Source organism: Crinia signifera, chromosome 8 (assembly GCF_055691185.1).
Source record: "Crinia signifera chromosome 8, ASM5569118v1, whole genome shotgun sequence".
Taxonomy (NCBI): domain Eukaryota; kingdom Metazoa; phylum Chordata; class Amphibia; order Anura; family Myobatrachidae; genus Crinia; species Crinia signifera.
Genome location: NC_139224.1, coordinates 122,872,219 through 123,016,114, shown reverse-complemented (window position 1 = coordinate 123,016,114; position 143,896 = coordinate 122,872,219). Strand labels below are relative to the sequence as shown.

The following is a 143,896-nucleotide window of genomic DNA, read 5'->3' as shown; positions in this document are numbered from 1 at the left end:
TTGATAGTACGGGTGACGTGGGGGTGCTTTTAACATTGTAAGCACCTGTTGCGGTGCTTATACAATTATTTATCTTATAAAGGGCACATTTAACATTGAAAACACCCATTAGGGTGCTTATACAATTTAAAATTGTATACCATTGTATATGCCATACAATGGCATACAATTTGATGGTATACAATTTAAAATTGTATAACATCGGCTAACATCGCATTGCATCGCATAGCATACCATCGTATGCCTTATGGTATGCGATGGGCGCCGTGCTAGGAAACAAGTACCGATCTCTTATTATTACGAGATCTCAAGCCCGGCCCGGATTCAGCAACAGGGCTAGCGTTGTCCCTGCAGTGGATATGGTACAATAGTACAACGCTAGTCCTGGGCTGGCGAAGTGGCTGGGGCGGTTTAACACCTAGGTTGCTCTTAATACATCACCCTGGCTGCTTATTGCTGGGGGGGGATTGAAGGGAACAGCTGCGCTGAGCGTTACTCAGCGGGCTGTCCCTAGTGCACGTTATACATTAGGGCTTGCTCAATACATTTTAAAAAAAGGTAATACCCCCGTTTAACTAGCATTAAGTGCAGGGCCGGTGCTAGGGTGTCCGGTGCCCTCCTGCAAACCATAAATTTTGCACCCTTTCACATTGCCATTGCAACAAGCTGCAGCCCGATTGTGGGAGCGTATGCAACATGCAATCCTATGGAGGATCTCGGGTGCATGTACATGTATGCATACACCATCTCAGTGCTGTGTCTGCAAAATGTTGCAGGCACTAAAGGTGCCCATACACGCTGCGAGAATCGCATACGTTATGGGCTAAATCGCATCGCACGGCATGCAATGTGTGTGCGATGCAATCTGAAAGCAGTAAAAAAAGTATGAGCAGCACATACTTTTTGTACTGTGCGATGCCCACAGGAGCGCACATTGCACCGCACGCTGCTATTGCAGCATGTATGGCCACCTTTAGGCACATGGGGCCTTATTCTAGTTCACTCTTTCTGACAAAATCCTTCTTAGATGGACAAAACCATGTGCACTGCAGGTGGGGCAGATGTAACTTGTGCAGAGAGAATTAGATTTGGGTGGGGTTTTACTTCAAAGTGAGATCTATATTGCAGTGTAAAAATAAAGCAGCCAGTATTTACCCTGCACAGAAAAAAAATAACTCACCCAAATCTAATTCTCTCTGCACATGTTACATCTGCCCCCCTGCAGTGCACATGGTTTTGTCCATCTAAGAAGGATTTTGTCAGAAAGAGTGAACTAGAATAAGGCCCATAACCCAGCCCATTATTTATAAAGTGTCTAAATTAATATAAAAAAATCTACAATTATTAAACAATTTGTTATAAACATGTATAATAAAAGACTCACTGTTATTTTGCTGTTTAACTCTTGTGCAGTCCCTCCTCTTCTATCTGCGTAGGCTGTATGCTGAGGACCCCATTACAGCCCTCTCATGACTGAGGGGGAAATGAGGGGAGAGCAGGAGATGGGAGATAGAGGGGGTGGAGTGTTGAGGACTGGCAGTGGCACTGGCACTGGCACAGCACACTGAGAAGAGGGAAGGAAGGGCGGCGCTGCTGCCTGTTCTTCATTTGATTGACAGCTGACAGGCACAGGGAGCAATGGGTAGGGGGCGGATCCGGACAGGACATGTCACCCAGGCATTCAGACAGCACTACATGCCTCAGCGCAAGTGTCCGTGAGGAAGAGGGGGCAGGTCACAGGAGGAGGACAGTGTGTGCGCAGTGCAGGGAGCTGCTCAGCCTCTCCATACTGTGGGCCGCTGTCAGACAGGCACTGCGGGTGGTGTGCACTCGCGGTGCAGGGAGCAGCTCTTTTTACTGCCGCCCACCCGCTGTCAGACAGGCGCTGAGGGCGGCGTGCAGGAGGCAGTGACAGTGAGAGCTGAGGCAGCTTTAGCAGAGCAGGGAGGGAGACAGCGCCTTTTCAGCATGGCGCCTCCCTGCTTTGCAGGAGCTGCTGAGTGGGTAGCGCCGGCCCTGATTAAGTGCCACTAATGTATTTAGTATTTTGTTTTAGTCATCATCTCATTGCAACCTATATTTTAATATTGGCCAAATTCATAAGACAAAGGCCCATACCCACTATTGTAGATCTGCCTACCTGAAACATAATTTAGGAAGTACCAGATTTCCGTTCTGTTCTGTACTTCAACTGAATGAGCCACAAATTATCTTTGAAAAACAAGTGTCTGATGCGAGTTATTCCTGGAAACAAGATATAGAGATAACCTGCTAAATAACCTTGTACAGAGAAATCCAGTCTAAAAACACGCAACCTAACTCTACATCCGTTGTAGTAAAAGTGGGATCTGCTGCATGTATTCACTTTGTTGCCATAGGAGCCAACAACTGGTATTAACCTTTCAAGGGTATTTTGACAATGGAAATTCACTGGGCATAATCTCATTATAACGTGACAAAAAAACAGCTGTTCCCATATTAGTTGACAGAACAATTTTGACCACCAAAGAGGATGTACTGCAGCATGAAATGTCAATTAATGAGCAAACGTTTTGGTTAGGTTACATAAAATTCAGTATTGGCAACAAAATGTATTGGCAACAAATTGACTATCAATGCCTGAATGCACGAAAATCAAATGTCTCTCAGGATTCTGAGAATCATAATAAATACTATATTAATATAGGAAGTAAAGAGTAATCACTGTAAACTCTTGCATACACTGTTCCACTGGACCACCAACAAGGAGAACGTATCCCAGGATGTGTTATTTGTGCGAGGCACGGTATTCAGCAAATGTCCTTGGAATGGAACTTATATGGAAATTTACTAAGATCGAATGGGCACAAATGTCCCATTCTCGGTCAGGAATTGCACATTGGAAATTTACTAAACAGAATTTATTTATTTATTTTTATTAAACAGCTGATTTTGCGCAATTACCAATGAAAATCACGGTAGAAAACAGAAGTACATAGCAAATTTCAATCGGCCAAACTCGGCAGGACATTTCATAGGCAGCGGAGATTTTATCGGCCGTTAATTCAGCTTAAAATACGAAAGGATAATAGACCACCTTTTCCCACTCGAGTTTGCAGAAGTATGCACGGATCAGTCAGATCTGTGCATGCTTCTGTATATAAAAGTAAAAGAAAGAGTTAAAAAAGTAAGTAAGAAAAGGAGAGGTCCCCCATCCTTAAAATAACCAGCCCCTAGCTTTTTGATCCAATGGTGGTTCCCCGTATTTTAAGAACCAGCACCGGGCTCTTGGATCGGTCCTGGTTCCATACTATTGGGAACAAAAGAAGCTTCAGTAGTCAGATAATGCCACAGTAAGGGGACATTTTTAAATAGGTCCCTGCAGCCCTGAATGGGGTGCCTGGGGGAGTGGAGCACCCCCCCCCCACCCCAATTAAGGGGCCCCCCTCCAAAGCACCCAAAAGCCAGGGCTGAAACCCGGGGCTACCCCTAGCACCTCTAGGTGGTGGGTGCCGGGTTAATAGCAATTGTGTCAAAAGTACATAAGTTCCAGAAAGCCAGTCTTGAATGCTGGTACTTGGGAGAACCACAAGTAACAGTCCTCCTGGCACTTGTAGTTCTACAGCCAAACAAATGTAAAAAAAAAAAAAAAAAAATCAATCTATCCATCCATCCTTGGTCTCAAGGATCCCCACCCTCCCTGCTGGCCGAGCTGCATTATTACACATGAAGAGAGGGATCGATCTAATTATCTACAGACAGAGCGCCTCTCAAGCAGCTCCAGGGCTCGCCAGAATGCCCCCGCTGGCGAGCGCTGGCAGAGAGGCGCTCCATCTGACTGGGACGTGCGAGCGTCACACACACCCGTCCCAGTCACTCGCTGGCAGGGTGCAGAAACCCTGCCCGTCTCCACTTCAGGGAGACGGGCAGGGTTAGGGGGGGTGCAGGAAGGTGGCAGGGACCAACGGAATATGCTGCGCTATATAAGAAACTGTAAATAAATGTAAAAGACTATCTACAAGGATTGCACTGACTAATAATATGGGTTACGAGGCGCTGTAGACCAAATGATCCCAACCCTTAGGAGGATCCCTTCCTCCTTCCCTCCATTTCTGCCAAGCTACTCCAGCAGACAGTGAAGTGGAGGGATCAATCTATTTATATTTCTATCTCTCTCTATTTTACTGTATGTATTTAACTGTACACTAACAAATCACATTGTACAATAAATAGAAGATTCCCTAGCAAAAATAAATATTTGTGAAAAGCAAATGTACGTCCCAAAAATATTAATAGTAAAACATTTTCATTTGATAGGATGATTCTGCAGTCCAGGTCACTCGCAGTAACTGTCTGTTATGACCTCACCATCTGTTTTATGGAGAATACTTTCCTAAAATAAGGAAAGAGGCGTGATAATATGTCAGAATACCTTGACAGGTAAGCCACGTACATAGGGGGTTATTCTAGTTGAAAGAAGAGATTAGTGATAGCGCTGACTCAGATTTTGCAAATATATCAAAATTTATTTAAAAATAATTTATATCATTTGAAATATAACAGGTAATCACCGGCCGGTGGTGTACAATGTACAATTTAAAAAACAACAATTACTAAAAAGAAATTAGAAAATAATTTCTTTATGGGTGCTAAAAAATTTTTTTTTGATTAGCCCAACTTGTAAAGATGCTGGCAGTTTTGATGTTAGCTTGTAAATGGCAAAAATAGTCCAATTTATACAATAGGTGACTCTCTCACAGCTCCCATTTGTTTAAGGGATAGTTTGCATGCAGTAACCAGTTTAGTAAGGTTAGTAGGTAAAGTGTTAGCATATATTTTTGCCAATTAGTCCAATTCACACTGGGTGGCTCTCTCACAGCTCCTGTGGGTGAATGGATGTTTGCATATATTAGCCAGTTAGTAATATTAATAAGCTTAGTAACTTGCCAGGTTCCGGGTTCTTTTCAGCTGCAGATTCCCTGCAAGTGCAGTGCAGCCAGGCGGACACGTCCACACTCCCGGGATTTTTTAAGGCAGTCACTCAGAAGGCTTTGGTTGTAGCAGTAGAGGGTACCGGTACCGGTGAAAAAGCTCCTTAACGCGTTTCCCCGCCTCTGGTCTCAGCGGCTTCCTCAGAAGGACATATACTCACTATGTTCAGTGTTCCGTTTAAATAGACCTCATAATTAGGTCTGCATCTGCGCCCTGCGTGTGCTGTCCAGGCCTCGTTTTCGCCTGTAGCGCACGTCACGTTATTGTCATGGATAAACTGACCACGCCTCGCTCTCATTCAGTCAGCGTGTCATGTATCCCGCTTGCGTTTCATGCCTCGTTGTCGCCATGGGTGGGCTGACCACGCCTCGCTTTCATTCAGCCTGCGTGTCATGTATCTCGCTTGCGTCTCAGGCCTCGTTATCGCCATTAGACGTATATCACATCTCCGTAGTAGATATACTGATTATACCTCACTCATATTTTGCGTGCATATCATGTATGTCGCTTTCATTTCTAGCCTCAATTCAGGCATATTTCTAGGAGTTAATATGCAGTCCATTGCTCCCTTTGGATTTGGAGCGTACGTTGTATATTCTTTTACCCTTTGGAATGTATGTGATTACTTGTTGGCATGGTTACTGTTTTGTTTGATGTGCATCTGATTGGATGTTATTTGGACACATATTATCTATTCTTTCATGTGTCGAATTCTACCGGCATTTATATCCCTAAATATGGAAACACTGGGCATTTTACAAAGAAAAAAAGAAAAAAGAAAAATATATATACCAAAAATATATATAATATAATAATCTGGCAATATTTATAAAAGAACATAAGAGTATAATTATATCCATAGATGTCGCCATTATGGAAATTATTTAATGAGACTCCAATGTGGTAGAGAGTCCCATAATTTTAAAACGTATATTAAACCATTTTTAAGGCATTATTTAATGTATATACATTCTATAGATAATTTCTAGCAGAGTATTTTTTAGCTGTACAGCTTTCAATCTTCCTATGGTTCCACAACATAGTGGATGAAATCTAGGGGACATATGCAAAAATAAAAAAATTTACATATAATAAGAAAAATAATATAAATAAAAATAGATAGAAAAAAATGAATAAATAAAAAGTATATATATATATATATAATTTTAAACATAGTCATTAATAAACAGGGACAGTAGGTAAATATTATGCATAATTAGTGTTCATTTTAATATAAATAAATAAGTAGATAAGCATATATATACACAAATTATCTTGGAGAATAGTAATATTTTAAATAATGATATTTATAGTTTTTAGGATAAGATTTATCCTTTTGGCTAATAGAGAGGGAAATGTACATGAAGGAAAATGAATGTCCTAGTTGGATATAGATAAGGGGGTAATCTAGTGGGCACAAAGAAAGGTTGGATTTTGGTCCATGATCTAGCAGAATATTTTTTATATATATATGTATGTCGTGAGTTGCGAAGTCAATGGACTTTTTTGGTTAGTTCATCATATGTTATTCAATTCTACACAATCATTTAGGCCTTTGGGTGTTAGTGTGGATAGCCTAAAAATCCAGTAGGCTTCTCTGCGACACAAATTACCAAACCTGTCTCCACCTCTTATTGTTTGTTTGATCTGTTCTATTGCTTTTACAGTAACCTCACTTATATTATTGTTCTGGCAAGATGAGATATGTTTAGACAGTGGGTGTGTTCGTATACCACCTAGGATATTTCGTCGATGTTCTAAGAATCTGACGTGGAGACTTCTGGTGGTCCGGCCCACATATTGCATTCCACAGCCGCATTCTATTATATATATCACGAATGTAGATTTACAATTTAAATGACCTTTTATTTCAAATTTTTCTTTTGTTTCATAAGAATTAAATTCAGCTATTTTTTTTCTTTTTTGTATTTTGACATGTGAGGCATTTATAGTTGCCACATTTATGGTAACCTTCTGGGAGCGGTGGTAACCAATTCTTCGTATTTTGTTTGTTTGGAATTTTTTCTGGGATTTTATCCTCTAGAGAGAAATGGCTTGATACTAATCTAGCTTTTAAGTTTTCTGCTTTGCGGAATATTACTCTTCCATTTGTTTCGATTGTATCTTTTAATAAGTCATCCTGTAGTAGCATTTTATTGTTCTTATTAATGATTTTCCTTATTTCATGCGCATAGCTATTGTACTGTGTTACAAATGCTACGCTATTTTTGTCATATTTAGTTCTTTTATTTTCCGTTTGTTTATTGTTTATATCTTTCTTTTCCCGTAGGAGGTCTTCTCTATTTATTTTTTGGACCTCACTGTAGGCTTCAGCCAACAGTTCATTTGGATATCCCTGATTGTCAAATGAATTCATGAGGCCTTCAATCTGTTCGTGGAATGTTTGGTCAGTTGAACAATTTCTCCTGACTCGGATCATTTGGCTTTTGGGAATATTTGTCTTCCATTTGGTAGCATGTGAGCTGGCAAAGTCTAGGTATCGACTCTGATCTACTGGTTTTATATATGTTGCCGTTTGTAGTTGATTTTGTTCAGCCGAGAGCGCTATGTCCAAGAAGTTAATGTGAGAGGAGTGGTGATTATGAGTAAATTTTAAACCATAATTATTGTGATTAAGACTATCAGTGAATGTGTTAAGTGATTCTAAGTCCCCATCCCAAATTATAAACAAATCATCAATAAATCGTGCGTAGAGGACCAGGTTCGCACCGAACCGCTCGCACCACACATGTTCCGCTTCATAAGCGCCCATGTATAGGTTAGCGAAGCTCGGCGCGAACCTAGTCCCCATTGCCGTCCCCCGTGTCTGTAAATAATACCGTGAATTAAATAAAAAATAATTGTGTTTGAGAATGAAGTGAATGGAGTTGATAATTAGTTCACGTAGAGAGTCAGAGATGTCATTATCTTTTTCCAAAACCTTTTTTATGACTTCTGTTCCCAATTCATGGGGAATATTTGAATATAGTGCCTCTACATCACAGGTCACTAATGTGTAGGTGTTTTTCCACTCTACTGTGTTTATCAAATTTAGGAATTGTTTGGTGTCTCTTATGTAAGATCTGAGACTCTCTACGTGTTTCTGTAAATAATAATCAACAAAGGCCGATAGGTTATTTGTGAGTGACCCAACACCAGAAATTATAGGTCTACCCGGTGGTTTGTTTAAAGTCTTATGAATTTTCGGTAAAAAATAAAAAGTGGGTGTAACGGGGTGTAAATTATAAAGAAAGTGAAAAGTCTCCTTGGAGATAGCGCCCTCCGCTGTGGCTTTATCCAGTAGGTTGTGCAGGGCTTTCTGATATTGGGCGGTGGGGTTGCCACTCAGAGGGCTATAGAACTCACTGTTCGTAAGCTGTCTATAGGACTCCTCTAAGTAATCGGTGGTATCTAGTATTACAACCCCACCGCCCTTATCAGCTTGTTTGATGGTTATGCTTTTGTCGGCATATAAGCATTTTAGAGCTCTGCGTTCTCCTGGTTTCAGATTATCTTTAATGTTGCTTTTTTCAGCTTTTTCACATAATGTTTTAAATTGTTCTAAAGTTGTTCTATAAAAGCATTCCACGTATGGTCCTTTGTGCTGTAGAGGATAGAATTCTGATTTGCACTTAAAGTTTGGTTTTCTTTTTATATCATAAATTTTTATAGTTTCATTTGTTTCTAAAATGTTATTTTGTTCTCCTTCAAGGGATTCCAACATTTCTACGGCTAATTGATCATCCTGATCTAATATGACTGGGGTGCCTTCTATTTTTTCATTTGCCATTAGTTTTGTTGCAAAAAAGCGTTTTCTACTCAGTGAGCGTGTATACCTATTTAAATCTACGAAGAGTTTAAACAGGTTTGGTTTTGAGGAGGGTGCAAAGTTTAGTCCGCGTTCTAACAGGTTTATTTCATCTGTGGTTAATTTTTTTGATGAAAGGTTAAAAATACCTTTCATCTTTGGGCTTACCGTATGCACTGGCTTTTTGTGGACCTGTTTTCCTCCCCTGGTGCCTCTTCGTCTCTTGTTCTTAGTCTTTTTAGTGGGCCTATTTGGTGTGCCCCTAAAAAATCCTGATTAGGTGAGGCGGTCCAGTCATCCTCTGTGTCTGTGGGGGCGCTATCGAGTCTCTTGTTTCTATTTATATAGCGATTGTATGGAGACTGTGCATCCCTCAAGGGTTCAAACCTATTTTTATTCACAAAATTCGGTGTTTTATTAAATCTATTTTGTTGTTCTCTCTTTTGGTATTTTGCTCTATATCTATTAGGCATATAATTAGATTTATTGGAGTTGTCTCTCCATCTTTCTCTTCCCTCATTTTCAAATTTGTTTTTTCTATTTCTTGTTGTTGCTGTTTCTCTATAGTCCTTCCTATACGTATTTTGATCTCCCATTTGTTTTGTATTTTTTCTATTGTAGTTATGTATTTCTCCTCTTTCGTAGTCTTGTACATCTCTATTTAATTTATTTTCCTTTCTAAAAATTAGTTCATGTTCAAAATCCTTTATATTTTGGTTGACCTTTATATCCCTTTCTTTATATTCTTGTGTTTTTTCAAAGGCTTTTAATAGCCCGTATATTTTTTCTATTTCACCTTGTAGCTCATTTACTTTTTGTTCCCTGTACTTTATTAAAAGTTTCATGAGTCCCTTAGAACAATTGTCTAGGATTGAGTTCCATTCGCCCGTAAATTGGGCGTCATCATTGAAAGTAGAGGATTTTAAAATCCTCCCCTTCCTGACAGAGCCTGTTTTTGCCTTCCTGACAGAGCCCTTTTTTTCAATTCTGACATGTCTCACTTAAGTGGGGATAACTTTTTTTTGCTTTTACTTATCCCAGTGATTTTGAGATTGTTTTTTCGTGACACATTGTACTTCAAGTTAGTGGTAAATTTTCGTCGATACAGTCTGTGTTTTTTTGTGAAAAATACCAAAATATCGTGAAAAAATGGAAAATTTAGCAATTTGCAAAATGTTAAATTTTCTGCTTGTGAGACAAATAATCTTACCACTCAAAATAGTGAATAACTAACATAGACCATATGTCTACTTTATGTTGACATCATTATTTCAACTTCCTTTTAATTTTTTGGGACACTAGGAGGCTTACAATATGAATAGCAAATTCTCAAATTTTCAAGAAAATTTCAAACACTGATTTTTTTAGGGACCAGTTCAGTTCTGATGTGACTTTGAGGGACTTGTATGTGAGACACCCCCATAAATGATGCCATTTCAAAAACTGCACCCCTCACAGTATTCAAAACAGCATTTTGGAAGTTTGTTAACCCTTTAGGTGTTTCACAGGAATTAAAACAAAGTGTAGGTGAAATTTCAAAATTTCTTTTTTTTTGCAGATTTGCAATTTTAATACATTTTTCTAAGGAACACAGTACATTTTACTAGAGAAATGTGACTAAAAATTGATTCCCCCAATTCTTTTGTTTTCATAAATATCCTATATGTGGCCCTAGTGTGCACGGTGACCAAACCACAGGCTTCATAATAGAAGGAGCACCTACTTGATTTTGGAGCCTCCTTTTTATGAGATTATTTTTTAGGCACCATGTAGGTTTCTAGGCACCATAACATGCTAAAAGTTAGGAACCCCCCCACAAGTGACCCCATTTTGCAAACTACACCCCTCAGGGAATTCAGCTAGGGGTATAGTGTACATTTCAAACCCGCAGGGGTTTCACCAATTGTGGTACAACTGGGCAGTGAAAATGAAAAATTATTTTTTTTACACAAAAATGCAATTCTGGCTCCAAATTTGTCATTTTCAGAAGGTATGAAGGAGAAAAAGCACCCCAAAATCTGTGCCCCAATTTCTCCCGAGTACAGCAATGCCTCACATGTGACCAAAAAATACCAGTTGGGTGCATGGCAGGACTCAAAAGGGAAGGAGTGATTTTTGGATTTTGCAGCTCAGATTCTGGTGGAATTTTGGTGGGTGCTATGTCGCATTAGCAAGACCCCCCAAGCACCAATACAGTGGAACCCCCCCACAAGTCACCCCATTTTGCAAACTACACCCCTCAGGGAATTCATCTAGGGGTATAGTGTACATTTCAAACCCCCAGGGGTTTCACCAATTTTGATACAAGTGGGCAGTGAAAATGAAAAATTACATTTTTTTACACAAAAATGCAGTTCTGGCTCAAAATTTTTCATTTTCAGAAGGTATGAAGGAGAAAAAGCACCCCAAAATCTGTGCCCCAATTTCTCCCGAGTACGGCAATGCCTCACATGTGACCAAAAAATACCAGTTGGGTGCATGGCAGGACTCAGAAGGGAAGGAGTGATTTTTGGATTTTGCAGCTCAGATTCTGGTGGAATGAATGGTGGGTGCTATGTTGCACCAATACAGTGGAACCCCCCCACAAGTCACCCCATTTTGCAAAGTACACCCCTCAGGGAATTCATCTAGGGGTATAGTGTACATTTCAAACCCCCAGGGGTTTCACCAATTTTGATACAAGTGGGCAGTGAAAATGAAAAATTACATTTTTTTACACAAAAATGCAGTTCTGGCTCACAATTTTTCATTTTCAGAAGGTATGAAGGAGAAAAAGCACCCCAAAATATGTGCCCCAATTTCTTCCGAGTACGGCAATGCCTCACATGTGACCAAAAAATACCAGTTGGGTGCATGGCAGGACTCAGAACGGAAGGAGTGATTTTTGGATTTTGCGGCTCAGATTCTGGTGGAATTTTGGTGGGTGCTATGTCGCATTAGCAAGACCCCCCAAGCACCAATACAGTGGAACCCCCCCACAAGTCACCCCATTTTGAAAACTACACCCCTCAGGGAATTCATCTAGGGGTATAGTGTACATTTAAAACCCCCAGGGGTTTCACCAATTTTGATACAAGTGGGCAGTGAAAAAGAAAAATTACATTTTTTACACAAAAATGCAGTTCTGGCTCAAAATTTTTCATTTTCAGAAGGTATGAAGGAGAAAAAGCACCCCAAAATCTGTGCCCCAATTTCTCCCGAGTACGGCAATGCCTCACATGTGACCAAAAAATACCAGTTGGGTGCATGGCAGGACTCAGAAGGGAAGGAGTGATTTTTGGATTTTGCAGCTCAGATTCTGGTGGAATTTTGGTGGGTGCTATGTCGCATTAGCAAGACCCCCCAAGCACCAATACAGTGGAACCCCCCCACAAGTCACCCCATTTTGAAAACTACACCCCTCAGGGAATTCATCTAGGGGTATAGTGTACATTTCAAACCCCCAGGGGTTTCACCAATTTTGATACAAGTGGGCAGTGAAAATGAAAAATTACATTTTTTTACACAAAAATGCAGTTCTGGCTCAAAATTTTTCATTTTCAGAAGGTATGAAGGAGAAAAAGCACCCCAAAATCTGTGCCCCAATATCTCCCGAGTACGGCAATGCCTCACATGTGACCAAAAAATACCAGTTGGGTGCATGGCAGGACTCAGAACGGAAGGAGTGATTTTTGGATTTTGCAGCACACATTCTGGTGGAATGAATGGTGGGTGCTATGTTGCACCAATACAGTGGAACCCCCCCACAAGTCACCCCATTTTGCAAAGTACACCCCTCAGGGAATTCATCTAGGGGTATAGTGTACATTTCAAACCCCCAGGGGTTTCACCAATTTTGATACAAGTGGGCAGTGAAAATGAAAAATTACATTTTTTTACACAAAAATGCAGTTCTGGCTCACAATTTTTCATTTTCAGAAGGTATGAAGGAGAAAAAGCACCCCAAAATATGTGCCCCAATTTCTTCCGAGTACGGCAATGCCTCACATGTGACCAAAAAATACCAGTTGGGTGCATGGCAGGACTCAGAACGGAAGGAGTGATTTTTGGATTTTGTGGCTCAGATTCTGGTGGAATTTTGGTGGGTGCTATGTCGCATTAGCAAGACCCCCCAAGCACCAATACAGTGGAACCCCCCCACAAGTCACCCCATTTTGCAAACTACACCCCTCAGGGAATTCATCTAGGGGTATAGTGTACATTTCAAACCCCCAGGGGTTTCACCAATTTTGATACAAGTGGGCAGTGAACATGAAAAATTACATTTTTTACACAAAAATGCAGTTCTGGCTCAAAATTTTTCATTTTCAGAAGATATGAAGGAGAAAAAGCACCCCAAAATCTGTGCCCCAATTTCTCCCGAGTACGGCAATGCCTCACATGTGACCAAAAAATACCAGTTGGGTGCATGGCAGGACTCAAAAGGGAAGGAGTGATTTTTGGATTTTGCAGCTCAGATTCTGGTGGAATTTTGGTGGGTGCTATGTCGCATTAGCAAGACCCCCCAAGCACCAATACAGTGGAACCCCCCCACAAGTCACCCCATTTTGAAAACTACACCCCTCAGGGAATTCATCTAGGGGTATAGTGTACATTTAAAACCCCCAGGGGTTTCACCAATTTTGATACAAGTGGGCAGTGAAAAAGAAAAATTACATTTTTTACACAAAAATGCAGTTCTGGCTCAAAATTTTTCATTTTCAGAAGGTATGAAGGAGAAAAAGCACCCCAAAATCTGTGCCCCAATTTCTCCCGAGTACGGCAATGCCTCACATGTGACCAAAAAATACCAGTTGGGTGCATGGCAGGACTCAGAAGGGAAGGAGTGATTTTTGGATTTTGCAGCTCAGATTCTGGTGGAATTTTGGTGGGTGCTATGTCGCATTAGCAAGACCCCCCAAGCACCAATACAGTGGAACCCCCCCACAAGTCACCCCATTTTGAAAACTACACCCCTCAGGGAATTCATCTAGGGGTATAGTGTACATTTCAAACCCCCAGGGGTTTCACCAATTTTGATACAAGTGGGCAGTGAAAATGAAAAATTACATTTTTTTACACAAAAATGCAGTTCTGGCTCAAAATTTTTCATTTTCAGAAGGTATGAAGGAGAAAAAGCACCCCAAAATCTGTGCCCCAATATCTCCCGAGTACGGCAATGCCTCACATGTGACCAAAAAATACCAGTTGGGTGCATGGCAGGACTCAGAACGGAAGGAGTGATTTTTGGATTTTGCAGCACACATTCTGGTGGAATGAATGGTGGGTGCTATGTTGCACCAATACAGTGGAACCCCCCCACAAGTCACCCCATTTTGCAAAGTACACCCCTCAGGGAATTCATCTAGGGGTATAGTGTACATTTCAAACCCCCAGGGGTTTCACCAATTTTGATACAAGTGGGCAGTGAAAATGAAAAATTACATTTTTTTACACAAAAATGCAGTTCTGGCTCACAATTTTTCATTTTCAGAAGGTATGAAGGAGAAAAAGCACCCCAAAATATGTGCCCCAATTTCTTCCGAGTACGGCAATGCCTCACATGTGACCAAAAAATACCAGTTGGGTGCATGGCAGGACTCAGAACGGAAGGAGTGATTTTTGGATTTTGTGGCTCAGATTCTGGTGGAATTTTGGTGGGTGCTATGTCGCATTAGCAAGACCCCCCAAGCACCAATACAGTGGAACCCCCCCACAAGTCACCCCATTTTGCAAACTACACCCCTCAGGGAATTCATCTAGGGGTATAGTGTACATTTCAAACCCCCAGGGGTTTCACCAATTTTGATACAAGTGGGCAGTGAACATGAAAAATTACATTTTTTACACAAAAATGCAGTTCTGGCTCAAAATTTTTCATTTTCAGAAGATATGAAGGAGAAAAAGCACCCCAAAATCTGTGCCCCAATTTCTCCCGAGTACGGCAATGCCTCACATGTGACCAAAAAATACCAGTTGGGTGCATGGCAGGACTCAAAAGGGAAGGAGTGATTTTTGGATTTTGCAGCTCAGATTCTGGTGGAATTTTGGTGGGTGCTATGTCGCATTAGCAAGACCCCCCAAGCACCAATACAGTAGAACCCCCCCACAAGTGACCCCATTTTGCAAACTACACCCCTCAGGGAATTCATCTAGGGGTATAGTGTACATTTAAAACCCCCAGGGGTTTCACCAATTTTGATACAAGTGGGCAGTGAAAAAGAAAAATTACATTTTTTACACAAAAATGCAGTTCTGGCTCAAAATTTTTCATTTTCAGAAGGTATGAAGGAGAAAAAGCACCCCAAAATCTGTGCCCCAATTTCTCCCGAGTACGGCAATGCCTCACATGTGACCAAAAAATACCAGTTGGGTGCATGGCAGGACTCAGAAGGGAAGGAGTGATTTTTGGATTTTGCAGCACAGATTCTGGTGGAATGAATGGTGGGTGCTATGTTGCACCAATACAGTGGAACCCCCCCACAAGTCACCCCATTTTGCAAACTACACCCCTCAGGGAATTCATCTAGGGGTATAGTGTACATTTCAAACCCCCAGGGGTTTCACCAATTTTGATACAAGTGGGCAGTGAAAATGAAAAATTACATTTTTTTACACAAAAATGCAGTTCTGGCTCAAAATATTTCATTTTCACAAGGAATGAAGGAGACAAAGCACCCCAAAATCTGTGCCCCAATTTCTCCCGAGTACGGCAATGCCTCATGTGTGACCAAAAAGTGGCAGGACTCAGAAGGGAAGGAGTGATATTTGGAGTTTGCAGCACAAATTCTGGTGGAATTTTGGTGGGTGCTATGTCGCATTAGCAAGACCCCCCAAGCACCAATACAGTGGAACCCCCCCACAAGTCACCCCATTTTGAAAACTACACCCCTCAGGGAATTCATCTAGGGGTATAGTGTACATTTAAAACCCCCAGGGGTTTCACCAATTTTGATACAAGTGGGCAGTGAAAAAGAAAAATTACATTTTTTACACAAAAATGCAGTTCTGGCTCAAAATTTTTCATTTTCAGAAGGTATGAAGGAGAAAAAGCACCCCAAAATCTGTGCCCCAATATCTCCCGAGTACGGCAATGCCTCACATGTGACCAAAAAATACCAGTTGGGTGCATGGCAGGACTCAGAAGGGAAGGAGTGATTTTTGGATTTTGCGGCTCAGATTCTGGTGGAATGAATGGTGGGTGCTATGTGGCATTAGCAAGACCCCCGAAGCACGGTGAAATTATGAACCTAATATTCCATAGATGTGTGGTATAATTTAAAACACTCCTTTATACATAGGCCGGGTTTGTCGGGGCAAGTGTCACACTGGAAAATAGTTTGCTTTCTTATTCCCTTTTTATAGCAAACTTTGCACCTTTTTTGTGTCCTGCCCTTTTTTCCAGTGGAGGGGATTTCATCAGGAAAATGCTGCCCTGGTACAATACGGGGGCCAGTACTAGAAGTACTGGGGCCCTCTGCCTGCTGGTTCCCAAATATTAGGCCCTTTATGACTTCCTCTTGAAAGTGCATAAATGTCCCCCTCTGGCCGGTAGAACGGAATAGCACGTAAGCGTTATACAGTGCCATCTGGATGATATACACGGCCACCTTCTTGTACCAGATTTTTGTTTTCCGCAGGGCACTGTACGGCTTCAGTACCTGATCTGAAAGATCCACTCCGCCCATGTACCTATTGTAATCCAGGATACAATTAGGTTTTGAGGTGTGGGTACTGGTACCTCGTACAGGGACGGAGGTGGTACTGTCTCCGTGAATTGTTGTCAGTATAAGGACATCCCTCTTGTCCTTATATTTGACCAACAACATATTTTCGGTGCATATTCCCCTGCTTTCACCCCTTCTCATTACTTGGGCAATGTGCGTTTTTGGGAGGCCTCTTTGGTTCTTGCGCACAGTACCGCAAGCTGCTGTACCTCTTGAACCAAGGGCCTTAAACAGGGGGATGCTAGTGTAAAAGTTATCCACATAGAGGTGATAACCTTTATCCAGGAAGGGGTGCACTAAATCCCAGACAATTTTCCCACTAACACCTACGAGGGAGGGGGGGCATTCTGGCGGTTGAATTCTTGAATCCTTCCCTTCATAAACCCTAAACCTGTGGGTGTACCCTGAGGTGCTTTCACACAGCTTATACATTTTTATGCCATACCTTGCCCTCTTACTGGGAAGGTACTGGCGGAATTTAACCCTTCCTTTAAAATGTATAAGGGACTCGTCGATACAAATAAATTTTTCAGGGATGTACACCTCTTCAAATTTGGCACTGAAATGATCAATGACCGGCCTGACTTTGAATAGCCGGTCAAAGGTGGGATCATCTCTGGGTGGGCACTGTGCATTATCGGTGTAATGTATGAATTTAAGAATTGTCTCAAATCGAGTCCGGGGCATGGCCATACGGTAAAATGGAGTACTGTACAGAACATCTGTACTCCAATATTGCCTAATTTCTGGCTTTTTTACTATGCCCATATGAAACACCAGACCCCAAAACGTCATCATCTCTACTGCATCTACAGGGGTCCACCTAGCAAATGATGACGTGGGGTTTTGAGCAATAAACTGCTGGGCATATAAATTAGTTTGGTCCACCATTAAATTTATAAAATCATCAGAGAAAAATAATTTGAAAAAGTCAATTTCTCTGAGACCTGTGGAATCAAATTGGATTCCTGGCATGCCCAAAAACTCAGGAACCTGGGGCTCAAAATTGTCTGGTGGTGGGGTCCATACTAGATCAATTATTGGGGGGGGAATCTCAGCTGATCTACGGGGGCGTCTTTGAGGGGGTCCCTCATCAGCAGAGGAGGAAGAGGAGCTTAAGGCAAATCCTTCAAATTCCCCGCTTGCATCACTGCCTGTGTCAGAGTCAGAAGCAAGCATGGCATATGCCTCCTCCACTGAATACATTCTCCTGGATGATTGGGAGGACATTTGGGAGGACATTTGGGAGGACATTTGGGATGCCATTTTTATTTTTGTGTTACCGGTAGTGAAATGTTTCAACACGTGTATAGTGTAGGGGGGGGCACAAACTTTATTTCAATCCGGGGGGTATGTAGTGTGTAGTGTGTATGTGGTGCAGAAAAAAAAAAAAATGCTTTATACCAATAAAAAAAAAAAAAATGAAGGGGTTAAAAAAAAAAAAAAATGAAGGGGTTAAAAAAAAAAAAAGGAAGGGGTTAAAAAAAAAAAAGGTCCTGCGCCAAAAATTGAGCACAGATGTTGGTCAGTAACGTCTGTCACTGAACAGCGCTCAAAGGCAACAGGAATTTGATCAAAAAAAAAAAAAAAATAGATCAACCCTGTGCCGAAAGAGATGATCAGTGATGTACGTCACTGATCAGCGCACAGCGGCCACAGGACACCCACAAAATCACAGTGTGTGTAAAAAAAAAAATTAAAAAAATACCCCACAGCACACACACAAAAAAAAAAGGTGATCAGTGATGCGACACTGATTACCAGTGAGGTGCAGCAGGTGCACAACCTTTGGTGCAACTGACAGGTATATATAAAAAAAAAAACCTCTGTACCCCCAAAAAAGTTGCTGATCACCTCAGATATAGTGATCAGCACAAAAGGCGGGGACAGCAGACACAAAATTTAGCACTCTCTATCACTATCTCTCTCTATCTCTCTATCTCTCACTATCTAACACTATCTAACACTCTATGACACTGCAGCAGCAGCACTCACAGGTATATCTATATATAAAAAAAAACCTGCGCCCCCAAAAAGTTACTGATCAGTTAATTTATACTGATCAGCACAAAAGGAGGGGGCAGCAGTCAGTTATATAAAAAATAGTAGCACAATCTGTCACTATCTCTCTCTATCTCTCTCTCTCTATCTCTCTCTATCTCTCTATAACTATCACACTGCAGCAGCACAAAATATAGCACTCTGTCAGTAGGCCTCTCTCTCTATCTCTCTCTCTATCTCTCTCTCTCTATCTATAACTATATCACACTGCAGCAGCACAAAATATAGCACTCTCTGACACTATCTCTCTCTCTATCTCTCTCTATCTCTCTCTATCTCTCTCTATCTCTCTCTCTCTATCTCTCTCTATCTCTCTCTATCTATCTCTATCTATCTCTCTCTATCTATCTCTATCTATCTCTCTATCTATCTAGCTAATACTAATACAGTGCAGCAGCACAATATCACAGTATGGCACAATTATTGCACAGGATCCAGGAAGCAATCAGCAGCGATCAGGTAAGTATTGCAGCAAGTATTTCTGGTCAGTATGGCGGCAGGGGGGTACGGTGACCGCACTGCACGCTTTCCAGACCGGAATGGCGTCTGCAGTGCAGTCACCGTTAGTTTAAATCTCCCTCCTTGGCTGTGATTGGTCCGTCGGTCCGACGGACCAATCACGGCCTTTGGGGGCGGGCGGGGTGAGGTGGGGTGACACCAGTGTCACCCTTACACCCCGCGGTGATTGGTGCTGTACTTTACAGCACCAATCACCTCTGATCCCGTGTCACCGGCGAACGTTATTCGCCGGTGACACAGGAAAACGCTGTGAATGGCTGTTCACACTGAACAGCCAATCACAGCGATCGCCGACGGGGGGGCGGCATCGCAGCCCCCCCGGGGCATGCACGGACATGTCTGCTGTCAGGGACAGCAGACATGTTGAAACTGTCACCGCGTCTATAGACGCGGTGACAGTTTAAATCCATGACGTACATTTACGCCATGTGTCGGGAAGTGCTTCCCGACCATGACGTAAATGTACGTCAAATGTCGGGAAGGGGTTAAAATCCTAAGGCCGCGTGGTATCAGATCTCCGTCCAAATATTTTTGTAGGGTTATCTGGTCCCACCAATGCCTTGTCTCTGCAATGCACAAATTTTCTAATTTATTAAATAGTCTATGCATATCTGTGCTGTCATTATCTTTAGAAATTAAATTGTGTGTTACATTTCCTTTTAAGTAGGAATTTCTCCTTTCCATACGCTCGGACATGCATAGTAGTGGCGACATCTTATGGATAGGTATATGTATTAACAGTTATGCTGCTCTGGCTGGAGTATTTATATAGAACACTAGAAAACAAGACAGTTTGTCAGAGCGCAAATCCGCAATACATATACTATAGTAAATTTGAGTCTGCTGCTGTCACTATCAAGGGAATACTCCTCCCCTTGTAGAAAGGACAAAATGAAAGAAGAGATTAGTGATAGCGCTGACTCAGATTTTGCAAATATATCAAAATTTATTTAAAAATAATTTATATCATTTGAAATATAACAGGTAATCACCGGCCGGTGGTGTACAATGTACAATTTAAAAAACAACAATTACTAAAAAGAAATTAGAAAATAATTTCTTTATGGGTGCTAAAAAAATTTTTTTGATTAGCCCAACTTGTAAAGATGCTGGCAGTTTTGATGTTAGCTTGTAAATGGCAAAAATAGTCCAATTTATACAATAGGTGACTCTCTCACAGCTCCCATTTGTTTAAGGGATAGTTTGCATGCAGTAACCAGTTTAGTAAGGTTAGTAGGTAAAGTGTTAGCATATATTTTTGCCAATTAGTCCAATTCACACTGGGTGGCTCTCTCACAGCTCCTGTGGGTGAATGGATGTTTGCATATATTAGCCAGTTAGTAATATTAATAAGCTTAGTAACTTGCCAGGTTCCGGGTTCTTTTCAGCTGCAGATTCCCTGCAAGTGCAGTGCAGCCAGGCGGACACGTCCACACTCCCGGGATTTTTTAAGGCAGTCACTCAGAAGGCTTTGGTTGTAGCAGTAGAGGGTACCGGTACCGGTGAAAAAGCTCCTTAACGCGTTTCCCCGCCTCTGGTCTCAGCGGCTTCCTCAGAAGGACATATACTCACTATGTTCAGTGTTCCGTTTAAATAGACCTCATAATTAGGTCTGCGTCTGCACCCTGCGTGTGCTGTCCAGGCCTCGTTTTCGCCTGTAGCGCACGTCACGTTATTGTCATGGATAAACTGACCACGCCTCGCTCTCATTCAGTCAGCGTGTCATGTATCCCGCTTGCGTTTCATGCCTCGTTGTCGCCATGGGTGGGCTGACCACGCCTCGCTTTCATTCAGCCTGCGTGTCATGTATCTCGCTTGCGTCTCAGGCCTCGTTATCGCCATTAGACGTATATCACATCTCCGTAGTAGATATACTGATTATACCTCACTCATATTTTGCGTGCATATCATGTATGTCGCTTTCGTTTCTAGCCTCAATTCAGGCATATTTCTAGGAGTTAATATGCAGTCCATTGCTCCCTTTGGATTTGGAGCGTACGTTGTATATTCTTTTACCCTTTGGAATGTATGTGATTACTCGTTGGCATGGTTACTGTTTTGTTTGATGTGCATCTGATTGGATGTTATTTGGACACATATTATCTATTTTTACAAGTTGGGCTAATCAAAAAAATTTTTTTAGCACCCATAAAGAAATTATTTTCTAATTTCTTTTTAGTAATTGTTGTTTTTTAAATTGTACATTGTACACCACCGGCCGGTGATTACCTGTTATATTTCAAATGATATAAATTATTTTTAAATAAATTTTGATATATTTGCAAAATCTGAGTCAGCGCTATCACTAATCTCTTCTTTCATTTTGTCCTTTCTACAAGGGGAGGAGTATTCCCTTGATAGTGACAGCAGCAGACTCAAATTTACTATAGTATATGTATTGCGGATTTGCGCTCTGACAAACTGTCTTGGTTATTCTAGTTCACTTGCAAAGGCACAAACACTGTCTAATGGACAAAACCATATGAACTGCAGGTGGGGCTGATGTAACATGTGAAAAGAGAGTTCGATTTGGGTGGGGTTTGTACCTCAAACTGATATCCATATTGCAGTGTAAAACAAAGGAGCCAGTAGTTGTGCCTTTGCGCTAGAATAACCCCCATAATGTGAGACTAGGGGCACCGCTGAGATAGTTAACTATATTGGAGGTTCCACTAGTCAACATAGATAGTGCATACACACAGGATTATATCGGATATGTGGCGGGCAGGGTGGCACGTGAGATTAAAACTGGTAATCGGGGGGGGGGGGACATGAAAGAAAAACTTGAGGGCAGGGGTGGCAAGTGAGAGAAAATCTGGAGAGCATAGGAGCATGTGAGGAGAAGCTGGTGGGCAGTTGGCTAGAGGGACCTGTAAAATAAAAGCATGTTGGCAGGGGGACATTTCTGAAAAACAATGGTGGGAAGTGGGGAGAGAAGAGCTGGTGAGCAGAGGTTTGATTTGAGGAAATAGCTGGATGGAATATTGTAGATACTTGTAAGAGAAAAGTTGATTGGTTGTTGCATAAGGGAACAGCTGGTGGGCAGTAGGGGACATGTGAGAGAAAAGCAGGAAGGCAGCAGGGTCCAAGTAACTGAAACGCTTGGGAACATAGTTAATTGTGCTGAAAAGTGGTTTGGCATGGAATACAGATGCAAGAACGGGGTAAGAAGACTGACAGCAGCATCCCGATGATCAGAATCCCAGCAGGCATTCCGGCACCTGCATCTCCAGTGAGGTTGTGAATCTGGAGCTGCGGTTGTGGCCACTAGTTTGTATTATGGCACCAGTATATCAACCACTGGCATGCACCCTGTTGGCATGTGAGGAAAACAATTCTCCCTTCAAAAGCTGTACTGCAGAGCATCTATGGAAACTATACAACTTTTATAATAGTCTGTTTTATATCAATAAAATTGGGGGCAACTGATACCTGATCGCACAGCCACCAATGTGCAGCAGCCAGTGATCAAAGAGACTCCACTCCACTAGAGTGAAATCCCACCTAGCAAATGAATGTGCCCGCTGTGCGAATGGATGTGCCCGCTGTGCGAATGAATGTGCCCGCTGTGCAAATGGATGTGCCTGTTGTGCAAAGACTTCGCAGCCGTGTGAGTATGTTCAAAACACTTTGTTACATGCTGATCATTGTATGATTTTTCCACTGGGCACCACTCGTTGCAGGCTCAGAGTAGTCGGAGACTTACACGGCGGCTGCAATGAAAACAGGCATATCCGGCCTGTGCTGACATCACACACCCTCCCCCAAACACACGCCTGCATTTTTCCGGAAACTCCCAGCGGTTTTACCGGCACATCTAGTGTTTATCTTGGCACTGCCATGGAATAGTCAGTTACAATCCATAGATGTTTACTACCTGCCAATCACCTTGTGAATGGATTGCGGATAGAAAAAATAGGTTTTCTTCACAGGACGGTCTTACGCATGTGTACAACGAGCCATAGGCATTCACAGTCTATAGATAATCGGCCGCCGTGCAAATTTGCGCCCCTGCAAACAGGTCTGAATTGGCCCCCATAAGGAACATTTGATTTGCATTATTTTATCACATTTGCACGTGGAATGCTCATGTTTTTCACTCTGATTTCTGGATTATTTTCTTCTGACAGCTCACAATACAGACAATAATACAGGTGATAGTGACCACTGAACACACAATCGCTGTCACCTCTGTTATGTTCAGTCGCTGGATTTGTAGAAGGAAGAACGAGAGCTGCCTGATACAATTATGAAGGATTCACTGGATCCATCTGGTAGTGGCGAGAGCCTGAAGACATCTACTACAGTTGACCATTAAAGTAGTGGGTTGGGATCGTTGGGTCGACCACAACCAGGTCGACAAGCATTGGGTCGACATGCAGCAAGGTCGACATGGGTCAAGGTCGACATGACATTGGGACGATAAAAGCATTAGGTCGACATGGGCTAGGTCGACAGTCAAAAGGTCGACATGGGGTTTTCCATTGTTTTTTGACCCGAATGTCATCATCTAAAACATTCCCAGAGGAGCATTGTGTGACTACCGCATGATGCCATGACATCACATGGACCTGATCACATTCTGAAAGTCAGGATCAAAAATGTTTACACACACAAAATGGTTTCATCCACTGTATGTGGGCAGTCAGATTACTTTAAATGTGACACAGGTATTAAGCCTACTTCCAAAAGATCCAGAGCCTGACTGCTAATGTTTACGCAGCTGAGCATTTATCGGTAGACTGCGCACGCGCCAGGTTCTCTATGATGCCGCCTGCAACTAGCAGCAAAAATATAGTGCTATGGATTGTTGTAGGGCCCCAAACCGATATCTTGTCGGGGGCCCATTAATCTGCAACTACAGCAACCTCCCTTACACAGAATACCCCAGTTTACGAAAGGGTAGGCAATTATGGGTTTAGTACATTTCTCCCTGTGGTGATGGAGATGGTATGCAGTCCACTAGGTAAAACTGCTAAGTTCTTTCACCAGCAATGTTTACCTTAAACATCAGGTTAAACTAGTGGATTGTAATTCCAGTTGGGGGCTATTGTCATTGCACAAGCAGTTATGGCTGACACATTTTAACATGCTATGGCTCCTTACCAATAGTTATAAAACACCTTTCTTGGTAGCGTTCTCCATTTTGTAAATGTATTGTATAACAAAAAAAGTTAATCAATTTCACAGATGTTTAGATATTTTTCTGCTGGTAAAGAAAGTGACTGAACATTTGCAATTTGCATCCCTAGGAAAAAAGAAAATCTGCCAAAGTTCTATTAACTTTCAACCTGAGTAGCTGAAAGTGAATACACTCCAAGTTAAATTCCCTCTATTATGGAAACAAGCCATTTACACAGCTGCAAATGCTTTACCTTATCTACAGGAGGGTCTGCAAAATGACTCTGTCCTGCAAACTTACATTGTAAAAGATAACAATACATTTGAAGTTTAGTGTAAACTCTATTGGGAGAGAGGAGAAAACCTGATGTAATATTCTTAATTGTACATAATAATGATACATTGTTGAGATAGTGTTGTATAATTTAGCCCTAAAAGGGGCATAAACACTGGGCAATATACTGTATCAAACATTCAATTGAACAGCAGATATCTCCGTGCACCATCGACCAGTCAGTACCATCGATATATCTGCAACAGTGCTGATGTGTACGGGTGATCCAACAGCCGATGTAGGAGCCACCAGTGATTGACAGCTCACAGGGCGGGCAGATTTCCATGTGATGTCAGTCCCGATGGATTGTGTAGCGTATATAGAGAACACACTGCCTGAACTGCATATCAATTGATCTACAGATATATCTACTAGGTTTAGGGGAATGAGAATGTCCATCTCATCTTTTAGAGAGTATACTTTTAGCCAAGTCCATTTTTGTCACGATATATAGGGCCTTATTCTGGTTCACTCTTAAAGGCAAATTCCTTCTCAAATGGACAAAACCATGTGTACTGCAGGTGGGGCAGATGTAACTTGTGCAGAGAGAACTAGATTTGGGTGGGGTTTTTCTTCAAAGTGAGATCTATATTGCAGTGTAGAAATAAAGCAGCCAGTATTTACCCTGCACAGAAACAAAATAACTCATCCAAATCTAATTCTCTCTGCACATTACATCTGCCCCACCTGCAGTACACATGGTTTTGTCCATTTGAGAAGGAATTTGCCTCTAAGAGTGAACCAGAATAAGGCCCATAGAGTGTAAGCTTGCAAGCAGGGCCCTCCTACCTCTGTCGTTTTGTTACTACCCAGTTTGTTTTTATCACTGTTTCCTATTGTAAAGCGCCATGGAGTATGCTGCGTAATATAAGAAACTGTACATAACTAAATATATATTAAAGGTCATTATTGGGCAAACCAATTATAGCCCATTTTTTTGCGAGAAAAGTGGCCCCTTTTTGGGCAAGATCACTTATATCGTATATTTACCAAAGGTCATTTTTTACTAATTTTGTGTATTTCCACTGATTTCTAGTCAGTTTTGCAAATGACTAAAGTGTGTGTGTGTGGTGGGGGACCACAATCCACTACTGATCATCGGGAAAAGTTGTACTTTCTCATCGAACTCATTGCAGATTGGAGATCCACTAACAGTCAGTTCGTAAAATCAAACGAAAACTGAATACAAACCCTACCAAACAACAGACTAATAGCAGATAGGTGTTTTTAACTTCTGAAACACATTCTTTTGCCTAATCCATCATTATGATGCCTATAAAAGTGAGATGATGGACGCTATGTCAATATTTTTGCAATGAAGTGATTGTTGTTAAAATTCTGCATGCACATGCTTTGCACTCCTCATGCGTCAAAGTCTAATAGCAATGCCACTCATATTACTTAACTTTCTGGGAACTGACGGGGAAGTAATGGCAAAAAGCATGCACATTGGGGCTGTAACATGCGGCCATGTTTGGAGCACTGGCTACACCTGTGAATCCATACTAAGTGTGCATTCGGCACCTCTGTTCAGGGTGCCATGCTGTGTGGTCAATGATTTACTGAAACTAGATCTGCGTGTTCACTGGGAATGTATATGCAGTTGCTGTGCCTATACAAAGGCATATATTCAATGCCGTGGGCGAGCGGTGACTGCGAGCAGGACTTTTTGCTCGCAGTCACCGCTCACCCTGTCAGTATTCAACTGACCCCCCTCATTCCCAAATTCCCCCTCGCTCCGTTTTTTGAGCGAGGGGGAATTTGCGAATGTGCCTCCAAAAACTGCGAGAATCGAGGCTAATTACAGCGAGTTTGCTCTCGCAGTTTAGGGGAATCCTCGCCGTTCTGTGACTGCGAGGATTCCCCACTGGTTTTCTGTGATCCTCGCAGTTTAACCCCCTCGCCGGCCGATCGCACCGGCATTGAATACTTGCCAATGACACCAGTGGGCATCTGTACTTTTCAGGACTGCTGTTTTTTTTTTTTTTCTTCTTTGCATAATTTCCCACAACCGCCATTGCGGCAAGGTGTCCAACAATGAATCAGGCCAGACAGAACACACGGAACGATTAAAAGGACAATGTGGGCGTTCCCAATCGATGGGAATGACCAATCGTTCAAATTGTTCTGTGCATAGTTAACAATGCGTGTCCTGCCAATCATTAACAATGGTCTATGATCTTTCCTGCATGCAGGAAGATCATAGACCAATCTTTTGTGTATCAAAGCGGTCTGTGTGTACGTACAATGAACGATTTGATACACACGTGAACAATGCCGGAACGCTTCTGGCATCGTTCAATGTGTATGCACCTTACCAGTTTCAAACAACGTGGTTCAAATTGTTTCTAAATATGATCAAAGAAATCAAAAACACTTGAGAATCTGTTGACATTACTAATAAAAAAAGGGACCCAGCCACATGGCTGTAGGGATTATGGGCAGTGAGCGTATGCACAGAACAAACTTTAACTAGATAGTTAAAATTCGCACACCTCCCCGTGGGTGTGCCACCGATGGTCATCCATTTTATTTGACTGAATGGCCCATGGGCCAATCAGAACTTGGGGGCCCGTACTTTCAGGTGTCAAAGGGCGGAGCTATGCTCCATGTTCCAGCACCATAAAAAAGAAAAGGAAACATCGGTTCTCCTTTGCCATCGATGTAGGGAAACCATCTGGTTCTCCCACATCCATGGCAAAAGTATTCTGGCCAATTCGGCATCTGCCATAAACCATCAATGACTTCAAATGATAGATGGCCATCCCTACACAGTGTATTCCCGTTGGAGAACATTTTGTATACTGTAAGCATGGGCGGGGTATACTGTATACTGCACACCATGATCCGACCAGCCCTACGGATGTCAGAGAAACTAGAAGCAAGCACGCAATCAATCAGCGTCTGCTCTACTATAAAATGGCCACATGAGGGCTACTGCGCATGCATAGCGAACGCCAGTAACACAGGATTAGCTATGTAGGCTATAGTGGCAGACTCAGGGACCATGGCATGGAGGCACTGGCGGCCGCACTGCGAAGCAGGTTGCTTGCCGGCATACGTGTTGGTGATGTGTGCTGTCGTGCGCGCAGTCAGACGCAGTGTGGCGACAATCTCACCCAGCCCACCACCAGCGGCGCGCTGCGGCGTCACGGCATCGCGCGCTGACGCAGGGGACGCACTGATCACGCCCATAGAGCGTTTGGGCAACTGACGTCTATAAAGTGGGCGGAAGTGCGGTCGGTGCGGAGCTGCTGCGCTCGGTAGAGTGAGTTATGAGGACACCAGCTGTGACCGCCAGGTAAACTGCTTGTGTGGCATTGGCTGGCTGGGTTGTTCATGCTGCGGCCTCCAGCAGTGTGGGTAGATGAGCAATACATAACTTCATGTGTAATAGACGTTACCGTGTCCAAATGCTCACATCCATGTCCCGTGCTTCACTTACTGCCCTCATCCGTTCAGCCATGTACACCTGCTTGATCAACTAATACGCCCTGTACCCTTAATGGCCAAATGTCCCATGCCCTGCCTAACCAACTGCTCTAACGTCTACATACCTCCCAACATGACCCTCTCCAGGAGGGACAGAATGCTCTATTCCTGGACTTCTGTCTTAATTTAGGAGTGTAAGCACCTTTTTTATCAGTTAACCTGTTCAAAGCAGGTGATCCATCACAAATTAAGGGGAAGTACAGAAACAGAGCATTGTGTCCCTCCTGGAGAGAGTCATGTTGGGAGGTATCTGTCTATGTGCAGTTGGTTGACCAACAGCCTCATTCATGTACACGTATGCCATATCTAATGGCTTCAGCCTGTATACCCCTGTGCCCTGCCTGACCAATTGCCCCAATATGTACCTCTCCTCTCCCTTATCATCTGACACAATTTATGTACCCCTGTGCCCTGCCTGACCGGCTGCTCCCACCTGTGCACCTCTGTGCCCTGCCTGACCGGCTGCTCCCACCTGAGCACCTCTGTGCCCTGCCTGACCGACTGCCCCCACCTGTCCCCTACCTGATCGACTGCCCCCACCTGTCCCCTGCCTGACTGCCCCCACCTGTCCCCTGCCTGACTGCCCCCACCTGTCCCCTGCCTGACCGACTGCCCCCACTTGTGCCCCCATGCATAGCTGTACTCTTCCTGACCTAAAAAGAGCTGTATTGCATACCTGTATTACTGTGTGTAGATGTGGAAGTGTTTGTACAGTATATAGTAATAGACAAATGTAGCCCAAGTAACCTCTGTGATAATATAATATATAACAAGTTGTCTCGTATCTGCTGATCCCTCCTCATTTGAGTCTGCCAAAGCCTACACACCTACTCCTTAGATAAATTAAGTAGAATGGGTGCAAGGCATAGCACAGCAGTCAGCTCTCTCCTAATAATTACTATGGTGTTTGGCCAGCATGCAGTCAGTGGATAGACAAAGTCTAGGTTGGCAGCGACTAGGTCGACACCTATAAAGGTGTGACCCTGCCAAAAGGTCGACACAAGCTTATGATTGACATAGGAAAAGTTGACAAAGGGTTGACGTAAGTTTTTCATGTGTTTTCTTTCTTAAAGGTGGTTTTTCATAGTTTACTATTCAAGTAGGTATAGAGTGGGAATATAATAGTACCCTAAGCATGGTGAGCGGAGTATCTACAGGCACATTGATACAATGTTTGTTTTCTATTTTTAAAAATATGGGATCCAAAGATATTGAGGGAGAGCTCAGTGCTGCCAGAATGATCAGACACAGTGGCCAGTAGCATTGCTCCCTATAGAGGTGTGCAGATATGTGAATTATATATATACGCATCTGATTCTCAGATTGTGCAGAGATCTTTTGATACCCCCTAGTCCGTGCATGGACATATACAGTATGTAAGCAGTACCTTTCTTTAATTTCAGACAATATATGGCAATTCCTGAATTGTGGTAATTTTTTTATTTGGTAGATGGAGTGAGAGTTGTATTTTCATACATGATCTCACCATTGTCAGGAACTGACATTATAGCAAAGTATTCAGTTATAAAGTTAATTGGCCCCAAACTCAATGCAGCTGGATACCAATTTTCCTGGTGAGCAATGTTGGTCTATTTTGCTGCACGTTCTGCCTGCTGAGGCAAATGTCTAGCTTATTCGATTAGGAAAACATGTGTTTATAATCTGTTTTTTTCTGTTTTGGAAGACTAGATTGATACCAGTCCTGTAACCACAGTACCACCATCCTTCCATGAGCCACTGTCTGAGATGATTGCATGAATTCTCCAGAAGGCAAAATGAATGTAGGAATATGCAGTCTGCTTTTGTTTGTTTTTTGTTCTTCAACTCAAATGTAAACTAAAGCTAGTATGGTCAAATGGACAAAACCATGTGCACTGCAGGGGGGCAGATGTAACATGTGCAGAGAGAAATTTAGAGGCGTTATTTTGTTTCTGTGCAGGGAAAATACGGTCTGCTTAATGCTGTGTACACACGGGGGCGATAGGGGCTATAATCGCTGGGAAGAGAGAATTGCCAGTGATGGCAACCATATTGCCAGTGATGGAAGTGTGCCCCGGCGATAAATCGCCGGGTGCGCGCTCCCGTTTTCTGCCCCATTGTAATCGCTGGTCCTATATATATGCTAGCAATATATCTCCCCCGTGTGTACGCACCTTTATTTTTACACTGCAGTATTAATCTCACTTTGAAGTAAGACCCCACCCAAATCTAATTCTCTCTGCACAAGTTACATCTGCCCCACCTGCAGTGCACATGGTTTTGTCCATTTGAGAAGGAATTTGCCTTTGCCAGTGAACCAGAATAATGGCCATGGCGAGATGTGTCCTTGATGCGTTTTGTACTAGATTGCATCGCATTTGGTTCAAATCTAGCAGGAAAAGTACTGCATGCACATATCTATTTGACACGCCAGAAGAAACGCTGTACAATGTAAACTGTATGCAATGAGGTCATGCGGCTATCGCACAGTGTGTTGGCACCGTTACAGGTAATCAGATTACCTTGGCGTTAACCACAATGTAGTGGTGCTGTAATGATGCTGATATATTTCAGGTGTTCTCAGGACTTTGCTCTACAGCAGTGGTAGTCAGCATGCATCCTTCTAGCTCAGGCCTGGCCAACCCAGTATGGGTCATAGGGTCGACCACTGAAGGTCGACAGGGCTTAGGTAGGCACATGGGTACTTGTGGAGTATCACGGCTCCCATCGTATGGCATCGTATGCCATATGTAGTGGCATACGATGGCATGTGATGCGATGTTTTACCGATTTTTGAGCATTTTTGCTCAAAAATCGTATGCCATCGCATGGCATTGTATGCCATATGTAGTGGCATACGATGTCATACGATGCGATACGATGTTTTACCGATTTTTGAGCAAAAATTGTCAAAAATCGGTAAAACATCGCATAACATCGTATGCCATATGTAGTGTCATACGATGCGATACGATGTTTTACCGATTTTTGATCAAAAATGGTGAACAATCGGTAAAACATCGCATGGCATCGTATGCCATCGATGCGATACGATGTTTTACCGATTTTTGAGCATTTTAGCTCAAAAATAGTATGCGATCGCATCGGATGCCATACGATGGCACCCGATTTTGCACTGAAATGCATCAGAATGCATTGAAATGTGTATTAAAGTAGTGAAATGCCCCCAAATGCCATTTTTCATAGTGCACCACCCCCACTATCAACGTCAACCCGAAGCGTGGCGAGCGCAGCGGTACGCGTCCTACGACCTTTTCATACCCCCACTATCCATGTCGGCGTGGAGTTGAGAATAGAATAGTGTGGCGAGCGGACGCGGATACCTGTGAAGCCCGCGAGGAGACGCTTATAGCTGTGAAGGTATCCGCGTGCCCTCGCTGCGCTCGCCACGCTTCGGGCTCGGTGGCTCGCTGCGCTCGCCACACTATTCTATTCTCAACTCCACGCCGACGTGGATAGTGGGGGTATGAAAAGGTCGTAGGACGCGTACCGCCGCCCCTCGCGGGCTCGCTGCGCTCGCCACGCTTCGGGTTGACGTTGATAGTGGGGGTGGTGCACTATGAAAAATGGCATTTGGGGCATTTCACTACTTTAATACACATTTCAATGCATTCTGATGCATTTCAGTCCAAAATCGGGTGCCATCGCATCGCATGCCATCGTATGGCATCCGATGCGATCGCATACGATTTTTGAGCTAAAATGCTCAAAAATCGGTAAAACATCGTATCGCATCGTATGACATCTACACATGGCATACGATGCCATTCGATGTTTTACCGATTTTTGACCATTTTTGCTCAAAAATCGGTATGACATCGTATGCCACTACATATGGCATACGATGTTATGCGATGGCATACGATTTTTGAGCAAAAATAGTCAAAAATCGGTAAAACATCGCATCGCATCGTATGCCATCGTATGCCACATGCGATGCGATTTTTAGCATACGATCTGCATACGATGCAGGTCGTGGGAGCCGTGATACTCCACAAGTACCGGCACATGAAATAGTTTGACATGGCTTAGGTCGACGTGGTATGAAGGTCTACACAAGCATTAGGTCAACAATGGGGTTGACATGAGTTTCACATTTTTTACAGTTTTTAGTAAACAATGTATTTAGATTATCTGAATTAAAACAGTGGGCTAGGTTTCATGTGTGCGCCCTGTAATGCTAGTTTAGATCAATATAAAAGCGAACTATTTCCTTCTTTATTATTTATGAACTGGGTTTTTTTTAAAGCTGCAATCCTATGTGAAAATGGATTCAGTACTGAATCCCGGCATTCAGAATCCCGACAGCCAAAATCCCGACAAGGGGGGGACGTGGATCGCCCCCCCTTGAGGGCTCGCTGCGCTCGCCACGCAGCGGGCCCGGTGCCTCACTACGCTCACTACGCTCGGCACACTAATTTATTCTCCCTCCAGGGGTGCCGTGGACACCCCAGGAGGGAGAATGTGTCAGGATTTCGGCGGTCGGGATTCCGGCGTCGGGATTCTGAACGCCGGGATCCCGACCGCCGGGATTTTAACTGCATCCCGTGAAAATGTATTTAAAAAAGATAAAAATAAAAAACAGAAGGCCTGCATTGAATGTATCGTATGCTATTCTAGCCACCAGACGTCTCAGCTTAGTGTATGGCAGGGGTTCCCAAACTTTTTTGAATCACGGCGCCCTAGAGCATCAAAATATTTTCAAGGCACCTATAGGCCAAATGCTTCTTATCGAGAAATTCAGTGCATTGTGTGTATATGTCACAGTTATCTGGTGAGGGACAGGATTTGCTTCTGTTTGTCCACATATATTATTATTGGCAGCCGCCAGCACTAGTTTTGGTCCACCAACCCGAGGGTGCCGAGGCGCACAGTTTGGGAACCACTGGTGTATGGGTTTGTTTTTTCACTGTAGGGAGCTGTAGTACTGTAGCCCTAGGTAAATTCCACCACTGTTAAGCACATCTCAATCTCACTATTGCGGTACAGTGGGACCAAAGATATCACTGACTATGCAGCTATAATTAGGGCATGACCTAACTCCCAACTGTCTATTTAGAAAAGGGTTATGGTAGAAATCATCTACAGTGTCTAGGTCTTCAATCATATGGTCGACCACTAATGGTCGACAGGGTCACAAGGTCGACATCCAAAAGGTAGACATGGATAAAAGGTGGACATGGTTTTTTTATGTTTTTAGGGTGTCTGTCGACATAGGTCGACATGGACACTAAGTGTACCGCTCACCATGCTTCGGGCTTAAATGGGTACTTGTGTAGTTTCACAGCAACAGCCTAAGCTACGTTGTCAGCGTAGCCCAACGGCTGCCTAGTATAGTGTCTCCGCGGCAGCCCTGTGTAGTTAGCGTAGTCACCGTACTGTCACCGGGTGCTGCAGCTCTGTCCCCGGTGTCCCTGGCAAGCCTAATGAGTGCCTCACACAGCGCCGGCGCCCGCATGATCCCCTCTCCACTGGTGGATGCCGGTGGATAGGGGATCATCCGGGCGCTGGCGGAGAGGTGCTCCATCTGTTTTAGACGCAGGAGCGTTTCAGAAAGTATTGCGGCAGGGTACGGCAACCCTGCCGACATGGTTAGGGGTTCGGTAGCGCGTGCGTCTTCTTCACAAAGGGGGGGTGCGGCTGCAAGTGCGTCTCATGCACAATAAAGGAGGCATTTGCCAGTGCTCCATGTTACTACTACTACATGATACTGGCAAATGCCTCCATTTGAAACCCCCACTATCCACGCCAGCTCGAAGCGTGGCGAGCGGACACGTTGCATGTCCTCCCGACTTGTTTATACCCCCACTATCCACGACGTGGAGTTGATTTTATAAAGCGTGGCGAGCCACCGAGCCCGAAGCGTGGCGAGCGCATGCGGATTACTTTACATGTATTCCACTATCCTGACTTTACCACAGGTGGACTCCAATGAAGTTGTAGGAACAGCTCAAGGATGATCAGTGGCAGATATTGTAATTAATGACCGATGGTTCTTTACTGCAGTATCCAATTAGCGGCCACTTTTTTCAGCCAAAAATTGATCTGGGATCAGGGATAAGTCCTGATTAACACGTTTTTACCGTCTGACCGCTACTTATCGGTTATCGTGCATTAAACCTGATTAACAGTGGGTATCCGCTAAGGAATGCGAACGCTGCTGCTAAAAGGATAGCGCCCAATCTAGTGTCTAACAAAGCACTACATAGGAAATGTATCGCTATGTGTTAATGACTCAAGTTGGCAATATGTTGGGCTACTTGCATGATATGGCAGTTTGTGTTAACCCATGTTAACATGATCTGCGAGTGCAGTCTTCAAACTGCGCGAACAGTGATGTCCGAGATCTGGCTGATTGGAATGGCGAGATCTCCAATTTTTCACATTCATTTCTGGTAGATGTTCGATTGCATTCAGTCATGTCTATAGAATTGGTTGTGTGTGCATGCGGGGTTATGTCCTCTGCCATCTTATCGCGCCCCCTTTCCTAACCACTACAATCAAACTTGAGAAATAGCTACTGTCGAAATAGTGTTGTCACACTTTGCAAAGCTGTTACCCTTAGTAGGAAACTTTTTTTTCCTTTAAATCCTCTCACTACAGCAGCTTTATTTCATGTGGTATTATACATTTCTACCAGAAGTAAAACTGAAATATTTTGATCATTTTCAACATTTACAGTTAATTAAATACAAATCTTTTTGATTTCATATATGTGTTATATAGCTGAACTGCAACGGAGTGTTTATTGCCCTATTTTCTGTGCGCTTTCCTATGGGGTTGGCTGTTATTTGTCTCTTCACTGATTCCTCTAACATTTCCATTTGCAGGGGAAGGAAGACTAGCGATTTACACTGGATTGATGCATCATGTCAAGCAGGCAGCTGCAAGTATCTATTTTGAATCCACCTCCACCAGAATACATTAATCGCAAGAAGACCGGACGCCTGACTAACCAGTTACAGTATCTGGAGAAGGTCGTGTTAAAGGCGTTATGGAGACACAACTTTTCCTGGCCATTCCAGCAGCCTGTGGATGCTGCAAAGCTGAACCTTCCAGTAAGACAATGATCTATGAACCTGTAACCTTTTGTAGCTGTTGCATAGTGGTGGTAGACATTTTGAGGGCTGGACCAGTCCTGGCCAATCCACTCACTATGAACATGTAACATCAGAGGCATGAGGAACTAGTTATACCAAAATAACAAATGGCATGTTATCACAGTGTGCACTTTATGCTGGAAGCTCTTAAGGTGCCTATACGCTAGTATGATATGGCCCTTTTTCACACCATTTCGACCCATCAGGCCAATAGAGTATGATGTGTCATGAGTCCCTTCCATTGGATTGGATTTGGAGATCTCATGGCTGCCACAAGGATTTGACGTATCCCGGGGCAGTGAATTGCGACACATCGTATTTGAAAGTACAGCATAGGCTGTATCACGTGCAATTCTAGCCCCAGGGAATATGGCGTCTCGGCTTAGTGTTTGTGGTCTTTTTTTACTGGTGTGGCTGCAGTACTGTAGCACCTACGTAAATTCCACCACTGCTAAGCACCTATCAATCTCGCCATTGAGGCACCGTGGGACCAAAGAGATCACTGACTATGCAGCTATAATTAGGGTATGACCTAACTACCAACTGTCTATTTAGAAAAGACTATGCCCATTTTCTGCTGGAAAAGTTTGGTGGTCTAGCAGAGCAGCGGTGATAAGGTGTTGCATGGCAATTAATGGGAGTTGCAAAGGTAGGGGACTTGGCCATGCCTACATCATGAGATGACCATGATCCCACCATGACATGGCTGCACACACTATTCCAGTAATAGTACAGACATATTGGTGGTAAATTCCTTGTCAATTTTGCAATAAATAACCTGAAATGGTACAATGGTAAGCAGTAACTTAATAAGGGCTTACAAAAAAACAAATGTAGAATGGCAAATACTGGAAACACTTATATACCTGAGCCTTTCTCAGGGAACATGTAATGGGCTAAAACCATCCAACCTTCCAACTGGTCTGCAGCAGTGAAAGAGGCTGGGCATGCGGCACCACCAGTGGCCTAGCGAAGACTGAAGCTATCATGGATTAAGGCTGCGTCTACACATAGCGGTGCAACGGGTCCGGTTCAGCAGGACCCGCTGTGCTGCAAGGAGCCTGCAAACAGGCTCCTATGTGGCAGTCTACACATATACTACGATAGTCGGGTTTCCGGCATTGGTATTTTGACTGCCTACATCCCAACAGCCAGGATGCCAAGTGCATCCCTGTACAACTTTTGACCATTAGCGTACATTACATTTGATCGGGTTAATCAATGTGGGAACAGAATATTTATTAAAAGCTTCAAAATTGCATGTCCTCTTAAGAATTGAGTTCCATGGTGTTAAATTAAATTGTTCCCTGTATCCAATGCTTTTTTATTTTTAATCTAATGTGGGAAGAAATCTACTTTGTCTAAGAACTTGGTGACCTTTAGAAGACCAGAGGGAGAGCGATGTCCGGCACAGGCATGGCGTTATTTATATTTCTGTCCTAGTATGTGGGTTGGAGTTGTAGCCATGATGTTGGTACTGGTACAGTAGTTCTCCTGGCTGCTGCATAGATAAACCCAGATAACAGACTGCAGGAGCTTCAGGTTCGGTAACGGCACACTAAAACAATATTGTGCAAACCTATTGAACAGTATTGTTAACCATATCCTTCATTGAAGTCACAGTGACCCCGCTGAACATGCGGGTTGTTAGCTGTATAGCCAAAATCGTCCTACAGTGCATCCGGAAAGTGCTCACAGCGCTTCACCATTTTCCACATTTTATGTTACAGCATTATTTAAAAATGGAATAAATTCATTTTTTCCCCCCTCAAATTTCCACACACTGTGGGGCAGATGCATGTATTAAGCCTGGTGAAGAGATAAAGTGGAAGGTGATAACTCACCAGCTATGTTTGAAAAAATTACAGTTAAGGCACATACACACTACAAGATTATCTTTCCAATCTGGCTGGTTGGAATGAAATGGCAAACACTGATCTACAATATGTAGGTGTTGTATGTATTGATCACGCAGGTCTGATGTCACTGATCTTATAAAGATGTTTTAGAATTTCCTATACAGTGTGTATGTGTATATATATATATATATATATATATATATATATATATATATATATATATATATATATATATATATATATATATATATATATATTTTATTATTATTATTTTTTTCAATAGGTTGTAGGGGGGGTTGTGTTTGTGAAAAAATTACCTGTGATCTCGAGCAATTCCCAGTTTCCACCACCAGATGGTGGGCCTGATTCAGACCTGATCGCTTATCTACTAATTTGCAGACGACTGAGTAGCCTCTGCCCAGACAGAAAACCTGCCCTGTTGAAATCTGCAAATGAGCTTTCCAGTCTGTGTGCAAATGTGAGCAAGTCTGACCATACCGGTCATCTGCGACAGGCTGATCGAGGCCAGTGCTGACGCCGCAGACCCTCTCTGGAAATGCCTGCTTTTCTGGACACTCTTGGTAAACTTCTGGTTTCCACCCCAAACACAATCTTCCTGTCGGTCACATTACATGGGGTGAGCGATGACTATCCATAAGCTATTTCTGTTGCTGTTTGGCCTTATTCATATGCGCTGTGATCTGTACGCATGCACTGTCATTTGATTGCTTGATCTGCAAATTTTGCACATCAGCAATCAACTTTGAATCAGGCCCAGTGTACGCAGTAAGGAGAGGTAACGCAAGAGTGCTAAATCGTAACAATTTGGTTACTAGAGTGGCAGTAGCACCTGTCCAGAACGTTCAACATACACTTCCTCATTCCTGCTCTGCCACTTACAATATTGTATTTCTACATCGTATGACTCTTCTCTCATTTGCAAGCTGGGGGCTAGGGGTGCTTGTGATCATTACTGTGATGATATGCTGTGGGTGTAGATCAGTGGAAAATACTTTAGAATCAAATGAGCTCTTGTGAACTCTGAACGCTCTTAAGATTTTTTGACCTATCATTTCGGGCCACTGTTTCTGACATGCAGACTGCCACAGTAATGACTTTGATGCTGTAAAATTATCCAGATAATGCCAGATTATATCTGCTTCATGTTTACTGTACCCTTTGTACCGCATATACAGGTCACCAATTTTTTCAACTTTTAATCGCTGTTAAGATTATGGGTTTTACTTTAATTCATGTCACTTTTTAGCTGTAGGAGTATTGTAGCAACTAGACCTACCAAACTCGGACTTGGAAACAAGTGTATATGTGTAAAAGGTCTGCTTCAAAATAATTCCATTTTTTTCTTGCATACTGCAGGTCATGGAATATTGGATTTGTCTCTCTTAATGGCATACTAAATCTGGATCTTCTGTCTGTAAGGTTAAGCAATGCACATTAATTGTCTGCTTCCTGACAGCCCGTCCCAGCTAGTCTGTCTTTCTCAAATTTTAGGGAGAATTGACACTGCGGGTAAAGATGGAAAGGTTACCATATCAGTGCTGCAACAGCTGAAATATTTCATCACATTCTAGATTATTCCATTAAAAATAGCATTGACTTGAATATTTTGAATTGCTGTTTAGAAGGCAAAGGTGGTTTTTTTTATTTTTTTTTATTTTTTTTTTTTTAAGTTTTTTGCTTTTTTATATAAACCACTTACAGTATTTCTATTCATTTTACTTTGCGCGTACGAGGTGTGGCCATTAAATAGCAAGACTGTAAAAAATTAACCGTACTGTATGAGATACGTGTGGTGAACATTGACTGTAGATTATTCCAAAAAATGTTTGCAAAGGATCACCCCTCTTGCACACATAGTTTGTTGTCAAACGTTGTTTGAAGTTTTTGTTTTCTTTTCTGTCCATCATAAAATATTTAGTTGAATAGTAGTGCATTGTGTTTAATTAAAATTTTTAGTTATATTGAACAAAACTCCCTATTCTAATCGAGGCTTAAGCCCTGTACGCACAGGGCGACTTACCCTGCTGAGCGATCTAGTTAGCACAGCTCACTCAGCACACATCCCTGGCTAGATTGCGCAGCACACACAGCGAGTTATATTTGCTAACTTCAGTTTCTTGATACACATGCAGTGCAATCTTGTGTGCTTGTGTAGTTTCACGGCGGCAGCTTACGCTACATTTGAAACTAAGTTATTAGCGTAGCCCAACGTAGTTTGTGTAGTTTCACGGCGGCAGCCTAAGCTAAGTTATCAGTGTAGCTTAGGCTGCCGCCATGAAACTGCACAAGTAACTACCGTACTGTTGCCAGGAACTGCAGGCGTCCCTGGCAAGCCTAATGAGCGCCTCACACAGCTCTGGCGCCCGCATGGGGAGGCGCTCCATCTGTCTGAGACGCTCATGCGTCTGAGTAACTATTGCGGCAGGGTACAACAACCCTGCCGACAGGGTTAGGGGTTCGGTAGCGCGTGCGTCTCCTGCACAAAGAGGGGTGCGGACGCAAGTGCATCTTATGCACAATAAAGGAGGCATTTGCCAGTGCTTCGTGGAACATACTTGCAAATACCTCCATTTGATACACCCACTATCCACATCAGCCCGAAGCGTGGCGAGCGCATGCGTTACGCGTCCTCCCGACCTTTTCATACCCCCACTATCCATGTCGACGTGGTGTTGAGTTTATAAAATGTGGCGAGCGGATGCGGAATACATGTAACGTAATCAACGCGTGATCGCCGCACTTCGGGCTCGCTGCGCTCGCCACACTTTTTAAAATCAACTCCACGCCAACGTGGATAGTGGGGGTATGAAAAGGTCTGGAGGACGCGTCCTCTCGCGGGGCTCGCCACGCTTCGGGCTGGCGTGGATAGTGGGGGTGTTTCAGGAACACATTCACACCTGCCATATCATACATCTGAGACCATAATGACGGCATGTATTAACTGGTAACTGGTTTTTAGTTCATAAGAAGAATGCAACTTAACAAAGTAGTATAATATTGAAATTACTTAATTTGTCGGCAGCCATATCTGACACAATTTATACTGCTGACTGACTACACACAATGTACTGCGTACTGCTGACTGGCTACGATGGCTGCGGTTGCAGTACGCTACGCTGTTTCTGACAGGGACGCTGGCTACGTTAAGCGGCCGCGGGTACACTACACTACGCTGATTCTGACAGGGAAGCTTGTGGAAACACTACGCTACTTTTAACTACGCTGGCCGCGGGAACACTACGCTCATTCTGACAGGGACGCTACGCTGTCTACGTAGCTGCCACCATGAAAGTACACAAGTACCAAATCTAACTAGATCTTGACTACATGTGCTCAAGATCTGAGCAGGTGATGGCGACACGTGGCACCGCGCATTGCCATCGCTTGGGGGCATACACACAGTGATCCATACTTCTAAACAATCATTTGGGAGATTTTATCAAATGTGACCATTTTTTTTCTCTTTGAAAGAAGGGTCAGAGTATTGATTAGGGTAGCACTGAGCAGTTAAACTTTTTTTTATTAATTTTCAATAGAGAGGAGGTTCATCCCTTTGTCTAGGCTGTTTGGTATAGAGGCTTCCACTGGTTTGAATGACTTGTTGCTGGTAGGGCTATGACTCTGGCTTTATGGGGCCTGGTTCAGACCTGATAGCACAGCTGCGAATTCGCACAGCGGCTGATTATCGATATACTGCGTACGGGCCGCAATGCTCAAAGCCCGACTGATATAGTCAAATTTTTTTGTTCGCTGGCCAAACGCATGGTGATGTATTGGGCATGGAGGTGGGAACTGCCCGGATGTCTAACATCTCGGATGTGCCTGTATTCATTGCAGCCACCAAGAAAGTCCTGGGCTACACAGCCGCTGCGATATTGGCCTGGTGTGCATTGTAAAAATCATTCGCTGGCGAGCAGCTTCCGACGGGATTTGGACATATTCGCTCGGGCGCAAATGGATGTGCAGCCTTACACATCCACTTGTACAGTGAGCACATCTAATTTGCAAGCCGGGATTTACCTAAAGCAAAGCATAGGCTAAACTGATCGCTGGCCGTGCAAGTTTGCCGCCATGTGGTCAATTCTGAATCAGGCCCCTACTTTCAGATCTGTAGCCCCAATGAAAGTGTGGCCATGCGGACCAATAGGAGGCCACAAGTTTTTAATGCTTATGGTTTTCCCTAGTTTGCATAGGTACATCACCTAACACTTCTAATAAATGAGGTGAAATGGTTGTGGTTCATTAGGTCGACACCAAAAGTTGGACATGGCCAAAGTCAACAGTGAAAAAAGTTTGACACATAAAAAAGTAGACTTGATTTTTCCACGTATTGTTGGTGCTCATGTCGAACCCTGAGCATGTTGACCCTCGCATGCCTCATACCCAGTGCCTCTGTTCGTTACCGTTGTTCTTCGCACACTTTACCATCCCCAGAGTCCACGTAGAATGTAAAGGTCGACAAATGCAAAAATATCTCAAAACTACCTTTTACATGGGTTGACCATATCCATTTTGACCTTTTGCTTGTGTTCCCTTTGCCTTTGTCAACCTATTGACTATAGACCTTCCTTTTAATTATTAAATTACAGTTATTAGTTAACACATGTCGCCATTACTGTGTCAGCTGTATGATATTGCAGGTGTGAATGTGTTCCTAACACCACCACTATCCACGCCACCCCGAAGCGTGGCCTCCGACTTTTTCATACCCACACTACCCACGTCGGCGTGTAGTGGATTTTATATAGTGTGGCGAGCCACCGAGCCGGAAGCGTGGCGAGCACACGCGGAATACATGTAAAGTAATCCGCGTCCCTGCGCTCACCACACTATATAAAGTCAACTCCACGCTGACATGAAAAGGTCGGAGGACGCCTTCCGCTGCCCCTCGCCGAGCTCGCCACGCTTCGGGGTGCCGTGGATAGTGGAGGTGACGCAAAAAAATGGCATATGTGCTTTCAATAGTAAGCACACATCACATCTCATAGTAAGCACACATCACATGTCATCGCATGGGTGCCTATACAATGAAATATCGCATCGGATCGCACCCTGTCTATGGTGCCCTCCGATCCCATGCAATATTTCATTGTATAAGCACTCCGGTGCACTTTATATGGACATCGCATCGGGCGGCACTATAGATGCTATCCGATCCAATGCAATGCGATTTCACTACGGAGAATAGCCCAGTACTCTAAGGGGGTTATTCTAGTTCGCTCTTTCTGACAAATTCCTTCTTAGATGGACAAAACCATGTGCACTAAAGGTGGGGCAGATGTAAATTGTGCAGAGAGAATTAGATTTGGGCGAGTTATTTTGTTTCTGTGCAGGGAAAATACTGACTGCTTTATTTTTACACTGCAATATAGATCTCACTTTGAAGTAAAACCCCACCCAAATCTAATTCTGTCTGCACGCGTCACATCTGCCCCACCTGCAGTGCACATGGTTTTGTCCATCTAAGAAGGTATTTGTCAGAAAGAGTGAACCAAAATAACCCCCTCAATGCGTACTGGGCTCCCTGCCAGGAAACAAGTACCAAATATGTTAATAAAAAATCAAGTGCAAATGAAGCAATGCTGGCTAGAAGCAAACAAATTTTAGTAGCAATATATGAACATTTCAGTACCACAGAACAATACAGTATGTTAAATTATTTTGCTGATTATATTATTAAAGCTGATAAGAGATGGTAATTATATAGCCAGGCTGTTAGTGATTAAGTTCCATATTGTTCGGGCAGAAACGGATGTCAAAAGTTCCCTTTTAACAACACATGACCCGATTTTTTGCCTAGTAAGGCTCTGTAAAGTTGGAACTAGCAAACAAGCACAAAGTTCCTTAATGGCAGGAGGGAGCAATGTTAGTAGCCATGGAGATTAATATTTATATCCATAATTGCACTTTGTTAGTAGGCTTTCTGTAGCAACATATAGAAGCAGTCAGTGCAATTAAGCCAGAGATGGAGGTAAATAAGCAATACTTATGCTCTGCTTCTGTGCTCTCTGGGATTTGTAGTCCACATGCTGGGCAGCTGTAAGCGTCTCCACAGCCTGGTTCCCGGCAGTTGGTGCGTCCTTAATACTGCATCCCTGTCTGGAATGCACAGCCTGGATTCGTGTTTCCCGGTCGGTGGTGGCATGTGAAGATAAAAGCAAAGCTGTATAACGCATTTCCCTGCCTCCTAGTCAATCGGCGGCTACCTCAGATACCTAGACACCAATATTCACTATATGGACAAAAATATTCAGACACCTGACCATTACATCAACAAGTACTATTGGAGTTGGTTCCCCTTAGTCGATCGGCGGCTTCCTCAGATACCTAATTATTTTTGTCCATATAGTGAATATTGGTGCCTTGCGGTAAATAGTATACAATACTGACATTTTCTTCAGCCAATTAACGACCACTTGAAGATTATTTTGGTTTGTTCCAGCTGAATATAATACAAAGAAACGCATTAATCTAATAGCAGTGTCCCCTTCGCAGGGTGAAATCCGCTTGACTTAGGGAAAAATCTAGTTCAGAGCCCCATGGGGCATTGAGTACTTTTGTGCAACAGAAAGCAGAGTTTGGGTGCTTTTTGGCAGAGTTCAAACGCCACAGAAAAATTTTGCTTGTTATACTTTGACCTTTTTAAACAGATTTTTTTTTTTCAATTATTATTATTCACGCCTGGGTCCCTGGCAGGTTGAGGCCTGTTACATAAGAGTCTGCTTAGATGTGTGTTCCCTGCAGTGGGAAGCCTCAATAAATTGTTCTTCCCTTGGCAGAATATATTAACTATTCAAGTAGGAGGTCACATGGCCTGGTAGTCATCTGTTTGCGTAGAAATGTAATCGATGTCATTTTATACTAGCAGAGTTTCAACCAGTGAATACAGCGTAAGAGAAGAGACTTGTGAAGGGTTCAATGTTGTATTAAACCATGAGGTACCATTTGTATCTAATGGTTCTGTACAATGAACATTACGGCCTTTTTAGTGCCAACATCGGTGAGATGCCCAAAATATCCACTAAAAATGATGGTGTCGCTCACACATATAAATTGAAATAAAAAAAATATTGTGTGAAACATTGATTTCCTATAGAAGGTAAACATTACAGGTCATTATGATGAATAAAAATGTTTGCTTGGAAATTTTCACACCTATTTTGACAAATTCCCTTGGCACTCAAAGGGTTAAGCCTACCCTTCTAATCCTGCCAGTTATACATGATGTAGACTTTTGCTAAGGATTTCCCTTACAAGATTTTCATTAGCTCTATACATAGGGGGGTATTCAATCTCCCGCAGCCATCTCCCAATCGGGGAGATGGCTGCGGGGCCCTATTCAATGCGGTCTTCCATGAAAATATCTTGGCAGAACGAGCCCGACTTCACAAGCAGTGAAGGCTGCAGCTCGCCTCTTCCCGGCCGCAGCTTGTGGCCACGCCCTCTTCTTGTCCTGCTGCAGGTGGGACATTGAATCCCGCATGCTTTTTCTGAGTCAAGCAGACCGATAACAGGATAGGGTTACTGCTGTCGGGCCAGCTCGACAGCCATGACCCAAGATTGAATACCCCCCATAATCTAGGTTTTGAGGTATAATCAGATTCTACTTCTTTATATAGCACCTTCTAAAAGATAATGTCTGTAATCTGGTTATTTAAACCCACACTTTAGTAAGTGCACAGTACCTCATTTGTCTGGTGAATGCTGGGATTTAACAGTTTTTGTTGCTTTGCAGGATTATTATCATATTATAAAGAATCCCATGGATCTGAGCACAATAAGGAAGAGGCTGGAATACAATTACTACACAAGGGCTCTGGACTGCATGCAAGACTTCAATACCATGTTCACAAATTGTTACATTTATAATAAGGTAAATGTATAATTAACCCTTTCTGGTCCAACGTCTAGTCAGACAACAGCCCTAGCGCTAGTAGCAGATCCAATGGTGAGCCACTTTAAAATAAGAACATTAACACCGTTCAACATTCAATGTACTGTAGACCATTTTTGAATAAAATAAATGACATTATTCTTTAAAACCAGACTGGATTGCCAGAAACAATTGGACTGCAAAGGGTTAACAACAATATATTTAGTGGAGTTTAACAGGAGCTATTTAACCCTTTGACTGCTGGTCATATTAGGCATATACCTTTGCCTAGTCTGTATTGTAGCGATTTGCAAACCAAATTCCAAAATACTGTGAAAATTCTTCGGCAGATGCTGGAGTATCAGAATATCAAATTAGAATGAATCCCAATGCCATGTACAAGCTACAGTGCTTTTTGTACTAAAACATTACCAAACCATGTATTTGAGGGGCTTGCTTATGGTCTCATTGGTTTACTTTTACCAGTGTCCCCACTGGGATACACCGGAAACATGCAACAGGCCATAAAGGGCTAATGTTTATATGAGCACATGGCCCTTAGCCACTATCATTCTTACTTGTTTACAAAGGCAGGACCATTGAGACAGCTGTGGGGCCGGGTACTGAAGGGAGCGTGGCTGCCTCCAAAAAGAGAAAATAATGAAAAATAAGCATGCTGTCATGGGAGACACCTGTACCTTTCAGCAGATGTCCGAGATACTCCTTACCTGTTTCTAACCACGCTCTACTCCTCTGTACAAGGGACACCTTTGTATGATCTTATGTGCATTGTGCTACGGTTAATATGCTCGGATTAGCTGTAAGCTATTCTACACCTGCCCTTCTCTTGCAGTACATACAGCGGCAGCAATGAGCGGTATACATGCCCTGGGTGCCGTGACAGGCCTGGTGGTGGATTGTGCAGCCGGCCACTGTGCAACTGAAATCTCAAAAATGGTTCTGTAGCTCACCAAAATAATAGGATGGCTGTAGTGAACCAATCGCATCTCACAGCGTCGTCACCCCTTCCCCTTGTACTTTCTACTAGAGTCATAGCAAGTGCTTTCAATGGGTGCTAGTGCTATGTACCGGTTAGAAAAATATGGGCGGGGGAGTTGATGCTTTATTCCGGCCAGAGCACCTGAATGTCTAGTTACAGCTTTGAGTTCCCAGACCTCGGTGTTAACACTTCTGCGGAGACCCAAAACAGGTTTCTTCTCCAGTATGTTCAGACCCAGAAAGAAAACCCAGATAAGTAAAGCACGTGGGCGGCCTTCTGGGTCTAATTAAATTACACCCAATCAATTAGCGTGCCGTAACTTAATTGATTCCCCTCCACTAAGGCAGGTTATATAGTATTGCACTACATTGTTAGTGCAACTAGCCATGATTATAAATTCCATCTGTATTCTTTGTTTCATAGGAAATGGTGGTTTTAGAATGATTAAGGGAAGAGCCCCCATGCTATGAGGGGTGCTGTATAATCGCTCTACAATGTCTAGTTATACGTTCAATAAGTCAGCAGGTACAAAAGGTTGACTTGACAGTGGAGGACACAAAAAATGGGGCTACACACTTTAAGTGTTCTTTTAGGTCACATCTTGTATATTTGATGTAGAGATTTGCGGCTTTAGATTTATGGTTCTCAAAGCGGGATCTTATTGGCCATTGGCTGTCACATGTTTTGGATAGTCAATAAGAACCGTGCAAATACAGATTAAACCAAACCCGCAAATCTTTAATTTCATGTGTGACACAATCAGTATAAACATGTACCCTAGCGGGGTCACGTCACTCACCACACTTTAGGCAGGGTGGCTTGCGTCACTACCTCTGCACTGCATGGTGTTGGGCTCGTGACTGTCTGCTCATCCTAGACATTGTAGATCTATCATCTGGATAACCGCTATTAGTACTACTGTAGAATTACAGGAATACTGATTTATACCTTTAAATCTGAGACATGCTTGGTGTTCAATGAATGTATTCTACATCTGTAATCCCAACATTAAGAGCAGATTAGCAGGTCTACCTGTGGCTACACAATGCAGAAACACAATTGTTTGAATGTGCATTGCACAAAGTACAATTTTTCAGTAATTGCCAAATACCAATAATCTGATGTTGCCTGCAATATTAGAAAAATAACTGGTGCACCCATATGGGAAATCAGAATATTTTACTGTAGTCTGTAATCTCATCATACGCTAATGTGCGATTTGTTGCAGTCAGGGGATGATATCGTTTTAATGGCACAAGAACTGGAGAAAGTGTTTGTGCAGAAAATTGCAGACATGCCACATGAAGAAATTGAATTATCTGTTGTGGGGAACAGAAGTGTTAAGAACAAGATAAGAACATCATCTGAAGGAGGTAATTGGTATATGCATAGCCATACACATCAATAGATTGCATATTTGTTGCCTGAAGCATAAATGCTGGTTAATAAAGGCCCATACACACTGTGTGATTTTTTTAGCTTAAAAGCCGCCCAGTACATCCCGGCGATGAGGTGTACCGCATCATTTATTGCCAGGTATTACCAGCAGATGAGCGACTGAGCGGAACGGCTTTCTGTAGCATCCTGCTATGGAAAGCTGTCCACCCTTAGACAGACGAAAATTGCTCAGTGTGTATGCACTGAGCAATTTCCAGCCCAGCGATTTTCCTCATCACTCTGAATACACGCTGTCAAAATCACCCAGTGTGTATGCACCAAGACTTATTATAGCGTCTAGATGTGCAAATTTTCTGAACTGTGGGTGGTGATTTTCGGGGTTTCATTGGTCTTTAATTTTAATTGCAGAGTCCCGAGATGATATTGAGTTCACGCCCGTTCTGAAGAAAAAGGCAGTTCAGAAAATGCACAGGAATCCGTTTCCCCGTCCAGTCATTGCCATGTTACCTGAGAGGACAACCCTTGTTCCACTGTCTATTATTCGCACCACAAATAGCACACCAGCCAGCCCTGTAGCAAAAGTAAGTTACTGGCCAGTAATATTCTGCACAGATCGCATTGTATGTGCCATCCTTGTTAAATGGGCCACTTTGTCTATAGTGCACATGATGTATGTTATCTTTAAGCAGAAAGACCAATAGTGTACAGTCACCAACACTCCATTGCATTGCTTTGTATTCATAGCACTGTGGAAAATGTTTTGCCTGTTCCTTCTGCAGCTTGCGTCTCCTGTTGGGATGCTGGTGGCAGGAGACGCAAGCTGCAGAGAGAACAAGCAGTCCACCGGCAGAAAAGGACACCCCAAGTACACTCAAGGATGTACCAGGACCGACACACCTAACCCACATAATGAACTGCGAACCGTGAGTGTACTGTAACCTGTGCAATACATACGTACCCAGCGGGACACCGCAGGCATGTTACATACTGCACACAGTTATCAGACAGACTATACAAGCATAGACATGAGAGGACATAGGCTCAACCAGAGTCTATGGTATTGTAAAGGGGTTCCCTACGAATCGTCCAAATCCCATAAGGCTCCCCTCCTGCATGCTATATGATCAATTGTTCAACCGATATCCACCAAGACTAACATTATCATTTTCACTATAATCACTGAGGGAGACCGTAGGCTCCAGGAGAAGAGTCCTACGGGATTATAAAGGGATCCCTAAAAGACAGCCTGAACCTTAATTGAGAATCTCCCTACGGTGACACTATAGTGACAATTTCCCATAGAATGGGTACCCCTTATAGGTGTACCAAACACTAATTAAGCCCACAAAACAAACAATACCACTACTTCCATACATATAGACCTACCCTAGTGTTTACTCTAGCATTTAGAGCGGGCAGGGCGCCGGGGTCGACCGGGCCCGCCAACGTCACAGCTGGGGGCAGTCCCGGGCTGCTGACTTCACAAGAGGGGCGTGCCAGGCCTGCGACATCATCAAAGGGTGCGGGCCCAGCCGCCGCCGTCATCATCAAAGGGGGCGGGCCCGGCCCCTCCGAAGTCGCTGTGCTGCCGAGGAAGTGCCGGGCATTGCCGTCTACGGCGGCGCTGGGCTTCCCCGTGAGGCTGTTTTAGCGAGGCGCTGCTAGAGGGGCAGGGCGCATTTTGCCCTTTAAAAATCGGGGAGGGCGCAGCGTCCCGCTGAAACAGCCTAGCGGGAACACAACTACCCTGCAACCCACCACCATTCCAACAAGTTTCTATTACAAACAGACATTATTTGCAATCTTAATTTTATTTCTTGATTGCTATTTTGTGTACAATTACTCATGTTGTATTTAGTAAAATATAAACCACAACGTGACAATTCTTCCTCCGTCTTATTCTTTCAAATTCTTGCACCTGTAACATTCAAACAAAACCCAGGCTTCGCTCATCCCCACCGACCAAACAATATATGTGTACAGTATGTCATTGTCTTACTAAACTCTTAACATTGTGTTGAACATTATGAAATGCATGCTTTGTGATGGTAACATTTTACGTTTGGCATTAAAATCCTTTTCTTTTCTTTTTTAGTAATAGATAAAAATACTAAAAGTATAAAAGGTTTATTTGCGAACATGCTGGTAATTCCTTCGGAAATAGAGGTGGTTGTGAGAGGTCAGACAGCACAACTTGCATGCTGTTTCAGCTATATTCCCCCTCATTTGTTATAATAAATGTTTAAATGTAACATATACAGACAATTTTTTTTTTTTTAAATGTATGACCGTTCTACTCAACTTCTACTGGTAATTTGGGAATTTCATTAATTAGTGGATTAAAGTAATCTAGGTGAGCGATCAAGGCATTGTGAATAAATTTTGGAAGCTTCCAGAGTGAAAGAGGACCTGAGGTGGACAGAAATGACATGTTTGGAAGAAGGATTTTGTGTGGATTGATGGGGTGATGGTGTACAGTTGAAGATTATGCAATTTTGACAAACTCACTTGGCACTCAAAGGGTTTACCCACTGGAGCTTGTGTCTTGGTGCGTCTGGGAGTTTTAAGTGTAGAAGAGAATCATATAGATCTGAAATAATTCCTTACGAAGAGTGGTCTTTTCCAGTGGTTCTCAACCTCGGTCCTCAAGGACCCCCAACAGTGCACATTTTACAAGTCTCCAAACAGAATCACAGGTGAAATAATTAGCTCCACCTGTGATATTTTTAAAATGGGTCTGTGAATGAGTGCACCTGTGTTACCTGCCGGGTGACCTGGAAAATGTGGACTGTTGGGGGGACCATGGTTGAGAATCTTTCAGCTTAGACCAGTGGTCCTATCAGGATTAGCGGTCTGGAGATCACCCCAAGAGGTAGAGAATACATTTTTTTTTTTAAATCCACCCTATTGGACGTACATCAGTGTTATGGCAGGAGAAGAGGATTAAATTAAAACAAAGAGGAGGTGCTAGCTGGAAAACTGGAAGCAGAGGAAGTAGGATCAATAGCAGGAAATAATTGGATGTAGAAGTCGCTTCTGGATGCGCCCAGAGCAAGAGCATTTTGAGAGAGTGTCAAACTTTCACTCCTCCTTGGTATGAGACAGTGGTATTTGTAATGGCTGTTTTGTGTTTGTTTTATTATTTTTTTTGGACACGGTCTCCTATATACAAGATTTTCAAATGAAAAAAAAATGCCTTATTTTTAATGTTTTAGGCAAAAAAAGGTATAAAAAGGAGAGCAGACACTACAACACCTCCTGTCTCCCTCATCGCAACTAGTTGTGAGTCCTCTCCAATGGTGCATGAACCAATGCAATCTCCAAGATCTAAGAAACCTCAGTTGGACACTCCCGTCAAAGCGCTCCCTGATTCTCAGCAGCAAGTTCAACCTATACCTCACAATCCCCTATCTGAACAGCTGAAACACTGCAATAACATTCTAAATGAAATGATGTCCAAGAAGTATGCTAGTTGTGCCTGGCCTTTCTACAAGCCTGTAGACTCTGCATCATTTAATCTGCCTGCATACAGTGATATGATGAACTGTCCCATAGATTTGGGAACTATAAGAGTAAGTTTGGCTTGTTTCTTTTCATTCTTTCTTTCCACAGCTAGAGGGCACTGCAGCACAACAATTGTGTATATGTTCTCCCACTGCATTTCTATGCCTTTACATTTTGCAGAGTTAAACATACAGTATAGTATGGAATTTTTAATTTTAGTAATTAATTCTTCTTTTGATCAAATTTTTTTTTTTTTTTTTTTTTTTTACATATATATATATATTTTATTTTATTTTTCTTACCCCTTTACCTTCCTTCAGCGATTCCAATCGAAACACATGTCTCCTTCCCATTATGATATATTATTATTCAATATTATTATAAATAATATGATAATATTTTATACCTTAATTAAATGGTACAGTTTTTAACCTTGAATGTTAGGGGTATTAATGATAAGGTTAAAAGATCACGTGTTAAAAATGGTAAAACAGTATGGTTCTGAAATAGTATGTCTCAATGAAACACACCTATACGGGAGTAAGATACTATCCTTAAAGCGTCCATGGGTGGGATGGGCTTATCACTCATCGCATACTACTTCCTCTCGAGAGGTTTCAGTTCTTATTAAAAAATCTGTGCCCTTTATTTGTAATGCCGTCAAGATTGATCCATATGGTAGATTTGTTTATTTAGACTGCAAAATACTATCCACGTCGGCGTAGAGTTGAGAATAGAAAGTGTGGCGAGCGGACGCGGAATACGAGCCCGAAGCGTGGTGAGGGGACGCGGAATACATGTTAAGTAATCCGTGTCCCCTCGCGGTGCTCCCTGCGCTCGCCTCGCTTCGGGAGCGTGTTCTGCGGGGCTCGCCACGCTTCGGGCTCGCTGCGCTCGCCACACTTTCTATCCTCAACTCCACGCCGACGTGGATAGTGGGGGTATGAAAAGGTCAGAGGACGCGTACAGCCGCCCCTCGTGGGCTCGCTACGCTCGCCACGCTTTGGGTTGACGTTGATCGTGGGGTGGCGTTAACAATTGGGAGGGCCATTTCACACTTCAGGGTGGGTATTTGGGGTCTGTGGGCCATTTAACATTGTTCCCTATGTAAAATCGCGGTAATCGCGTCGGTCGCATCGCACGGGATTTTTTTTGGCCGCATGCGATGCGATCGACGCGATTTTTTTCCTTGCGATGCCTAAAATCAAAATCGTGGGCGCCGTTCTAGGAAACAAGTACCATATTTTTTTTTTTTTCAGCAGCCCAGGCTTCCCCCTTCACTATACCCCGCCCCGAGCCGGGATGCTGTCACTAGGTTGACGGATGCATTACGCTGACATGAAAAAGGTCAACATGAGGTTTTTATGTTTTTTCAAAAAAGGTGGTTTTTCATACTTTACTATGCAAGTGGGCATAGAGTGTGAATATAATAGTGAGCCATGCGAGGGGACGTGGTACACTTATACGATGTCCATGTCAACTTAAGTGGGGGGGAGGGGTGGTTGGTGCTAGCAAGAGCGGGTGCCATTTTGAGGAGAGGGACTTTTTTAGCTTAAATTTTTCTTCCTTGTGCTGTAGTGCTGGGCGTTTGCATGGGTGACCTCACTGCTTCTCTGAAATCCGGTAGCAGCAGCGGCACCGGAACGGTGACTTCACCATGGACTCACGAGAAGGCTTGCACATGCTGCTCCCCAGTAGCCAGAACCAGGCTCTAGGCTTGTCACCACCAGTGTGGAGACCGCTGGTGGTTCTGGTTGTTGCTCTCTCGGTGGTGGGGAAAGTCCACAACTTTTTTCTTTGTTCCTGTCATGGACTTGCATATCTAACTGGCTTGCCTGCAGCTGAGTGTAGGGTATAACTGAAGGGGAACCTGGGCTGTAGGTTGGTGTTTAGATGCAACCTCACAAGCTATAACCACGGTATCTGTGCCCCTTCTGGACTTGATAAAATAAATGTGGCTTTTTGTTCTTACCTATTAATTCCCTTTATTGAAGGACAAAATGGAGAATGGACGGTATAAAGACACGCGGGAGTTTGCATCTGATGTCCGTTTAATGTTCTTGAACTGTTACAAGAACAATCCCCCAGATAATGAAGTTGTGAACCTGGCACGGAAGTTACAGGTTAGTGGCTTTTTTTCTGTGCTAGGGGATAATGTTTTCAAACCCATGAAAGCTGATACATGAGCATTTCACACTCTAATGCTGGGTACACACTGGACAATATTGGACATTCATTGAAATGGCTGATATATTGTGAACAGGTTGGTGGGTTTTTAAACTGAGCAACATTACTCAGCTACAGATCGCCAACTTTTGCTGCACAATCTGCGGATATCTGTCCATCCGAACACTTGCTGCAGGGACTGGTCACAGTTGGATTGGCAACTTTTAAGCTTTTTTTTTTTTTTGTATTTTTTAACCTTTAACCTTTGTCTGGTATTAATTTCTATTGGTACCTTGTACAATTGTTTAAATGTACTTTGTTTGCATTCACCTGCATACGATCTGTTTCGTTTTATCATGGGTTCTATTTCTAGGATGCCTTTGAGATACTGTTTGCCAGAATCCCAGATGAACCAGCTGATAGTGCCACTTACGCACAAACGATGCTGGGCAGACACAAGCCATCCACCAGCGAAAACAGCAGCACCAGCCCCTCGGACAGCTCCTCCTCCGATTCGGAAGATGAAAGAGCTCAAAAGCTGGCCTTACTACAAGAGCAGGTGAGCTTGTGTTGAGGGTAAAGGGATGGCTCACAGACTACGGGGGTATTCAATCCCTGGTGCTATTTCTGATGGGAGAAATAGCAGCGGGCGCCTATTTAATGTTGTCTTTCCCGACAGCATTGAACGGGCATCTCGTCAGAACGGACCCGACTTTAAAAGCAGATCAGCAGGTGGGACATTGAATCCCACCTGCCAATAAACAGGTGAGCAGACCAAAAACGAGCCAGGGTACCGACAGTCAGGACCCGGGATTGACTACCCACCTATGTCTAGTTAGACAGTGAATAAGTCAACAATGACAAAAGGATCAACGTATTTTTCTATTTTTCATTTATTTATTAATATTTCATGCTTTACCACCCACGTGGATTCTGAACCGAACAGAGCATGGTGAGCAAAGAAGTCATAAAAGGGTAAATGCTACTCTAATTGGGGGTTTGCATGTTTAGATGTTGACACAGGTTGACAAGCAAAATGTGGACACATGAAAAGGTCAGCATGAGTTTCATCTTTCTTGTTGTCAATGTCGACCTATTGACTGTCTACCTCGATATTGTCTGTGAGCTATACTTGAAGGTGTTAATTAGATGGGGGGGGGATAATAAACGCCTAATGTTGCTTCTCCCCTCCATGATAAACCAACGGCCACTTGATGGCGCCCGACCGAGTTCTGTAGTGCACACACCCCTACATCTAAACACCTTAGGATAACAGAGCCCCGGTCTGAGCAGCTCCACCATTTTGATTGAGACCAATGCAGTTGATGATTATTTATTATTTATTTATTAACAGTTTCTTATATAGCGCACACAGATTCCGCAGCGCTTTAGAGAATATTTGAACATTCACATCAGTCCCTGCCCCAGTGGAGCTTACAATCTATATTCCCTACCACATATACAAGCACACACAGACATTCTAGGGTTAATCTTTGTTGGAAGCCAATTAACCTACCTGTATATTTTTGGATTGTGGGAGGAAACCGGAGTACCCGGAGTAAACCCACGCAAGCACGGGGAGAATATACAAACTCCGCACAGTTAGAGCCACGGTGGGGATAGAACCCATGACCTGAGCACTGTGAGGCAGTAATGCTAACCATTACACCATCCGTACTGCCCATGCTCATGCTGCCCACTGCTGCATGATAATGCTTTGCTTCTAGAAGATCAAGGTGACCCACCTAACCACCTTTATTTCTTGAGACTACAACTGAAATATCCCCCACTACTAGTGATATGTGCATGCTTTAATCAGATATCACTATGATCATGAAAGATATTGTTCAAGCATTATTGGCAGAATGACCTGCATGTCCGGACGATGTCAATATCTTTAACAATCAGCTGGGGGGGGGGGGGCACATTGTAAAAGATATTGGGCATACACACTAGAAGAAATTACCATCAATATCATTCAGAAGCCCCTTTCTGAACAAGATTGATGCCAATATCTTTTAGTGGGTATGGGCCTTTATGCAGATATGACTGCTTTTGTCCATTTTCCAGTGTTGGGGAGCAAACAAATCGATTGTAGTTTGTTCCCAGAAATTTCCAGATTTTCAGTCCAACCAACCAGATTGATAACATACTCTCCTAGTGTGTATGGCTGTGTCCCCTACAATTACAACGATCTTTTAAAAATGTATTGGTACTCACAAGATTTTGTCTGGTGTGGAGGCTCACTGTAGTGGGGTCATCCATCCATCCATCCATCCCATGACCATTGTTTTGTGTGTTCTAAATTGCACTTTTTGTTGTCTTGGTTCTAAAGCTGAAAGCAGTGCATGAGCAGCTGAAAGCTTTAGCTGAAGGTCCTACACCCAAACTTAAGAAAAAGAAGCCAAAGAAAGATAAGAAAAAGAAAAAACTGAAGGAAAAGAAAAAGCAACTTAAAAAGAAAGCAAGCCAAAATCAAAAAAAGAAAAAAAAGAAGCAGACAGAATCGAAGAAGAAATCTGTACTGAAGTAAGACATTTAATTTCCTCCAGTTATAGCAAGTTTTGGGGCACATGTTTTTTGTAGAGAGAAAATGTACGATGAAGTACCAACCAATCAGCCCCTAACTGCCATGTTCCAGGCTTTGTTTGAAATAGGAGCCAGGAGTGGTTTGGTTTGGTACTTTATCTCTCTCCACTTTCTCTCTCCACGCTTTTTTTTTCTTTTTGTAGAAGCCATGGTGTATTTTCAGAACTATATTTTGTTTATAATAAACAAGTGTTCATTAGAAACTCTTGTGTTTCATATGGAATAATATACTTTCATCTGTAACTTCCAAGGTTGTTAGACATCACTGTGGCATTCCATGACCATATAACAAGCACACGTGTTTCCAGATTGCATAGACCTTATAAAAATAAAAAGAACACAGAACATGGTAATCTGTGATCCGGGCACATTGATCAGTTATCATTTTGGCTGCGAGGGGAGGTTAGGGTTAGGCAGTGGGGTGGATTAGGGGTAGGGATATGAATTGTCTACAAAGAACAGCATTACATCTACGAAATGATCTTGCTGTGGATCCTTCCTCCTAGCCGCTGGGTATTTTTGGTCTGTCTTATCCAAATCTGACAATTTTAATGTGAACAACCTGTTTTTTTTATTAGTCTTTTATTCTGTATTTTATGTTTGACCTTTAATAATTCACAACATGGAATAGTGTGGTCATAGAACCAATTGATGGTTGTTCAATATAAGACTTATTACTATTAAGTTTAAAGGCATGTAATCCATAAAATATTTATTTTTTATCTTTATTTTATTTTTTATGTTTTAGCGATTCAAAGAAAAAGAAGCTGTTGCCAGTATCTGAGGATGAAGATCACGCCAAGCCCATGACGTATGATGAAAAGAGACAGCTAAGTTTGGACATAAATAAACTACCAGGAGATAAGCTGGGTCGCATTGTCCACATCATCCAGTCTCGGGAGGTGTCCCTGAGGGACTCAAATCCTCAGGAAATTGAAATAGATTTTGAAACCTTAAAACCTTCAACTCTGAGGCACTTGGAAAGATATGTTATGAATAGTCTACGAAAGAGACCCAAAAAATCAAATGGTATGTGCCAATTGGTGAAGGACCACCCTAGGAAAAGTGAATGGAGAGGTGTAGTAATTGGAACTGGTCTGTTTTTTTTTTCTTCTTTCAGCTGAGAAGTCCTTAAAATCGAAAGATCAGTTGAATAAAGAAAAGAAACAGGAGCTGGAGAAAAGGCTTCAAGATGTCAGCGGGCAACTAAATTCTGCCAAGAAAGCTAAACTAACAGGTTGGCTAAGCTTGTGCCTTTTTTTCTTATGTGTTAGACAATGAATGTCTTAAAGTTCTAAAATATTTGACTAGTATCTTTCTTTTTCTAAGCCTGCCTTGTTTCTTATTGTATTAACCAACTTGAGTTATGAAAATAAGCAGTACAGTAAGACAGGCCTCATGGGAAAAATCTCAGCAGTATAGAGTTTTGGGGGGTTTTTGTCTGTTGAATTGTGTGATTGAAGGCTGGAGATGTGATAGTGTCCTGACATGATCTGAGGTGATGAGGAACCTTCAGAGTAGTGGTGTGTGGTCTCTCCTTCTGAGGCAGGAAGATTGTAATGTCAAATCTAAATAAAATTCACACATCTGACCTGTCCATAAAAGTGCAGCATGAAGAGAGCGCTGGTTTTGATTTTAGCTATGCCTCATTTTGGAATAATACACGAAAGCTAGTTTTAAACTTTAAAGTCGCAGCAATATGTACACCGATTTAGATGCATCCTTCATTTGTAGCAATTTTCTGGGTGCTGAAATAACTAGCAATGGTTTTTTTTTTTTTTTTATCAAACCCTTTGTATCATCCAGACACCGTGCTGTATGTTTTCGGTTTTACTTCAATGGACTGGGTGGGCTGCATGTACTGGAGGTTGCCTGTCCCTGGTTATAAATAGAAAATATTTAGTACTGCGCTCAACCCCCTATGTGCAGATATAACTATCCACTAATTTGATGCAGTTGCTGGGTTAGAGTATAGAAATTGATGGAAATGAAAGTATAGGAAGATAAGTGGGAGAGTCACAGCCTGGGGAGAGGATGTTCCAGTGTGGGCTCTGTGAGAACCTTATATAGAGCACTCTCTTCCATATAGAGACTCAACTAATTATCTTGTGTCCCCGGGCCTCCCTTTGGGGATTATTCTGATTCACCCAGAAAGGCACAATCACTCTCTAATGGACAAAAACATGTGCACTGCAGGTGGGGCTGATGTAACATGTGCAGAGAGATAGATTTGGGTGGGGGGTGTACTTCAAACTGATATCTATATTGTAGTGCAAAAATAAAGCAGCCAGTAATTACCCTGCAGAGAAACAATAAAACACCCAAATCTAACTCTCTCTGCGCATGTTACATCAGCCCCACCTGCAGTGCACATGGTTTTGTCCATTAGAGAGTGATTGTGCCTTTCCGAATGAATCAGAATAAACCCCTTTGTACAACCAGTACTGTCTGTACCTCGTTCCTCATTGCTTCTGCTTTCCTCGGATTTCCAGGATTTACTTCTCATATTCCAGCCTCCCTGGTGTGTCATGTGTTTCGGTCCATTTGGCCTTTGTTTGGGAGAAGTGTATGTTCAAGTTGTGGCAAATAATGGACGAGGACCACTTGAGGCCAGAATATATAACAATTGACATCTGCAGCTTAGTGGGATGTACTATTATGTATCTGGTTGCCGACAATACTAAAAGATTTTTAGATTAAAAATTCAACCTGTTTCTTGCTGTATGTGGTGGTTAATCTAAACTTATATCATGAATTGGGTGAGGGAGTCTAGATCTACCTGCCAGTTGAAGATAAGATCTATGAGTCTTGACCAGAACATGAGGTTGGTGTCAAGCTCCCATTTAGACCAAAGGGAGTAGTGTACCCACTTGCTTCTAAACAGATTTCATAAACTATGCCCAAAGCATGCCCCCATTGCTGTCCCTGTTTGAAAATAGAATTAATCATCAAATGACACATAATTATGGGGCAAAATTTACTTGATCCCTCTAATTATGAAGTCTTTGTGCTGGCGTAATTGGTCCTGTGATACACAAACTGGAAACCGGAAGTGACTAGGGACAGACACTGCTGTACAGTACAGTACAGAGAGAAGCCCAGCAACAGAAGATAATTAGGTGACTCTCTGAGAGGTTGGGCCCAGTTCCAGGTTCTCACAGAGCTCAATCCAAAACATCCCCTCCCTAGGCTGTGACTCGCCAATAACACTTAGCAGCTATAATGTACAAACACTTAAACAGTATACATGGATAGAGGGTCTGACATCTGAAATCCCAGGGAGCATCCACACAGGGATACGCTACTGGCTGTCAGTCTCCGAGAGGCTCACCACCTATTTTATTCTCCCTCTATGGGGGTCGTGGACCCCCACAAGGCAGAATAGCTGGTGGCCGTCAGGACCCCGAGTGTTGGGGTTTTAACAGTTGGGATTCCGATGTCGGTGTAATGTCTGTCAGGATCCCGACTGTCTATTCGGCACCGCATATATGTACTGTAAATTATTACATAAAGATATACATTGGATTTGGCCACAATCCGCATTTAAATATTAACTTTCAGATGTCCAACCCCGTATCCATTTATGTTTAAGTGTTTGTACATTATAGCTGGTAAGTAAAGTTTTGTATGGACCATACAGATTTACTGTGTTATGTTCTTGTATTGTCATAGCCATTGATTCTTCTAATCTTCATTAACCTATCAACTGCACCAATATAAGGGATGTTTACACTTGCACATAAATAATATTGGGTACTTCTCTCTGAGATGGCCCTGTGGATGCAGATGTGTGCAGTGCCCACAACAGGACAAAGCTGTGGTTTACCGAAGAACGTCTAAATTGAACAAATCTGTCCGTATTCTAGAAGGTATTGCTGAAAAACGAATGAAAGTTAGAAAGCGACAGGAAAATGTTAATAATCTGTGTTACTAGAACATTTAGAGTAAATCTTAATAGCATTGAACGGTTCCTAAATTTGAAATGTATTTGGCAGCAATAAAATGTTGTGGATTTTTTGTAGAGGATTTAATTATTGTGGAAATAATGGACTCTATCCATCAGCCCAACAGTCAGCATTGGGCTGTAAGTTTTAGGGCTAAATGTAATAGCCTGTAAGTGTAGGAGGTTTGCTTGTTTTGTAATTTATGGGCTAAACCAGGCAGGTTTTGCTGTTTTTTTTTTTATTTTTTTTATTTAAATGCAGAGGTAAATAAAATTTGATTTGCACAAAATTCTGTACTTCCACAACCTCTGAGGCTTTTAAATTTATCCCTTGGGGCCGAATTCAGATCTGATCACATTGCAAATTTGTTCTCAAAATGACCAATACCATGAATATTGCAGGTGGGGCAAATGTAACATGTCAGATTAGATTTGGGTGGGGTGTGTTCAAACTGAAATCTAAAATTGCTGTGTAATAATAAAGCAGCCAGTATTTACCCTGCACAGAAACAAAAAAACTTCCCCAAATCTAACTCTCTGCACATGTCACATTTGCCCCACCTGCAGTGCACATGACTTTGCCCATTTTTAACACAAATTTTTCCTGTGATCAAATCTGAATTGGGCCCTTAGTCTCCAGTACCTAGAGATGGGTAACCATGTTACTGTACATGTCACATGTTTAAATGTTTCTTATAATGCTTGTTCACTATCTAATGAATTGTGTATCACAATATGTTTCTTTATTTGTGGCCTATCGCGCAGATGAAGCAGCTGCCGTCCCACAAGCAATTGGAGGTCCAAGCCGTCTAAGTGAAAGTAGCAGCAGTTCCTCTTCCACCTCTGAGAGCAGCAGCGATTCCAGCTCTTCTGATAGCAGTGACTCTGACTCAGGTTAGATGACAACCTGGCATTATGTAGTTGGTAATGCGATGTGTCCTAAATGTGGACATGGGAAAGGCTTACAGGAAAAAGGTCTATTCTCTTCATGCTAGCTTGAGTTGGAAAAACCATGTTTTTGTTTTATTTTCCTGTTAACTATAACGAACTAGAATTCCGTGCTTGGACCCCATTGTACAAATGCAGAGCATGTTTGCAAACCTGTGGGACAGAACAGTGTTGCGATTGCAAAGCATACTTGGATACTTAAGATTATAGAATGAGCAAGAGATGGTTTCTGCATCATTGATAAAGGCTTTCTACACGCTGGTCTTAATTAAATTTAGTGTTTTTTAAAATTCACGATGACAGATATGACACTGAAGCCATTGTCATAGAATCACAATACCCACTACATCTATTACAAGGGTTTGCTGGAATTGCAGTTTTTGTTTTTGGAACACCTCTATTCATACCATAAACCCATTGTTGAAACAGTGTCTGTGCTCCAAACCTAGTGAAAGCATGTTGGCAAGTTTGCTGCCATTAAATGCAATGCCCTAAGGTGGAAGTTCTGCATTACAGTCCTGCGACGATTTATTTGAAATGATAGTGGGCCCAAATGAATAACTTCATCTCACGAGACTGGGCGGAATGGTGTTTAAAATATTCTCCTTTTTATGTAAGCCACGAGAAACAAATATCTTAGTTCAATTTTTGTTTTATTTTTCCAGTAAATCAGTACAGCCACCTGAACAGAATTGCTAGAGGAGAGACGACATTTTAAAGATTCAACATGGAGTGCTGGGTTAGGCACGCCAACTGCTGTAGCACTACTGCTCCCAGCATGCTGGGATGTGTTGTGCCTGCGGTATCACATTAATATCACATTTTAGTTGCTGTATCAGCTTTAATTTCAGTTGATCTAAAGGGGCGGAAAGTTTGGGTGCATGACGTTATTTATGGTTTGCCTCCCTCATTAAAATGTATGTTTTCAGTCTAAGTTCAATAATAAAAGCCATCAACATATTGTGTCTTATTTTTATTTGTTTTTTTAATTTCACCAGATGTATGTGTTCTTTTTATGTGTTCCATCTGTGCAGTATTTTTTTGCTGGGGAAAAATCAGCAACGTTGAAAACCAGATGGGTCATCAAATTTGCTGCAAATCCATGTTTGTCCAATACGATAAAAAAAACTAAATTGGCGAAAACGTTGAATTACCAATTGACGAATTCTTGCCATTTTTTCGTCTGGCAAAAAAGGCAATGATTGAATTCCCCCCTAAATGTCTAAGCTGTGCTGCAAAGATTTTGACTTTAATATTTGTTTAGGATCTGACTTGAGGACAGTTTCCTTCATAGGCCTCTTAAGCTTACCATCATTGAAACATTCTAATTAGAAATAAATGAGCCAAGAAGTTTTCCATTTACGAGTATTTCTGCCAAAACAAAAATCACTTTACAATGGTTGTGTGTAATGTATATTTAATGTATCCCAATAAATGTTTGTCATTTTGGGGTCCCTAGATGGTGCTGTTAGCTAAATTATTGTTTTATTCTCTACTGGTCTTTCTTGTAATATCCTAAATTGTAGTTTTGTGTTAAGATCGGCTGCCTCCTTACCCTGAGGTAGTTCATGTACAAAATAACCTTCTTAAAATTACTTTCTTTAATGCATAAATGATTTAACTGTTGCGCTGTGGGGGGGGGCAGTGAATATATAATGCAGACTAATCTGTAGCGCCACCAGTGGTGAGTAAATCACTACCTGGATTGATGCATAAAAAGGCTAGTGAAAAATTAAAGACACCTGCGCCTCTTTACAATACTATGCGACAGAGATGCGGGATTTTGTATATTTAACTGAGGCTGAGGAGTCGGTGATTTGGCAAAAAAACTTTTTTTCTGCTATTTTTCCCATGTGTGAAAGCAGCAACCTTATTTAAATCCCTGTTGTGTTTGGCCTTTTATTAAAATCTCTGCTTTAAATCCTGTGACAGATACTTCATCTATGTTGTTCTGTGTATTATGATGATTCAGCCAGTCTTAAAGCCAGATACAGGCCTAGACAAATTTGGTGGTACCCTCATGACCATCTCAATGCATGGGCTCAATAGGCAGCTGCCCAGGGCTCCAATATTCTATGGGCGTTTAAGCGGGGAGCCAGTTCCCCTGGGTTGTTGCCTTCGGAGCTTCTTTGGAGGCTGGCAGAGTTTACTGCCTGGTGGCTGTAATTGTGTGGATAGTCCCCTGGGTTCTATTCGCTGTGGCAATTTACTGCAGCTAACTGGATATCACCCTCTGCCTTTTGATTTAACAAAATATTGTAAAAAAAAAAAGGAAAAGCTATCCTTGCCATCCAACCCGGTTACCATATGCAATGTTCCAGGGAAATCCTTGCCCACTGCATATAGCCGCAAGCATCGCCATTTTAACAGCCGTACTCAGTTTCCACCTCGCTTTTTAGAAACAGCGAGGTAGAAATGGCAAGTGAGGGCGGGCTATAGCGCGAGCATTAAATATACCCCATAATCTTTTGTTGCAACCTTCAGAGGCAATTGTTGTATGCTGGCAATGTTACTCAACAAGACTTTGTACCTATCAATAAGTAGTTTGCCCTACTCTTCCTTAGCAAACTGCTCCATCTCTCTAAAGCAGGCGTAGCCAACTCCAGTCCTCGAGAGCGAACAGTTCGCGTTTTCCAGCTCACCTCACAGGTACACAGGTGCACTCATTACTTACTGACACATTTTAAAAGATCCACAGGTGCAGCTAAATACTTCACATGTGATTCTGTGAGGAGACATGGAAAACGTTAACTGTTGGTAGCTCTCGAGGACTGGAGTTGGCTACCCCTGGTCTAAAGGTTTCATGATGGATTTCTCCAGACTGCATATTTCAGTGTCCGTAGAGAATCAATAGGATGGACCTGTTCGGTAGGAAGACTCATGTCCTGCTGTTGACAGATTTTGTAAACTGGGCAGTAGGTTTTATACCAGAATGCCTTTAATAGTTCTGAGACTAATTTAAGAAGGCAATTGACTTGAGATCATGATTATCCAGTTATGTCTAAAGACACTTATACGATTTGGGCCTATTTCACCCAATTCTGACGGATGAGGCCTAAAAATCGGGTGAAAACGCTTGTGTTTAACAGGTACTTGTGTAGTTTCACGGCGCAAGATCATGCTGGCGCCCGCGGAGAGGCGCTGCATCTGTTTGAGACGCTGGAGCTGGATATGATCCTGCGTCTGAGTAGCTATTGCTCAGATGTATGATATGGCAGGTGTGAATGTGTTCCTGAAACACCCCCAATATCCAATGCATCCTGAAGCGTGGCGAGGGGACGCGTTACGCATCCTTCCGACCTTTTCATACCCCCACTATCCACGTTGGCATGGAGTTGATTTTATATAGTGTTGGGAGCGCAGCGAGGGGACACGGATTACATGTAAGGTAATCCGCGGGGCTACCCATGCTTCAGGCTCGGTGGCTCGCTGCGCTCGCCACACTATATAAAATCAACTCCATGCCGACGTAGATAGTGGGGGTATGATAAGGTCCGGAGGACGCGTAACGCGTCCCCTCGCCACGCTTCAGGATGCATTGGATATTGGGGGTGTTTCACGAACACATTCACACCTGCCATATTATACATCTGAGCAATAGCTACTCAGATGCAGGAGCGTATTATTGCTGGAGCGTCTGAGACACTCCAGCGTCTCAAACAGATGCAGCGCCTCTCTGCCGGCGCCAGCATGATCACCTCTCCGCCAAAGAGAGGGGATCATGCCGGCGGTGTCAGAGAGGCACTGATTAGGCTTGCCAGGGACGCCAAGTACAGAGATGCAGTAACGTATCTTACGCTGGCACTGTGACACTACACAAGTACCATTTAACATCCCATCCCATGCACTTCAGAGATTTGAAAGCCTGAACGTCCGATCTGACTCAGACCCCCTCCCGGCTGCAGTGAATGGAGTTGCATGCGAAAAATCAAATGCTGAATAGTGTAAGCGATCCCGGGTTGCTGACTGGACTAAATGGCCATAGACTGCTGCGATTAAATAACAGTAGTTTATGGCCACCTTTTTAGAGGTCCCAACAAATTTGTCTAGGCCCTTTTAGACTATCTTTATAGAACAAACCATAAGTTAAGTTTCACAATTTCTTTGCTTTAGTCTATGACCCACCAAAGGCATTCATGGGTTGCTGTGTCCAGCCCTTTATCACCACTACAGGGAAGCAAGTCAACAGCTGCCTCTGAGCATGCCTCCAAAATGCTGAGAACAGGGTCCTGGTTTTAGGCTGTGCCCCCTTCTGTCCAGGACCACGCCCCTCTCACTTGAAGTCACACCCCCTTTTCAGGCATCTACAGCACACGGGTGTCCCTTCTTCATAACTAACAATGGGAGGTATGTGTAAAGCTTGCACCAGTTTTAGGAGTTGCCCATATTGAACACCTGAATTTACTTGCGCTGTGAAAGGCACATCCAAGTACTACACCGTATCTTATCCAGTGAACATTTTGCATTTATGTGTTTAGGATATAAATATCTTCATATCTTCAAATGTGTCGTCGTTGGTCCGAGGGAGTTCTCAAAGATTGTGGGGGAGGGGGGGGGGGGGGGGGGGGTTCATAGGATAAGAGATTCCGAAAGTGAGAGATTTGGAAAGAAATCTCCAGGGTTTTTTTAAAGCGGCAATCATTTACACTGCAAAACCAGTTTGAATATGTAGTGTAAATGATTGCCGTTTAAAAAAAAAAGAGATTTCTTGGTACTTATGAGTTATCCGGGCGCCCGATTTCTAAATAGGGTCGGATCGGGCACATCGCATCGCATCGCATGCGACCATCGGATGCGATGACCCGATTTTTCCATAGGAATCAATGTTAAAATGGACTGAGTCCATTTTAACATGGAATTCAATGGGAAAAAGGGGTCCTTTTCATACCCCTACTATCCAAGTGGGCATGGAGTTGGATATAAACCTGTAGCGAGCCACCGAGCCCGAAGCGTGGCGAGCGGACACAGAATACCGTCCCCTCGCGGGGCTCGCTTCGCTCGCCACGCTTCGGGCTCGGTGGCTCGCTACGCTCGCCACAGGTTTATATCCAACTCCATGCCCACTTGGATAGTAGGGGTATGAAAAGGACCCCTTTTTCCCATTGAATTCCATGTTAAAATGGACTCAGTCCATTTTAACATTGATTCCTATGGAAAAATCGGGTCATCGCATCCGATGGTCGCATGCGATGCGATGCGATATCGCATCGCATCTGATTGTATGCCTTAACTTAAGGCATACAATCAAAAAATCGGGCGCCCAGATAACTCATAAGTACCGATTTCTTTCCAAATCTCTCACTTTCTGAATCTCTCATCCTATTAAAGTTCACCCTGGGTGTCCTTGGGTTATTTCTAGCCAAAAAAGTTTTGCAGATGTTAATTTCCAGTATGTGATTCAAGGATGGCTTCACATGTTTGTCTAGAATAAGATACTAATACCAGAGTACCCCCAACATGAACAATCCGTTAATCAGATTATACTGTACATTTTTATTTTCTCTTCAATTGTCCTGGTGACACAGCTCACATTAGGATGTAGGAGGGTCCATCGGAGCCAGGCACCTATGCTAAACCTTTTAGAGAGGTAGGCTCCTCCCATCGGAATCCCACAATGCCCCAGTTCGTTTTAGGTGCCCACAGGAGTGGGTGCTATGCTGAACAGGGCTGCTGGAGCAGCCTTTATTAGAGTAGCTAGGTGTTTGTTTTTCTTAATTTTACACTTCGTTTAGGTAGGCACAGTGTGAGTATTCTACATGAATCCTGACACTGAGAGCGCAGCATGGGCTGACAGAAGTGTGTCCTGTCAGCTCCCTGTGTGCAGAGACACTGTCTGATCTCTCTGCACAGCACTTGAAACTTCTTTGAAAATAAGTTTTCCTGGGTCCCGGGGGGATCGTGGGCGACGGGGTCTTCCTGCGATGGCGGCGGCCATCTTGGCTGGGGCTTTCAGGCTGAACCCATGAGGGATCGCAGCCTGTGACAGGAGCTGTTCTGAAGGGCAAATCCAGGTGATCCCCAGCCAAGGGGAGGCACTTGGATGAGGAGAGATCACCAGTCAGGAGCGGTTGCAGGGGGTAGTTGGTGCCAAAAGCCACAGACCCCGCTGTAGCAGGGACTTTGGTCTCTTCCTGCACTGGTGCCTTTGGAAGCACTGGTGGTGCAAGCTGAAGGAAGGATTCCTGCAGAGTGACTGATTTCCTCTGGGCATCTCTACCCCCGCTGACCAGAGAGGGTCCCCAGCAGACAGGATAAGTACTGGCATACATTTATCTGGTACGGTCGCCTGACATTTATGCACTGTGGTGTTAACATGACTGAAAGGCATGCTGCTGGTATGGGGGAGGGAGCCTTTGCCAATTTAGTCAATTGCAAAATGTGTGGGTTTTCTTTAACCCCTGAACAGATGTCTCAAGGGGAGATTTGCCCTGTGTGTGACGCTGTACCCAGAAGAGCACAAGCTCAGGGGGGAAGGGGGCTACGGCCCTAGGCAGGTCAATTTCTGCTTTAGTGGAGGTTTTAAATAAACAGAGGGATGAGTTGGTTATGTATCCTAGGCCATTGTCATCCTCTCAGCAATCATCTGGCTCTCTTCCTTTAACTCAGCTGGATCCTGCGTTTCTGCAGGCAATGAAAGATACAGTTTAAGGCATTAACAGGCTTAACACCTTTATGGATCTGTTTTCTAAGGAGACGGCCTCTAGACTCCCCATTGCTTCTCCTCCTGTCCTTTACAGGGATACAGAGGAAGAGGGAGAATGTGAGGAAGAGGTGTCATGGGACCAGAGGGATGAGCTGGAAAGTTCTGCCCCTGATGTTGACGATTTAATCTTGTCTGTTAAACAGGCTTTAAATTTGTCTGTGGAAAATAAAACTCCATCTCAGGGAGTTTTCAAAAGACAGTGTAGAGAGGCAGTTACCTTTCCCTCTGATGATGGGTTACAGGATCTACTAGGAGGAGCCTGAAAAAAACACCCGATAAGAGGTTCCAGATGCCTAAAAGGTTCTTAAGCCTATATCCCATGCCGGAGGAGCATGTAAAATTATAGGAGAAGGCTCCCTTGGTAGACGCACCAGTAGCGAGGTTATCTAAGACTACCCTACTACCAGTACAGGGTGGTGCGGCTTTTAAGGACCCTGTGGACAAAAAATTGGAAAGTTGTATTAAGGCAATTTTTGAAGGTGTGGGTTATACCCTTAGACCATTGATTGCTTCTGCATGGGTGTCCAAAGCCATGATTGTGTGGGCAAACTCCATGGGTACCTTGTTGCAACCTGAGTCCTAGGCTTACGCTCTTGCTGAAAAGATTAGTCGCAGCAGAATACAACTTGGCAGCTGGCGAGGAGGCCATTACTATGGCATCTAAGGTGTCTGCAGTCTCGGTGAATGCTCGGAGAGCATTGTGGCTCAAGGCGTGGGAAGCCGATAATGCTTCCAAAAAGTCTTTCGAAGCTTTGGCTTTTAAAGGTGAATCCCACTTTGGAGCCTTCACAAAAAAGCAGGCTTCCAAAGGTGAGGAGAAGCCTTCCGCATGACTGCCAGGAGGCTCCCCAACCTCCATTCAGGGTGGGGGGGTCGCCTCTTGCAGTTTTGGGATACTTGGGCCTTATTAGGCCCGGATCCTTGGGTCCTCAATGTAGTGTCCCAAGGCTACAGGATAAACCTAAAGGAATTCCCTCCAAGGTGGTTCATGCCTACTCCATTGCCCAGGGAGGCACGTCTCAGAACAGCCCTTTTGGGCGGCGGCGCAGTCTCTCCTGCAAAAGGGTGTGGTGATCCCGGTACCATGAGAGGACAGAAAGAAGGGTTTCTACTCCATTCTGTTCTTAGCACCCAAACCAGACAATACGTTCAGACCAATTCTGAACTTGAAGTCCTTAAATCTGCATTTATGGGTGGATCATTTCAGGATGGAATATCTAAGGTCGGTTCTGTTGAGCCTGGAACCAGGAGAATTTCTAGCGTCGGTGGACATTCAAGACGCATATTTACACATGCCTATCTATGCAGATCATCAGTCTCTACTGCGATTTGCGATAGGGGATCTTCAGCTACAGTTAAAGCACTGCCTTTCAGTTTGGCTACTGCCCCAAGGGTATTTACAAAAATTATGGCAGTAATGACAGCAGTTCTCTGACAAAAGGGAATTGTGGTTATCCCATATTTGGACGATCTCTTGTTCAAAGCAGAGTCTACAGAAAGATTGCGTCAGGACCTCTTAGACGCTATTCAGTTTTTGCAAAATCATGGCTGGATTCTAAACCTACAGAAGTCTCAGCTGTGTCCCACTCAGAGACTCCAATTCTTGGGATTTATACTGGATACCCATTTACATCGGGTGTTCCTGTCGGAGTCAAAGGACATTTGTCAACTGGTGTGGCAAATCCTGGGGCCACCGAATCCTTCTGTTTGGAGTTGCCTAAAGATATTAGGAAAGATGGCGGCCACGTTCGAGACCCTGCAATATGCCAGGTTGCATTCTCGAACGTTTCAGTGGAACATTCTGGCAGTTTGGTCAGGAAACACCAAAACCATGAAGACAAAAAAGATTAGTCTTGACACCGGAAACACGATCTGCTCTGAGGTGGTGGACGGATGTGAACTCTCCAGTGGGGCCGATCCCTACAGTCTTGGGAGTGGCTGGTGGTTACCACTGATGCCAGTCTCAGGGGCTGGGGTGCGGTGGCTCTGGATTTGAGATTACAGGTTCTGTGGTCCAGAGAGGAGTCTGTACTTCCAATAAATATCTTGGAGTTAAGGGCAGTATGGAAGACCTGGTCACAGGCGGAGGAGAAGTTGAAGGGTTCTCCCATCCGTATTCAGTCAGACAATGCCACGGCGGTGGCATATTTGAATCATCAGGGAGGCACACGCAGCAAGATGGCGATGTTGGAAGTGACTCGGATCCTTCAATGGGCGGAAACACATGTTCTGGCCCTGTCAGCAGTGTTTATCCCGGGAGTAAAGAATGAGGAAGCGGACTTCCTGAGCAGGGAGGAGCTGCTGGAAGGCGAATGGGCGCTGCATCCTCAAACATTCCAGGAGATTGTGGACCTTCGGGGCCTGCCAGATGTGGATTTGATGGCATCACTCTTCAATTGCCAGGTACCCAGGTTCGGTTCCAGGACCAGGGATCCACTAGCGTGGGTGGTGGATGCGATGACAGTGCCTTGGAATGTCCAGTTGGCTTACGTTTTTCCGCCATTCCAAATGATTGCCTGGGTGTTGAAGAGAGTGAGATCCCAGGGGACTTAGGTCATCATGATAGCTCCAGATTGGCCAAGGAGATCCTGGTACTTCAACATTCTGAGGTTGTCGATAACATCATGGCGTCTTCCTCTACGTCCAGACCGGTTAAGACAAGGCCCGTTCTTTCATCAGGACCTAGGTCGGCTGAATTTGACGGCTTGGCTTTTGAAACCTCCATCTTAAGGAAGAAGGGGTTTTTGGATGCCGTTATTAATACTATGATTAAGGGCAAAGAAGCCGGTGTCTTCGGCCCATTCAGCCAATTATTATAGGTTATGGAAAACCTACATTAGGCGGTGTGAGAGACAAAGAGCTCACACTTCCAGGTTTAAGATTTCCAGGTTACTGGAATTTTTGCAGGATGGATTTTCTTATGGACTGAGTCTACAGTCGTTGAAAGTGCAGATTTCGGCATTTTCTTTCAAAAGAAAGTGGCATTACTGCCGGAAATTCAGACTTTTCTTCAAGGGGTCATGAGATCAAAACCTCCTTATAAACAGCCGGTGGCTCCATGGGATTTGTCTCTGGTGCTGGCGGTTCTTCAAAAAACTCCTTTTGAACTGTTGAGGTCGGCTCAACAGTTGGTTTTCTTACTGGCTATCACCTCAGCTAGGCGAGTTTCAGAGTTGGGAGACTCCATTTTTGATTTTTCATCCTGATAGGGTTGTATTGCGGACAGTCCCTAAATTTTTGCCTAAAGTCGTCTTTTCTTTTAATTTAAACCAAGAAATTGTCCTTCCGGTATTCAGTCCTCTGGAGGATTCTAGGAAAAGGGACAAACTAAGGAATTTGGATGTTGTTCGCGCTTTGCGCATTTATGTTGACAGGGTGAAGGATTTCCGTAAGATTTGTTTGATGTACACAAGAGGTTGGCCTGCTTCGAAAGAGACCATTGCTAGGTGGTTGAGGTCAGTTATTGCATTTGCATACACTAAAGTTGGCAGACCAGTTCCTGCTAGGATAAACATTCATACCACCAGGTCGGTTGCAGCCTCTTGGGCGGTGCGCCATGGAGCTATAGCGGAGCAAGTATGCAGGGCGGCCACTTGGTCATCTGTTCACACTTTTACCAAATTCTACAGGTTCCATGAGTTTGTGTCGGAGGACGCATCATTCGGGCGAGCAGTTATGAGAACTGCAAACCTGAGCGTACCCTCCCAAAGGACCGGCTCTTGAACGTCCCAATGTGAGCTGTCACCAGGACAATTGAAGAGAAAAAAGGATTTTTGTAAGAACTTACCATTAAAATCATTTTGTCTGATATTGTCCTGGTGACACAGCGATCTCTCCCTTACGCTCAGTAAGACCATTTCATGTGTTGTCATGTTATATTGGTTATGTTTAAAATGTTATTGTGCATATAATATGTTCAGGCATTGTACTGAGTTTATGTATCCTAGTGTGCTCTTGAAGTTGAACTGAAGCATTGTGGGATTCCGATGGGAGGAGCCTACCTCTCTAAAAGGTTTAGCATAGGTGCCTGGCTCCGATGGACCCTCCTACATCCCAATGTGAGCTGTCACCAGGACAATATCAGGGAAAAGGATTCGAATGGTAAGTTCTCACAAAAATCCTTTTTTATTGTTAAAATAATTAGACATTCATAAGTTTGAATCAGTTTGAATCAGTTGTACAGATGAAACCAACTGACCCCATTTGTGGAGGCTGCTTGTAAAACATTTTTTTCCTCACTCAATAAGTAGTAATTATTTCATCAGTGACGACTACCTCTGGGGTGTTAAATACATTTGTGTAGAGGAAACTTCTAGATGCAGTACATTAGTCATCACTAGAGACAGGATTATATGCAACATAAAAAGCTTGAAATATGCATGCAAATATGCATGAAAAGTGTTAAAATATGCTACATGAAATAATAAAAAAAGAAATTTTTAACTGATTTATTTAGAAATCAGCATACAATTAGTTGCAAATAAACCTCAAAAATAAGCCCACAGCATCTGCAGATGTCTATACACAGGATTTTTTTTCTTCCTGGCTGCTACAGCAGACTGCAGCGTCCAAAGCTCTTTTTGCTTCAACTACACGGACCCTCATCTCCAGCGCTGTACACGGATCCTCATCTCCAGCGCCGATGGATCAAATGTCAGCATAGTGTGTGAGGGCGGCGCAGTGGAAGGCTTCCTCCCTGCGCCGCATACTCAGTGACACGGCATTTCTTCCGAGCCGCATGATGTCACAACCCTTCTGCCCGCCTCCTCTGCTGCAGAAGTCTGTCTCTTGGTGTAAAGTCCCAGGCCAGGGGCAGGCAAAGGTTCAGGTGCTTTGTAATAGCATTCGCCCCGACTGACTTTTATCAACATGGATTGGCAGAATAGAGCAGTGTCAGACATATCGTACATCCAAGGCTCCTCACACTGCACACATATTGCCCCAGCCTGCACATTCTACCACTACCTGGCCAGCAGCAGCAGGGCAAAGCAGTGCCGTGACTCGCGGGTGGGAAGGGGGCAGGGCCTAAAATGTGCACCATCACTAGATTTTAGGTGAAATATGCAAAACCAGTGAGAATAGGCAAAATATGCATATGCAAATGCATATAATCCTGTCTCTAGTCATCACCTTGATAGAATGTATCATGATTCTTGTAAAGTCCTAACTTATGGACCCTACACACACAGAGATTTATCTGAGCAATGCTAGATCACTCGGCAAGATCGTTTAGCACGCGGCGCTGTGCGCTGAGTGATCTGTCAGGGCCAGTGTTCTCTGGTGTATACCCCATTACAGTGGTGTGTGTAAAAGTATGTGAGCCCTTCAGACTTTTCTATATTTTTACTGATATTTGGCCTAAAACTACATTAGACTTTTTATTTGTGAGTGGCAAAAGTATGTGAATCTTTGCTTTTAAGTATCTGGTATGATCCCCATGTGCAGCAATGACTACATCTAAACATTCTAGCAATTGTTGATTTAGTCCTGAACATTGACTTGGTGAGCTGTTTGCTTCAGGTACTTCCACAGCATTTTGTTTAGTATTAAGGTCAGGGCTTTTGACTTGACAATTCAAAAACTTAACATTTCTTCTTCTTCTTTACCATTCTTTTGTCAAATGGTTTGTGTGCTTTTGGGCTGTTGTCTTGTTGCGTGAGCCATGTTCCCTTGAGATGCACATGGACAGATATACCAGAATATTCTAAAGAAAAATGTCAGGATAATTCAGAATGAATTATCCCGTTAATTATGACAAGTTGTCCTGGGACAAATGTACCAAACACTGTCTCATCTGTCCATTTTTCCAAGTGCCCAGGTGATCTTCTGCAAATGGGCAGAAATGTTTTAGAGAGCAGAGGCTTTCTTCTCGTAATCCTGCCGTGCACATCATTGCGGTTCAGTGTACTCCCGATGGTGGACTAATCGACATGAACATTCGCTTATGTGAGAAAGTCCTTCAGTTGCTCAGAGGTTACTCTGGGTTCCTTTATGGCCTTGGTCTTTGCATGATCATTGTTGGTTGACCACTCCTAGGGAGGGTAACAATGGTCTTGAATTTCCTCCCTTTTTTATAAACCATCTGTTTGGTAGAGTCCTAACTTTTTAGAGGTGGCACTGTAACCTCTTTTTTTTTTTTTCAGCCTTGTGAGAATGTTCTTCTGAGGTCCTCAAATTTCCATTTGCATGTGGCATGATACACTTCCATTGGGTATAGGTCATATGGTCAACAGTAATTGGGGCAACCACTGTTGGTTGACAGGTAAAAGATGCAAGGCATGCAAAAGGTCAATGAGTTGTTTTGTTTTCTTTTTTTTTTTGGTGTCTGTCAACATAAGTCTGCTTGAACACTGTTTAAGTGTACCGCATCCCCTTGCATGGCTCACTTCGCTCACCATGCTTCGGGCACTCTATTAGAATCTTGCTTTGTGCCTACTTGGATAGTAAAGTATGAGAAAAACACTACTTTTTTTTTCTTATGTGAAAAGCTTGTGTCGACAGCATCCCCTTCCATTAACGTGTTCTGATCATCGGACATCAGAGTTCCCCATCATTGGCCTTAAGGCTCCCATACCTTTGCTACTCAGATATGTAATATTAGATCTTTGTTTTGTTTTATTATTTTTATAAAGGGTTCACAAATTTACAAATAACACTGTAGTTCATGTATTTAACTCCATCTTTCCTACATTATTATTATTATTTTATTTATAAGGCGCCACAAGTGTTTCGCAGCGCCGTACAAAGGAACAATACAGGGAGACAAAGCTTGGCATAACATTGAATAAATAACAAAAATACAGTACAAATAAAGAGCGCCACAGTTCAATACACATTACAGTTTAAATATAAGTAGTGAGGACTCAATCAACATACAACTAGAGGCTAGATGCCAATGATGGAGATGAGTATGCGGACAAAGATGGTAACTGAGTGTTGGAGTATAGGAGAGCTGTGAGTGAAATGTGAAGAGAAGAGGGCTTTGACAACAGGAGGGAAGAGGGCCCTACTCGGAGGAGCTTACAATCTAGTAGGAATCTAGTACATTCTGATTTTTCACAAGAGAATGAATGCAAAACAAGAATATTCCTATAAAGATAATTGATCTCTATGGTGCAGCGAACATCGTGCATGCTGACTCATTACTGATGGAGCAAGTAGGGATCCAGTAACTAGCATATGTTCTAGTATCTGTCTCCAGTATGCCCCCATGTACACCATCTGTATGTTAACTGATAGTTAAAAATAAAATCCAGTGTGCACACCCTCTTGTACTCCCAAACGTTGACTTGCTGCTATACCTTATCACATGTTTATTTTAGTTCACTCGGCGTCGCGATATGTAGACCACATTCAACATCTGCCCTTTATACACATACATTACAGTATAACATTTTGCATTCTCCTAGTCAGTCTATGCACTTGTTTTCTACACCTTTTTAATAGCTGGCATGTCCTCTGAATTCTGAAAAGTATTAACGCAACATAAAAAGCTGATTGCGGTTTCCCTTTCCCACTCTACCTGTCCTAATTTCTTTCTAACTTAATACTATTAATTTGCGCTGTCTGCTCTTGCTTTTTTTTTATCACGAATGCTGTCAGCGCCTCCGCATACTGGAGTCTTCTAGTGTTATTTAAAATGCCACAAAAATGTTTTAGGTAAAATGGAATAATTTATTTGTGTTCTGCTGTGCAGATGCCGGCCCTGGAATGCAATTAATTTTGACACACTGATGTATGACACGGTCATTAGGCGAGCCAAGACAATATTTCTGCCTAATAAATAGTAAATGCTAAGTTTATTTGTTCATGGAAAATGTAACATTTGCTTTTGTGCCACCTTCATTAACATTATGAGAGCTCTTTGTGATGGAATACGTAGTGGAGTCATAAGACACAACCAACAACATAACTGTCATAGTGTTCACGCTAAAAAATATATATATATAAAAAAAATTGCACACTGCACTAGGATTACGCCCATTACACATTGTCATACTCAGCTATGCCCATTACATATTCTGTTGTAATGCCCATTACACATGATGGCACACACTGAAAATTCTCAGCGGCATGTCAGCGCGGTGGGGTGCAGCGTAAGGGCGCACAGTGGCACTGACAGAAAGGATTTTTTGTGGTTTTTTTGGTGCTTTTTGAGGTTTTAAAAACATGCAGGGTGCGACACCCTGCAAAAGAAGCTTAGGGGGAACACTATGTCATGACATCACTACTATGCCAAATATAAGATTTTATATTCAGCATCAGGCTATTAAGGGTGAGCACAACAGCCTAGTGCCTCTAGGTTTTTACCAACATATTCATATTCTGAGTTATATGGCTACATCTACAAATCTGTTAATACACCAGATTGATTGCACTACTAGGTGATGGAACATTTATCATTAGTTTATAAAAATATTTAAAAAATTGTAATGCATTTCCTGTACTTGGGTAGTTTATAGGATGGAAATTCATGTATATTTAGAAGCAGTCATTTTTTAAGAGCCTGCTTGTCAAACTATGACAGCTGAAGTATATATCCCGTATTTCTGATGGAGAGTTTAAATACTTTTATTTTTGCTAAGAAAATAACACATGCTGTGCCCATAGACAATTGTAGAAGAGAAAAAATTGGAGATTTTGGGGTGCACTCTAAAGTATATTATAGGGGACGTCCAACTGAATATATCACAATCTCTAAAATATAACCTTTATTAGTTTAGTTTTTTAAAAAGAGGTGTGTAATTCACATCCTCTTAATTAAGACGACAGTAAAGATGTGCAAAAAAGAAAAAGAAAGTGTAGTTAAAACCAGGGTGTAGTTAAAACCAGGATGTAGATACTAATATTAAGCTTCTTTTATACATTAATGTCTGTGGAACCCCTGTTTCATTTCATGGGATCAGTTCGCTGTGATCCCTGGGCTTTCAAGAATTGCTAGTGAGACTGGTTTGATATTTGCAATTGTTTTACCATATGTTTTATGTTGCATTCATTGTCATGCTTGTTTGATGTAAGGTTATGGTTTCATACACTGTATCCGTACACTAGCTACCATCCACTGTACTGCAAGTATTCTGATTAAGCTGTCCTCCTATATTGGTTTCGGCAGCGTTAATGCAGAGGGGTTGGTGGTTGTTTTAGCAGCTATTTGTGCCCATATATATAGTGTGTGATTAGGTGTTTTTTACAATTACTTTTCACAGTATATAAGACCTCCAATTATTATGATGTTCAATTCAGCATTATTTTAACTTATCAGTTATATATTTGTTTCTGATGATTTTTCACAGTATATGAGATTTCAGATTATTTTGAATGCTCAATTTCACATTTATTCACAAACATCAAGCATCTGTAGCAGTTATGTATGTGTCCCAATGTGTGGGTCCACGTCTCAATAATTGCTAAAAATCACAGTTCTCCTGCTGTGTGGGAAATCAGTGCTAATCGTCACTGGTGTCCTTTTCCTTGGAATAGAGTAATAAGTGTGTTGGTTATGCCTATTCCTATGGTGCTATTAATGTATTTTGTGACACACAAATTAGGTTTGTATTGTGCTATTATTGTATTTAATGGCACACAAATTAGGTTTGTATTGTGCTATTATTGTATTTAATGGCACACAAATTAGGTTTGTATTGTGTGCTGAGTCAGTTGCGTGTATGTTTGCTAACTGACTTAAATGCTTGGTAGCTCGCACACTATTCACCAAGGGTTCATTTTTATTACAGTCTGGAGTGCCTGTGTCCACCCAGTCGGCACATACACTGTTGACAGTTCTATAATAGACACAATAGATATTAGGTACTGGATTGCTTGTATTACCGATTTATTTGTGTCACTGTTGTGTGTCGCCTATTCTTATTGCTGGGATAAGGTTTGATTTTTCATTGTTAGAAATCACGATACTGAATTATTGTTTTATTTATTTATGCACCTACGATATAGAGGTCAAAGCTTGAATTGTAATGTAGTATTTCTTAATACACTGCGCGTCCGCCCATGCTGTGCCCATAGTATGCTGCTATCTTTAATCCTTGCACTGCTAAACTAGGGGGATTTATGGCTTTGGTGATTAGCTGTCACTTTGGCAATGTTGGTGGCTACGAGGTGCAAAACTTTGGCTGTCCTGACCAGATGAAATTACACATGTACACTGGGTTAGATGAGATAGCCTGGGGTTAAAGTCTTTGGGCCTAATTCAGACCTGATTGCAGTGCTGCGAATTCCTCCGTGCGATGAAATCTGCCTACATTTCATTGCAGGCTTCTCGCAAATTAAGAGGAAGCTGCCATTTCTGGGCAGTAAATTGACATTTTCTGGGAGTGTTGGGGAAAACACAGGCGTGCCCAAGTGTTTTCAGCGAGGGTCTTTGACATTAGCTCCGGCCTCGGTCAAGCTGAGTCGCAGCCGGTAAGTAAAGGCCCCCATCTACTAGGGCCAAGGTATTGTATGCAGTACCCCGCCATCTCCCCCGGCGGCTCCTGGGGGGCTGGATTGCATACCATACATTGTATGTGGTCCTTTTTGCATACAATGTATCGATTGTGATCCTAGCAGGGGCTACGGCCTGCGACAAATATTCATGGCTGCCCATAAGATCTGCGATACACGGCACACTGGAACGTTGCAGCAATGCATCGTAATCACATAAAAATTGGCCATATCGCACTAATTTATGGGGGGGGGGGGGGTACCTTTAGTCCAGGGATACTGAGAGACTGCACACAATGGGAAAGTCATTTGATGGTGAGTGTGCTGCAAATGGATATGCAGCTTTTCACTAGGGTGGGACATTTTTGCTACCCATTCGCAGGTTTGCCAAGTATGGAATTACACTCTGGCGGGGTGGCAGCTAACTATTCTCACAGTGATCACACGGCGCTGCTATTTCATAGCCGTGTGATCTGGTCTCTATTGGGTCCTTTGTGCGAGAATGCCCATACTTTTTAAAGCGGCAATCACAAGGCAAAACCTGGCTGGTTTTGCTTTGTAAATGGTTGCCGCTTTAAAGATATACACCTCCAGATTCTTGCAGGCTGTTACACTTGGCCCACTGTGCTTGTGTTCTGGAAGATTACTAATGCACTGTAATGTAATAACCTGCACAATCTAGGTATTGGAGTGTTTTGGGTAAGTCTGCATTTTAAAGCTGTAATACTTTAAAAGGCAAAACCAGGCTACTCGTTAGGATTGTCAATCACTGCATCTCCGACTATTACATTTCCCTCTAATGGTCAAAAAATATAAGCAAATGTGATTGAAGTGTTCACTTGTCAGGAGGATGTGGTCAGTGTTGCCTGTGTGTTGAAGCATTAACACTCTGTGAAAGTCAATACTGTCTTCTTATTTAAGAACATGGCACAAAATGTATGGATTTGACAGATGTAATATTGTGGGAGTTGCTCAGTCATTAAATGACATCTCTGAAACAGTCCATTTAAAAACTTGAATCAATGAGGAGTAAAGATTCTTGTTTTGTATTCATGGCATTCTGGGAGGAAACCACAGATCAATACATACATGGAATATACTCTTGTTACAGCATAATGATTTTTATTGATATAAATATTATGGAGATGACAAAATGTCATGAAAATCCAGATGTCCTTCTAGCACACAAGTAATACGTTTCCTCTTCTTTTTTCAGAAACCCCATGCTCAAACAAGAACGTTCCTCTTGTAATGCAAAACCAGGTAAATTCTACTCCTCAGATGCCTGCAAACATGTCCTTTGATTAATAAACCTTTTTCATAATGTGTGCTGTATTTACATCTAGTTATTTTATTGGTAAATACAATTAGATTCATACAAAAATATTAATGGGGGGGGGGGGGGTTGGGCCTGGCATCCGTGGAGACAGGACATGCAGTCATTGAGCTTCTGCTCCAGCTCCTTAGCTCCTTTTGGTGCCCACCTACAGCCATCCTAGGGCTACTATAGTTGCAGCCCAGGCAGTGAGTACTACCCGTCTGTTGCATCTGAGAGACCCATCCATGCGGATTTCTGACCTCTGAGATCAGGCTCCAGCCACATTGCCCATACTTCATGAGGTGGTTGGAGACTACCTCTCCTCTGTTGGCTTTCCAAAGTTAGCAGAGGATGATCTGTCCTCACTCGAACAACCATTTATGATAGAGGAATTAGAAGGGGCACGATCGGCTACGTCGACTGGAAAAAGCACAGGCTCAGATGAGTTATTAGAAAACTTATCATGCTTCTCTTTTGTCCATATTCTTGAAGGTGTGCAATGCAGTTTCTGATACTTTGGGTTTTCCCCCCCAAACTGTAAAAGCCCATTTTACAATAATCCCCAAGGAGGACAAGGATCCCACCCATTGTGCTACTTATAGGCCTATCTCTCTATTGATTATTGATGTAAAATGGTATGCCAAATTACTGTCAAACCGGTTAAGTTCCCTTCTCCCGGATCTGTTACATGATGATCAAGTGTGATTTGTCAAAGGACGAGAAGCCAAAGACCATATTAACCTTGTTCATCATGTCAAGGGATCGAACCAGCATGGTGTTTTTTATTTATTTTTTTATCCACAGATGTGAAGACCTTTGATAGGGTTGATTGGTTGTTTATGGAAGGTTTTCTCCATTGTATGTTTTTGGGATCTCACTGCCTCAATCGCATAATTGCTTTATATCGATCCCCCTCCGCAAGAGTCCGGATTATTGGAGCTCTCTCAGACCCTTTTATGATACAAAAAGGAATGAATCTTCACAGTGCTATTTCCAGGATGTTCCCAATTCTCCTATCTAAGGGGAGATATTTTCATCCAAGGTGTCCAACCATGAGGGGATAAAAGAAAATCCTTAGGTTAAAGGTAAAGGACAGTAATTCTCCAATCACCACAATAGGACCTTGTAAGACTCACATGGGGCCAGATTCTCTAAGCTTCAAAAGTGATCAAATGGAGAGTGATAAACAGCCAGCCAATCAGCTCCTGTGTGACATTTTTCGGTACTTATGTAATATCTGGGCTCCCGTTTTTCTTATGACACCGCGTACCCTCGCGGGGCTCGCTGCGCTCGCCACGCTTCGGGCACGGTGGCTCGCTGCGCTCGCCACACTATATAAAATCAACTCCATGCGTAATTGGATAGTAGGGGTATGAAAAAATGGGGTGCATTTAACATTGGAGCCCAGATAATACATAAGTACCCATTTTTCATACACAGTCTGTGACCTGGCAGGTAGGAGCTGATTGGCTGGCTGTTTATCACTCTCCATTTTATCACTTTTGAGGCTTAGAGAATCTGGCCCCTAGTCTTACTAGAAGATGTTCACATAACGGTTTCGGTACTTGTTTCCTAGCACGGCCACAACGATCTTAATCGTGGTCATCGGGGGTAAAATCGCGGGCATCGCGGCCGCTAAAAAAATCGGGTGCGATGGGCCAGACACGATGCCCGCGATTTTCCCATAGAGAACAATGTTAAATGGCTCAATTTACCCGCGATGACCACGATTTCCCATAGGAAACAATGTGAAATGGCTCAATTTAGCCAAATTATCATAGGAACAATAGTAAATGGGCCAAAAACACCCTTGAACATTGAAATGTCCCCCCAAAAGTAGTTGACGCCACCCCGCCATCAACGTGAACCCGAAGCGTGGCGAGCGCAGCGAGGCCGCGAGGGGCGGCGGTACGCGTCCTCCGACCTTTTTCATGCCCTACTATCCACTAGGGCGTGGAGTGAGAATAGAATAGTGTGGCGAGCCACCGAGCCCGAAGCGTGGCGAGCGGACGCGGATACCTTCACAGTTATACGCGTCCCCTTGCGGGCTTCCCAGGTGTCCATGGCGACGCGGACACCTGGGAAGCCCGCGAAGGGACGCGTTTACCTGTGAAGGTATCCGCGTCCCCTCGCTTCGGGCTCGGTGGCTCGCTGCGCTCGCCACACTATTCTATTCTCACTCCACGCCCTAGTGGATAGTAGGGCATGAAAAGGTCGGAGGACGCGTACCGCCGCCCCTCGCGGGCTCGCTGCGCTCGCCACGCTTCGGGTTCACGTTGATGGCGGGGTGGCGTCAACTACTTTTGGGGGGACATTCCACTGCTCTGTGGGTTTTTTTGGGGTTTCTGGCCCATTTACCATTGTTCCCTATGCTGATTTGGGTAAATTGATCCATTTAACATTGTTTCCTATGGGAAATCGTGGTCATCGCGGGTAAATTGAGGCATTTAACATTGTTCCCTATGGGGAAATCGGGGGCATCGCGTCTGGACCATTTAAGCATTTTTAGGTGCACACGACGCGACCGACCCGATTTTTCACTGTTTTCAATGCCTTTCAATGGAAAAATCGGGGGCATCGCGTCGGTCGCGTCGCAGGCCACTAAAATTTACCCCCGATGGCCGCGATTGTGGCCGTGCTAGGAAACAAGTACCACGGTTTCTTTATAAATATTCTGCATATAAGACCACATGAACAGAAACTCACCTAGGGATCAGTCCCTATTTTCATCAAAAGAAGAAATAAACCTTTCAATGAAAATAGGGACTGTTCCCTAGGTGAGTTTCTGTTCATGTGATCTTATATGCAGAATGTTTATAAAGAAACCGTTATGTGAACGTCATCTAAGACTAGGTGAGTCTTACAAGGTCCTATTGTGGTGATTGGAGAATTACTGTCCTTTAACTTTAACCTAAGGATTCTCTTTTATCCCCCCCCCATGGTTGGAGACCTTGGATGAAAATATCTCCCCTTAGAAAGGAGAATTGTGCACATCCTGGAAATTGCGCTGTGGAGATTCATTCCTTTTAGCACCACTTGTAATTTCAGGTTTGGTATCCCATTTATGTATCTTCTAGCTGCAATTTCTGTATGAGCGCAGGTCGCTATATCAAATTTTTGTTGTCCTTTTATGATACACAACGGCATAAGTCAGCGCTGCTGCCTACCACCGGTCATTTTTGTTTTGTGTATGGAACCTTTGGCAAGGGCAATAAGGGCCAATGGAGATATTAGAGGTGTACTAGTGGGAGATCATGCGTATATCTGAACCTGTGATTACCGTCTCTGCTCTTATGCACAAATTTCACAGATTTAGTGCCTGATTCTGGATCACTTGCAAAAGAAAACTCTTTCTTTAATGGACAAAACCCAATGTGCACTGCAGGTTGGCCAGATGTAACATGTGCAGAGTTAGATTTGGGGGAGTTATTTTGGTTCTGTGCAGGGTAAATACTGGCTGCTTTTTTTTTTACATTGCAGTTTAGATTTCAGTTTGAAGTACAAACCCAACCAATCTAACTCTCTGCACATGTTACATTAGCCCCTCCTGTAGTGCAGATGATTTTGTCCATTAAAAGAGTTTGCTTTTGCAAGTGAACCAGAATCAGGCCCTTAGTCTGGTTTCTAATTTTAAAATTCATTATACAAAATCAGCTGCTCTTAATATCTGTACCCCTGGAAACATTGTGGGAGATCTCAAGGATTCCTTCCAGTTCCTTTGGCATCCCTCTCATATCAAATATTTGGGAGTACGGTTCTCTCCAAACTTTAACCCTTCGTTGCATGATTTGTTTTATTTTTAAAATATTTTCATGCTTCTTGTGTATTGTACGGACAATGAAAAATAATGAAGAAAATCACAGGCAAAAGAATAAAAGATTTATTTTGAAAAAAAAAACCGCTCTGTAGCAAATAGTCCACAACATGAAACGGTTGATTGTCTAAATTTCAAATGTTTTATAGTTAGATGTTTGGGTATGTAGCAAATTTGCAGCAGTATGCAACAAAGTGTTAACACTTTTCAAGCTTAATTTCTTCTAATATGATTCAAGGCATACTTTCAAAAGTGTGGATTGGTAGGTCTAACACTATAAAAATAATATTCTACCCAAAGTCATTTATCTTTTACAGACTTTGGCTATTTTGATCCTGGTCTCCTATTTTAGGATACTACAGGGTTTGGCAGGGCGCTTTATGTGGAGAGCTGGTAGAGCTGGACTCTCCCAGACAATTCTAAAGTCACACTAGAGGAGGCCTACAGCTTCCTCATTTTTTTTAAGCTACTACAATGCACTTCAGATGGCCAGAACAATTGAGATGTCCAGACTCCCAGCCACTAAACAATGGACGCACAGCAGTGTAAGTCATGCCACTAATTTACCTCCCTCCATCTTCCCCCTGGATCATTAAATTACTTCACATCACACATTAGGACTACTATTAAATGCTGGCAGAAATTTTGAAAATGTGCTTTATTTATCCATGGAATCTCAATTATGTTTAGAAAAAAACACACCAAGACACCTGGGGTCTGTTATTTATCAATTTTGTCTAGAGACCCTATCTACTAATTTAACTTATTTTGTTAAACCATGGCAGTCCCAATTGGCAAGATGAACACTGGCCTTAAATATTTCAATATATATTTGCCAGTCCATCTTCAATCTTTCAGATCTTGGAATCTCAATACAAAATCTTATCCAGATGGTATAGATACCCAGTGCACCTACACCAAATGTTTCCAACTATCTCTGACCTCTGTTGGCGATGTAAGGAGAACAGTTAGGAGATTATCTATGTTAAATACTGGTCTCTATCTGCCAAATACTCCAGAATTCTGGCTGCTTAATTATATAGATATACCCATCTCTAAGTTCAAAGAATCACTACTCAGAAATTTGAACGCTGCAAGAGCAACTATACCATGCTTTTGGCAATCCTCAACTCTTCCCCCTATCTCTTGGTGGTTCCAAAGCATAGACTGTTATATGCTCATGGAAGACCTCACATCATATAAATCGACTGCTGTTTTCAACACTACATGGTACACATGGTTGAGTTTTAAGGAAAGTACTGACTACTGTATATTACTTATGCTACCATGATCCCCCTGCAACTGTTCCATAAACCTAAAAGACTCTCACCTGGTCGTTCGTTCTTTCCGTTTTTTCTAGACTATTTCTTACAGTTGGAGTCACGCTCATCCACTAGGCGAGTGTTTTGGCACGCCACTTTTGTAGTGCACTGAGGGGCGTTGAGGCACGCCATACAATATGCATGTAATACACATTTCCACCACTGGGTGATAATGCTCCACTAATCCAGCAGCGGATAGATGTACAGTACAGATGAAGCCGCACCATTTGCCGAGAATGGGACGCACTTGCGTATAAAACACTCGCGCATCTCATTCTCGGTGAACAGCACTGCAGCTTCATCGGTACAGTACAATACAAGCTCTGTTAAATGGGCCCATGTAATGTACAGCGGTCAGGTAGGCAATTTGGGGAGCATAATCCAGCAAAACGGTTAACTACGGGGTCATTTGAGGTTGTCTATATTTTAACTAAATTAAGCTTATTTTAAACTTTCAAAAGCCTAATTAGTCATTAGTGTCCATGGAGATACTGAAGCAGGTCTTGACATCTGTACCTTAAAATAAGGCTTTTACCTATTATCTCTCACCCTCAGGGGATTGCATGCAAAAACCTGAGTTTACTCTTAACTGCTTCACTGCAAGTTTGTACTTGGAGGGGGCTCACAGACTTTTAAACAACAGGCCCATACAGTCATAAAATGTCCCTGAAAAGCACATTCGTGAATATTTGTCGCCTACACAGCCGCACACATTAAACAGACATATGATCAGACATCCTATTATTCCACCTACGGTATGCTAAATTTACTAAAGCTGTTTCATCATAATCTACTTTAGATTATAGCCGCTGTGTTTGAAGATGATCTGTTCCCTGTAAAAGTCTGTGCTGTAAAGATGCTAAACAGAGTAAATTATGGGGGTGGTAAGGAGGAAGAAAAGTGGGAAAACCCCTTTAATGTCATAGTGGCCATGATGCATCTCTGACGCAGATGGTTTCTTCATACACAGTATAAAATTACAAAAACAGGTTATAAAAATAGATCTATCGTAAAAGAAAATTCAGCAGTTATCTCTTTGAAGCTCCTGATGAAGCTGGGAGACCTTTCCCAGAGAAACACGTAGAGCCTAAAAACTCATCACACCCTTGACACCAGCCATACTCCTGAGGATTACAATAAAAAAGTTACACTGGATACGGGACTTATCTCTACCTGGTCATCTACTATATCACCAATATACAGGATTGGACAAGCAGCATTCACTTCTGCATCCAGGTCTTCCGGACAATCAAAAACACATGGTGCAGATGAAGACTCCATATTATTAATCAATAATAGTGGTTCTTGGTATATTAATTGGCCAAGAAATATTTGCCCACCAACCAACTTCATGGTGACCTCATTTCTGATGGGTCCCTAATACTACGTTTGAATCTGGGGCGCAGAACTCCCAAAATGCCGGAATAAGTCAGTAACCCCAGGGCAGCACACAAGTGAAAAACTAAGGTACAGTATAAGTGTATTTATAAGAAAGAAGCAGAAGCTAGAGGTTAAAAGTGTAGTGCTAGAAAGTATAATATTAGTGGAAAATAGTGCTAAATAAATGTTAGGGTGTGCCACCCTGAAAGCCACACCAACCCAAGGGGAGCCGCGCCCCAAATCCATCCCCAAGACTAGTAATTGGTGCCAATTTTAGGTCTTGCCTTCATTGTGCCTTCAGTTTGCAGTCTGTGGCTACCAGGCACCAAACTGGTAAACTAATGTTCAGATCAGGCGGGCGGGGTGCTACTCTAAGTTGAGAGTCCCAACCGTCAGGTGTACACAGCATTAGCTTATGGGGGGGATCTCTTAGAATGCACACCCTATATACATGAGGTGCTATCATGCGGGGACTTGTAGTTCTGCAAGAAAAACACATGATGCAGATGCACACTCCATATTATCAATAATAGAGGCTCTTGATCTATTCATTGCCGGACAATCAACCAGAACTCATCTGCCATTACTACACTTCATCTCTGGATACCAGCCACCTGGTAATATTGCTGCTTATATTGGAGACTTCCCTCCCAATTGTGTTGATTCATGCTGGATATAGGAGTAATTTAAGAGTGTCGCAAGGGTATTCATTCATCATATACCCACCCAATAATATTTCATATGTCCATTTTTAATATGTATGTTCTTATTGTTTTATTACATTTTTTCATTTGAAAGAAACCACCTTTCTTCAAATTATTTGAGAAACTACTGTAAGCCATTGCTGGTTACCGCTCTTGTTTATCTATTTGAAGGGAGAATTGATGAAGGATCTGCGTGCTTCTGATGCACGTAGCTGCCTATGGGAATGTGCAGGGAGGGCCAGTTCCCAGATAGCCCTTATATATGGTATGACTTGAAAGTGTAGGGCAATACTTCTGGAATCATGATGGGAATTAAATGGGAAAAAAAAGGGGTGAAAAGAAAGAAAAGAGTATATTTCTCTTCCCTTTGTTTCTCCTGGCTTCTCTGGTTCCCGTGGCTTTGCCTCAATGAATCTTGTTGTCACGATCCGTACAAAACAAGAGGAGGATATATACTGTAGAATAGTCTAGTTTCATATACATATAATATACAAATTTCTGGTGTTAACCTAGAACTGGATGTACCAGTCAGTACTCCACAAAGAGCTTCAAATGAGGGCTTACCCCAACCTCTTAATTGGGAGTGACTATCCCTTTCTTTCAACTGCTGCTCACAGCAAAGCCCACTCATACCAAAGCGCCCTACCCCTTGATATCTTGATATCAATCCAACACTTACCCCAACCTCACTTCTATAGGAAATTATGAAACATATAATGGTATCTTTCAGGGGGCCTCAAAATGATTTGTGTGTACCCCACTCACTTCTATAGACAGTAATTGAAGCTTATTAACGTATCTTTTTCCAGAGTGTACTGGTACTCACGTCGTCAGGTATGTTACGCTTAGAAAGGTATATTTTCCTTATGTCAAGATGAAGCCAATGTCTCAATAAAAGGAGTTTTATTCATACAGATAATAAAAAAATAAAAACAAACTGGAAAAGGTCCTACATTCTAAGTGCTAGTGTCAAGATAAGGAAACAGTCTATGTATGGGTACACCACACCATGTTGCAATGTATAAAAAGAAAAACTTGCATAGACATGTCCGTATAAATCATTTAAATAAAATTAGGACACCGTGGCCTCGGGTTGCCCTATCTTTCAGCGCTATCTTCATGCCACTAGACTCAGCCAACTTATCGCCTGGCACTCCCCGAGAAATTACAAATGATGGGTGGACCGAGAAAGCTACTAAATTGGTACCTCCCCGATCCCAAATCTGCCCTGGCTCCCTCGTATATACTGCCCTCAACCCACCCATCACCGTCCACAATTCCCTCCAAACGTGGGGCACTCTTAATAGAAAAATCAAATTGACTACACATTCATCCCCTCACCCCTCTTTGGAACATTTATTTTGCTCCTGGCCTCTCAACAATGGCAGCATCTTCATGGACATCGGCCAGCATCACGAGACTCCATCACATATCGGGTTTATCCGCACCTAAAACGTTTACCGATCTGCCAAGGGAAACACAATATACCTGACACCCTACACTACCAATACCTCCAATTACGCCACCCCAAATCCCTTCACCATTTGAAAGACTCTGTATTTACCGACCTAACGACACCAGCCCTCATACTTAGAGCCCCACGAGCAAGCCTGGGAGATGCACTTAGATGACGAAGAATGGGTTGCGATTTGATCTGCTATATCCAAATGCTCTATAAGCGTTGCTATAAGGGAAAACTCATACACAATTTACACTAGATGGTACCTAGTCCCTGAACGGTTGCATCACATGTATCCAGACTCTTCTAACCTATGCTGGAGAAATTGTGGTCAACCAGGAACATTTTACCACACCTGGTGGACCTGCCCGGTAATTCAGTCACATTGGGACATGGTGCGCTCCCTCCTTTCACAAATACTCACCCCCTCCACGCCTCCAACACCTGCCAGTTTCCTTCTATGTGCCCCTCTCGATTATGCTCCTACTGAAGCCAATAAACTTTTCTTACATTTAACATGCTCTGCTAAATACCAGATTGCCAGGATTTGGAAAGTACCTTCAGCTCCGAGTCACCAAGAACTCCTAAATAGAATCTTGTCTATAGCAAATATGGAATCTCTCACTAGCCTCCAGAACAACCTCGTTAAAAAATTCCACTCCGCATGGGCTCCGTGGTACTCATTCCATAACATCCCTCTCCCTGGCCTTAAGTAACTCCCACCTTTTAACTGTACCTATACACTTCCCTCCCATCCGCAACCCCATCCCAACAGCCCAGGCTCGTCCTCCATAACACACCATCACCTCCCCTTTCCCCCTCAGTAGAAATGACTGACTTGTCAACATAATTCTACCTACCTTACGTTATATTACCTCGCATTGTCTTCAAGTTACAACCTATACCTGTCATAACTGTTCTAGCCTGAATGTTACATGTTACAGTTGTTGATCTTGCTATCTTACAACTCACATTCATGTTTGTCTTGTTATTTATATTATGGTTGTATTTTTTGCTCAACCAAATAAAATACTGGAGAAAAAAAAATTGGAAAATCTCATGAAGTTTGCTGTTTTTTTTTAATTCTTATACAATATTTTGACTGGAGAAACAGAAAAAAAACAATGTATGCTTAAATATGGCCCATATTTAAAGTCAGTGGTGAGTATAAGGAACACTGGACCTGGTTCAGACCTGGAAATGTGGACACGGGAATAAAACATTTGCAATACTTCCCCATTGAATGGTTCGCCCCCTGTTCGCAGCCTCTGACTTCTAGTCTATACTTGGTGATGTGATGGCGGTGGGGAGAAGGATGCCGTTGCTGACATCAGCAGCCCTTAATCCCAACGGCCGGGCAATGCCTGGGAAAGTTGGATCACACTCATGAAGTAACTCGTTGAAAAATTTTTCCTCTATGCTACATACTGTATTTGACTTATAAAGTGAATCAGCTGCTACACTTGTACAATATGAGCAGGAATAGGTCCAGTTAGGACATTGTGAAACACCAATTAAAGGGAGAGCTTGGTTCCACGTACTGATGTGTTTTGTCCTTCACCTAGACTTTAATAAAACACGTTGTGGGAACTTCTGTCTCATCACGGAACTTCAGTTAGAACTGTATATATACTGTAACTAATGCATACAACTCTGTGAGACCCATATTTGCTTACATTCCATTGTGGCTCATGCACTGCACCAAAATATGCTGTATTACTTGTACATGAGGGGGGGGGGGGGGATCTTGCGTGTACATGAGACAGGAGTTGTTGCTGTATTACAGAAGTCATAAATGTGTGTTTTACAAACCACACACCTGGCTAAGGGTGTATTTGACGTATGCTGCACCCCGAGAAGGTGGTTATCTATTTTAACTGGTGTAAGACAATATTACAGTACGTATAAAAGAAATTGAAGCTTCTTTAGAAATGGAGCTTGCACCTGTGTTTTGGGGAGTAATTGCTGCCCACTCTTGTTGTTGGAAAAGCTGGGAATGCACATAACATTTAGTTGTGTTGGGTTTATGTTTTCTTTCTTTATAGTATGCTTTTTTGTCCCTTTTTTTTAATGTCCTTTTAGTTAACTTACACTGCAGTATCCAGAGAGTCTAAAGTTGCTGATCCTTCAGTTTCAAATGGCATGCCGTGTTCTTCACAAGTCCCATCGGGCAGCCATCCGTGTAAATCCTCATTTCACGATGCAGATGAATTTCCAGATGGTATTCTGCTATCACCATTAGGTAAGGAATAGATTATGCAAGCAATACATTGAAAGTGTCATGCTCTCTAGATAAAACGTATACTTTTGGATTGCTATAGGTAAACTATATATAGGTGGATGATTTCCCATGCTTTACTACTGTATGTGTGTGTGTATATGTGTAAAGGTCCCCATACACGCTCCGTTGTGGGCGTACGTTTTGTACTTTAATAGTACACATCGCCTCGCATGCTTTGTGCATGCAATGCGATGAAAAGCTAGTACAAAAAGTATGTGCAGCACATACTTTTTGTACTGTGCGATGAGATGCGTGGGAGCTCGCATCTCAAAGTACAAAACGGAGCCGCCGCATCGCAGCGTGTATGGGCTCCTTAAGACCAAGCTGCTTCAGTGCCTTATTCTCAAAATAGACAATGGAAGAGTTGGGGGCACTTAATAAATAGTCAAAATTGGATAGTAAATTAGTTAAAATTGCACAGTGTTAAGCCTGCATGTGATACTGATGCACGGCCTCCCTAAATCAGTATCGCATAGCAAAATAGACTATTTCTAGGTATATAGTGTATTTGGCCATAGGACAAATAGCACAAAGTCAAAATTGGCTATGAGCCAGAATCGCATCGGACGGTGTAATGGTTAGCATTACTGCCTCCAGCACTGAGGTCATGGGTTTGATTCCCACCATGGCCCTTACTGTGCAGAGTTCGTATATTCTCCACGTACTTGCGTGGGTTTCCTCTGGGGGTACTTGTTTCCTAGCACGGCCACACCGATCATGATCGTGGGCATCGTTAGTAAAAATCGTGGGCATCGCGGGCATCACATGCACTAAAAAAATCGGGTGCGATGGTACCGACGCGATGCCCGCGATTTACCATGGGGAACAATGTTAAATGCCTCAATTTACCCAAATCATCATAGGGAACAATGGTAAATGGTCCAGAACCCCCCCCAAAACACCCCTGAACAGTGAAATGGCCCCCCAAAATTAGTTTACGCCACCCCACGATCAACGTGAACCCGAAGCATGGCGAGCGCGGCGGTACGCGTCCTCCGACCTTTTCATACCCCCACTATCCACATCGGCGTGGAGTTGAGAATAGAATAGTGTGGCGAGCGCACCGAGCCCGAAGCGGGGCGAGCGCAGCAAGCCCCGCCAGGGGACGCGGATACCCGTGAAGCCTGCGAAGGGACGCGTTTACCTGTGATGGTATCCGCGTCCCCTCGCGGGGCTCGCCACGCTATTCTATTCTCAACTCCACACTGACGTGGATAGTGGGGGTATGAAAAGGTCGGAGGACGCGTACCGCCGCCTCTCGCGGGCTTGCTGCGCTCGCCACGCTTCGGGTTCACGTTGATCGTGGGGTGGCGTAAACTAATTTTGGGGGGCCATTTCACTGTTCAGGGGTGTTTTGGGGGGTTTCTGGCCCATTTACCATTGTTCCCTATGATGATTTGGGTAAATTGAGGCATTTAACATTGTTCCCTATGGGAAAACGGGGGCATCGCGTCTGGACCATTTAAGCCTATGGGAAATCGGGGGCATCGCGTCTGGACCATTTAAGCCTTTTTTAGCCGCCTGCGATGCGACCGACCCGATTTTGACTTTCTTCAATGCATTTCAATGGGAAATCGGGGGCATCGCGTCGGTCGCGTCGCAGACCACTAAAAATTACACCCGATGCCCGCGATTGTGGCCGTGCTAGGAAACAAGTACCCCTCTGGGTACTCCGATTTCCTCCCACAATCCAAAAATATACTGGCAGGTTAAGTGGCTCCCAACAAAATTAACCCTACAATGTCTGTGTGTGCGTGTACATGTGGTAGGGAATATAGATGGTAAGCTCCATCGGGGCAGGAACTGATGTGAATGTTCATATATTCTACGTAAAGCACTACGGAATATTGTGTGCGCTAAATAAATAATGGGAAAAAAGTAGTGTACTCGCCTTTTATGATGCTTCAAGTAAAATGTATTGTGTATAGATATATAGAAAGATCAATAGATTATATATGAACAGATGTTATTAAGAGGCTCTATAGTAACCATCAATAATAAACAGTGGTGTTTTAGTTCATGGATTGGTCATGTATTTAAGCCTTCTATTTAAACCATGTGGACACATTCCATGTTGCACCCCAAATCCAGGAATTGTACACACTCACAGGAGTCATCCCCATAATCAACATTTTTTTTTTTCAAAGAACCGAAAAGCTGATCATAGGTCATATCCCATGTCCTTTTTCTAATATTGGTGATAGCACAGTGTATATGTATAGATAGATTACAGTATGTGTATAGATATACTGTAGATGCATTCACAATACTGGCGCAGGAATTCTGAGTGCAAGGATGCCAAATGTAAGGGTAAAGGGAAATACACACTGAGATTTTGGCAGGAGATTTTGACTAGAATCTTCTAGAAGGTTAGACAAAATCTCCCAGTATTTGTTCTGCTTTTATTCCAATTCTGCCCTGTACACAAGGTGAGATGTTGGCTAATGGCCATCTTTGACTAAGCAATTTTGACAAAATTGCTTCGTCAAAATCCCTTGTGCATCTAGTCAAAATTGCTTAGTTAAAATAGTCTATTAGCCAATATCTCACTGTGTGTACACAGCTTGTGTTAAGACCCATACACATGGGGCGACCAGTCTTTTAGCTCAGCGACGTGCTGCAGCATGAGCATTCAAACGCACATCGCGGTGCACCCGCTCTGCACACTGCGATTTTTTTTGTGCTGAGAGGGGCTTTGCTGATTTTTATAATGGGCAACGTCCTGCGATTGAGGGAAAGCCAGTGCAAGCACTGGCTTTCCCTGCGGGCGATACGATGCATGGGACCGTGCATTGGCATCACTGCAGGGCATACATACAGAGTGATCCGTGCTCCTTTTCAAATCGATATAGTCATATCGTTTCGAAAAGTGGCTGAAATTGACCCATGTGTATGCCCCTTTGGGCACTTAGGAGGGTTATGTATAGGCTATGGTGGTTTGGGAAAGATAAGTCTACTTACCTGAACCCTGTCAGGATTTTTTCCTTTGAGATGGCGGCATTGGCATTCTGGCTGTCAGAATCCCCATTGCTTGGTTACCTATCTGTATGCCTGGCAGTCTAAACCTAACTTGTGTCGACCCCTCCTTCGCTGGCCTAACTCTCGCATTCCCCACATACTTGCATTCGGCATCTACTGGCAGTAGTTTGGTTGCCGTGTCTGCATTGTGAATGCAGCCTCTCCACCACCAGGATGCTGAGCACACATCTATATTCCTTTTCTAAAAAAAAAAGTGTATTGGTAAATGTTGGTTTCCTCCATAGCTCTGTTTTCCCTATCATCTATTTATTATTTTCAAATAGACTTCTATCAATCATCTGAGGTGTTATAAGGTGGTGTATTTCTCTTATCTAATGGGTAGACATAAGGAGGATATATGGGGTATAACAGGGGCGGCAGGTGCTGATCTAGTAAAGGTCAGAAAAAGTGACTGCGAGCAGGCAAAGGAGTGCTAGAAACAACCCACTTAAATTTGTGTAGGGATAACGTATGTTACAGGGATAATATTTTGGGGCATAGTTTCCCTTTTTAAGTGTTTAATTGTTGGTTCCACTTGCTGTTGCCTTATCAACTTATATGTATATATGTGTTTTTTGTATTTATAGGTATAAGTGAGGTATTGTCACCTATCCAGAGTCCTCTACTTGAAACGTTTCCTTCTAACAAGCAGCATATACCAAAGTCCTGTGTAACTGGTACAGACAGCGCTATATTAGAGGTAACACTGGTGTTTGGATTAAGGGCAAAAAAAGTGTGAACTGTTACTTTGTTTACTTCTTTATTAAGCAGCTTACATATGTGTTTATGATCCTTAATGGGCTTATTTAATTGCTAGCAAAATAGGTATTAAATAGGTCTGCCCAAAATCTGCCAGCTTGCTTTGTTCTAAGTTAATAGTATTACCCTCATATAAGTACTTTTTATGACCGCTTGCTAATAACTAGTGAAGGAGAACCAGACTACAAAAGAGACAAGGACACCATTACAATAGATTGTCTTGGAACCACTTCTGGATGTTTACTGTAATAGCATAAAGATGCATTGCACATAATGGCATCACTTTTAAATTGAAAAAGCAAATGCGAACAGAAATGAAGGACAAAAACGGCTCTGTGAAACCAAAACAATGGATCTGTGCAGCTGGCACAGCTCCTGGAACCCTCTCCACTCTTATGTCGCAAGCTGTACTGTGAAATGTAGTTTTAGTTTCCTTAAGGTGCCCGCACACGGTGCGATGCGCACTGTGCATTTTGGACTAGATCACATTGAATGTGATATGTTGCAGCACCATGCTTTTTCAACTTGCAGTGATGCAATCTAGTTCAAAAAGTACATGCTGCACATACTTTTTGGACTTCGCAATGTGATGTGCGTGGGAGCATGCATCGCAATTTAAAATACCCCCGTGTGTGGGCACCTTAAGTAAGAGTGGGCTGAAGCCTCTTCTGGTCCTATGCTGCTTTTGATGGAGATAATATAAAAGACAGTAATAAATGTTTGCCAGATATTTATGCAGCGCTAGCAATAAGTGTAGGGTGTGAGCTGTTGTTAAATTAGGGCGATTTACATGCAATTTGGGCACTTTTCATGCGATTGCGGTGATCAATAACATGAAAGTGCACAAATTGCATGTGACTGACAGCAGGTCCGACGTGTGGTTCCGTGCACATCGCATCGGATCCTGCAAATCGCACACACTGCATCAGCAATCTGCTCAATTGGTACTGAGCAGGGCAGGCTTGGCTGGGATCACATGTGATATATCGCATGCAAGCCTCCCACCCAGGTGGCTCAAGGTCAGATTGGAGGCGACTTCTCTGAGGGGAGAAGGCTAAGTGTATGGCCAGCTTTAGATGCCTATTCTGATCATTTCTTTACGACAAGGAAAGTTTGCAACTTTGTATCTTGATTGTATGGAAATGTGTTGCCTTGCAACATTTTGTGGCCAGAAAATCAGAAACCATATAGATCTATGGCTGCTGAAGGGGTCTGGGTGGGTCTTTCCCTTTGGGCCACTGATAAATGGTGTGTTGTGCCTCTGTTTTGACTCTGAACCATCACGAGTCCGTTGGGGAGTTTTTTACTTACAGCATCATGCAAGCACTCGGTTTTTAATTTGGAGCTTTTTGGAATTTCAGATTGTGGGTACTCAACCTGTATTGCACTTTTTGGAACGACCTCTATACAAATTGTTGCACCTCTAGCCACTTTCCTGGAGTCACTGACGGAGACAATGTACAGTTTTTTTTTTCCAACTGAAATCCAACAATTTCAGAGAAAGTGACGCACATTCCGCACGGTGGTATCTATGTCCGGGATACGGTCGGTTGGTCGATCTAAATATGGTTGACACCACTAGGTCGACATACTGCAAGGTTGACAGGGGTCTAGGTCTACATGGGACAAGGTCGACACAAGCATTAGGTCGACATGGGGGGACCACGGCTGCAGTGGAAGAAATCAGGTTTGGCAAAAAGATCTGTACCCCGTTTAATTGATACGGAAGACAGTTGAATAAGGAGGTGTGAACTTTGATTTATCCTATTCCATATCATCCCGTGTGTCCGGTGAACATTTAATATCGCATACTTTTGCAGCCTGGATAAGACTGATTCTCTATGATACTTGTTTGATGGTTTTCCTTTTTTAGTTTTTTTAAAGCTACAATTTTTATTGCAATTTATTGGATGAAATTCCTCAAATAAATCATTTTAGATACCCACTTGTATCAGAATATAATCCATCAGATCTAAGCGCCTGTTACGCAATCCTCCACACCCCCATCCCTAAGATCAGTTTGGTACACACCTTTTTTTTATATGTATTCTACTTCTTAAAGCTATATTGAGCATTTGAACGCACAGATTTGAATCAACCTCTTTAAAAGACAGAGGTTGATTCAATTACCTGCAACTTGCAAGCCATGCATGTACTGCATGGTTTTACTAAATCCTTGTTCCATTAAAATGTATTACATTTGCAGTGCAATAAATAACACTGGACAACTCCCACATGCTGGTGTAACTACTTTTCAGATTTTTTGGTATGTTTTTATATATACTGTAGTTGCTCACTAATGCTATTCCTCTCTGACACCAGCAAATGGCATTTAGGAAGTGCCAACAGCTTGCCAAGGTCAGGTAAGAATGCCGATGGATCTGCCTAGATCATTGCCACGATGTATGAGAGGGTTGGAAAAACACATTTTTAAAGTATTGTAGTACTGATCATGTGTGTGGGATGACTATTACCCTATAAGCCATAAGTGGTTTTATATGAATCTATCTGTCATTAATCCTTTTTTTGTTTTGTTTTTAAGACTGCAAACAAAGAGGAGACCGATGTGAGAAAAGAAACATCGGGTAATTTCTTGTTTCATCCTGAAAAAGATGTTGAATTTAAAAAATATAGTTGCATATTCCTAAACCTGACTGTAAGTACTGTACATATTTTTTTTTTATAAATTCTTTATTTTCAAAGATTTTCAGAAAGTTTTCCATCTCTCAATAACAGAAACAGTATATGTCACATTATCGAGGGAGACATATTAGTGCAACATCATAACGTAGCAACAACACACGTGGATGAGAGTCTTTACATCACAAAAACAAGTATATAGCAAAAACACCCTCTTCTACACAGTCATGACATTTAAATATGTAAATAGTCTTGAATATTAACAACGAAATATGCAAAAAAAAGGTATAAAGACCAGGAAGAAAGAAAAGAAGGAAGAAAAGAAGGGAAGAGAGGGGGGGGGGGGTCGAAGTCTGCAGTGTGGTGTCTGTATCTTCTGACTGGCTTTCAGGTGGGTCTTGGGAATATACAGCCCAGTAGATGACCAGAATGTGCTCAAGTCTCATCTAGCGAGGTGGATGTTCCTGGGCTTCTAGGTATCAGATTTTTATATGATGGAGTCAATTTGAATTCTATCCAGGCATCCCACATATGTGCATATGTAGAAAATTTCTCAGGGGTGGAATAATATATATCATCCATTGCCATGTAAAAGTCCATTCGCTGGCACCATTCCCACATTGTAGGGGGGGTATTCGAGCGCCAGTGGACCGGGAGCACAGCTCTAGCCGCATTGTTTATGTGTCTGAGTAACGATTTCTTGTATTTGGAAATGGGTATGTCTGAGTGCGACAAGAGCCAAAAGTCCGGGCCTGATGGGATAGGATGGCCCACAATTTCAACGGCCAGTTTCCTTACATTATCCCAAAATGGTAGGATTAACCGGCAGTCCCACCAAATATGAATCAGAGTACCCTTTTCCTGTCCGCATCTCCAGCACATAGGGGACACACCCCTACAGAATTTATGTAAGATAGTTGGGCAGCGGTACCATCTAGTCAGTAGTTTATATTGGGTCTCAACTACTTCTAGGCTAGCCGAGCAAGCGCTAGTGGCCTGGAAAACATTGTCCCAATTAATTGTGATATTTTTGGAGGTAAAATCTTTCTCCCAGGCTTCCTGGTATGTCGGCTTAGGGGGCATTAGAGCAGATAGTAGAAGCTGATAGATGTTAGAAATCACGTGTGTGGGGGGCTGTTGTTGGGAACACATCTTCTCAAACGGTGTAAGCACCCTACCCAGTACGTGAAGACCCCCTAGCGATTTGATGAAGTGTCGAGTTTGGAGGTAAAACCAATAATCCGACTTGTTCAGGCCCGTATTTTCTGCTAGCGTCTCGAAAGGTATATATTCCCCAGAGGAAATTAGATGGTGTATTCTGGTGATCCCGGCAGACGTCCAAGGTGACGTCTGTCCCGAGGAACCAGGGGGGAACCCAGGGTTACGGACAATAGGTGTCATTGGGGATATTATGGATGAGAGTTTTCGTTTCACTCTTAGGTTTGTCCACATTTTTAATGTTGGGCCTACTAGCGGGTGATCCACTCTTCCCAGTACTGAACACCATGGTATGTATTTGAGGTGCATCCCGGTAGAGTCAGATTCTATAATCACCCACTGCTTTTCTGTTGATTCTCGTGACCACTCCATGACCCTGCTCAGCAGGGATGCTTGGTAGTATGCCGAGATCAAAGGGAGTTGTCTACCGCCTTGCATCTTGTTCCTAAATAGAGTCTGGTGTTTGAATCTCGGCCTCCTTCCCCCCCAAACAAAATCCCGGACAATATTATGTAGCGTAGAGAGGAATTTCGGGGGGAGAGTTATCGGTAGGGTCTGGAATAAATAAAGGATTCTGGGGAGTATGTTCATTTTGATCACGTTTATGCGACCCAACCAGGTAAGTTTCATTGGAAGCCATTTAGCAAGGTCGCCGCGTATTTTATGTAATATGGGGCTGAAATTTAGGGAGAATATTTTACTTAGGTTATTGGAAATCTGTACCCCCAGGTATTGCAAGTGAGTCGGTGCCATTTGAATGGAAAGGAGGCCGACAGGGCAGATATAGTCTCCTCCGAGGCAGTCACATTTAGGGCAGTGGATTTAGAATAGTTAATCTTGAAGTTTGATAGTCTATTAAATCGGTTAAATTCTTGCATGAGATTCGGGAGAGAGACCCTCGGGTTCGTGATGACGGCCAGGAGGTCGTCTGCAAAAAGTGCCAGACGGTACTCATGCTTTCCCACCCGTATACCGGAGATATCTGGATTAGCCCTTATAGCTCGTGCCAGAGCTTCCATGCACAGAACAAATATAAGTGGGGAGAGGGGGCAACCCTGCCGGGTTCCGTTCTTAATGTGAATTGCATTGGATAGGATTCCATTCACCCTCACCTGAGCTGAAGGGGCCCCGTACAGTGCTAGAATTTTATTCAAAAAACCCACCCCCAGGCCCAATCGTTTCAGGATACCCTCCATAAAGTCCCAGTCAATCCTATCAAATGCCTTTTCCGCATCAGTTGAGAGGAGGACCATTGGGGTCTTAGTGGAGGTAACATGAGAGATTAGGTCAATTATCTTAATTGTGTTGTCCCTCGCCTCCCTTCCCGGTACAAAGCCTACTTGATCTGAGTGGATCAGGGTCGGAAGCAGCGGTTTGAGCCTGCTAGCTATCAGCTTAGCATAGAGTTTAACATCTACATTTAGGAGGGAGATGGGTCTGTAGCTAGCCGGCAAACAAGGGTCCTTCCCCTCTTTGGGAATAACAGTAATATGAGCAGTAAGCGTTTGACCTGAGAACTGCGTTGTAGCTGACACTGCGTTACAGGCTCGCAGCAGCAAGGGGATTAAACGGTCTTGGAATGTTTTGTAATACGTGATAGGGAAACCGTCGGGCCCTGGGCTCTTCCCATTGGGGGAGGTCTTAATAGCTTCCATTAATTCCGCTTCCGTAAAGGGGGTATCCAGAGCCGATGTCACTGCCTCAGGGAGAGTTGGAAAGTTTATAGATTCCAGAAATTGGTGAATTGCTAAAGTGTGTTCTCTTTGAGCCAACTCCGGACGTGTCTGAGTGAGATTGTATAATTCAGAATAGTATCTAGAGAAAATGTCTGCAATTTCAGTGTTGGTTGAGCACATGGCCCCGGAGGAATCTTTCATTTTCTCTATATATGTCTGAGATCTCTGTGCTCTGAGGGCTCTAGCCAGTGTCCTGCCCGGCTTACCCCCCCATCTATAGTGAGTGTGTCTACAACGTCTGTATGCTCTTTTAACTCCATCATCTAGCAGGGTGTTGAGTGCGGCTCTAGCAGCCTGCAGCTGTACCAGCGTATCAGGGACTCTGTTATCCTTGTGTGTCACCTCCAGAAGTCTTACCTTGGATAAAAGGGCCTCTCTACATTCCGTTTTTTGTTTTTTAAGGAAGGATCCGAGCTTAATACCCTGGCCTCTAATCACACACTTATGGGCTTCCCATATTGTGAGGGGGGAGACGTCAGGTGTCACATTGGAGGCTATATATTCGTCTATTCTTTGCAGAAGCTGGGATTTACAGTATGAGTCCGTGAGCAATTGCTCGTTAAGCCTCCAATGCCAGACCCGAGGTGCAGGGTGTTTCATACGTATAGTTAGGGTAATGGGGGCGTGATCTGAGCCAGTAGTCTGACCAATAGAAGCTGCCCTCAGAAGCTCTAAATGGGAGTGGTTTATACAAAAATAATCGATGCGGGAATATGTTTTGTGGGGAGGAGAATAAAATGTGTAATCCCTCTCCGCTGGATGTAACAGCCTCCATGTGTCCATTAATTGAAAGTCATGGAGAATTGACCGAAATCGTCTTGCCTCCTTGAGAGAGGTACGGGGGGCCCCTGCTGATGTGTCTAGTACAGGTTCTAAAGCCCAATTGAAGTCCCCACCCACTATCAGTACCCCCTCAATAAGTTCCTCTATAGCTTCCAGGGCAGAACGAAGGAATCGGGTCTGGCCCTGATTGGGTAAATACAAGTTGACGAAGATATATCGTTGGGAAGCTATGGTTGCCTTCACAAGAAGGCCCCTACCGTCTCCTATTGGGGTCTTTTGAATGTTAGTAAGTTGTAGATGTTTGGAGAACATTATAGCAACCCCTCTAGCCTTAGCCTTCGAATAGTTGTTAAAATATCCCATCGGGTAATATCTGGAGGATAAGCGTGGCGCCGCTTCCTGTTTGAAGTGGGTTTCCTGTAGAAACGCAACATCCACCCTGTCTACATGTAATGTGTGGAGTAGGCGGGATCGCTTCTCAGGTATATTAAGACCCTTAACGTTATTTGAAAATAACCTCAAGTCAGCCATTTTGAGTTACATTCTCATAAGTCTTGAACATAAAAAGACTCTGCAGACCTTCCCCCCAGAAGTATAGGAAAAAAGGAAAAACATATAGGAAGAGTAGAGAAAAAGATATTAAGAACAGCTTCTGAAGAGACACAGAAGCAACAGCAAATATATATCTTAAGTTGACAGCATATGTAAGCACGTGGTGGACATTCTGCTCGAGAAGCCATGGAAAACCGAAGGGCACCATGGTCAACATATTTACAGCAGAATAGGGGGAAGTAAGGGGTAGGGGTAATCCGCGACACCATTTAACAGTCCCTACTAACAGAGGGACTAACTCAACTATTGGTAAACTTGTCCAAATATGGGAATCAAACGACCCGCAAAATGCGGAGTTAGACGTTTAGGTAAACAGAATCATAAGAGTATGAATAGAACAAAGACCATACCTAACCGTCCCATAATTAAGGGGCAAAGTCTAATGACTGTATCTCTCGGGATTGGGCAGGTTATGAAGCAGTATTGCCAACAATAGGTACCCTTATATATCTATAAATTAAGATTTGTATAACAATCAGTTTACCTAGGAAGTGATGGCCCTATGGTTCTTGAAATTTGAAGAGGGCTAACCGCAATAAACACATTACCTAGGGAGTCTAGTTAAGGCAAGTAAGAAGCAATATCTATACATTACTCAGTCTCATCATTAAGTAATTGCATCAGCTTCACCCAACATGGCATTCCGACCTCTACGCCCGGACTTGCGAATCTTCTGCCAGCCTTCTGATCGAGGTACTGAAATAGCCGACGTGGATGGGAGATCCAGGGGACTGAGCCAGTTAGGAAGGGATAGTGACGGCAGCTTCAGGGTGGCGCAAAAAGCTGGGACGTCCTCCAAGCTGCTAACCCCAAGAGACATCCCCTCGTGGATGACCTGGATGCTGAGGGGAAATCCCCACCAGAACTTGATATCCTTCTTACGAAGCTCTTCGGTGAGAGGACGCAGCATACGTCGCTGCTGTAATGTATGCCACGAGAGGTCTTGAAAGACTTGCACCGGTGTGCCGTTAAATTGAATCTCTGAGGCTCGTCGTGCCCTTTGTAATATCTTCTCCTTAACAGTAAAGTAGTGAAGGCGACATATAATGTCTCTAGGGCGTTCCGAGGGCAGTCCCCTAGGTCGCAGAGCTCTGTGAGCTCGGTCAAACTGGATCGAGTCGTTCGGGTCTGCCTCCAATAGCTCATTAAATATTTTGGTGAGAGCATCGATTATGCCATCTTGTGGGACATCTTCTGGAACGCCCCTGACCCTGAGGTTGTTACGACGCCCCCTGTTGTCCAGATCATCAAGCCTCCTCTGCATATCCGCCATAATTTGCGTCTGTCGTTGAAGTGTTGTCTCGATTCCTGAAAGCTTGGTTTCGGTCGAATCCCCTCGTTCCTCCAGGGCCACCACCCGGTCCCCCACTTGATTGAGATCTGCTTGAATAGCCTCCACCCGTTTTTGAATAATGTCCTGCAGCCTCTTCTCTGAGTTTAGCATATCTTCTCTGGTGGGGAGAGAGCGTAGGTGGTTCAAGATTTCTGTGATCTCTGAGTTCCCTGATTGGGACTGGGAAGGAAGGGATGGGGATCGAGGTTCGGGAGTGCGCGAACCGTCTGAACACTCGGAGGCCATTGGGGACGGTGTAGGGTCCAGGATGGGCGTCTGGGAGGACGAGGGAGCACCAAAGAGATTTTGAAAGGCGACGGTTTTAGTGGGCTTGGCAGGGGTAGCCTTTGCTGGTTTAGTCGATCGGCGTTTTGTCATAAGGCAGGTGACAGTCAGATTACCATTTATTGTTTGTTGGTGGTGGACTGGCTCATAGAAAGTGAGGTGTCACGGATCACAACTCCCCATCACAGCATGTTTGTGGTCAATTAGCTCTCATCTCGTTCCGGCAGTACACGCTGCCCGGCGCTGGGCAGTTACTTCACATAACTCAGAGATACGGTTCCTTGTGTTGAATCTGTTATAGTATAGGTATCAGGCCTTAATGTCAGCCGCAGTAGCCTCAGTCGGTCACAAGGGGGAGCACCAGGATCAGGGATGGAGGGCAAGGGAGCTTGCAGTGAGCTCAGGCCAGGAGATATCTTAGTGCTGCAGGCAAACAATATTTAGTGAAGTGTGCTATAAGCACCGTGAAGCTCAAGCACAGTCTCCAATAAGTAGTTTGTGGCCAGTGTAGATAGCAAGCTCTGTCTGATGGGCCTGGCACAATGTGTTTGAAGCAGGGTCCTTGGGGCATGTATTGTTAATAGGACCTGGGAGGGCACTGCAGCCAATTCCACTTCCCAGGTGTCAGACCCCCAATGTGTCCCCAGAGCACACAGGACAGAGGCCAGGGATAGCAAGGGTGGCAGTTAGTATAAAGTGAAGCTGGCAGTCATATAGTTTGAGCCTGCAAGGATTCCAATGTGGCCGCCTCCGTTGGGTGGTCAGTCAATGCAGGGTTCACAGCCAGCGCCCCACCTAATATGGCTGCCGCTGCTTTGTGGTGGCTGCTGGGCTCGGTGGACGGCACCGGGGGTACTCACCACCCCAGGAGTGCGCTGAGGGAGCTGGGAGGTCCCTCCAGCTTGCTCAGGGAGACACAGTCCCGGAGCCTCACACCCGGCCAGGCACTGTGTAGCGGCCGGGGTCTTCCAATGTACTGTACATATTTGATTGACTTAAATGTTTTACTGGAAAAAAAAAGAATCCTCCTTAATGGATTAGCATTGGTTTTCAGAGCAAGCAAAAATATGCAAAGAAAAAATGAATGGAATTGAGGATGGATTCAGAGATCTACGCCTGGGGTAGCCAACCCTAGTCCTCGAGAGCTACCAACAGTGCATGTTTTGCAGGTCTCCTCACAGAATCACAAGTGAGCTAATTAGCTCCATCTGTGGATCTTTTAAAATGTGTCAGTGATTAATGAGTGCAGCTGTGCAGCAGCTAGGTTGTCTGGAAAATGTGAACTGTTGGTAGCTCTCGAGGGCTAGGGTTGGCTACCACTGATCTACGCTAACCCGATGGTTAGCGCACATCTCCAATGTTGTGAGAACTGCGCTTGTGCAGCCCTGCACCTGCGAGTCCACTTGCAGATAAACATGCTGCAGTGTTTGGGGAAGGTGGGGGGGTCTGGCAATATTTCTGGAGACGGGGGCGTTACATTCCCGTTTTTTTCCATCTGCGTAGCTGCACACTGATTTCCTGGCCTCGCAAGCTGCCAGGAACCGACCAACTTACGCAGCCTGTCCAACCCAAGCCAATAGTAGCAATTGTGATATGAAGCAGCATCTAAGGGCGCTGCACGCAGATCGTAAATGTAATGCAGCATTTACATTTTGGTGGATGGAATTGCAAAAGCAGCTTGTGTGCAGCTGTGTAAATCTGTCCATCTCGGAATCAAGCCCTCAAAAAAAAAAAATGCATGGGAACGGAGAAAATGGTACCTGTATATACCACAGGTTCCCAGACTCTGTCCTCAGGACCAAAAGTGAAATAATTGGTTCCACCTGTGGCTCTTTTAAAATGTGTCCGTGAGTAATGAATGCACCTGTGCACCGGCGGGTGACCCGGAAAACATGAACCGTGTGGGGTCCTGAGTAGCGAGTTTGAGAACCCCTAGTATATACTAATAGAACATACCATATTGCAATGCGAGTGATGCAAATATGTTGTTTGTGAATCTAAACCACAAGTGCTGGACAGCTTTACTTTTACATTATTTAGGACAGAGAAGAAATGTCACTGTGTGGTGCACCTATAGAAAGTTTATTAAAATGTTACCTTTAATTGATATTTAGTTAAAAGTATAGCGAAATAAAATGACACATAACATGGAGGACATACAAAATTTAGTTAAAAAAAGGATATAAGTTATCCTTGCGACGTGGGGTCCCACACTCCTAATCCCCAGTTTCCACTCAGATTTTGTACACTGTCTAGCAAAAATATTTATTTCTTATTGTACATATAGATATGTGGCAGGCAATGAGCGTGTGGATCTTAATTAGGAAAAAATTACCCCAATCATGGGGGAAGGTCGGCGCACTTTCAGGCGAAAATGTCAATTAGGGTAAATAATATATATAGGGCGGTGTCGATATATAGTTCAGTTAAACAGTGCTGATATTGAGGGAGTACCGGTACCAGATTAAATATAGTACTGTTGCGCTAATTGCATTAATTCAATAATAGCGCTAATCCCAGTATCTGACAGGTACTGTAATGTGCCGGCGGCCGTGTGATTAGACAGTATGGGCTGGCTAGTGTTCCTATATGAGAACACTGACAGCCGCTCCAAACTTGGTATTTCACACGTTAACCAAATGTATTGGCGGCAGTGTTTAACCCCTTAGTCCCTGGAGTGCGGCGTGTTCTATTGTAACGCGCCGTCTCTCAATTGACAGGACTGGGTATGGTATCAGACCGGTATCGTCTCAACAACATTAATCTACAGTTTGAACTTTGACGGACGCTCTTCAATGTAGTGCTCGCACGCTGACCAACCGTGTCGGTAACAGCGGTGAGCACTATACGCCGACTGAGCGTCTCAGTGACAGCGTACCCCTCAGTCCCTGGAGTGCGGCGTGCTCTTTCGTGACACGCCGTCTCCCAATAGGTAGGACTGGGTGATGGAAGATAGGAGTGCACCCTCAGCCAACGGGCTGTATGCTTGCGCACCCGCTCGAAGCCACAATTATTAAGCTAAACAGATCAAAATTTCAACATTTCAATGGGGGTGGGGGAGTGGGGATAGCCCACGAAGTGTACGGTCGGCGTACGCTTCGCTAATGAGCTTCGTCAGGACCAACCTGGGTGGTACCTGCGAGCTCTTTAAATACCTGTCGGTTCAAGAGTATAGTGATGCGCAAGTGCGCTCATTGGCTGTCAGGAATGTCACTCAAGGATCGCATAATACGTTGTACATTATGGTATGTATTCCATTTAAATACATTCAATGGGGACAGCAGTGTAGTAGTTAAAGGGAAAAACGCATAGTTATAGTGCGTTGGTGCGAATCAGAACTTATATCGCCGGGAGCATTGTATTGGTTGGCCAGTTAAACTGTCAATCAAAATACGTGTTGCACCGGAATAGGTGCCCCGTGTATTGTTTACTGATCCCATGGTCTCCATGGTTACAGCAGTCCGAGTCCGATATATGCGTTATTAAAATTTGACCTGATTATTCAACAAATTTGGCATGTTAAGTTTATCTCATTTACTAGTTATGATGCAATGTCCACCAAAAGCGGCAGCAATTATATCAGGGGATACGTAAAAACTGGATGAATCGAGGGGGTTACACTCATGTTTGACTACAGATAGGACACGGACAATTTCCAAGTTGCCAAGCTGTCAATCAGAATAGGTGTCGCCTTGTGGTGAGTGCCTGGTACATAATGGAAGGTCTCTAAGAATCTAGTAGTTCAAACGTTAGTAGGGGACATGGGGTGACCGTTCTTTTGGAATTGCTTATGTTCCATATTTTGGGACCCCAGTGATGACCATATAATCTGTGTAATTCATTGATAGAGGTGGATATAACGACGGGGATCACAGATAGTGGGAGACATGAAAGATAGATCGAAATAATCAAGAAGAGTGAATTTTACTCTTCTAGTGGAGAAATTGGTGAAAAGGGGAGAATATGAAAAATCGTGGAGTGTGTGTCAATCATATAGGTCCCTAATAGGTTTGGGACAAGAGACAGTGGCAGATTAAAAACGGGCAAAAAAACACACGTGCATGGTAATTCAACATAAAAGGGGTGCATGAAGGGAGAGAAATTATTGATATTAAGATAATAAGAAAATATAAACATATTATAGGAGATAGTAGCTGTGTGTATTAATTACGTCTTGGGGGATGATAATATCGATAAATGGGTGTCAAAACGAAAATAAGTGGATAGTGCTGTGAATCTGAGATCCAGGATTGTACATCCAACTGAGGGTCCACACTATCGTCACCCACCGCGTATGTGTAGGGGGTGACATGTGATATATTTAGACACATGTACCCCATACGCGGGGATGGGGGGCGACAATTAGTCCCCAGAGGGTGTCTTCCCTGAATCATATTAGTGAATGTGGTCCTTCTAAATAGTGAAGAAATAAAATTGGATGATAAGGAAGTATGTGAACAATTGTTCTCTCACATGACAATGGTTCATACATTATCAATTATGATGGAGTGAAGAAAAATAGTTATATAAAAATATATACATAATATATAAAAAATTGTATATGTAAGTGAAGTCGAAATAGTAATATAGAGTTATTCTCTTCTTTTTATAATATGTTGACCATCATGTACTCCCATTGATATAAAAAGTGAAAATCGATGGTCTTGGTGGTAAATGCTTTATCGTTATGAAATATCAAGATTAATAGTGCTGAGGCTATAAGATCCCAGTTGCGGTAACGTATATCTAAGGACGGTTTATGTAGTTGTCATGTCATGCATAGTGATGGCGATGGACCTACATGGGTGGGATAAAGTTAGAGGAAAACAGTATAGTTGTTTTCTTCATTAAGTCCTGATGGGCACATGGACCTCATCAGGAAAATTAGGCGGGTTTCCTGTTTTAGAAGTTCTTTATCCCAATCGCCCCTTCTTATATTCATGGTGACTTTGGTCATTCCAAAGGCCTTTAGGCCATTAGGGATGCCGTGGTGATATTTGAGGAAATGCCTCGCCACTGGGGTCAGAGGTTTAAAGTTGGATTTGTCTCTTGAGGCGTTTTTGATATTTTGCAGGTGTTCAGATAACCTTTTTTTAAAAGGCCTGCGGGTTTTCCCGATATACTGCTTCCGCAGGGACATTCTAGATTATATATAACCCCTGCGGTGTCGCAGGTGATATAATCCTTAATTCGCCAGGTCTTGCCAAATTTGTCAGTATATGTGTCACATGGCACTATATACATGCACATCTTGCAGGTGCCGCACTTAAAGGTACCCTTCTTCCTGATTTTCACCGCGGTCCCTTTTTCCAAATGGCTGTGTACCAAAATGTCTTTCAGATTTTTGCTGCGCCTCCAGCTGATGTCAACCTTATTGCTGAGGATCTCATTCAAATCTTCATCAGTCTTCAGAATGTTAACATGTTTGTTCAATATTTGCTGCACTTTCTGCCACTCTTTACAGAATGTGCCGACAAAGCGTATCTTCTCCTTTTTCTCAGGTGTTTTGTTTTTAGGGACCAGGAGTTGTTCTCTTTTGATTTTGTGTACATCTTTTCTAGCTTTTTGGGTAGATTTTTTGCTATACCCCCTGCTGTGTAGTCTAGTATCTAGTTCGTCTGCTCTTCTTCTGTATGTCTCATCGTTGGAGCAGTTTCGTCTAGTTCTAAGGTATTCCCCTTTGGGTAGACCCTTGATAACAGGTGGGAAGTGTGCACTCTGGTTGTGTAACAGTGAATTAGTGGATGTCTTCTTGCGAAAGATATCAGTACTGATGGTACCATTGGTCTCAACATAGATTCGTAAATCCAGATATTCAACCTCCCTTTGGCTGGCATGATGGGTAAGCCTAAGGTTTTACTTTTACACTGAGGGGGTTATTCAGTAAGGATGTCAAAAGCAAGATCTTTTTCTACTGTCTAAACAATGTGCGTTGCAGATGGGGCAAATGTAACATGTGTGAGTTTAGATGTGGGTGGGGTGTGTTGGAACTGAAAGCTAACTTGCAGTGTAAAAATAAAGCAGGCAGTATTTACACTTCACAGAAACAAATTAACTTCCCCAAATCTAATGGGGCCTTCATATTACATAGCGATTTTTAGACATTTTCTAAGCGATCTGACTAGATTGCTTAGAAAATGACCCTACATCATTGTGTGTGTAGGGGCCAGCGATAGCAGTGCGCGGCCGTGCACAGCCATATCGCCGGTAGAATAAAGAAAGAGCAGGGACCATAAATATGGTCATCTCCATTGTTCTCTCACCGGAGAACAATGGCTCTGACAGCTCGCTCAGCACACAGCACTACACATCGCTGTGTGTGTGTTCTGAGCGATCTAGCATAGCTCAAATTGCTCAGCACACTCAGGGCTGGCAACAGAAATCTTGGGGCCCTGTACACTGATATCCCTTCAAACCCTCGCCCCCACGTAATCCCAAACCGACACAACCCTCTTCTGCATGTAGAACCTACTGGACACAAGAATAATAATAATAAAAAAAAGAGTAGCATAATGAAAACACAACTAAAATACACCCTCCGTACTGCCCCGTATATATAACACATGGTGGGGATAGAACCCATGACCTGAGTGCTGTGACTGTGAGGCAGTATAGCCAATACATCGTCCGTACTGTGCTGTATATAGAACACATGGTGGGGATAGAACCCATGACCTGAGTGCTGTGACTGTGAGGCAGTATAGCCAATACATCGTCCGTACTGTGCTGTATATAGAACACATGGTGGGGATAGAACCCATGACCTGAGTGCTGTGACTGTGAGGCAGTATAGCCAATACATCGTCCGTACTGTGCTGTATATACCTGTAGAACACATGGTGGGGATAGAACCCATGACCTGAGTGCTGTGACTGTGAGGCAGTATAGCCAATACATCGTCCGTACTGTGCTGTATATAGAACACATGGTGGGAATAGAACCCAGGACCTTAGTGCTGTGAGGCAGTAATGCTAACCATTACACCGTCCGTACTGCACCGTATATATAACACATGGTGGGGATAGAACCCATGACCTGAGTGCTGTGACTGTGAGGCAGTATAACCAATACTAAAAATTAAATTTTGAAGCATAATAGTAATTCTGTACAAAATACATTATTGTGGATTTAAAAGGTAGGACTGAGAGATACTGTACATTGTTATATTCATACAGGCATGCTGAGAGCCTGAGACTTGTAGTTCCACATAGCATACTGTAGGCATAGCAAAAAGAGAAAATCCTTCCCTCCTAGTCAGTAGTGTACCTACTGTATACCATAGAAGATCCGGGGGTGGGGGGGTTGGCAGGCTTTCACGCTGGAATCTCAGTCACGCGGGCACAGCCTCAGGCACAGTCAGCAGGCACCGTCCAGACTTGCACATGCGCGCGCAGTAAGACCTTTACTTGCGCAGTGCAGCCCAGAGACAGCCGACTCAGGCTCAGCCTCCGAGCGCTGAGCGGCTGTCTGTGACGTAGACGGCGCGGCGCGGACACACAATGGGGCAGATGTATTAACCAGCGTTAAGTGCAAAAATGCACTTAACGCTGGTTAACTGGGGGGGAATAAGTCTGTCCCTAATGTATTACTAGCGCACCTAACGTGCGCTAGTGACAGCCCGCCGAGTTACGCTCGGCGGGGCTGTCCCTGCAATCCCCCCAGGGATTAACGGCCGGGGCGATGTATTAACAGCCTTCAAGGCGTTAATTCGCCCCGGCCGCTTCGCCAGCTCAGGGCTAGCGTTGTCCTATCCCCCACTATGGGGACAACGCTAGCCCTGCGTCTGGCTTGGGCTGCGCTGGAGATCTCGCGTGAACAGCGAGATCCCGCGCATGCCCAGTGCGGCCGGCCGGGGGACAGGAGATAGCGCATCAGTATTAACTGATGCGCTATCTCCAGAAAGGGACATCGCCGGAGGGGGGAGTTAACGCTCCCCCGCTTCGGCAGACAAGATGTTAATACATCTTGTCGATGTCCCTTCCTGCTTCGCCTCACTATTGAGGCGAAGCAGGAAGTATCATAGCGGCGCGATAAGCGCTGCTATGATACATCTGCCCCACTATGTGTCAATCACCGGCGCAGGCAAGTCGGGCGACATCACACAGCCGGAGTAGAGGGAGAGAGACCCGTGGACGGAGCCGGCTGAGGTGGAGAATGACTGTGAGTGTCAATCACCGCCAGCTGCCCGCGTGCCTGACAGGGAGCTGAGGCGGGGGCCGGCCGGCACAGACTTTCACAAACACCACGCCAACGGGGATAATAGCAAACAGAGGGGCCCGTCACACATGTCCCCTTTGAACCCCCCCCCCCCCCCGGTCGCCGGGCCTGAGCACACTCGCCATGTGTGTGCAGGACCGGCAACAGAAATCTTGGGGCCCTGCATAATGATATTTCTGGGGCCCACCACCAATCCCAAATCCACACATCCCTCTTCTGCATGAGCCTCATTCAATATTTTGCTGCTCCAGATCCTGCTTTCAGGTGTGGACTTCTCTCGTTCTCAGTCCTGCTGGCCTGCCTGCTGCTTCCTGCTGGCCTGTCACTTTCAAAAAAGAACACCTAGCACTACAAGCAGGCAGGGCAGGTTGTTCGCAGAGTGCGGAACATATGACCCGCGCCTGCGCAGTAAAAGTACAGGAGCCAGAGCACCAGGGGTGGGTATGGCTGTGCACCTGCGGCCCCAGGCTGTGCGCACACATAGAGTAGAGGGCTCTGAGCACCGAGCGGCAGGGCACACACAGTAGATGTTGGTGGCACACAATCAGACTCAGCCACACACAAATGCTGCTCAGTAGACGGTCACCTGGCAGGTCATTATTCACTGGTGGAAGAAAAAGGGGGCAGTGTAGTTCCTGATGAAGAATAATCTACACCTGGGTACACAAAACCAAAAGGAGTAATTAAATATACCAGAGAGTATTCTGAGTTAATATTTAATCTTCTAACCAACTGCTGCATACATCCATTGAGTTAGCCAGGACTCACAGAGGGAAAAAAACTAGAAAATGTACAATTGGATGCTAGTGCGCTGTTGGAAGAGTAAATGCTGATTGTATCCACTGAGAAGAAATGAGTTCGGACACACTGCTACAAATGTAACTACAAATGTAACAATTTTATAATAAAATGAAAATAAAAGCACACAAAAAATTAAAGTACATACAATTATTAAAAGAAAAAAGAAAAAGCATAAAAATGCTATAATGTGACAGCCAATGTAAGGATTTAAATATCAGGATAATTATTCCCTATAGATGGGGGTATATATATATATATATATATACAGTGGTCGAAGTGGAAATTTTGAAGTGGGGGTATGGAAATTTTGAAGTGGGGGTATGGAAAAGTAAAGAGTGAATATAGTGCGCACCTTCGGACACCCCCCTGTCCATCAACGTCCCCTGCCAGACTGCCCCGTTGTACAGGGGTATTACAAAAGCACAATATGTGCTGCTGAGTGATCAGAGAGCATCCTGAGGGGGAAAAAAAACATTTTTTTTTTATCTTCAGATTAAAGTGGGGGTATACCATACCCCCGTATACCGCCCCACTTCGACCACTGTATATATATATATATATATATATATATATATATATATATATATATATATATATATATATATATATATATATATATATATATATATATATATGATGTGGGTCTACTGTTGTTACTTTTGCACCGATATAAGGTGTTTTAATTAGCAGCAAATAAATCTGGGCAAATCAGTAGGATTTGACGTAAGTCCAAACATATGATTTATGTGGAGTGCAGACAGTCCATCCTTTTTAGCATGTGAGCAAAACACGCAGATCTTCAATGATTTTGAAAGGGACGGATAGCACAAGTTTGACAGATGATTTAAGTCATGGATCGTGTGTCCACAATAGAAATGTCGATTGCAGATAATGTGTTCGCCTACTGAAAGCTGAGGTCCCGTCCTGGGTGGGCAGGATAGGATATTAAGTCCGCTGGCTATTTGTGGTATCAGAAAGCCGGTAAATACCTTTAGTTGGTACGCTCGTTTCTATGAGCCGCCGCGCTCATGTCCCAGGAGCCGGGCAGTGGGTCACTTGTATGCTGCTTGTGTCCGGTGCTGCAGGGCACTTCCAGGTGAACGCTCTGTATGTAGCGTGATGCAGCAGAGCTTGACCCGACAAGCAGGAGAACCACCAGGAGACAGGATTTGCGTCAACGCGTTTCGTAACCCTTTGTGTACGGGGAACTTTTTCAAGACACCTGTCTTGAAAAAGTTCCCCGTACACAAAGGGTGTATTTTCTCGTCTTTTTGGGGCACCTCCATAGCAATGAAGGTACTCTGCATTCCCCCAAAATTGCTGCCCTATGGAATGATACAGTGGTCATTTCAGGATATCACAATTTCTGTCCAGATGTCAGACTGACGTATTTCTTGGTATCTCCTCAAATTCCAGACTTCCCCACACAAAAGTTACAAACTTGCATTTAAATTGGCACAAAAGTCTGATAGTGGGCCAGATGCACTAAGCTTAAAATAAGCGATACAGTGGAGTGATAAACCACCAGCCAATAAGCTCCAATTGGCTGGTTGTTTATCACTCTTCATTGTATCACTTTTTGAAGCATGGCACACTTTTTTCTGGCCCAATGACAAACACGGAATGCCTAGATCCACTTTTTTGCTATCTTGGCATATACATCACATGGCATATATATATATATATATCTCCGCAACTCACCAAAAACATTCTCAGCCACTTGGAGCCCTAGCAAACTTCCCTACAAAGCTGTCTATTAAATCCACAGTTATTGACAGCAAGTCCCACAATTATCTCCTCTCCCTGTCTCTCAGTCTTCTTTATTCTCCCTCCTTTTAATATTTATTAACAGCGATTTATCTAGCCATACATATTCTGCAGTGGTTTACAGCAAATATTTTTTGCCATTCATTGCCTTATTACCTGCCCCAGTATAGCTTATGATCTATGGCCATGGTTCCCAACCCTGGTCCTCAAGTACCCCCAACAGTGCACGTTTTCCAGGTCACCTGGCAGGTGCACTCATTATTCAGGCACATTTGAAAAGATCCACAGGTGGAGCTAATTATAGCACTTGTGATTCTGTGTGGAGACCTGCAAAACATGCACTGTTGGGGGTACTTGAGGACCAGGGTTGGGAACCACTGATCTATGGTCTTAACTAAACACGCAAACACTAACCAATTAACTTACCAGTATGTCTTTGGATTGTGGGAGGAAACCCATGCAAACAAACATGAGAAGAACATATAAACTCCACACATGGTCTGGGTGAGTAAACTAAAGTCCTCATTGGCGTGAGGCAATAATACTAACCACTATGCCAACTTTGCAGCTATATTGTCTTTTTCCCTCAACTATAAAGCATTCAATGTTTGTTTGCTTGGTCTCTGTTAGCCAAACTGTCCATAACTTTGTAAAAAAAAAAAAAGGTTTTCCTCATACCTGTAGTTGATGATGCTTTTGTGGTATTCTAATACTGTGTATTTGTCTCTCCCTTTTACTCACACTTCTTGTTTTTGTTTCTAAAAAAAATAAAAATTTTATGTAAAAAGTCTCACTAAAAGCTGACTGTTCTTGTGTGTTTATTGTGCATTACCTCAAAGGTTCATACAAACCTGCTGTGGAAAAAAGTCCTTTAGAAAATGCCAATCAGTCCAGCCAAGGAGATTGCAATGTGAAGACTCCATCAGAGAAGGTAAAGTATTTTCATGTAACTTTAATTGGTTTCCAAACGGAAATCCTGTTGGTCAGGATAAGGGCAGCTTGATGGACCTCTGTACAAATTAGGTAATCCTGAGACTGATGTATGAAGGTGACAGCATTTGTTAAATGACCGGGTCGCCATGCGCTACTGTCCATATCAGCGCTGCCTGCAGCTAACGATTTCAACAGCTGCACAATGGTGATGTCCTATGCCCACAGATGGGACCAGGGCTGCCGCTGAAAATTGTGGGGCCCAGGACGGCCCAGATAGATAGTTATACTCCTTACCAGCTGAAGGCATCATTGTACATTTGGGGGATATGGGTGCCTGCTTCTCCACGATATTGTGATAAGTTGGACCTGATATTTAAAGAAGAAAGAAAAGTGTTTTATGGTATATCAAAGACTGTTATACAGGACATCAGGGGACTATAGTGTCTGTTTTAGTACAGTACATAATCATTTATCAGAGTCCGGTGTCGGTAGCAGAGTGATCCTCCTTGTTTGTCCACATAAAACATCATTTGTCAAAATCAAACACGTCTGTGAATATGAGAAGTAATAAATAATGCAGAATGAGTTGTGAGGAATGACCAGGCTAGATTGATGAGAGAGTATAAGAAGAACAAGTTGTGAGTGAGGAACCAGAAATTATGTACGATGAAACTTCGGACCTTATTCTGGTAGACACGCAACACTGCAAATTTTGCAGCGTTGTATGTGGCCCAAACGCCGCCCCCCTCACAGCCGCGATACGGCTGCGAATGGTTGATTTGCATAATCATCTATTCACAGCCTTCTGGGACCATCGAATGATTTATCAAGCGCACGCAGATCATCTGTGAACACCCTGTGCGGGAAGCAGGCAGGCAGCTGCCGTCAGCTGCCCAGCCCCCGCATCATTGCCGGACTTCCCTCGGAACTCCAATCATTTTCATGGGAACACCCATGAAATGCTGGTCATTCCCGTGGGCTGTGCCCACCGCAACCCCTCGCACCCTGCCTGCACAGACGCAAAACATAAAATTAGAATAACCCCCTTCATCACAACACGCTTCATTTATTTTAAAATAGAAGCTCCCTGGTCATCAAATGGTGCTGCTGCTAACCTGTAATTACCAAGGTTTATGCTCCATACTGTATATACGGTACCAATAGGTTCCCTCTTCTGACAATGCAATGGAGGAAACGTTTTTTTTTTTTTATGTGGTAATCACCTTACATTATTGTGCATTACTCCTAACACTTCATTTTTTGGGATTGTGGTTAGGTATAGTTATGTTTTTAGCTGGAAGGAAACTTAAAATACACTGTATCATTATAATGACTGTGTACAATGCAACCACTGGTATTTCGCACCTCATTTGTCACTCACTGCCAGTGATCTGTCATGTCCCACATAACACGCCCCACACATCTGATTCTAACTAATGATGTGCAATGCTTCCAAATCTTTCCAATGGTCCGAAGAATGTGTCCATGCTCACTGATCCTCAAGTTAAGTATTTAATTGTAACCATGGAATAAATAATTCCGTTTTGATCTTTTGACTGCAGTTCTCTTAAAAGTAAAGGAAATCTCCCCATTACACTACAGATAGAAGAAATCCATATACTGCAAGCATAGTTTTAAATAAGGCAGAAACACTTTAGGGATGGCCATAGTTGCATTTGCCATCAATGGCAAGAGAGCAAGTGGCCATGATAGTGTAGTACTATTCAATGGATGACATCGATGGTTTTTGCATATCGATCCCCATTTTCTTTGGTCTGTGGGCCAATCAAAATAAGAAAGTGTTGCTTCACGGGTGTCGGGGGCAGAGCTGTGCTCCGTGTCCCGGCACCTTGGGGAAAAACCAAGAATGAAACGTTGTTTAAGCTTGACATCGATGGTGGGAAACAATTTAGTTCTCCCCAATCTATGGCAAAACTGCTCGACATCGACCATAAACCATCAATGATTTCTAATCATCGATGGTCGATGGCCATCCCTAAAACACATTCCATCATGGTGAACCAGTGTTTTATAGCTGCGTTAACAGTAGGGATTTAATAAAAAAAAATGTATATAGCAAGCGCATGTCTGTGTATTGGTCCTACATGGGCAACATTGTAGAAATATATAATTAGTCACCTGTGAGACAGTTTTTTATTTTATTTCAAAGACACATTTTGAATTGCTTGTTTTATCGGATAACAGTGTCTTGTAGTAATGTACATTATGCAAAATTTTGATTTTCCAAAACGGGGTATTAGAAAATCTTATTGTGGCTTTGTCCATACTAAGCAGTAAAAATATATTTTTTTATATTTTTCAAGACTATCAAGGTAAAAAACCCCTTATGCTGGGCAAGTTTTTCAAAAGCCCTTAGCACTACTCCAGTGGCCATAAGGTCCTCAAGTGACAGCTTCCAGCAGTTCAGGAAGGCTGCAATAGCCAAAGAAGAGCGCGAGAGAGCACTGAAAGCCCAAGAGATAAAGAGACTGCAAGAGTCGCATGTTCTAGATAGAGGAGACAAAGCAAGGTTGGAATTTTTGTTTTGTATTATCTTGGTAACAGGATTAGATTTAGATAAAAATTGTGCAAGAACTGTACCAAGAACCCCCCTCAATCAATGCACTGTTTTGTTCTCAACTTTGCTGACCCTTACACAGGTCCTTCATGTACACAGTGGTCTTTAATATACATGACCCAATTCCCATAAACCACCCGAGATGATTAAAAAAAGTTCATGTACTGTAAAGGTGCCCACACACTAGAAAGATCTGGGATCGTAAGATGTGCGCATAAATTAGCCTTGAAATCTTTTTTCCGTCCTGGATAAAAGATTTCAGGCAAGCGCATATTTTTACCAAAGATTTTTCTTAAGATCCCGTGTGCGTTCCTATGGATCTTTTGTTAAATCTTCTGATCTTTTGTGCAGCACGTAAGATAAGAAGATTCAGCTAAAGATCCACGGGAGCGCGCATCGGTCCAAAATCGGCCGATTTTCGACCGATTATCAGTAAACATCGGACGATATATCAGCCGATTGATCGGAAATTGGCCCAAAAATCGTTCTAGTGTGTGGGCACCTTAAGTTTCCTTCAATTATGCCAGTAAGAAAATCAAAAATATGACCTTTCATCCATGGTAAAATACTGGCCCTGAGTTAAGCATATTGTGTTTAGCATGGAAAGTGCCTTGTTTCGCCCAACTGCAGAGTGTTTTCGATCCCTTGTTTCTTTATTTTATATATAAAATTTATATTTGTATTTATTTATTTTGATATAAACGCTGTCCCTGGATAGAATGTGTTATATATAATGTTACACAGTAACGCAAAAGGGTACTTGTTTCCTACCACGGCCACAATCGCGGGCATCGTGTACCTTAAAGTTAAGGTACACGATGCCCGCGATGGACCCGATTTCCTTTGAAATCAGGTGCATTTTGCCGGCAAAGGCAAAATCGCGGGCATCGCGTCGGTCGCGGCCATTAACATTGCCCCCGACGCGACCAACGCGATGCCCGCGATTTTGCCATAGGCTTCAATGTTAAAATATTTTTTAACATTGAAATCGGGAGCATCGCGTCGGTCTTCTGCCATTATAATGGCACAAAATGAGATGGACTTGATTAAGTCCATGTCACATAGGAAACAATGTGAAATGGGCCAATATGACCCATTTCACATTGTATATGGCCCCGTCGTCACCCCACGATTGACGTGAACCCAAAGCGTGGCGAGCGCAGCGAGCCCGCGAGGGGCGGCGGTGCGCGTCCTCCGACCTTTTCATACCCCTACTATCCACGTCGGTGTGGAGTTGAGAATATAAAGTGTGGTGAGCGCAGCGAGCCACCGAGCCCGAAGCGTGGCGACCTGTGAAGTTATACGCGTCCCCTCGCGGGGCTCGCTGCACTCGCCACGCTTCAGGCTCGGTGGCTCGCTGAGCGCGCCACACTTTATATTCTCAACTCCACGCCGACGTGGATAGTAGGGGTATGAAAAGGTCGGAGGACGCGCACCGCCGCCCCTCGCGGGCTCGCTGTGCTGGCCACGCTGTGGGGTGGCGTTGAGGGTGTAAAATTGGGAGTCTAGGGAATATTTTACATTGAATCCAATGTAAAATCGGGTCCCAGGGACCCTATTCACATGCAAATCGGGGTGGCCGTGCTAGGAAACAAGTACCCGCAAAAGTATGGAAAAACATGTCCTCCACCTGTGATTCACTTATCTGTTCTGGTGCTAATGTCATAGGTTGATTAAAAAGGGATGTGCCCTAAAGCTGTGAATTTTTTAAGATATTAGAGAAGATTAAAGGCTCTGCAGAAGAAAACTCCTGTATGGTATTAATTTGTTACAGAGAACAGAATGAGATGGAAACGAATATCTGTACTTCTGTTGAGACCAAGATCCTTGATGTGCCGTCCCTTATTGTAGAAGAGGCAGCTAATGATCCACATCCCAAGGAGACTGGCATTCAGGACAGTCGCCCTGAGGAAGAACGCAACCTGGCGAGGAAGAGAGCGCAAGAGCGGCGCCGCAGAGAGGCTGTAAGTGCCAGATGCATAGTAGTAGTGACACCTATTCATTCTTGTATTCGGAAAACACAGCATTCGTACATTCTGTTACCAAATGGAGATGGTTTATAGCAGGCAGTACAGCAGTGTTCTGCACATTGGCTCATCTAGTTTGTGAAACTTTATTAAGTAAAGTAGGCGTGTGGTAGGGTATAAAGGAGGCCAATAAGGAGTGTATAGACACCAGAGGGTCCACATTCATGGTTACTAAATGTCTTTCTGTTAAAATGTCTACATTAACCATATGGCAATATATGAAAGTTGAAATTCGTTTTAAAACTATGGTTAGAGTAGGTGTTCTTGATAGACAGGTTTTGACATTCTGATCGACATACAGTATTCGGTGTCCTCATATTCTGTGTTGACATGAATAGAGACCTAATATACAGAATGTGGGTATACATTTTCCCTAAAAGAAATATGTGCACATGTGAAATACAAAAATATGCATTATTAATTTACGTCCTTACAAATTGGGGGAGGGGGAGGAATCGGTAAGTTTTGGGGGTTTGTTTGTTTTTTTGTCAGATTTTTTTTATATCCAAAAACCATTAGTCTCCCCCCCCCCCCCCCCCCCCCCCCCCCCCCCACAGCTACATTACTGTAGTAATAAATAATACCCATCAACAGTCCATGGATTATTAATGGCACTTATTTTGCAAACGCTGGTTTATTACATTTTCAAGCCAAATACAGGAGAACTGTATATATACAGTATTTTTCGATACAAAATAATAAAAGAGATAGTCAAGTGAAGAAAGATAAGTAGGAAGGAAAAGAAGAAAGAAAAAGTTAGAAAAGAAGACTTGGTACTTGTTTCCTAGCACAGCGCCCACTAAGCAAATAGCTTAGTGGGCTATTCTGCGTAGGAAAATCACATCGCGTAGCATGTATAGTGCTGTGCGATGCAATGTCCATATTAAGGGCACAGGAGTGCTTATACAATGAAATATCGCATAGGATGGCATGGTTCCAAATGCGATGCGATATTTCATTGTACAAGCACCCATGCCATGATATATGATGGGTGACATTGTAAGCACCTCTGGCATTGTTTTGCATTACCCCCACTATCCACGTCGGCATGGAGTTGATTTTATATAGTGTGGCGAGCACAGCGAGCCACCGACCCCGAAGTGTGGCGAGCGCAGCGGGATACATGTAAAGTAATCCGCATACCCGCGCGGGGCTCAGCACGCTTCGGGCTCGGTGGCTCGCTGCGCTCTCCACACTATACAAGTTCAACTCCACACCGACGTGGATAGTGGGGGTATGAAAAGGTCGGAGGAGGCGTTCCGCCGCCCCTCGCGGGACTCTGTGTTGACCAGCCCCCTGACCTTGCTGGTAATGAGGCAATATAGTGTCCAAGTTGAAAATAATCCCAAAAGGAGTTTGAGGGAAGGCCAAAGGTGGGTTGCAAATCAGAGAAGGAGCGGAGCCCATCTGAGCCAATTAGATGAGATAGTCAAGTAACACCCGCCTTGAACCATACAGACATGGAGGGATAGGGAGAGAGAATTAGGGGGTGTCAGGATTGTGTACAAGTGGCATCGGTAAACTGGCTAAACTTTGCAAAGTTTAAAGAACAAGCAGGGGAGGGTCGGGTCTAAAGTTGGGCGTCTCAGACTGGGGAGTTGTTGAATCCATAGAAGGACATGGGACGGGGTGCCCAATGCACTTCCAGCAATAAGTGGGCACTGCTTGCCAGGAGGGAACTTAGACATTTCAATAACTCTAGCTAAATGTACTGCATGATGAAAGCTAAGGAAGTGCGGTAGTTGTAAACCACCATCCGCCCGGCTAATTGTTTACTGATTGTCCACTTGTACGCATGCCTTGTATTCTGCCTTTGTTTCCTTCCCTGGTTTTCTTCTATATCCCTCCCCCCCCAGAACAAAAATTTAGTATTGTGGACTCTCTTTATTTGTCATCTCTATTCCTTAATAAAAAATTATTGATGCAAAAAAAAGGAAAGAAATGGGGCTGAAATTGCCCCGTGTGTATGCCTTTTTACACGCACAATTATTTGTGAAGCTTGCGCACAGGCATTCCCCATACCCCTTTCCTTGGTCTTTACCATTGTAAACATGCCCAGGTGATTAGTCGATCCCCACTCCCCAACACTACCGTCACCATCTCTGCCCCATAAAAAGAGACTGTCCGGAGGGAGGGGGGGCATGGGGATTTGCATCTCTAATTGCAAAAGAAAGCTGTGCAAGCGGGTTTCCTCATGTAGTCCTTGTTTGATGAGTGCGTATCGACAGAATTGCAGACATGAGGGGGGTATTCAATACCAGCTGATATTTGCGGTTGGGATTGAATTGCAGGGAAAATAGTGGCGACCACCTATTCAATGCTGTCTCCATTTTGTCTATTTCGGCCATGAATTGTCGTGATCGCTGCCGAATCTTGGCAGGCGGGACATTGAATCATGTCTGGCGTTCTGCGGTCAAACAAAACGAAACCGGTCTCAGCTGTCGGGCCAGATCGACAGTCGTGACCCGGGATTGAATTATGTAGTATTGTATTGTATTGTACTGTATAGTTGTACAGATACATAAACATGCCTGCGGGTCAGTAATGGCTGAGAGGAATATTCAGCATGTACTGTATGGTCCTGATGCTTATACTCCAGATACAGGCAAATATTGTATTTGGGGCCTTATTCAGACTTTATTTCAAAGCACTTTTTCAGATGGACAAAACCATATTGAACTGCATGTGGGCCAGATTTTTTACTTGCAAAGAGTTATACCCCTTTTACACGCCGCAAAACCCCAGGTCTTCGGCAGGTCAGACCCGGGTCATCGGCGGTATAAATGGGACATGCCGTGTCCCTTTACATGGGACTTCTACCCAGGTCCGGACCTGGGTAGAGGGCCGTGTAAATGGGTACTTCGGGTCATCTGACCCGTCTCCCATTTACATCAATGGGGGACGTGCAACCTGCGGACCGCAGCATCCTGCAGACAGCAGCGGAGGAGGTGCATCCATTCACCTCCCGGACGACGGCTGGGGGGGGTGCACGGGGGCTGGGGGAAGCCCAGCAGCTTACCTTGGGCTGCCCCCAGCATGGCGATCAGCGGTCCCAGCAGGGATCACCGCGGTCCCGGTGCTTGGAGATGATGTCATCTCCAAGCGCCGCCTCCGTCTACACTGCGGCTGGACACCATAGTGTAAATACCGGATTCAACCCGGCTTGGATCCTTCTTCCAAATGCCGGGTTGGATCCGGGATTTTGGTTGTAAAAGGGGTATTAGATTTGAGTGTGTTATTTTGTTTCTGTGCAGGGTAAATACTGGCTGCTTTATTATCACAATGCAATTTAGATTTCACAGCTCACCAAAATCAAAACCGCTCTGCACATATTACATCTGCCCCATGTGCAGTGCAGCATGGTTTTGTCCACTCATGAAAAATGTACTTCAAGTCTCAATTAGGCCCCTGGTTCTTTTCTCACACCACAAGATCAATTTCGTTTGACTTGCGTTCAATTTGGCATCTAATCCAAAGTGACCAGTCTTTATAGACGTCCTTTAATCTTCCTGGCAATATCTGTAGATGTCTTTTAAATGAATGGGACTAGGTTTTAGAGGAATGAGTAACAAGGAATTCCCCAGTCACATTGATAAGTGTAATACTGTATATTCATCTTCCTTTTCTTTCCAGATGGCTGGAACTATTGACATGTACCTACAGAGTGACATTATGGCAACATTTGAAGAACATCTATGCTGAAGTTGTGGAACCTTTACACCAAATGCCTTTATACAGCTACTTGCTATTAGCACAAAGAGTGCTATTAAAATTCTACTAGCACTTATTTAATACTATGATAAAAGAAATTGTAATATATGTGGCTGAAGGATCTTTCTATATGATTTGTAAGTAAGATCCACGTTCCTTCTGAAACACGTCTACTTTAGCACAGAGTAACGTTCATATGACTCGTATATATTGTACTTTGTTTTATCACACCTTTTCAGAAGGTAAATGAAATTTTTGTAAAAAAAAAATCTCACTTTAGTTTTTATATAGTGAGTTTCAGTATTGTCCTCTGTCTAATACTGTACATGTTACTTTTGAAGTCAGGGGTGATTTGAGTTTGTCCAAACGCTCAAATCGACAGATGTTGTAAAAAAAAAAAGTATTGCTCGAACGGAAAAAAAATCATTGTCCTATAAAAACAATTGTTGAAATTGTATATTGTATTTATTTATTTTTTTGCTTTAATACAGTGTGTATTGTGTTGTAATTTTCTAAACTAAAAGCAGTCTTTAATTTTTTTTTACTTTTTTTTGTACTATGAAGGTTCTTTATACCTATATTATTTTGTTGGCTTTCTATTGGTGGTTACTACAATAAAAGCTGTTATTTCCACAACATTTATGTTGGTTAAAAACAAAGGATGCGGCTTGAAGCAAAAACATTACATCTCAAGTTAAACTTCTACAGCTATATCACTTTCATTTTTTATAAGAGGAGTAATGCCACAATTGATTATCAGCAACATGTGTATACCTCCCAACAGTCCCGTTTTTCGCGGGACTTTCCCGGGTTTTTTTTGGGATGGTCCCGTTTCCTGCCCAGGGCTGGCAGTGTCGCGGGGGGAAGCGCAGCTTGGAGCCCCCCAGCTTGAAGGGAATAGACACTGTGCGCATGCGTCTATTCAGCGACGCAGATAATGGAAAACGGGGCGTGGCCCAATGGTGTTGTTTAAATAGGCCACACCCCTTTTTGGACGCTCGCACGGCTCCACCACGCGAATGTCCCTCTTTAACTAATGCAGAAGTTGGGAGGTATGCATGTGTGGCAATCGCACTGCATACGTGTCAAGGTTCCTTTGGCTCGTGCTCTCAATGAGGGAGGGAATATGTGATTGATAGAAAGTGACCATTTCTTAAAAGTAATGGCCGCAAAAATGCCGTGTTTGAGGCGTGTATTGGACATCGGTTATGCAGAGAAATATGGCATTTGCGTTTTCTCTTGCAGCCCAACTGTGTAGCCATAGACCTGTGCTTGCAGTTGATGTTTCTCTAGTGCAGTGGTCAGGGAACTCGGTCCTCATTACCCCACACAGAGCATGTTTTGCAGGTCTCACAGAATCACAAGTGAAATAATTAACTCCACCTGCGGACCTTATAAAATGTGTCTGTGAGTAATTAGTACACCTGTGCACCTGCTGGGTTACCAGCAAAACATGCTCTGTGTGGGGTAATGAGGACCAAGTTCCCTGACCACTGCTCTATTGCATATAGGCTGCAAATGTGTACGCACTTGAAAATGAGTTTGCGGTGCCTCTGGTGGGCGTCTCGTTTCATTGGGGCTTACTGGCTTCACTTGATAACCTTTGCAATTTTGTAGCCTATAAAATTACAACTGCATTAGCGTACAACTCTGAATTATCCCCAGTATCAACTAAAGCAGCCCATACACGCTGCAATGCCGGGCTGTCCGTTCTGTGCTTTGAGGTGCGCGCTCCCGCGGCACCTCATCACACAGTACAAAAAGTATGTGCTTGCACATACTTTTTGTACTTGGGTTTCATCAAATTGCATCGCATTGCATGCACAACGAATGCACATGCAATGCAATGTGATCCGTGCTATTGAAGCCCACAACACATGCCCGCATCGGGACGTGTATGGGCTGCTTAAGATTCCTACATAGGAAAACTGTGTGTGTAGAGCCCCTGCAATTTCTATTTAAACAATCACAAGGCCATAGGGCACCCCAAAACTAGGAAAGGTGAGTGCAGATTCAGGCTGATGTAAGATGTGATCTCCATGCACCCTGTCCTATAAAACTGATCAAATCATTGCCCAAATTATAGGATAAAGTTCAGTTTAACTCTCCCCTTCATGGCCAGCCAAGCATTGTCCAGTCTATAATGGAGCAGTTTCTATCCTGTAAGCGGGGAGAACAGCAGCAGTATTTCCATAGGTGGTGGTTACTACCCGGCAGTTCAGATAGAAGGGCTGGAGCAAGCAAGGAGTAGCCGTCAGACCAATAACAGTGCAACACCATTTTTTTCATAAAATGGTAATGGATACATTTAAATAGATGTTCATAACCTAATTCAATCTTAGAAAAACAAAAGTGTTATTTTTGTGAAAAACATTAGCAAGTTCAGTGGTTAGAGATTTCGGTATGTGCGACCCTCTATGTTGCTGCTGGCAGTGCTGCGAATACTGCTGATGTTACCTGCCACTCTGCAGATCCACTACAAATGTGTGCTTACTATTCTACTGTGCATATTCCATCGTTACTGCTTTTTTTGAATAAACCTTCAATCCCGGTTAGGTGTCACTGTGTGTCATAACCTGCATTTCACATTCTGCTGCTGCCAATTGCAACCCATTTAGGTTATACACCAATAGGACACATAGTTTTTGATAGTTTCAAACCATGGTGCTTGCATCCTTAGTTCATTTTTTAATTAACCCTTTGCAGACTGTTTTGAATTAATTGTATATTTCTTTATTCAAAAATGTTCTTATTTAAAATGTTCTATGTTGAATGATGTTTATGTTCTTATTTTTAAAGTAGCTCACCATTGGATCTACTAGCGCTAGGGCTGTTGAGCCTGACTAGGCGTTGGACCTTAAAGGGTTAAACTATATATTATCTTAAAACGTTACAGGAGATGTCCTCACAAGAACATCATTATTAAGTACAGCTACAGTCAAGGTCCAAAGCCATAAACACCAACCATTATGTATTCCTGGTGGCTATTGAAGAGCAAATTATTTTGCTGCAGAGAATTGTGAAATGAAGTCCTTGGAATAAAGGTTTGTGATGTGCCCAACATGGCTGAGGTCCTATGCCTCTATGAATCGTCAAAGCTTTATAGTTTTCATATGACAGGAGGATAAGTCTGCTCCCTTTCACTCCAACTTTCCAGCACAGAAGCCGATCATCATGGTTAATCATATGCCTTTCTATACACCTTATCTGCTTTTGATTTCTTCCAAGTAATCATAACGTAACATGTTCTTCTGACATTGCTGATGAACTTTCTTAATCTCACATATTACTATGTATCAAGGTCATCTGCAACCTGCTCTACTTTCCATTCTGTATCTGTAAAGGAGATGAAGAACTTGCTGGTGCTCCTCAATACTTTCCTTTCTGGGGTTCCTCTGCGGTCTCCATTTTCATGTAGCAGACTGCTCAATATTGCTGGCGCAAGGTTAAATGTAAAATGCGCATGATGTCCCGCTCTGACTTCATTAGTCACCATTGCTAGGTATAAGTAACACCATTTCAAGATGGCAGTACTGAACTGCTTGGTAAATGACCAGATTCTGCCCTCTATAGCAATGGTCCTCAAGGCACACCGACAGTACAGGTTTTATGTCTATCCCTGCTTATTCACAGGTGGTATAATCAAGCTAACTGATGTACAAGTGAATTCACCTGTGCCTAGGCCTGGATAGCCATCCATCCTGGACAGTTGGTGTGCCTTGAGGATCACTGCTCTATAGAACCCTATAGGGTGGGAATTGGCGCAGGATAATGGTTTAAGGCAGTGGTTACCAAACTTTTTGGAATCATGGCACACTAGATTATCAGAATATTTGTCAAGGTGCAAAGTTTGCAACCGAGAATTTCAGAAAACAATATTAAATTAAATAGGTTGTGCTTATGTCATCCTTAGGTCCAGTTATGTGGTGAGGGACAGAATTCACTTCTGTTTATCCACATATTTAAAAATTGGAAGCCAGAAGCTCTGATTTTGCCTATTAATGGCAAAGCCTAAAAAATAGCAAGGGCAAATCTGAGGAGGGGGATTGTAAATGCAAAGCATTGTTATAAGCTGAAAATAGAGGAGCATTTTCTAAAATCTGACTCCCGACGCATGTGGCAAGGTATCCATGTCGTGAGTGATTACAAGCCAGGGGCTTCTGACTCAGTGACTTCGGATGTCTCCTTTCTGGACGAGTTAAATTATTTGTATGCACGTTTCGATAGAGGGAATCACGAGAAGGTGGTTAAATTGCCTGTAGGGGGCCAGCCTCTTGTTTTGTCATCAGAGGAGGTTGGTGCAGCACTGGGTCGGATTGACGTGGGCAAGTCGGCTGGACCTGATGGCATCCCTGGGCGGGCTCTCAGAGTGTGTGCAGAGCAGTTGGCAGGGGTTCTTACAGATCTCTTTAATTTATCCTTGTCGGAGTCAGTTGTTCCCTCATGCTTTAAGAATACTGCCATTATCCCGTTGCCTAAGATAGCTAGCCCGAAGGGGTTGAATGACTACCGTCCTGTGGCACTTACGCCAATTATTATGAAAATGTTTGAGCGGCTGGTTTTGGCTTATTTGAAGGACAGTCTCCCCCCTTTATTGGATCCATACCAGTTTGCATACCGTAAAAATAGGAGCACGGAGGATGCTATCTCCATGTTGCTCCATTTTGTACTGTCTCATTTAGACAAAAACAATACTTATGCTAGACTATTGTTTGTGGACTTTAGTTCAGCATTCAATACGGTGATCCCTGCCAGGTTGGTTAACAAACTATCTGGGTTGGGTATTAACAGTTTTATGTGTAACTGGATTGCAGATTTCTTGACTAACAGACCGCAGGTTGTTAGATCGGGATCTAATAGTTCTGCACCCATTATATTAAACACAGGGGTGCCTCAGGGCTGTGTGTTGAGTCCTTTTCTGTATTCAGTTTTCACTTGGGATTGTAGACCAGTTCATTCATCCAATACTATTATTAAGTTTGCGGATGACACAACACTAATTGGTCTCATTAGTAATAATGATGAAACAGCTTATAGGGAGGAGATAGAATCTCTTGCTGCTTGGTGTCATGTCAACAATCTGCTGCTTAATACTAGTAAAACAAAGGAGATTATTGTAGATTTTAGGAGGCAGAAAGTTGATCAGGTTACTCCTATTCAGATAAATGGGATGGAGGTAGAAAGGGTCCAAAGCTTTAAGTTTTTAGGTACCTATATCTCGGAGGACCTTTCATGGTTAGTTAACATCGGGGGTCTAGTGAAGAAGGCCCATCAACGGCTTTTCTTTTTGAGGATGTTAAAAAGACATAAATTGTCAGCAGGAATACTAATGAATTTTTACCGCTGTGCGATAGAAAGTATCATTACCAACTGTGTTACAGTTTGGTATGGTAATTGTACAATGCAGGAGCGTAAGAAGTTGCAGCGGGTAGTTAGAATGTCCGAATGGATTGTGGGGACTACATTACCATCATTGGAAGTCATTCAGCGGAAGCGATGTTTGCGCCGTGCAAACAACATTGTAAGGGATCCGACGCACCCAGCACAGGGCCTATTTACACTGTTGCCATCGGGCAAGCGTTTTAGATGTCTTAGAAATAGGACTAGCAGATTGAGGAATAGTTTCTATCCCTCAGCTGTTGTAGCATTGAATACTGGCTAGTGTTTATTAACAGTTTTTAGGTAGAATATACCTTCTTTTATGTATTATATTAGTATGTATTGTATTGTGTAATGTATTGTAGTTTGTATAATTGTATGTAATGTAGACTGGATTACGGATTGGATGTTAAAACTGAATTTTGTTGTCCTGTCATGGGGCAATGACAATAAATGAATCTGAATCTGAATTACCGTATATACTCGAGTATAAGTCGACCCGAATATAAGCCGAGGCACCTAATTTTACAACAAAAACCTGGGAAAACGTATTGACTCAAGTGGGACCCTCACTCGAGTATAAGCCGAAGGGGGCTTTTTCAGCATAAAAAATGTTCTGAAAAAGTAGGCTTATACTCGAGTATATATGGTACATTGACCATAAATAATTTGAATCGGTTCTGGACAACCAAACCGAGGCACCCCTGCAAGTGCTCCGAGGCACCCCAGTGAGCCTAGGCGCACAGTTTGGGAACCATTGGTTTAAGGTAAGAAGAATTCCTTAATTTCTCAGATAATAACACTTTGATACAAAGCAATAGAGTATTTACCTGAGGAACATAACCCTCACTTATTTAATAAATAGTCCCATTTATTTTGTATATTTTTGGGGGGAGGGGTTCCCATGTTCTAAGGCAGGACTGGGCAATTGCGGCCCTCCAGATGTTGATGAACTACACATCCCAGCATGCCTTGCATCAGTTTCAGCATGGCCACATAGCAAAACAATTGCCCAGCCCTGTTCTAAGGTTTACCCTCCTGAAAACTTTGTCTTTAGAAAGCCAACTTCTGAAAAACCCACAGGAATAGAGTGGGAATTATTTGGCTTAGATGTTGCATTTCATCTAAATAGGTTGATTTATAAACTGCTAAAGAAATGGTATTTATAACTGCACTGAGTTCAGTTGTCCTGTAAAAAGTATGCTTAGAGGAAGATAAGTGGAGGAGAGAGATTGGTGCATCCATTCCTCCACAATAGTGTACAAACACTATACAGGTAAAGGGGAAACCTTTCCTTTCTAACACTGAGCAGTTAGCAGAAGATGTGGATGTTGCGAGGCTTGGACTGCACGAAACCTGCAGTGCTAAGAGGGGCTACCGAGCTGAAGGGGCTTGTAGTGCCATTCAAGGGAAAACATACTATCAGTGTGATTGGTGCTAAGGATGGGCATCAAATCAAACAATGGCTGTGCTTCCATCATCATAAATGTTGATGTGATGTAAACCATTGCAATCAGGATTTTTTTTTACCATGTTTGTGCATGCACTATAGTGTCCCGCTGCTGTTCATTGGCCATTACTTCAACTTCACCATTAGAAAGTGGACATCATATGGTAGAAATGCTACCAACCAGAAAAAGATTGGTGGTAAACCATTAAAATTCGAAGTCGCCAGCATTGGGGAATATCTTATTACCAGCAGCTAAGGTTGTGTCTACACATTGCATTTTGACAGGTCCCTTTTAAAGGGACTTCTTTGGCAGGAAGGAGTCTGCACATTTAAATCTATGGCTGCATCTACACATTGCATTTTACCGGATCTTACACAAGAGGATATATACATAAGCCTGCTGTATCCTGCTACAAATCAGTGTGTAGACGCACCCTGTTCGCACCAAGAAGCCAACGTGTGCCACAATTTACTGAGAATTCAAAATCCCTGAAGGCAACCGTTTCCTGCAAAAACTGGTCCACATTGGGCGAAAACACTGGTTTCACTGAACCTGTGTTTTCATCTTTTATCAGGCGATCAAATGGGATAGTGGGATAAAACAGCAGTTTTAAGCTGCGGATGTTTTATCGGGGGTAATTTGACCCCCCACTAGTGATCAGTGTGCACTGCATTCTTTCCCCCCTGCATAGGCTTGCATCCTCAGTATTTGTGTATATAAGTACACTTGAGGGTATAGACATTTTGCTTGGCACCAGAAGCCCTGTCATCTGCCCTTCCTTAATTCTAATCTAAATAGGTCCTGCTTTGCTGTCTAAAGATTAGGGGGCACTATTATGGCAAGTCCTATAAATTCACATAATGTTACTTTAATAATACTAGGAACCCAGCTGCTGAGGTTCACCTTGACAGGGGCTCCTGTATTTGGGCAGATCCTCATTTATAAGCCATGTACATTGTAGATCTTGTCATTGTTTACTATGGCTGATCTATGTGCTTAGAGTGCGCACCTGCACCTTTAACATTGTGTGAAGTTAATGATTTTGATTTACACATTGAATATGTCAATCCATGATCTTTATATTTAAAATGACATCCGCGCATTTTTGTTTCCTTTGCACAGATGTAAAACGCAGCAGGACTGCTTCTGCACCCTGCCACTGCCAGCACCGGAGATAGACACAGCCAAGGTTGTACCCTTATCAATTTCATTTGTCCCCTTTAAGAGTCAGCAGCAGCAGCATCCATTGCACGGAGCTCGTCACTGCCTCCCCTCTCCTCCTCTTGCTTTCCTTCCCCTTGTTTCCATGACTTCTCCTCGCACAGCGCTCCTTGCCACTTGAGCCCCTTGGATGCCTAGGCAGAGCAGGGCGCTGTTTGCGGGCAGCATGCTCGCCCTGCCCGGCTGCCTGCGCGCTGCGGCTTTCTGGACGCTGGTGTACTCCTACTGCCTGCTCTGCGCCTGCACTGCGCTCATCAAACTTTTCTGCAGCATTCTCATCGGGCCAAGGAGGACCTTCCAGAGGATCCCCAGAGAGGTCACCCCAGGCTGCCTGAATGACCATTTCCTGGGCACACACTGCTATGTGCGGATCAAGGTAACTGCCTGCACTGTTCCCATAGTATACTGTATGCACATGCTCAGACTTTCCTTCATTGTTATACTGAATTATTTGACACCACCCCCGACTTCATATGGAGAAAACATTGTAGTAACTCCAAACTTGTATTCATCATGGTCGCAGTTGATTCTCACTGGAGAATCGTGTAATGCAGTATACAGTCACTTTGTTGTATATTGCATGACAGCTGAGTATTGCACACCCTCATCTGTGGCTGCAACACACATAAGCAGGCGATGTATCAATCACTGGGTTTTGTTACAGTATACTGCAGAGCAGACCACACATGACATTGGAGGCACGGTGATCAATCAATAGAACATCGATACATTAAATTGCTGCTGTTGTGTTAGTTTTCCCCAGCACCCAACATAAAACACGCCAGTTACCCATCACAAGTGATATTTTCCCGATGCCAGATAACAGCTGATACAATACACATTCCTATCATTTATATTTTGTTGCGTGATTGCTACTTTGCATGATTGCATTCAGAACCATAAATTGTCACTTATTATTGCATTGTTTGCAGATCGATTGTGCCAGTAAATCATCCCTAAAGGTTTCATCGGAGATGTGTAACACGTCAGGCAGTCCCCCTCAGTAATTGCAGTCCTCTGCTGGTGTCAATACTGAATTATCCAGAGTACTTTGTGCCCCTGTAGTTATCCCTGACACACAATGGCTCAGTCATCCTAGCAGCATGGTTCTGCATTTCTGGGCAATGGCCATGTGTATCTGTAATATGGTCTACAATTGTGTAGGCGGTTGCAATATCATTTTGATTTCCACTGAAAATCACTTGGTGTCTGTGCTGGTTTTATTATGTAACCAGGGATCCAATGTTCTACATGATATACTGTATCCATCGCTGGCAGTTGGCATCTGCTTTACCCTTAACATGCTGGATGGACACACTGAGCACCTTTACATTTTAAAAGGCCACCCATTCATACAAATATCTCAGTCTTCTGCCTGTTTCACTCTCTCCCATGCCCTATATGTTGGTTTTCCTTCTCCTCTGAGCACGTAGTGATTTTGCAGATCACCTTCTTTCCCTGTGTGTGTTCTATGCCACACGTTAGTGGAATAATAATTCCTACTGCCCAGCTCAGTGTAAACATGCAGCTTGCTTCTTCATTGAAGCAATTACTGCACCTTAGTAGTAATTATCTGTTCAATTGGCATCACAAGTGGAATCTAGTGCCCATGAGATGATTAAGCACTTGACAAAAATGATTCTGTGGATGGGGCTTTGTAAAGGACAGTTGGTAAAAGCATGTCATTTTTCAAGGTTATGGGTAATAGAAAAGCAGCCTATTGTTCACGATTATCCATTCAGGAGATTGGTACGTGTGCTAAATATTCAGTATATCAGTATTTCTTCAGAGGCGGCTAGCAGTTTGCGTGCCAACACAAGATATAAAGTAACAGTCACAGCTGGCAATCAAATCTGGCCTGGAGTATAGAAGCGCTTATGTTGGGCAGCAGACCAAATTATTGGAAGTCATAATAATCTGGTTTCATTTCGTGTTTTCTAGGAAAAGAGGTGACTTGTTTCCATACATATTATAGTATGCGATGTTATATATTTTGTGGTGTTAATGATATCAGAGTGATAAGCGACACGCGTCATAGTCAATATATCGTTCGTTTACCGATAAACATCCTGAAGTTTGTGCTTGGTATTTATATAACACAGGCTGGGTTGTATTATTGAAGACTGCTGTCAGTGAATATGAATGATCTTGTTTAGATGGTCTTTCACTTAAGCTATAGTTTTAGCATTTATATTAGTATTGATGTTTTGTGACTGCAGCATAGGCAAGGTTTACATAGCTGTATAATACCGCCTTGATTGATTGACAGGCTCCATTTGTCTCATTTTCAGCTCGTTTACCAAGTGATGGAGGTAATTACACATTTCCTTCTATTAGTTTTGGTAGTTACAAATTAGAATTTTCTAAGGTTTGGTTTCAGGCGTAAACTGGACTGAGGACCCGGACAACTGTTGCACACATATTAACAGGGCTGGTGTAAGGCTTCTCAGCACCCTCGGCAAAACTTCAATCTACTGCACCCTCCCCCCCAATACTGCCACCAATACCCACTTTCCAACCCCTTAAGGCAGGGGTTCCCAAACTTTTTTGACTCACGGCACCCCGAAGCATAACAAAAAATTTTCGCGGCACCCCATGGCTAAAGGTTTCTCATTGAGAAAGTCAGAAACAAATATTAAATTAAATAAATTGTGTTTATATCTCATCTTTAGGATCAGTTATGTGGTAATGGACAACATGTACTTCTGTTTGTCCATAATTTGACTATTATATTGGATATAAATAACTTGAATTGGTCCTGGACCATCAACCCAGGGCACCCCTGCAAATTCCCCAAGGCACCCCAGGGTGCCACGGCACACAGTTTGGGAACCACTGCCTTAAGGCATACTTGGCTAACATTCCAGAATGGCGAGGAGGCTCCCAAAATCAGGTGGTCCTCCCAGCCCCACCCCAGAAAGGTGGGCAAATCCCCTGCTTTCCCTGGAGGACTCTCTCTTCCACCCACAACAAAGTACAGGAAGGAGGGAGCAGCAAAGAAGGGAAGTATACCTCAAGGGAAAGTATGGAGGTGAGGTCTTTAAAAGTTTCACAGCAGCCACCTGCATTAAGTACAACAAAGATCCTCATAAACATCCCCCCCCCCCTCCCCCCAGATCCCGGCGCCCTAGGCAACTGCCTAATGGTAGAGCCGGTCATGCATATTAACCACTGTGATAATGAAGACTTTTGTAGCACACGACTGGAGGACGTGCCCAATGCTTCTGGGTGTTCGCATTTCAGCTTGTGAACACGGACTCTGATATGGAAGACCAATATAGCCCAATCTAATTTTACAGAATGCATTCTGTATCTCCAAACTAATGCTCATTATACCAAAGGTATAGCTGTTTGTCAGAAGACTCTGGACCTGATCCAATAAGCAGTTAACACTTTCAAACATTTTTGATCCTTTATACTGTTTCAGACCAGAGCGTAGCAACACCTAGTGCACACTGACGGCTCTGTGGGGTGTATTTACTAAGATGGGAGTTCTAGTGAATGAAGATGGGTTGTTGCCCACAGCAACCAATGAGAAACTACTTATTTATTTAGCATATTGTAGAAGAAAATGGTCTGATTAGTTGTTCATAGCAACAACCCATCTTCAATAGAGCTCCAATCTTAGTAAATAAACCTGTGTGTCCACAACACAAGGCCAAGTTACCAGTTATCACCAGTGTACAGTGTAGTTTCCATAGGCACGTGAACCACATTTTATTAGGGTGTGCATCACCCATAGTCATCGGGCCCAGCTAGCACTGCTTATAGGCACTTACTGCAAACTGTATAATATACAGTAGGGCAGTGATAGCCAACTCCACTCCTCGAGAGCTACCAACAGGTCACATTTTCCAGACAACCTAGCTGCTGCAAAGGTGCACTCATTACTCACTAACACATATTAAAAGATCAACAGGTGGAGCTAATTACTTCACTTGTGATTCTGTGAGGAGATGTGGAAAACATGCACTGTTGGTAGCTCTCGAGGACTGGAGTTGACTACCCCAGATATAGGGAGTATGGTTAGAGTATGCAGTGCTAGCAGTCAGGCAGATGATTTCAGTAATGACGCTGGATTGATGTGTGTTAATCCTGCAAGACAGCAGTTCCATGCAGTCACACCTGTTCCTTTTATGTGGATGATCCTCCACATCACTTTGCAGGCTCATCCCAATCCACTCCACTTCTGGTCCCTCCTCTGATGCTCTGCATCACCTCTGGTCCCTCCCCTGATGCTCTGCATCACCTCTGGTCCCTATCCTGATGCTCTGCATCATCTCTGGTCCCTCCCCTGATGCTCTGCATCATCCCTGGTCCCTTTCCTGATGCTCTGCATCACCTCTGGTTCCTCCTCTGATGCTCTGCATCACCTCTGGTCCCTCCCCTGATACCCCTCATCATCCTCTCATCCTCGCCTGATGCTTAGCTTCGCCTCTTGTCCTCACCTGACCCTTCACGTCACTTCTCACCCCCCCCCCCCCCCACTAATCTTCAACATCCTGTATCTCCTCGACATCACCCAGACATCTGGTTGTGCTAATGCCCGCCAGGCACACCACATGCTCACACCTGTGGTAGTTTCCCCATTTTGATGTCTAGTATATTCCACAACTGTTTCCACGTGGTGTGTTATGCTAGGGCGAGATTCATAATGTCATGAGACCGTCCACATAGACAGCATGTTGACATTTATCATAACACTGCTGAAATAGAAATGATAGAACAGCAACAGTCCATCCCTGGTGATCTTTTAGCGTCTTTCCCGGTTCCAAGGGCATCCTTAGTCGGCTTCTGGCTCCTACAGATGCTGCACAGTCAGCACTACAGTTATTTACTACAGATGCATAGTGAATAACTGTACTTTGCATTCAAGTTGTCTGCAATTGCATATCACCAGTGTTCATTAATGTGGATATTCACCCATCTGCTGTTTTATTATATTGCCATAATTCAGTAGGTTGTTTTGTGGGGGTATTTTTTTAATCCAGGGATTCAGAATGTTCTAACTTTAATCTCCCCTCGTCACTTACCCAGTAGCCAGGTGCTGCTGTGGGCCAGAGCCAGACGGCAGTGGTGCTGTGGGCCGGAGCTGGGCAGCAGAGCGATAATTTGGAGCTGGGCAGTGTGACCGGTGGGAGTCGGCTGGTGGTGTGGGTGAAGCGCCAGGTGGGCTGCGCGGCGTGACCTGACAACACATCACTCCGCCGGTGTCAGGAGTAGCCGGGCAGCGTCTGAACGGGTGCGCAGTGCTGCCTGGCTTTAGATCTGCGCATGTGCAGGCTAATCCAGGGATTGGACGCGCCAGTCCTGGGATCCCGCTGATCCCGATCCCGGGATTGGCCACCCTAGTTGTTTTAGTTGAGAGCTACAAATCAGGCCATGGCCATGCTATTTATTTATTTAATTAATTTTTAAATACAAAGTATCAGATTTCTCAAGCTGACATATTACAGGCTACCTTCCCGTATCCCTTATTCGCTGCATCTTGCTATCCAAAAGAGAAGCGCTTATTTCAGTACTACGACGCAACTTTCACATACAGGTTGAGTATCCCTTATCCAAAATGCTCGGGACCAGGAGAATTTTGGATAACGGATTATTCCGTATTTTGGAATATTTTAATATTTCAATGATGTATTTTGAAGTATCTTGCATTTATGCTGTATAAACACATAATATACACACAAATATATTTTATTACCACATAAAATACACACAAATATATTTTATTTGTTCTAAAAACAAGGTTTCAAAACGTGAAACAAAATGTGTGTACTATCTCAGCACTGAATTTGAATGCCAAGCAATCATTGTCTTGCACATATATAGTGCCAGTTACATATCATGTCCCCAGTGATGCTGTTACATATGTCCCCAGTGAGTTTGTAGCAAAAAAAAATTTTTTTTTCACTTTCTGGAATGTCTGGTTTTTGGAATAATTCGGGTAACGGATATTCGGATACGGGATACTCGACCTGTATTACACACCACCCCACAGCGGAACCAGGCAAAAATATTTCCAGAAAAAAGTGTCAAATTGAGGGCTTGAATCATAAAGGCCCCCATACACTAGGGCGACTTGTCCTTAGGACAAGTCGCCCCCGACTTCCCCCTGAGCTTCCCCGGCTGCTCCCCGGGGGAGCTTGATTAGATTGGCACTTGATGTGCCATTTTTTACATGTGATAAATCGTCTCGATTTATCACATGTAAAAAACCCGGGGAGCAGGGGGGGGGGCTACAGAGGTGGGAGCAGGGGGGCTGGGGACGCTGCGGGGGACACATCTGTGTCCCCCGCTGCTGGGGACACAGCGTCTGTGCGGCGATAAGGTAGAGGGAGCAGGGGGGGCTGGAGACGCTGCGGGGGACACGTCTGTGTCCCCCGCTGCTGGGGACAGCGTCTGTGCGGCGATAAGGTAGAGGGAGCAGGGGGGGCTGGAGACGCTGCGGGGGACACAGGCTGCATAGAGCCGGGCAGGGGGAGCCGGCCGGGAGCTGTCAGTAATGAATAAAAAAAAAAGCCCATACAATGAATGGGCAGCCTGTGATTGGCTGCTGAGCGCTCTCTCAGCCAATTGCTGACTGGCTGAGAGAGCGCTCAGCCAATCACAGGCCGCCCATTCATTGTATGGGCTTTTTTTTTATTCATTACTGACAGCTCCCGGCCGGCTCCCCCTGCCCGGCTCTATGCAGCCTGTGTCCCCCGCCCGCAGCGTCTCCAGCCCCCCCTGCTCCCTCTACCTTATCGCCGCACAGACGCTGTCCCCAGCAGCGGGGGACACAGACGTGTCCCCCGCAGCGTCCCCAGCCCCCCCTGCTCCCTCCACCGCCCCACTAGGTCCCAAGTCGGGTGGTCGGACGTGCAGCAGGTCCGACCACCCGACGCAGATCCGATGCGCACGGGACCGCGCATCGGATCTGAGGGAACATCAAAACTAGACGATTTTGGTCCGATTTCGGCCAGATCCGACTGATCTGGCTGAAATCTGACCAAAATCGGCTAGTGTATGGGGGCCTTAAGGCTGTTCACACGGTGCGATCTTGCTTGCAATTCAATCACGATTTTGATTGTCATCTAATCAAACAGCAAGCACAACACCTTCGATTTGGACTATATAGTACAGAGCTGCCATCATCACAGCCTTTCCAGAAGCCACTACATGCAGTATAAAGGGCTTTTCCTACAGAGCCTGTATGTGTGTCTGGATCAGAGTGCTCAATCATTGCACCAGAGAGAGAGACTTTGGTAAGTGGCTTATAGTGATCATTGGGCTTGCATAAGTCTGTATACATTTACAGCACTTTATGTGATAGGTTGCTACATGCTAATTATGTGTCCTTCGTGGGCTGATGACAATCGCACTAGAATCAAACCTTTGGAAACCACCATCCAGAATCCTGTGTTTGCCCCTGGCTGCTATTGTGTAAATAGACCTCTCCTAGCGGCTTCTCTGATCTGCAGCTTGTACCAGCTGCATGAACATTGGCCACCCTTATGTCACTGTGCATGGTCAGTGGTTTTCCAAGTTGCTGGGGCCAGGGAAGATGTGTCCAAGGATGCAGCCACTGGCCTCCTTACACCCAGGTAACGGAGCTGTAGCATTTTCTGAAAAAATGGCTGTGTCCACCACTTCCATACAAATGGCGCAACATGTCAATCATGCTGTGGTTTAGGGAGCACTGCGACTGACTTTAGATAGGCAGATCTGAACATATGCAGTACAGATCCAGATCTACAACCATTTTGTATGTGTACAACTCCGCATTATTTTTATTTATTTTATTATCAGTTTCTTATATAGCGCACACATATTCCGCAGCTCTTTACAGAGAATATTTGAACATTCACATCAGTCCCTGCCCCATTGGAGCTTACAATCTATATTCCCTACCACATGTACATGCACACACAGACATTCTAGGGTTAATTTTTGGGGAGCCAATTAACCTACCAGTATATTTTTGGATTGTGGGAGGAAACCAGAGAACCCGGAGGAAACCCACCCAAGTACGGGGAGAATATACAAACTCTGCACAGTTAGGGCCATGCTGGGTATTGACCTCAGTGCTGTGAAGTGTACACCATCCATACTGCCTAGAATGCCTGCCACATCAGAGCAGATAATCACGTAACACGTATATATTAAAATGTCACTTATTAAGACTTACTTTAAAAGTCTAAACAATTCATAAATATATTTATTGGGCAAGAACAATCATAAAAAAAATAGTGTTGCTTACAAGGGTGAGTCAGATGTCAGAGAGGAAGCAATGGGTTGAAATTGAAGCAACCTCTTTCCCAACACTTAACTCAGGGCTTCCTTGGTATTTGACATCCCTTCAACTGCCTACCCTCTACTGGGTACTACTGTCTCTTGTTGGCATCGCCAAGGTATCCATCCATCTCTACTCCCTCCCCTGTAACTGCACTATTTGGGTATTCTACCTTCCCGCTGGGGTTTTAAATTAATGTTTTGGTTGTGGCTATTACAAGGGTGAGACAACTGCTTGATATGTCTAGTGTTGTGAGCTTTGCCTCTTTTTGATATAGGTGGGGTCTGCCTAATGGGGAGGTATGGAAGTGGTACTTATGTATTATCTGGACTCCCATGTTAAATGCACCCCATTTTTTCATACCCCTACTATCCAACTACTGGAGTTGATTTTATATAGTGTGGCGAGCGCAGCGAGCCACCGTGCCCAAAGCGTGGTGAGCGCAGTGAGCCCCGCGAGGGGACGCGGTCTCATAAGAAAAACGGGAGTCCAGATATTACATAAGTACCAAGGAAGTATCTCCATATTAGGCATTTTTTGTTGGACTTAGGCCCTACCAGTGCTTAATAGGCATGATTTACTCAATTTTAGTGCGTGTGTGCCCCAACTGTATTCAGCGCAACCCCAGTCCTCCATTTATAAATTGATTGACTACTTCTATTCTGTTAGGCCTAAATGTAAACATAAATTGGAAGGCTGATCTACAAGGTTTAGGGGGGTATTCAATGCGGGGGTCACGGGAGTTGAGCTTGCTCGACCGCCGTGACTCAGTCACGTTCTCGGTCAGCTCGACCGAGAACATGCAGGCAGAATTCAATGTCCCACCTGCAGCGGGACGAGAAGGGGGCGTGGCCGCGAGTTGTGGCCGGGAAGAGGCGAGTTGCGGCCGGCAGCTCGTCACTTCCCGGCCGTTCTTGGCAGAACAAGCCCGACAGCTTGTGATGTCGGCCTTGTTCTGCCGAGATACCCTGCTCAATGCTGTCGGTGAAGACAGCATTGAATAGGGCCCGGCGGGCCTCTCCCCGACGGGAGATGCATGCCGGTGATTGAATATCCCCCTAAGTGAGAGAAGGCGATTAACCAGAATTTTTTTTTTTAAATCAATCTTTCAGTTCACCAAACATTGGAAATAGAAACACATGTTTGCAAAATGAACCTGGGAATTTCTAGGATGTGTTGGACATGTAGGACTGTTGTGGGTACTCCCTTGTATATCTGGTGGGCGTGTTATCTCCTTCAACCATTTTGGGGAATGGTGATAGGGACTGCTAGTCCCATACTTGAGGAAAATCTGCCTGCATATCCTAGTTTTTGGTTTCCAAATCTTTTAAGGAGACCTCAGGTGCAATATAAAAAGACGTATGACATATACAGTGGGCCTTGAAAGTTTGCAAACCCTTCAGAATTTTCAATGTTTCTGCTGAAATTTGCCCTAAAACTTCCTCAGATTTTCACACAAATCACAAAAATACACTTAGTTGCCTCATAAATATATTTATTGCCACTTAAAGAATTGCTGATTTGAGACCTCTTTTTCCGGTCGGACTGGACATATAGTGAAGCTTCATGCAACTTGAGCGATCTTACCAGCTGCAAATAGATGGCTGTTGCAGCTAGTGTCCACACTGCTGGATAATACATGAGGCCCTCTGGAGGGCATGATAACTGGCAATGGGCGTGTACTTGTTCAAAACCTACACTGCCTCCATTTTGTGACATCTCGGGCCATGTAAAGGATTGTATGATGTAAATTCATATCAACTATTCCTACTAGGACTCGCTTCCCAAAATTGATTAACATATTTTTTTTTTTTGCCTGTATATTTTGGCAGTCCAGCGACTTGTAATTTAATACAAATGAGGCGATAAGTGTGCCAGATAACATACAGGATACAGATTACAGGCAATAGACATTGCTCCCTATCTGAGCTTGTCTGGTTCCTGTTAGTATGCAGGTCACATGTGGACTTTTCCCTCACGTACTTCCTACTTCAAAGCCCAGCACTTTTGCCCAGAGGCGTCTATCACTTCCCAATCTAACAGAATCACAATTGGGATCTGACCTACATTTTTAATATGATAAAATGAATGCATTAATCTCTTTATCATATTTCTATAAATTAGATTGCACCATCTACAAGATAGAAGATAAATGAATATGTTCCAGTATGTAGCAGTGCTGCATTAAAAAGATGTAACTGGTAACTTGAAAGCTGAAAAATGAGGAAGCGTTTAGCTAAAGTGATCACGTTTCATCATTTTAAAAGAAATGCATATATTACATATACAGTAGTTAATAGTGTTTGGGGAAAAGGCAAAGCAGGAATAGCACTAAATATATATATTTTTATAAGACACAAGTAAGTGCGTGGACAAAACTTCTTCCAATCTTATATGACAGGAAAATGTAAAGGAATATAAATGTTACGGATTAACAGATTTCTTAAATTAAAATATTGGTAACTATAATGACCAGTTGCTGTGTGGTTTGCTGATTTGTTAAGACAGGAGGGTTTCTGGCCATAGGTATGCCCTTCACACACACACACGCATGCACACAAATTCATAAAAGGGTCATCACCGCCAATAACCTCGGTTATTGATTAGTCTGGGTGTTTGCCAATGCAGTTATGTAGCAGTAATGCACCATACTCCTGGCCTGTTACTGATATGGTGATGCGGCAGCCAACAGTATCACAGGCAATATAACTATGTTGACCATTCTTAGGTGTTGACCTAGTCAATGTCAATCATTAGTGGTCGACCTAGACATTATCTATCATCTATACCAGTGGTAGCCAACCCTAGCCCTCGAGAGCTACCAACAGTTCACATTTTCCAGACAACCTAGCTGCTGCACAGCTGCACTCATTAATCACTGACACATTGTAAAAGATACACAGATGGAGCTAATTAGCTCACTTGTGATTCTGTGAGGAGACCTGCAAAACATGGACTGTTGGTAGCTCTCGAGGACTAGGGTTGGCTACCCCAGATCTATACCGTAACCAAACTAGAACATAAGGATAACAGATTGGGCTGGACTCTAGACAAATCTAGGAGCTGCCCAACAGCTAGAAATATACCCCACAGTCAGTGGAGAAGTTGCCTACAGTGGCCGGAGACCTCAGTTCAAACCTTGGCTCTCTCATTTTACTCCTAAAAGGAGAACTGGGTTGTCACAATGGTTGGTTTATTTAAAAGGGAAAGGAAACAATGGGACTTTAATAACAATGGTACTACCCTACTGATATTTCCTTGGTGTCATCCTTTTAAATTAATGCCACTTAAAATGTATGGGCAAAATAGCAGGTAGTTTGTTACATGTGGGCCATAGAGAGAGACTACTGATCTACATCTTTACAAAGGTGTAAGATCTAAGGGGGTAAATTTACTTCCAAAAAGGAAAAAAGGTGATGTTGCCCATATCAACCAATCAGAATCTGTCTATCCTTTTGTAGGATGCAAAAGAGAAATGATAGACCACATCTGATTGGTTGCTATGGACAACATCACCTCCCTTTTTTTTTTTCAGAAGCTTCAGTAAATGTACCCATACATTTTTGTCAATACAAACTTTATAACCCAGTACTTATTTTCTCCATCTGAGCTAGGAAACAGACCAATTTAACATTTTTTAAATAAAGGTTCTCCTCTCAAGGTGTCCTTCCACTAACCAGCCGTATTCTACTTTAACTAAACATTGTCATTCATTGCACTTCACACAAATCTGCTGTGTCTGACAGGGAGATAAAGCTTCGCCTGATGTTCTGGAATTAGCTTTGATGACAAATTCATGTGAAGTTTTCCCCTTTAGATCAGTTTGGTTTGCTGGAGCTGCACAGAAGCTGCACAGAAGCTGCACAGGCAAGCAATGCTGAAGAATAGGTGCAATAAGTACCAGTAGCTAGGGGCTGGGTACACCAAGGCTGCTGCTTTATTTGCATAACTAAATAATCATTTAACAAAAATGGATTGTGCAAGCCTGCCTGCAAGGGTTGTTATTATTATTATGGGGAACCTGGCATCTTTGCATAGCACAGATTGATTGATTTGAATGATTGGGCAAACACTTTGAATTCTTCAAGCCTAATAAGTAGGTGCAAAACATTAAAGCTGGGTACACACTGGTATATATATCTGCAGATATATCTATAGGCGGATGGAGCAGTGCGTTCTCCATACACACTGCCCGATCTGTCGGGACGGACATCATAAACTTGCCATCGCACGCCCACTGAGGTATCCATCACTGGCAGCTGTATGGGCGGTCGGTGGATCGCCCGTACACACAGCTTGATACACCAATATATCTTTAGATCTAACGGGCATCGGCTATGTTGCACAGCTGACGCGATTTGTCTGTGAATGATGACGCCCTTTACAGATATAGCTCTCATACACACTGGATGATGGTGCATCGATGTATCGGCCATTCAATCAAACGGCCAATATATCAGACACCGTTAGTGGGAGAACTATTATTTGTACCACAATTGGGTTTTTTCATCACCGATTATCACATCAATTAAAAAAAAAATGCTTCTGTGCAATTAATCAATTAAAGCTTTAATGGTTAATTCACTAAACCAGTCTCCAGAGATATTTATTTATTTATTTATTAACAGTCTCTTTACATAGCACAGAATATGCCATTGTGCTTTACAAAAGGAGACAGTGATACAACAAATTTGATATTTACAGACCATCAAAGGTATGAGGGCCCTGCTCGCAAGCTTACAATCTATAGGGAGATGTATATTTGTGACCTGCAGAATTTATTACCAAGTAAATTTACTGACAGTGTGTTTGTGTGCGTGTGTATTTACCTTGGGCCGCATCCGTCCGCGCCGGGTCCCGGCTGCTGCTGCTAGCGAAAGTGACACTTGGAAAATGGCTGCCCCCATACAGCAGACAAAAAAACTGTCTGCGGTATGGGGGCAGCCATTTTCCAAGTGTCACTTTTTGTATCAGTGAGAGCAGCGCTGCGGCAATAGCCGGGAGAGCTGGGACCCGGAAGGTGCACACAGGCAGCCAGACAGTGACTCGTCCCGCAGCCCCCCCGGCGCCCACATACCCTCAGCGCCTCCCCGCCACGGCGGGGGCTGCGGGATGATAGTTACGCCTCTGCCAGCAGTGTACACACAACTTATGTTACTGAACCATACTGTAGTTAGCCCACCACATCAGATTCCATAGTAGTGGTATCAATACACAGCCATTACTGTACCTGTCAAACCCAATTTTCTTTTTGTTAGCCTGGCTCACACAAACCTTTCAATTGTAATGAAAGTGCTAAAATTCACAAAATGCGCGTCAAC

The 143,896-nt window shown here is 43.4% G+C and overlaps 2 protein-coding genes across 6 annotated transcripts in view; both read left to right on the top strand.

Moving 5' to 3' along the window:
• Positions 1 to 27,663: 27,663 nt before the first annotated feature.
• Positions 27,664 to 122,796, top strand: BRDT (bromodomain testis associated). Of its 5 annotated transcripts, none has more exons than XM_083157107.1 (21): positions 27,664 to 27,821; positions 29,697 to 29,793; positions 34,843 to 35,070; positions 44,728 to 44,865; positions 47,094 to 47,238; positions 47,672 to 47,844; positions 50,479 to 50,835; positions 52,762 to 52,890; positions 53,307 to 53,492; positions 55,269 to 55,462; positions 56,271 to 56,551; positions 56,643 to 56,759; positions 60,231 to 60,359; positions 78,770 to 78,816; positions 89,633 to 89,792; positions 93,437 to 93,549; positions 96,151 to 96,193; positions 113,840 to 113,931; positions 116,258 to 116,463; positions 118,286 to 118,475; positions 122,172 to 122,793. In XM_083157107.1, the coding sequence occupies exons 3-21, from the start codon at positions 34,882 to 34,884 to the stop codon at positions 122,238 to 122,240; spliced, it is 2,958 nt and encodes a 985-aa protein (XP_083013233.1). In that variant the 5' UTR covers positions 27,664 to 27,821; positions 29,697 to 29,793; positions 34,843 to 34,881; the 3' UTR covers positions 122,241 to 122,793. The 5 variants fall into 5 exon arrangements, with proteins under 5 accessions (XP_083013233.1, XP_083013237.1, XP_083013234.1 ...); XM_083157108.1 differs by having other exon boundaries at positions 27,670 to 27,821; positions 29,702 to 29,793; XM_083157109.1 differs by lacking the exon at positions 27,664 to 27,821 and adding an exon at positions 29,570 to 29,586.
• A 7,512-nt stretch (positions 122,797 to 130,308) lies between these two features.
• Positions 130,309 to 143,896, top strand: part of EPHX4 (epoxide hydrolase 4) — an 88,695-nt gene continuing 75,107 nt past the window's right edge. Inside the window, exon 1 of the mRNA XM_083157105.1 lies at positions 130,309 to 130,676. Coding sequence (XP_083013231.1) covers positions 130,431 to 130,676 — 246 coding nt within the window. The 5' untranslated portion in view covers positions 130,309 to 130,430. The remainder of the gene's footprint in view (positions 130,677 to 143,896) is intronic.

Excerpts from the sequence above, each read along its gene's own strand:
- BRDT (XM_083157110.1), top strand. The coding sequence starts at position 34,882 with ATGTCAAGCAGGCAGCTGCAAGTATCTATTTTGAATCCACCTCCACCA. Across the intron at positions 55,463-56,270 it reads AAGAAGAAATCTGTACTGAA|CGATTCAAAGAAAAAGAAGC; the intron begins GTAAGACATTTA and ends TTTATGTTTTAG. Across the intron at positions 96,194-113,839 it reads TGTGAGAAAAGAAACATCGG|GTTCATACAAACCTGCTGTG; the intron begins GTAATTTCTTGT and ends ATTACCTCAAAG.